The 144,179-nt window shown below is 40.0% G+C and overlaps 1 protein-coding gene across 1 annotated transcript; it reads right to left on the bottom strand.

The window, feature by feature from the left end:
- Nucleotides 1-11,458: 11,458 nt before the first annotated feature.
- On the bottom strand, nt 11,459-82,458 carry MAP1B (microtubule associated protein 1B). Its single transcript, XM_084505122.1, has 7 exons — nt 82,189-82,458; nt 77,332-77,433; nt 34,646-34,728; nt 30,620-30,760; nt 19,120-25,747; nt 16,821-17,059; nt 11,459-16,114 (listed from the first exon to the last, which is right to left on the bottom strand). Exons 1-7 carry the CDS (start codon nt 82,364-82,366, stop codon nt 15,959-15,961), a joined length of 7,527 nt encoding a protein of 2,508 aa, XP_084361248.1. The 5' UTR covers nt 82,367-82,458; the 3' UTR covers nt 11,459-15,958.
- Between the last annotated feature and the right edge of the window lie 61,721 nt (nt 82,459-144,179).

Raw genomic sequence — 144,179 nt, forward strand, 5'->3', positions numbered from 1 at the left:
CAGGACCTACCTTTCATAAAGCCATGCTGACTGGGCCTGATCGTCTACTTGCCCTGCAAGTGCTGCATGATGACTCTCAAGAGGATCTGCTCCATGAGCTTCCCTGGTACTGAGGTCAAACTGACAGGCCTGTAGCTTCCCGGGTCTGCCCTCCGGCCCTTGTAGATGGGCATCACGTTTGCTACCCGCCAGTCAACTGGGACCTCCCCTGATAGCCAGGACTGCTGATAAATGATGGAAAGCGGTTTAGCCAGCTCCTCTGCCAGTTCTCTCAGTACCCTTGGGTGGATCCCATCCGGCCCCATTTTCCACATTTTCCACTAACCTACCTTTACTGAATTGAATTTGCCTTTTGCCAGTTTTGTCAGCTTTCCCTGCTTCCCTGCTTCCCTTCTGATCTCGCCCGTGATCCTCTGCATGCTCCTCCCATGCATCATCTCTTGTCTGTTTATTCCCCAGCAGACCTCTTGTTGTCTGCCCTGTCTCAGACAGCACTGCACCCTGGGCTCTGTAGGCTGCAGCCCAGGACACCCAATTCTCAGGCACATTTTTCAGGCCCCTGCTCACACTCGGGAAGCTGGAAACAAAGATTAGCTGATTCTTGGGAGGGGGAGGAACTCCCAGTTTTCGTGGTCTCTCTTGCCTGGTAACTTTAAGCCAGGTGAATAGTGAAGCAGGCAAATTGTGAGACAAGGGCACTCAGAGACCATTTGGGATGAGTGCTCTGCAGGCACCTGCTCAGCTTCACAAGGGAGATAACACCACAAATGCAACAGCATGAGAAATGAACAGAATAGCAACTGAGCTTGCCTTGCCTACTTTTCTGCTTCCCACTGCAGGAAAAGTAGTATAGAATTGGCTTCCTCCCCCAGCTCCACTTCATAAATCACATTGCACACACACCTGTTTTTCAGCTGCTTCCTAGGGTAAGCTTAACAAGGAGACTGAATAATTCTGTCCAGTTCTGTCAGAAAAGTGACTCAGGACATTCTGCAATCTCAGATCTCAGTCCGTCTCAGCTCACCCCAAACTGGAAAGTTGCTTTTGTTTTTGTCTGTTTTCATAAACCAGTAGCATTCATCTTTCCTTTTGCCTTTATTCTCAACAACGATTAAGAATTAACAATAGCACTGCTAACAGTAAATGCAGTCTTAACAATATTATGATTAATGTCAAGTCTATTTTATTTATCTTGAACCATCTTTTTTTTTTTTTTTTTTTTTTTTTTTTTTTTAGTCTAATTTTTAACAGATTCTTGATTTCTTCTGTTCTGGCAAGTTTCACATGAGAATGATATATCTAAGTGTTTTGCCCTATTACAAATACTGCAGAAAAGAAAGTTAACAACACCAAAAAGAGCCTTTCCCACCTTGGGCTTAACTGGCTTTTCCTTTCATGTGCTTTCACCTGCATGTAATCTGCTGGTTCACAGAGGTGCATTTTCCCTCCTGACAGTACTGGTTGCTGTAGCTGAGCTTGGTGTTGGGAGGGTTTTATCTTCTTCTGGAGCTCCACCGCACTGAGCTAACCTTTCATCCCCATCCAACAAGCTGGTCTTTGTGGCAGTGTAAGCATTCAGAACCTGCAGATTTCTCCCAAATGATACCTCAGCTGGTGTTAACACTCTCTGGTTTGGCCTCTGTCTTCTGTGCATTGAAGTGACTGGTGAGGCATCTGGCCATATCAGACTGGGTTCTGCACAAATTTTAGACACGGAACGGTTCAGACCCTGTTTCATTCTTTCAGTTTTTCCTAACAATTACGTGTGGTAGGGTTATGCAGTTGTTGGGTGATAGCTGATGTTTCGTGTAAGCTTTTTGAAACCTGGGCTGTGAAATGGCTGCCCTGCTCGGAGTCGATGTTGTCTGGAGCTCCAGACCCGGTCACCACATCTTTTAATGGGAGCTTGACTGCCTGCCATCTGCACTGCCAGCTGGAAGAGTCTGCTCTTCACTGTGCGCTGCTCGATGCATCACGCTTTTTTGGGAGGTCTTTTCTGGGAGGCTGATAGCTTCTAACAAATCCTTGATCTGCTCAGCATTTGCTCTCCAGCCACTGCTGGAGCTCTGGAGGTCACAGACTGCCCTTGTTTCCACAACTGTCCTGTCCTGTAGCGTGGCGGATGGGTACAAGAGCATACTTCAGGTCCCTGTAGCTATTCACTTTGTTCCCTTGTGCTTCCCTGCAGGCTTCTGCCAGGGCTACCAACTCGGCTGCTGGAGCATCGTGTCTGGGAGAAACAGGCTCTGCCATTAATAAGCACCTTGTGCTGAGTCAGGAGGGCGGCATACCCTGTTACTTCTGATCCCAAGGTGATCGGCCTACAAAAGCCTGGAGTTGGCAGGGCATGTCTGTAAGGTCTGCTCTTACCTCTTCTCAATTTTGGGTGACCTCTGTGCAGTCACAATGTGGTTCCCCATCACCCAGGTTCAAGGTGTTGCTTCTCTGCTGTCAGCATGTCGTGGTTTAACCCGGTTAAAAGACTTTTGCTCTGTCCATATGGGACTATTGAAAGGTGAATGAGTCTTGCTGATCACTCCTTGGCTCTCCAATTGACGAATTAGCTTATGGATGGGAATCAGGGAGTCCCGGTTAGTGCGATATTGCCGCCGGTGCACAGTTGTGGTAGCGATTGGCACTTGCTGTTCTTCGACCCTCAGCAACCCCACAACGGAGGGGTCCTCTGAGAGACCAGGCAAGGTAGATAATTGTTTAATGCCCTCTGTCTCTAAGGCAGCTATACCAAAAGCCCACCGGAACCCTTTTGGGTCCTTGCAATATCCTCTTCTGAGATAGTCTATGCCAAGGATACATGGAGCATCCGGGCCAGTCACAATACGGTGCTTTTCCCATTCATTCCCAGTCAGACTCACTTCAGCCTCCAATACAGTCAACTGCTGAGATCCCCCTGTCACTGCACAAATATAGATGGGCTCTGGTCCTTTATAGCTCGATGGCATTATAGTGCATTGTGCACCGGTGTCTACTAAAGCCTTATACTTCTGTGCGTCTGATGTGCCAGGCCATCGAATCCACACAGTCCAATAAACTCGATTATCCCTTTCCTCCCCCTGGCTGGAGGCAGGGCCTCCCTAATCCTGGTCAGAATCTTCTTCATTTCTGTGTTTGAAGGATTGTCTGCTGGAAGTTGGAGCAGCAAACTTTTCAGAGAATCCCTTCTTCCTGATTGTTTTCTTTTGCAACTCACGTACCCGTGCCTCTAGGGTCGCGGTAGATTTTCCATCCCATTTTCTCATGTCCTCTCCATGGTCTCGTAAGTAAAACCACAGGGTGGCACGGGGTGAGTACCCACCATATCGTCTTCCTTGTGTGGATGAACGACTACCCCTGATAGCTGAGACACTGCTCTGTACAGGTACGGAGGAGAATAATCTCTCTTCAAGTTGGTGAACCTTTTCAGAAAGTTTCTCCACAGTGTTCTCTTTTGGTCGGTGGACACTGGTTGGTTCAGGTGGGGATGAAGACAGATTCTCTTTAAGTTGGTGGAACTCTTCAGAAAGTTTCTCCACAGCTGAGACGCAGGCCTGTAAGGAAGAGGAGAGACTTTCTTCGTACTGCCGGAGTTGTTTAGCCACTTCATCCACTGTGGGTTCCTCATCCTCTTTCCAGGCCATTATTGCCAATGAGCTGGCATATGATGATGGTGCACTCCGTACAAACTTCCGCCACATGGGTCGCGTACACCTGACTTCATCTGGATCTTTGGATGTTTGTCTGAGGTCTGGATCCTCATAAATCACTTCCCGTACGGCTAATTCCCTCAGATACTGGATTCCCTTCTCCATAGTGGTCCACTTGCCTGGTAGACATAAAAGTTCTTCCTTGAAGGGATACCTTTCCCTCACAGCTGAGAGGAGACGCCTCCAGAGGCTGTGAGATTGTGCTCCATCTGCAATTGCTTTGTCAATGCCTGCATCTCTAGCAAGGGATCCCAGTCGCTTGGCTTCCCTGCCATCTAATTCCACACAATTGGCTCCAGTGTCCCAGCATCGGAGCAGCCAGGTGACAAGCTGCTCACCTATACAGCGACCAAAATCTTTTCGCACATCTTGTAACTCACGCTCGTTTAGGCTTCGGGTAGTTACTGTTGATTTTTCGGCATCCTCATCTTCCTCCTCCTGAACCCTTGATGGCCCAGCGTCGTCGTCGTCTCCGTCGTCTCTATACCTAGATTTGGCAGAAGATTCTCTGCGTTCTAAACGACCTGAATCTCTATACCATTTTTTCACCTTCTCTACAGGGGCAGCTTGCACTGCTACAGCTCGTTTCTCTGACCTTGTTATAGGGTCTGCCACAGAGGTTGGAATACCCTTTGCAGGGTCAACTTGCACTGCTACAGCTCGTTTCTCTGACCCAGCTACAGGAGCTGGAGCGGCTGCAGGAGCTGAAGCAGCTGCAGGAACCGGAGCTGGAGCGGCTGCAGGAGCTGGAACTGGTGCGGCTGCAGGAGTTTGAACTGGAGCAGCTGCAGGAACTGGAGCTGGAGCGGCTGCAGGAACTGGAGCTGGAGCGGCTGCAGGAGCTGGAACTGGAGCGGCTGCAGGAGCAGGGACTGGAGCGGCTGCAGGAACCGGAGCTGGAGCGGCTGCAGGAGCTGGAACTGGAGCGGCTGCAGGAGCTGGGACTGGGGCGGCTTCAGGAGCTGGGACTGGAGCGGCTGCAGGAGCTGGGACTGGAGCGGCTGCAGGAGCTGGGACTGGAGCGGCTGCAGGAGCTGGGACTGGAGCGGCTGCAGGAGCTGGGACTGGAGCAGCTTCAGGAGTTGGGACTGGAGTGGCTGCAGGAGCTGGGACTGGAGCAGCTGCAGGAGCTGGGACTGGAGCGGCTGCAGAGTCCACCGTAGGGGTCACAGTGGCCGTTGGATCTGTCACGGGACTTGGAGTGGCCGCAGGGTCTGTCACTAAGTTGATAGCAGTATCCATGGCAGCTCGATAGGCATGAGCCAGGCCCCAGCATGTTACAATGATTTGTGTTACTTTGGAACTTCCCGAATCGCGACACCTTTTATTCAAGCATTCTGCCAGTTTTTGAGGATTTTGCACTTGTTCAGGGGTGAATTTCCAAAACACTGGGGGTGCCAACTGCTCTAGATGCCTGTCCATATCCTCCCATACTCCCTGCCACCCACAACTATACTGCCTCCGGGCAGATCTCCGGATGAGCTTCCTAAGTAGTTGTTTAACTTTAAGCAGAACCTGAAGTGCATTCAGGAGGCAGAACAACAGGACTATGCTGGTCTGAGTATCCCAAGGATATTCAATATCTTGGAGAGCTATTGTAATAAACTCGGAGGATAAGAGGGTGGTGAAGGAGGAAGGGAGAGTGATCAAGGAGGGTACAGGGGTGGTGAAGGAGAAAGGGAGAGTGATCAAGTAAGAAAAATTATCTTCCCCTTTCCCCTCCACAGATTGACTCCCTAATGAAAAAAGGCAACAGATACAATTGCTAATAGTTTCCAAAATACAGTTTCCAAAGTATAGAATCGAAAATGTTACTGAGTACAAATACCAGGTTAGAGTCATGGCCAGATATTTCATCATCTCATAAGCCACTGATACAACACACAGTACCATAATGGTCTGAAACCAGGGCCCGGAGAGGATAAACAACATGACAGAGAGCACATACGGAAAATAACATGCTATAATACTCAATTTGGAAAACAGGCGCAGCACAGTTGAGATTAAAGCAATCAGCATTATGACAAGTGACTATTAAGCAGGTCTAATACTTATACCAATTTTAGTTTAACACACTCTGGTCAGATCTGCCGTTATCTCAACCTTTCGAGCCCCACGTTGGGCGCCAAAAAGACTGTCGTGGTTTAACCCGGCTGGCAGCTAAACACCACGCAGCCGTTCGCTCACCCTTCCCCCTCCCTCTCTGGGACGGGGGAGAGAAATGGAAAGTGAAGCCCGTGAGTTGAGATAAAGACAGTTTAATAAGACAGGAAAATAATAATAATAATAATAATAATACAATGATGATAATAGTACTACTAATAATAATATGTACAAACAAGTGATGCACAATGCAATTGCTCACCACCCGCTGACCGATGCCCAGCTTAACCCCGAGTAGTCCGGCCCCCTCCCCCCAGCTAGCCACCCCTATATATTGTTTAGCATGACGTCAGATGGTATGGAATACCCCTTTGGCTAGTTCGGGTCACCTGTCCTGGGTCTGTCCCCTCCCAGCTCTTACTGCACCCCCAGCCTGCCTGTTGGCAGGACAGAGCAAAAGTCTGAGGTGTCCTTGGCTTGGTATAAGCACTGCTCTGCAACAATTAAAACATCGGGGTGTTATCAGCACTCTTCTCATCCTAAGCCAAAACACAGCATTCCACCAGCTACTAGGAAGAAAATTAATTCTGTTCTAACTGAAACCAGGACACAGCAACAGCAATTCGTACTGCGGGAGTCTCTGAAAACTCAACATGTGACGATTTAGTGATCCTCAGTTTGACATCATGTGGGGTGTTTACAGTCAGTGGGTGTGCTAACACAATCTTCCCCTATTTTTCTGCCATCAGTCTTCTGAGGCTATTGTTTATATGTTTATGGAATCAGACAAAAACAAAAGCAACTCTCCAGTTTGGTATTAGCAGAGATGGACTGTAAGAACAAATACAGAATAATGATTGGGTTAGGCAAAAAAAAAATTTAAAAAATAAAAAAAAATCCCATCCTATTATTCTGCAATCAAGAGATTAAAAAACACTGTGTAAAAAACTGTTTGAAAAACAAGGAAATAAAGTTTGAAACTGTTCATTAATCAAGCCATTTTTACAAAGCACTACTATAATATCTTTAAGAAATATTCACCCAAAGCCATTGTGATGTTACATTTATCAACACATCCTGTTGTAACTCTGTTAATTTTGTTGAATTTAATGACCCTGCTGTTTCTGTGTGCTGCTTGTTCACACGTGAAAATGCAGCACCCCTTTTCAAAGAAGTGCTCATGCATCAGTATTGAAGAAGATACAGGCCTGGAGCTTCCCCCACAAGAGAAGTGGGGACTGCAGGGAGGAGGCGAACCGCTCTGCTCTGCCCTGCTCTGTGTGAATTACTCTGCAGGGAAGAGCGGCCTGTTTCACCTGGAGTTTGGCACCGCTTTCTTTGTCTCTGCCAGTGCCACAAATGGAGGTGAGCTGTGGGGCTGGGGCAGTGGTGCGATTGCATGGGCTGTGGGGCGTCAGGATAGGGATCAGACGTAAGGCACCGCAAGTTTTAACTGGGCTGAGGGGGCTCTCCCTCCCGTCTCCCCAATGGAGGAGGGGTGCCATGATCATGGCTAAACCTATTTTTGTGTTCTCTACAAATGCAAAAGCTTCTGAGTTCTTCCAGTCTCTCACCCTGGTACTCATTAGATGCGAGCTTACAAACCAATTAGCACTTCTGCACTGGGAGACATTTTTTTTGAAATGTTGCTGCTCCTTGCTGCAGCACTTCAGGCAGCTGCCTAGACATTTCATGTCTAGACACACATGGATGGGACTGTCAAAATATTCCCTGGAGGAGAGAGACCACAATCTTTCTTGGTAGTAACACTATGTCCTTTGTATCAATCTCCTCTTCTGGAAATGTTCCTTCACATCCTGTTTTCTTTTGTAATTACAGATGTGATTTGAATTAAAGCTATTGAAGTTGCTCCCTTGTAAGTATATTTTAAAATCATTGGAGTACATCTTCCTTTATAAAAGTTTTTGAATAATTTCCCTGCTCATTATCCTGTTTCTTTTTATATAACTGAAGGCACAGGAAAAGTTCTCAGTACTGAAAGTAATGCATTTACATGCACAATCACAAAGTTGTGCATGCAAACGTGGTGACTACCAGCCTAAATAACACCTGCCAGCACTGTCACCCATGGTACAGCACTGTCAGGATTGCACATGCTAGGCAGTGCTAACAGCTCCCCCTGCTTCCCCAGGTGTGGGAGAGAGCCTTCTCTCCACAGCAGTAGTCAGAAGAAACAAAACAGTGCAAAAGCAAAGCCTGTTTGATGCGTTGGCATGAATGTATTTGCTATTGGGAGAAACACTAGCACTTTAAAGGTTAAATCTCTCCCTTAGAATCCAAAAAACAGCTTCCCAATTCAAATCCATGGCAGACAGCAAATACGCTGCTGATTAGGTAAGCAAATATGTAACTCTTCCTCCCACAAGTGTCACTGGCAGAGCACTTCCAGCAAAGCACTGAAGGTCATTATGCATTATTCACAAGAGGAAAATTACCTATTTATTCCCTTGCAGCTCAAATAAATGTTGCCTGAAGCCTTACACAGATGAGCTCTATTTACAGTAACACCCTATCATGTCAAAATAAGGTTACTAGATGCATGTGGGGCTGGCCACACGCTGCTCTGTGCACAGTGCTGGTACTGACCCCCTCCCTAAAGTTGTGGACCTACTCCCAGCTGCAGAGGAGGGCTGGCTGGTACGAGGCTGGTTTCTGACCCCATCTGTTCATCGCTGTGCCACCGACACAGGCAGAAGACATCCTGAGGCACAGGTTAGCAAATGTCCTGCTTTCCCCCACCTCCTCAGAAAGCTGGAGTCATATTTACAAAAAGAAGTTGCACTGTTGACTTCGGGTGATGCAAGTTCTGGTTTGCAGAATGCCATCTGATCCTGCAAGTGCTGCTGCTGTTTTTTTGCTGGAGGTATTTATGCAGAAACTACAATTTAACTTCACAAAAGGGTCTAGCAAGTGCTTGAGGACATTTGTGGAAAGTAAAGTTAAATTTAACTTCCTAGAAATGTAATCGTAGGAAATGTTAATATCAGGACATGTCTGATGGAGATAATCTACTGCTGCAGAAGTGACAAATGACTTTAAGTTGGGACAGTGATTCCTTCAGAACAAAACTTTTGAGAATGAATCGTAGGCCAAGAATTAGTCACAAAACGTCAGTTCAAGAGAACAGGTAGTAAATGTGTTGCTATCTACTCTGGGTCAGTCTCCTTATGGAAATACAGCTTTCAGTAGTTACAAAGCTTGGCTCAGTCAGCAACCACCATAGTACTGACTCTGTTATTGCTCCTAAACTTTTCTGATACATCAAGACCAACTCAATGTAAATTGCAGATATCCCAGGCACAGAAATAGCACTGCAGCCCCATTACACTTTAGATTAGCAGGATAAAATTCAGCTTCCAAAATACCTTGTTTATTGCAAATCCTGACAATTCTTCCCCTAAACGAACTGGGAGAGAAACTATCAAGTCTATCCCACTCTAACACACAATGTAGCTGCTGCTATAATTATATCTGTGGAAACTGCAAACTCTTTCTGGAAATACTGAGTTGCAGTCCAGGGGGTTCACATTAAGTATTGAAGTGGCTCAGTGGTTTAGCTTACCGTAAGCTGTTCAAGCTCAGTAATGTGGCTGGGCTGGGATAATGTGAGGTTCACTCAGCAGGGCTTTCTGCACCTTCACAGGTACACAGGATGTAACCACAGTTTATATAGAAACTGCTAGCTTTGCTTATGTCAGGATATACGTTCCACCTACTTTGTTTGTCTTCTCTGTGTAATTCACAACCACGGGTGACAGGCAGGGCAGTGGTGCGATGTGTGAATTGTGGTGTATGCAGCTGTTTTGGCAGTGAAGCTGGCAGCAGATGCACAGTCACACTCTGCCTCCTCCTTGCCAGCTGTTCACACTGGGGACAGTACTGCTGGAGTCGCAAGGGGGAGAAGCAGCTACATCAAGTGGTAAGGGTCTGTGAAAAACAGCGCACCAAGCTCAGGCAGCCTGCAGAGCCTGCTGATTTAGCTCTTTAGTTCTCCTCAACATTTAGGGGAATAAAAATACTTTAATTTCTGGTGGGAAAGGTGCTGAGCATGCAGTCAAAAGCCAGTAAATCCCCTGGTAAGTGCTGGGTAGTTTGGCTTTGCTCTGCCTCTACAGGGTTGGGGCTGAATATGAGGAAAACACACACAGCAGAACAGAGGACAATGCTCTGTGGGAGCATTCATGCTAGCCTGGACTAGTCGTATCTGTTGGAGGTGGAGGTAAGGAGCTCAGCAGCAGTCAGCAGTGGAAGACTCTTTGCTGGGTGAAGGCCATGTGCAATGCTCATGTAGCAGAATCACCGTGAGACCAGAGACACCCCCTAGGAAGTCAAAGAGCTTCACTGTAACCCTGGGAATGAGCTGGATGTGCCACCATGGATATTACTCAAGGGACCCTTACACACCCTTTTTCATCCCATTCTAGGAACCAGGAATAGCTACAATTTCCTCCCAACCGTAAAGAACTAAAAATTAATATTAAACAGCCTACAGGTCTGGGGTGCCACCAAGCAGATTCTTCATTTTAGAGAGACCCAAGAGACCCGAGGGAGCATCATTTGCCTGTGTCTTCCATAGTACTTCACAAGCTGACTGAATTTGTTCATTAATAACACTAGTGGAAATAAAAAATCTCCTTGTAATCAAGTGCTTTGAAGATGAGTTTTCATGTGGCCCCTTGAACCAGCAAACCAATGCTAGAGACCAAGCTGGTCTATCCTTTTGACAGGTACTAGGGGTGGTCCCACCAGTGTTAAGCCTTACACTGCAAGTATAGATGAATAATTGGGATTGAAACCTGACCTGGCCTATTCTACATGTTCATTCTAATATATTTTAAGGAACATATATAATATTTAATATATCTTAAGGCATTTTTTGAGCACAGCAGCTCAAAAAAACTTGACATAAACATACTTGAGGTATAAGATTCATAGCATTCGTTCCCCTCATCTGGTCTTCATTTTCCTCTGCTTAGCTGCAGTCAGCCCAATTCAAGCCAAGCACAACATTTTTTATTAATATAATTGGAAGTTATAAATGAAACCGTAGAAGTCAGAGACAGAGAGGGGTGCACAAGCAGGACTGCTGTCTGAGGAGGAAGGAAACCACTCTGTGCCACAGCTTCTCTGGGGAGCCAGCACCCCCTGCTCCCCGCCACCCTAGCCTTGACCTGCTGATGGCTATCACCCACTGGCTCGCTGCTCACCAAGGAGAAAAAACGGGAAGGAGCAATTCAGTCTTGTTAAACTGCAACAACTCTCTGGTTTGGAAAAGATCTCTTTTCAAACCAGGGTGGGCTCAGTTTGATGTAGCTTTATTGGGTATCATCTCTGACACAGCCACTTGAATGTGTACTTACTGAAAATGAGGTGTTTTCTCATGCTGCTGGGGAATACAGAAATGAGAACAAAAAGAAGCCACATCATGGTACATCATGGTAATGTTTTACACCACGAGAGATAAAAGTAATCTTCATTTATTTTCAAATTTCTAAATAGAGATTGGTTCTAATCTAATACTTAAATAATCACTGATATTTTGAGCTAAACCCCATATAATAGGCAACCATGATTGAAGGAAAGAGGAAACTTACAAATACGTACACACACAAAGACAAGAAACATGTCAACACCACTTTACCACTTTTGTATTTTATTGTGGAACTGAGTTTGTTTCCTTTACATCAAATATCCTCAATGGAAGAGGGGATATTGCACACAAATATCATAAAAGCACTACATATTACTTTCACTGGAAACTAATTTTCTACATTAGATATGACTGGATAGAATAGAAGTGATGCAGGATTATAAGACATAATACCATACACAGCTGCAGACTGACACAAACACCATTCAGAACAAGAGAGAGGAGGTGTGTGAGGTGCTTCTCAGCCAGCAACAAGACTGTTTCTTTCCATGGTTTGGAAGATAATGGCTGCATGCAAATGCGTGAAAGCATATTTCAGATTTGCTCTTTTACAATTGTGATTACAGCCCAGTCTTGAAGAGGTAGCTCCTGCCATTTGGAGCTCCTAGCAAGTCTAGTGCAGAGAAGCTTTGTATTATTTTTCTCCCTTTTTCTTTTTCTCTCCTTTCAATATTTTTATGCAATTGTTTTATTTAGTTATTTAATTTTCAGATTTTTTTTTGTAAAGTCACAACAAACAGACTATTTTTTCTTTTTTTTCCTTTTATTTTAAATAGCAAACATTTTTAAACCAGGTGAATAGTATACTTGCATTCTAAGAAATGCTTACCCTTAGTTGGTTTTAGTGTTTTGTTCAATTATTAAGTGAAAAGATGAAAGCTTACAGTTTCTTTCAAGTGTAAGTATTATACTTTTTCCTTTTCTAATAAATCCAGACCAACAAAATTACTATTTCTCTCAAAACATCATTACTGAGCAAGAACCTCTGGCGACAGATGAACAGAGAGAAGCATATGACATAAATGTTCAAAATGCACGGTAAGCGCTCTTTGGAGCTGACTTGCTTGTGGCGGGAGGGATTGAAAATTCAATTAACAAATCAATTAAATCTTACTAAAATGAGTACCGGAACTCTCCTAAATAGTGTAAGCTATTGCAGACAATAAAGAAAAAGAAAAAAAAAAAAAAACATTCATATGTACGGTTAGCTCCATTCACCACAGCATGTAAGGTAATTAAAAAAAATCAAAAGTGAATTTTTGAAAGATGGGGTGAAAAGTAAAGGTCAATGAAGTCAGGCCCACCACAGGACTTTGAAAAGGCATGCAAGAGAGGCCCTGTCTAAGTTCAGGAGTGGGAGGTGATCTCTAAAGTTAATTCTTCATTGAAATTTTATTAAGCAGTATACTTAGTAGCATAAAGATCATGACTGGGATGCTATTATGGATAACACCATCATTTAAATGGAGTGTCCTTTACACTCAGACACTGAATCTTTATAATTAGAGTAATCAATAACAAACCATGCTCCTAGAAATCTATGCCGATCAACAGCACTCATCATTAATGTACATGGTACATTTTGATGACTGTTCTAAGCTAATTGTGTAGTATTATAACTAGCACAGTTAGATTAGTTCCACAGGCAGGAAAGACATTAAGGGCAAGAGGAGCTAATGGAGGAGGGAGTTCATCGCTGTGTTGCACCCAGGGGTGGTTGCCAGTTAAAAGGGAATGGATGGAACAGGCATTACAAAACCTCGGAAGAGCCAGGCTGGGCTTTTAATATTATTGTAGCAGAAAAAAAATAAAAAATAAAATAAAAAGATGCACGTTTTAAGGTCAGCTGTAACTACATTATTATTTTTTTTTTTAAGTAGAACTAATGCTTGAGCCATCACAAACTTGCTTGGGGAGATTTAAGGCTTAATTCTAATTTAATTTACAGTAGGATTGAATGACTGTAACTTCCCTGATTGTAGTGAAATTGATCTTGACTCTCAGTGGTGTGGGATTTATCTCAGGACCACTTCTGTACTTAAAACAGATTTTCTTCCAAAGCAGAGGTACAAACTGTTTCAGATTTTGTCATAAAATCAGAAAATCTGTTAATCTGTTCCCACTCAAAATGTTTGAGATCTTACCTATATAAGAAAGTAGACAAAGCAGAAAGAATTGTAGAAACAATACAACTATTCTGCCAAATATTTTGCCTATAACTTTGAAAACCATGTATTACTAACATAATTTTAAGTAAATGATTATGAGCCCAGCAAACATGCTTGCTTTCACAATACATTTCCACCTGCCTTTTGTGCCATAGTCATTCTGAGTTATTCTTAACAACTTAAAAGGTATAGCAATAAATAAAACAGCATTGCTAGAGATACCTAAAAAAAGAAGACATTAAAAATAAATCAAAAACCCCAACAATTGACAAACAGTAATTCACAGCATTAAATGGGCCTCAGGAGCCCATATTTAAAGGGCCCTAAAGCAGGATTAAAAAAAATCATAAAAATTAGGAGTGCAAACTTATACCTAACAAAAATATCCTAACTATGTAAATTTGAAATAAATTAGAAGTAAAGAAAATAAAATGAGGTCATAGTTCACTACATTGTGAAACTTAATATCAGCCATAACAGTGAATCATACAGACCAGCACATATCTCCATTTCGGAGGCCTTTATACCTTCTTTAAATTCTGATTTGCAAACCTTCTACAAAGTATTTTTTTTTTTTTCATTGGGGTAAAACTTCTGAGACTAAAAAATCCAAACTGTCTTAAATCATGGAACTGTTCTACATGCTGTTCCTCTGCAGGCAGTCTAGAGAAGGAAAGAAAGGGGAAAAGAAGGGAGAAAGGAAAGGAAAGGAAAGGAAAGGAAAGGAAAGGAAAGGAAAGGAAAGGAAAGGAAAGGAAAGGAAAGGAAAGGAAAGGAAAGGAAAGGAAAGGAAAGGAAAGGAAAGGAAAGGAAAGGAAAGGAAAGGAAAGGAAAGGAAAGGAAAGGAAAGGAAAGGAAAGGAAAGGAAAGGAAAGGAAAGGAAAGGAAAGGATTTATTTTAGCTTATTGCTTATTCTATCTTTTCTCAAGATCTTGTGAGGGTTGAGAATGTAGACACTTGTAAATATTAGGCAATCAACATTTCAAATTCCATTTTCTTTCATCATCAATAGATTAATTTTATCATTAGGGTGCCCCCTCTGCACCTATCCCCAAAAAAGGTTTTGGCAGTTGACTATTTTCAATAAATTTTAGTTTAATATCCATTCTCACTAGAACCTTAAACAACATTATTCATTTATCTTACAAAACTACTAAAAAAACTGCCTTCACCTGAAAAATTTTTCTTTGCGTTTTCCTGTAAATGAAAACTTTTGTTAAAAATTCATCTATTAAAAGTTCACACATTGCTAAAAAAAGGTTTCTGTACATTTGTTCCCATATTCACTCTTAAATTAAACAAATAAAATAATGTAAGACAAAGGAAGGTTGAATACTGTACAGACTCGCAGGTAACCTTTTTATCATTCTGAAAATTTCACTAAGTTTTGCAACTCTGATACTGGACACCACTTCAATCCTGCTTCCACAGTACAAAAGAAGCTTTCAAAAGAAATGCTCGTCTTGCCTTCTTCAGCTGTCCAGGTGCACCAATGAAGTGTTCACATGACTAAGATATGTAATTCATAGCACCGAGCCATTTGACCAGTCAGATAGGTTTCTAGTACCACACATGCACACTCACACTTCTTTACTGGTGTAACTATGATCCTACACTGGTGTTTATAAATTTGCTGTCTCAACAGTAAAAAATAAGTGCATCGAGTTTCTTTGTACATTCAAGTCACTTTCTAAGGCAAATTGTCTACTGTATGTACTCCCAACTGCTTTGGTATTTTGCTTCAGTCAATCAACAGTTGACATGGGTGTTTAAGCATGTGGACTGGTCAATTCTGAGTGGAGTAAGTGGACTTTTGCTGGGAGTATGCCTTAGACCAATAATTCTGGATGTTAAAAGGAAGGTTTTAGAGTTCTGGATGGGGTTCAGACAATGTGCATATTTGGCCTATGATTGTTATGGTATGTCAGTATGCAGAGTTCAAATTAAAGTGGAAAACTGCTAATGAGAGTTTTAAGTTTTATGTCCTTTCCTAGCCACGTTCTCTTTCTTTGCATTTTCCAGCTAACTTAACTCTGTAAAGTAAGGACCCCCTTTGTGATAGCTCGGATTGATACAAATTTAAAACTTCCTTTTCATATGAGAGCATAAGCAGACTGCAGTAAGCGATACATCTATTGCCATAAGACTAATGCAGATCTAATTATTTTTTACTTTCTCCTCCTACCCCTCTCTCTCTTTCTCTCTTGTTGTGTTTCTTTAGAGGGCAAATGCCTCTACCTGGCAGAAGTCAGTTATGGTTGCTAGTGCATGGTTTCCAAACGTTCAGCGGAGATGAAACTGGATCTGTATTTTTGCAGTAATTTGAACCCTACTATAGGAATACTGTTACTTCCCTTAGCAATCAGCAAAGACTGAAAAATATTAGTGACTTGCATCACCGTGACACAGTATAGCATTTGGCAGGTATATAGTTCAGCAGTTGAAATAGATGGGTTGAATTTTTAGAAAAGGTGTTTTCAAACTGAAGAATTTCTGGAAACAAAGTTTAACGTTGTGGTGCGTGGTCTTGTTCTTACAGTTCAATCTTGCATGCGGGAAAAGATTCATCTTGCATAACAACCGTGCTGCTGCTTGCCAAAACCATGATGTTGAGGTCCTGCTGTTTCTCATGGGTCTCTTGGTACCATTCTCTCATCACTTCTGAGTCATGTGTTGGGATTAAGGTCACCTGCAACATGAAAAAGTAGAGCTTCTCAGGCATGAGCAACAGAAGAAAATCATAAGAAAAATGGCTTTGTTAAAAGTGCCAACCAACAGCTACATTTCCCTTTTGGAAAGATCAGATCTTTATGCAGTAAATAATAAGATAAATTTATGGATAAAAAGAAATTAAAAAACCTGCTTCTGTAAAGTGCTCAAATACAGCTTTTCAGAGAAGGAGCAAGGTATAGTCTGCACTGATATCCCTTCTGATTATGGCCTATTTATTTATTTACTTATCACATTGGAAAGGCACAAGGAGTTTCCAAGTGTACATGGTTGCTGTACAAACCACAGAATGTTATTTTTTTCTTTCCTACATGCAAACTGAAAGGTTAGCAAAACCAGATCATTTATGGTATAATAATAACATGAAACAGCGAAATGGCCCTGTAAATAATGCATTTCCAACCATTGTATTCTACAGGGTCAGGTCAGAAGAGCGAGGAATGGAGGTGCAGCTGACCACAGCTCCGTACTTCACTCATGTACCACAGCTCCGTACTTCACTCATGTGTCCTCTCACTGGTTTCACCACTGATGAAATGAGGTGCCCTAGCTGGGAACCTCCTGTCCAGAGCAGTGGCTGTCCACTCTACAGGTGTACTGGCTACCCATGGTTGCTTCTCAGAAAAGTTTTAATTTCCAGGCAGAAATACTAGCGAAGAGCCTACCTGCATGTTGCTCTCCCACTGGGCCTTGCCCTCCAGCAGGGAGTCCAGAACAGCCCTGCTTGGCTCCTCGGCTGCAGCATCGTTCCCACTCACCACGTAGTAGGATGACCGCACCCTCTTGAAAAACTCAACGTCAACATTCTTACTGTTGCTGTGGTTGGGAATGTACACCAGATCCAAATACACTGGAGGTCCTGGAGGCACAGCTGTAGATTTTGCTGACTTAGTAGTCCCAGGTCCTTTGGAAATCAAACAACAAAAGAATACATCCCGGGGTGGTTAAAAACATGTATTTATTAGTGACCATTAAAATCATTGAGGTGATACTCCTTAAAATAGCTACTGCTGGTTAAGTGTTACAGTTGTACTTCTGTGTCTTCTGAAACAATTATGGCATTACCCTCCTACACCTAATGACACTTTCCAGCTTTGTCAAATCCAAATACTGATTGTACTAGGAAGAAAAAATCTGAACACATGTAACTAACTATATAATACAATAAAAACTCACTGCCACATAACCAACAATTGACTGAACATTTCCCAGTAATATGCTACTATTATCCAACAATTACTACACAAATCTGTGATTACAGAATTACCATTCAATAAATGGCAGCCTTAATTTCTAAGTTAAAAAGCGCAGCTTTTTGAAAGTCTCAGATCTGCATGATGATGAAACATAGGGTCACACAGGGAGCCATGCAGATTTGAAGCTATCTTTATTTATATACAAAAATTGGCCACATCACAAAAAGCAGGGGGAAGAAACTGCAATGCATAGTGCAGTGGCAAAGAAGAGCTTCATTCGAAAGGAAGTCCAAATTTTAAACACTCACATAGTTACAAAAAATCTGCTTTTGCCATACACTGGATCACAGTGTGAACTGGCAATCAGGGTTCAATCAGTAATCATATTCAGATAATGGCCATTTATTGATTACTAGCCTCCTTGGGATGTTATAGAGGATGAAGTTTGGAAAACTAAATTATCTGAGCAGTATCCTTTATTTAGGGTCACATATTGAAAGGCCAGAAAAGTCCATTAGAATTGTCTAGCTTGATCTGATATTCATCAGAGGACAATATGCCAAACAAGCATCATAATATGAAAATATTTCCAGAATTAGAGCATTTTTAACTATTGGGTATATTACAAAATCTTTTACTATCTTTTATCACAAAAATAAAAATAATAATAATAATAAAAATATATCAATAATACATCTTCTGGAATTTTGGACACTAACTTTGCGTACAATATTGGGCATTTTATTTTAAACCTAAATGTCAATATCAAATAAGAGTCTTGTCTTAAGCTCTAGCATAGGCCTGGGAGATATGTTTCAAGGAAAAATAATCTAATATAGAGCTAAAGTTCTAGAGAAATGTACAGCATGAGGAACTAAACTGCTGTTTTGAAAGGCATCTACTAACAGAGACATGCAAACTATGGTTTAAGAAATGAACAGTGGACTACTTCAAATGGGAGAGCTATGGACATGAATGTTGGTTTGCTTGTACTGAATCACAGACCTGCTGGGAGTAAAAAAGCTTTCAAGAAATTTCAGTCCTGTTGATAACAGTAAAATCAGAGTATCCTCAAAACTCTGTAATAAGATCTGCTGGAAACAACCTATTAGCACAATGCCTTCTTCAGTAATTTAATTTGTATTTTATTACTACTTAGAAGGCACAACAGTCATTCAAAATGACATTAACTTTCCACATGTTGAGTCATCATTGATGGCATAAGACTTTAACCGGATTATGTGATATACATGCTTAGCTTACTGAAAGTGCTCTCACTACTGTTATAATTTTTTAAAATACACTTTTTAAAAATAATCCAGCAAAGTAATAAAAGCATCCAATGTCCTACAGCACCTCGCCTCTTACAACATTAAACTGTGTTAGTTTATGTTAAGAGCATTGTGCCTACATAATTCTGGAAATTAATAAAGTGGACCACTTCACTGCTAATTTCACTTAACCTACAAGAGCAGTACTTTTAATTCTATTAGTCAGTTAACAATTTAGACAGCTGGTACTAAGCTTTTTTATACTTGAGGTACTTGAACTAATTCTTTACATCTCTGCAAACTGACACATCAAGTTTCTCAGATTAAAAGAATTAAGTCAGAGAATTTCATTCATTTAAATGTGTCATTTACATCCTGTGTTTGTATCTAAAACATGGACTTTCTTTGGGGGTTTGCTGAAAACCACATTCTCAACTGATATAAAGGCAATCTAACTTCACTATCTTAACAACTAGAGAGCTCTTATGTGCTTTTACCTGTGGTTGCGGTCTTTGCTGACTTGGATGCTGTTGTATTTGCTGCATTCTTGGTGTCCTTATCTTTCTCTTCCACTCGGGACTTTACTTCTGGATTAGAGATATTTTTGGTTGCCTTCTCCACAGACTCCTTCTTTTTTGGAGAAGCTGTTTTGGAAGTTTTTTCCAAAGATTCTTTCACAGCTGGCTTTGGTGAAGCCACTTGTTTTGATTTACCATCACTTTTTTTAACAGGAGAAGATGACTTGGTCTTAGTACCTTGTTTTTTTGTTTTCGTCTTTTCCTTGAGGTCCTTCTTTAAAGGTTTACCCAGATTCTGGTCAACAGGCAAAGCCTCTGGATCAACCATGGAGACATCAGGGTGCCTAGGGGAAGGGCTGCGATCCTGCATCGGGACCGGCGGTGGGTCAATGTGTTTGTATGTAATTGTCTTGTCTGTTGGAATGGTTTCCGACTCATCTTCTGAGTCAATGTTAGCATCTGCAGTGATGGAAGGGCATTCCTCAGTCTCAGGGGGAACATCTGAATCCGTCTGAGATGGGGCAGACTCGCTCACCGAAGTGGGAGGTGTTTCATCACACTGCCGTCCCTGCTGCTTTCCCCCGGAGGGTGGCTGGGCTCCCCCAGACTGAGTTAATGGCTTTTCTTGATCTTGAGACTGCTCTTCACTTGCAAACCACTCAAGGGGATTAGGGTTGATAAATGAAGGTGAAAGTTCAGTTTTAGGATGCTTATATTCGCAGGAGGACACAAGGCATAAATCAACATCTTGACGAGATTCTGCTAATGATTTTCCTGGAGTAAAATGTGCACTTGCTTCATAGGAATAGCTGGTAGGTTCAGGTGACCTGGTGGCTTGCTCAGTTGAATCAAATGAATAATCTGTGGCTTCAGGTGAGCTGGTGGATTTTCCAGTTGTCTCGTAGGAGTAAGCTGTAGCCTCTGGTGACCTGGTGGTTCTCCCAGTTGTCTCATAGCAGTAGCCCATGGCTTCTGGTGACTTAGTGGTTTTCCCTGTTGCCTCAAATGAATAATCCATAGCATCAAGTGATTTGGTAGCTTTCCCAATTCTCTCATAGGAATAATCTGTGACATCAAGTGATTTGGTGGTTTTCCCAATTATCTCATAGGAATAATCTGTGGCCTCAGGTGATCTGGTGGTTTTGCCTGTTGTCTCATAGGAATAATCTGTGTCCCCAGGTGACCTGGTGGTTTTTCCTGTCATATCATAGGAATAATCTGTTTCACCAGGTGACCTGGTGGCTTTCCCTGTCATCTCATAGGAGTAATCTGTGGCCCCTGGTGACCTAGTGGTTTTCCCTGTCATCTCATAGGAGTAATCTGTGGCTTCAGGTGACCTAGAAGTTTTCCCTGTTGTCTCATAGGAATAATCTGTGGCTTCAGGTGATTTAGTAGATTTTCCAACTGCCTCATAGGAGTAGCTAATATCTTCTGGTGATTTAGCAGATTTTTCTGTGGCCTCATAAGAATAACTAAGTTCCTCTGGTGACCTGCTGCTTTTCTCTGAATCTTCTTTTTCTGGGCTGAATAAAGGTTCTGGGCTGTGCTTTTCTAGGGGTTCCTGTAATGTCACAGCCTGGTAACCAAAGGCTTTGTCAGAGGACACTTGCAATGACAATGAAGATGCATGACTAGCTGACACCGCTTCTGTGACTGCAGGAGGTGAATCTGGAAAACTAGGAGAGTATAGAGGAGAAGATTCCCTTGGACTTAATGGAGATAGATCAGACTTTGGTGACAGCTTTTCTCCTAGGCTCTGCACCTTTTCTGAGGTAAGAGAAGAATGAAGTGACATATCTCTGGGTGGAACAGCACCTGCAAATGTTTCCTCTGGCAGTGGAGAAGTTACCTGGGAAGGAGTATGAGCTGATGAACTTGAAGATGAAGCTTCAATTTGAGAAACTGAAATAATTTCTGAAATATCCTTCTCTTGAGAGTAAGATGTCTGCTCCACAGGCGAAATCTTCCGTGCAAAAGTAGGCTCCTGTATATCTGAAGGGCTATAATCTACTTCTGTTGGTCCATTTTCAGATATATGGTGTATACTAGCGCCTACAGGAGGATATTCAGGAGATTGCCTGCTGAAATCCATTGCTAAAGACTGCTCAGGGGATTCCTGACCAAATTCTACTGACATAGTTGACTGTTCAGGAGATCTGTGATCATGCACTGGGGTTCTTGATTTTGCAGTTTTAGGTGAGAAATCTGGTGGAGAAATTGACATAGGCCTTGGGCACTCCTCCTTAGATGGAGACATTTCTGTTTCCTGAAATGTTGTTGGTGTTTGTACAACTGACACTGAAAGGGAATCGTCAACTTCTGTTGAGTGGGGAGATCCAACCTCAGCATGCAAAGAGGGGGATACATCATCAGTAGTTGGTTCTGGAAATGAACTAGTAGCAACAGATGCTGTGGAGACAGAAGCTACTCCTTCAATATGGGAATACGTGTCTTCTGCTACGACCTCATCAACAGGAGTTGCAGACTTATCAGAAACAGTGCCTTCAGAAATTGACATTTTTGTGTCCTCTTTTAAGGAACCAAACTGACTGATATCTATTTGAGTAGGTGAGAGATCACCTGTCAACTTCCGCTCATCCAAGACCAGTGAAGACTGGGAGCTGCTGGGTTCTGTATCCTCCATTCTTCTCTCTAGACTGAAGCCTTCCTTAATTACCATAAACTCCATGCTTTTTTCATCTTGTTTTTCTTGGAAAAGCCCCACTGAGCTGGCTTCAGAAGCTGGGCTCATTTGAACTGGTGATTTTTCTTTTTCAGGTTTCCCCTCAGAAGGACTTCCATAATCTCTGGTGGGAGACTTTATATCAGCACTCAAAAATGTATCATAAGTGGTCTCTGAACCTATCAGTGGTGGACTCCGCAGAGGTGAGAGAACCTTTTCAATAGGAGATTCTGAATCTGGCACAGGCTCATCCATTGGGCTTATTCTGGGTTTTGCAGACTCATCTTTGACTTCACTGAATTCAAAGCTAACTGGAGCTTCTGTTGACTTTTCACTTGTTTCAGAGGGAAGCTGACTGGATTTTTCATCAGTGGGAGACTGATAATAAGGTGTGTGGCCAGCACTACCAGCAGCAGACTGTGAGGGAGATGCTACTTCTAATGTTTTATCTTCAGGGCTTGCACAGTGCTCTTCAGCAACTTCTTGACGTACACTGGGCAATGCAGCAATGGGGGCAGGCTCAGCCAAGACCTTGATCTCATTAGGAATGAGTGAAAAGTTGACACTGCGTTCACCCAGTGGTGTTTTGGCAACTGGTGATGGAGGGGACAAACTATCAGCTGGACTCTTGGCTGGACTAAGTTTTCCAGAAACATCTTCTGGACAGGTTTCTTTGATTTCTAATTTGGCAGTGCCTTGGATTTCACTTTCTTTTTGCCGGTACACATCCTGGAACACGGATTTGCAGAATTTGTCTTCCTCTAATGAAGAAGGTGGTGAGATGGTAGAAGCAGAGGCATTATAGTCTTTACCTTCTGTGGCCTCTGTTTTGGATCCTTCTGATAATCCATTAAGAGCATCTGGAAGTGGAGAAAGTTTAGGCCTTCCAAACTCTTGAGAGTATAGTGATGTCTCATACTTGGTAATATTCACATACTCCTGAGATGGTGACTCACTTTCCTCATTGTTAGTTTCATCACTCATAACATCCCGGGGTGTAGACATTTCATCCATTGGAGTCGGTTCACTAGATATTTCAATGGTAGACTGTGTATAACCCGAAGTAGCAGTGAATTCCTCAGGTTGATCTTCTCTATTTTCTTCATCAGAAACAGTGGCTTCACTTTCTGAACCACCAGGTAATGTCTCATCATGGATTGAAGAGGCTGGTTCAACTGCTGGAGACTGAGGCTCAGAGCGTTTTGTTGGTGTAATAATGAGTAGGCCATATTTATCTTCAACTTCACCAGCTTCTGCAGCTTTGTCTACCACAGCCATCACATAATCTTCTTCAGCTTCTATTTTTTCAGTCTCCTCTTCATCTCTGATGTCTTCTGCTTTGTCTTCTTCTTCTTCTTCAGTCTCTTCAGTTTCTGCCTTTTCTACTGCTTCTTCCCTGTCCTCCTCAGCCCGTTCATCTGATGCCTCATAATCTGCCTTTTCGATATATTTTTCATCTTTGATATTAGCATCTGTTTCGGCCATTATATCTTCTGCACTCTTACCCACTTTTCTTGCTTCTTCTATGTATGGTTTTGTGGTGTCAAGTGGTGTCTTTTCTTCCTCATCTTCACCTCGTTCTTCAGCTTCTTCTGTCTCTGCCTTCTCCTCATAATCTCCTGCTTCAGATGATTCTTCCAGGCCAGTTCCCTCATCTTCAAACTTTTCATTGTCATCAACCCTGTGCTTTTCCACAGGTTCCAGTTCTTCAGGTGTCTGTCCACACTCACCCTCAGCCTCTGTGGTAGTTATGCCTTCATCAGAGGACTCAGCAGGTCCTTCATTGTCTAATTTTTCCTTTTGGATATCAAAGGCCTCTTTTTGTTCTTTGCCGGAGAGCTTCAATTCATCCTCAATGAGTGCAACCTGAGGTTTTGTTGTTTTTATTGTTTCCACTTCTTCAGCTTTTAATTCTTCAAAATCCTTTGTTAAATCTTCTGGTGAAGACATAAGGGACCTCTCTGCCTCAAGTTCTTTTCCACTAGCTGTAATTTCTGCAGCTGCTACAGCAGCTACTGTTGTAGCAGCAGCTCCAACGGCTGCAAGGGCAGCTTGTGCTCCACTGACTTTGATCTCCTTCTTCACAGTCTTAATTTTTCCCTTTTCCTTTGGTTTTCCAGCAGGTACTGCTTCTTTTTTAGCAGGTTCCTCCTTCTTTTGTGGTTTAGGTTTTGCTGCTGGCTTTTTGGTTTCAGCTGAAGGAGTAGGTGTCTTCTTTGTTTCTTTAGGAACCTTTTTGATGTCCTTTTTGGTTTCTTTTTCTTCCTTCTTAACTTCTTTTTTCTCTTCTTTTTTAGCTTCTTTCTTCACTTCCTTTGGTGGAGCTTCTTTCTTCACTTCCTTCTTAATTTCCTTCTTCTCCTCCTTTTTCACCTCCTTTTTAACTTCTTTCTTGATCTCTTCCTTTTTGGGTTTTTCCTCTTTTTTGATGGGAGTTTTCTCCTCCTTTTTAGCAACCTCTTTCTTTGTTTTTTCTTTTTCCTCTTTCTTTTCTTCAGCTTTTGCTTTGACTTCCTTTTTCACTGGCTTCTCCTTTGTCACTTTTGGTTTTACATCTGTAGCTTGTTTTTCAGGAGTTTCAGATTTTAGTAATTGTTCTTCCTTACTTGTTATATCTTTTTCTGCCACTATAGGTTTGGCTTCTGGTTTTGCTGGTTTCTCTTTTTTAACTGGAACTTTTTCTTTGCTTTCTAATTTCTGAGTCTTTTCTGGTGCTGGACTAGGCTTTGCAGGCTCTGGAGTTTCTTCTTTAGATTCTTTTCTGGCAGTCTTGCTTGGTGGTGTCTTTGCAGCAGGCTTGAGACTCTCCTTGCTGTCAGTTCGCTGTTTCAACTTTGCTTGTTTCACAGCTGGACTAGCAATGTTTCCAGTTAGGTCTTTTTGTGTAACCATTGGTTGTTTAAGGAAGTCCAAGTGTTTGAGCTTTTCTAGTCCTTCTAGAATATTATATTGGGTGCTGTTTCCAGGAAACAGAACTCGAATTATTTTTTCTGCAGGATTAGCTGGATGCCACACAATCAGGGATGAAACAGAAGTGAAATAGGATAATGGAATGTCTAGTTCTTGACCATTTGGTAGCAGAAATTCAGCTTTATCTCTGTTAGTACCACTCCACTGTTGCATAAAATATTGCATCTCTTTGCTACTTTTGACAGGATTAAGCACATACATCTCAAGTTTGCCAACTCCCATTTTCTGAAATAAAATAATGGGGTCAATGGTATTTCCCACATTTCTGTAAAGAGGTTCTGGTTTCATAGACAATTTATTTAAATACTGGAGTGTAAAGCAAGCTTCTTCGACACTTCTTTTAACTCTAATGTTAGGATCCAGATTCTTCAGGTTCTCAGGTACATTAAGGAATACAACTCCTAAATCAGGTGAGATCAGATTTTTCATCCAGTCACTGTTGGTAGTAGACCCTTGAGACTGCTCCTCTTCTAATTCAGCTATTTTTCTCTGAAGCATGCTATTGATTCCTGGCAGGTTATCATCTCCGATGTGAGTGAGTAGAATAGAATCTACCCTGTCCAAATGCCGGATAAGCTTCCAAAAGCAAGATTTTCTTTCAGATCCTCCATTGATAAGCATGTTGAATCCATTCACTGCAAACAATGCAGAGTCTCCTCTTCCACCCGGGAAAATATAACAGCAGGGTTTGGAGAGTTTCAAGAAGCCTCCTGAGGTTGGAGGTTCCAAAATGTCAAAGGGTGATGGCACTTCTACTGATTCTGACAGATACTCTGTAAATTCAGAAAGTCCTTCCATTTCAGGCAATATGGAAGATGAGTTGAGTTTAATGTTAATGAAGTCTTGAAGGTTGTGTCGGTCAAGATTAGAATTTTTCCAGTCCCCTTCCTCAGGGCAGAAAAGAGTTAAGCTGGCTTTGTTGGCAGGGTGTGTGGTGCTCAATAATTCACCAATCTAGGGTTGTGAAACAAAAAGACAAGAAGATAAACATAAATTATTTTTTAATGATAATTAATGACAGAACATGATATTATCTAATCAGATAAGACTTTTGTGAGACCTTCTTCACTGGTGAGTACCCATCCTGGAAGCCAAAGGAACTTATATACACTATTAGTTTACTGCTGTATTATTATTATTACTTTTAAATACAAAGGAACTGCTTACTCCTGATCCCTTCCTCTCTGCCCAAAGGAGGAAATTACCCCAAGGTTCTCTCTTCCTTCCTTCACCCTTTACAGGAGGACGGTAGAAGCTTTTATATTTAGAGGGAATGAGAGCTATGAGTTTAAAACTGTAAGCGCTGCCACTATCTCTGCCACTGGATCATGAGCCTCTGTGCTGCTCCAATCAATCTGAAAGAGCCACGCAAATACCTATGGGAAACGGCACATCCTCTGAACAGGCTGTACTGGGCTCATTTAGCAAGGTTTTGGTAGCAGGGTGCTGCAGGGGTGACCTCCGTAAGCAGAACCCAGCAGCTTCTCCCACGTCAGATCAGAGCCAGCTCGATCTGGTTCCAAGAAGGACCCACCACTGGCCAGAGCTAACACAATGAGTGACGCTGGTTGGGCCTCTGGGAAAGCAGATTGAAGAAAGGGAATAATGGTGTGCTACAGCAGCTGGGAAAGAAAGGAGTGAGACGCAGCCCTGCAGCCCCCAGGTGAATGCAGCAGGAGGGCAGGAGGTGCTGCAGGCAGGCAGCAGCAGTTCCCCTGCAGGCTGTGCAGGGAGAGGCCCCTGGTGGAGCAGGCTGTCCCCCTGCAGCCCATGGGTCCCACATGGAGCAGATCTCCATGCTGCAGCCCCCCCATGGGTGGAGGAGCCCCCGGTGGAGCAGGTGGATGTGGCCTGGAGGAGGCTGCGGCCCATGGAGAGCCCCCACAGGAGCAGGCCCCGGGCCGGAGCTGCAGCCTGTGGAGAGGAGCCCACGCAGGAGCAAGGGGTCTGGGGGGAGCTGCCGCCCACCCGTGGGGGACCTGTGCTGGAGCAGTTTGCTCCTGGGGGATGGATGGACCCTGTGGTTCAGAGCCGTGTGGCAGCAGTGCTTGGAGAGCTGCTGCCTGTGGGCAGCCCTCACAGGCTCAGCTTGTGAAGGACGGCGTCCCGTGGGAGGGACCCCACGCTGAAATTGGGGAAGAGAGTGACCATGAAGGAACAGCAAAGATGAAGAATTATTGTAAACCCATTTAGCTATGCTGCTCAGGGGTAGGAGGTAGAAGAGATGGACGGGGCGAAGGTGTTCTTGGTTTGCTTTTAGTTCTCACTGTGCTAATCTGTTAGCAGTAGGCAATAATATTAATCTCCTTTATGCTGAGTCTGTTTTGCCCTTGACACTAATTGGTGATTGATCTCCCTGTCCTTATCTCAACCCATGAGCGTTTTTCATCATATTTTCTCCACCTGTTCTGTTGAGGAGGGGTAGTGAGAGAGCAGTGCTGAACTACCTATTGGTATTAAACCACCACATGCCATAGTATGAAAGGCTATTTTTCTGTTCCAGTCTGGTCTAAAAAACAACATTTAATTGTTCCAGACCAGTACACAAACAAACATGTAACACATTTTAAAGTATAAATGTATAACATATTTTAAACCTTCTGCCAGTTAGAAAAACACAGCCCATCTCTATCCTATATGCTCTTAACAAAGAAAACACAAAATTATGTAAAACTCTTCTTTAAAGAAGTATTTCAGATATAAAACATCAGTGTAAAATATGCCCACACAGTATCATGGAAAATACCATCATCTTCTTTACAGAGACTCAACTGTCATTTAAGCTATAAGAACAGTTCCTATTATACTACAGCTGAACAATTTGAAAGTTTTGGACCACAAACTCAATCAGCAGAAGAAACAAATATATATAAATTAAAATGATGTTTGATTGCAGTGATCCCTGTGGGTCTCTGTGTGCTTATGTCTAACTTCCTTTCTTTGTGTTACATTATTTATTTTCAGCATTTACCAAAAATAAAACTCATCAAAGATGCAGTAGCTGTTATCCAAACAAAAATAATTCAATCAGTACCTAAATAAAGCAGAAAATAAATATTTTCTATCTTTTTTTCTATCTTTTTTTTGTCAGCCTTACATAGTACCAGAACCATTTGATAGGAGTCTAAAGAAATTTCATTTGTATGTCAGACATGGTTTTGTCTGAAAAAGAACAAAGAAAAAGGCAAAATAAAAGGTGTTAAGGTGGAAGAGGATAAGTGACAAGGAAAATAGGAGATCTATTCCTGCTGTTTAGCACAGAAATAAGAGTGGCAGCAAAGACCACAACTCTGAAATGGATTTAGGATCTTCAGTATAGTCCTTATGCTGTCGCTCTACTCAGGGTTGAAAACAGATTATTAGGGAGAATTAGAAGTAGTAAAAGATCACTTCCTTTGGGCGAATAAATCAAAGCCCATGCACACAAGGTGGTAACTTGTGTACAGACTGTTTCTCATGGAGGGCCAACTTTCTGGATAGACAGAAGATCATGTAGTAAGACAGTGAGCTAATGAATATACTGTCCCAAGGTTTGCAGTTAGTCCTGTCTAGTTTATATAATACCATATTTGGATTTCTGCTTCATACCACTAAATTCAATCTCTGTTTCCTCTTAAAAGCTGGCACACATAATGCACATACTGTTAAGCTATTGGTAGCACAGGCCAATGAAGAGTTGGAAAAAAAAATTCCAGACATAGATCATATCTGTTAGGAACAGCAAGCTCAGGAATGCCCCAGTAAAAGCTTTAATGGATTTATATTTCTAACGATGACACAAAGGGCATTGACATCTTCACTGCTTACATGATTTGATAACACAAAAATGTAAATGCTTTTTCTTTCCTCTGGATTGAAGGTCAGTCTGCAAGCAAAGAAACCTATTTATGAACCTGGCCATCTTTAAAGCACTGGGATACCACTTTTGAAGAATCCTCAAGTTTTAAAGGTGTTGTAGCCATAGAAGGCAGACAGCAAGGTGGCTGCTCAGAGAGCATACAACATTGCTTAATACCCTGGACCACAAAGGCAATAACAAAATGTTTTTCCTCTGATAGCTGTTGTTGCAGAGGTGGTGCAATAGGACATCTTCAATGCTCTGGCACAGGAGAAATTGAAAACAATGCTTTTAGGCATCGCCTGCAGAGAGGTCTTCAAGCTAGACATGGATTACTGAACTGGACTTCAAAAGAGTATCACCCTGGTGAAGGGAAATACATCTTTATGTATTTGTAGGCACATACCATCACCATAGTTCAGGTTTGGTCCAGTGAAACAAAAGGGATGGAAACCAGAAACATGAACTTCGCATAATATTCATCAAACCTTATATGCTTATGGGTCAGGACAGCATAGAAATTCTTTCATTTAATCACTATTTGAAAAACCACTGCCCACTTTTTTATAGCTTTTCTTTCTAACCTTGTTTCCAATTTGTAGACTCTCTGAAAATTTCCCATTGATGGCAGCATTGAAAAAATGTCACATTTGCAGGCTTCTGTATGGGAATCAGGTTCTTTCTTTGGGTTTCTGAAACGTGTAGAAGCAGTGAGAACCCAAGGCTCAGGGACAACAAGCCGGGTGCTAATGCTTTAAAAGAGTCGTGCTGGCTGATGAGCATGCTGCCACTAGCAGAGATGAGCCATGGGAACCTTCTTGGGGCCAAAGGAATATATCCCACATGCCCCACAGCAATCCCACACTGGCTCTAGTGTTTTGCCAGACATCACCACTCAGCTTTCCAGCCAACTGTTGTTGGCTTATTAACTGTAACAGTAGGATTTGCCACTGGTTTTGCATGTAGTTCATGCGTTCCTACTTAGCCAGAAGCACATGGAGCTCAGTCTCACAATTCCACAGAAAAGTAACTCTGCAAACTGACTTTTAGGTGCCAGATGCACTTCAGAGAGCAGGAATCCAGTTCTGGAATTCCAGCAGGAATCCTTAACCCTACAGCCACATGCAGAACAAAGAGGCTTTGAGAACATGATCAAATAGATACAGTAAGGTCATACCAGAGTTAAGGCAAACTCTACTTTTTCAGCACTGAACTTTCAAATATCACTCCACTGAAATTCTCCTAATTACTTTTGGAAACTAAAATCCTATGGACATAGCCATATATTTTATCTAAATATATGATTTACACAGCAGCCAAATTAAGTGTGACAGCTTGTTTACTATGGGCTCCTGCCCTATGGGAGCTTTCAGACACAGCACATTAAGCAGGACAGCAAAATAACAAGCCATGAAACAAACAGCATTAAATACTGGTATGTCGTATACTTGTGTTTTTGGTGTATAAAGATCACAAAATTTACAGATTTCTCTGGCTGGATTTTAAACACTACGGTAAAGAAGCCAAGCGGGTAGGTGGTGCAAAATTCTCCAGCTGTTCCAACAGACAGTCTCTATCTTATTTAATGTCACCTACTGCTCAGCTGCCAACAGGGAAGAACCTTTGTCAAATTTGCCTGCTTTGTATGTGCACCTTAGATAAACAACCTGTACACTTCAGAAGCAACACTATCTCCTTCCATTGTTAAAAAGTTCACTGTTTTCCTGTTTCTCAAAGTTAAAACTTAATTCCCCAAATTAAAATGCAATTCTTTAGATAAGCAACTCACGTTAAAAAAAAAAAAAAAAAAAAAGTAAATTAAATAGATGTTTTTAAAGAAAGCATATGTTTTTAAAGAAAGAAGAGTAAAGAGCATCAGCATCAAGCTGCCAACTCTAAATTCAACCTAACACAGAAGGCTATTTTTGGTCTTCTAGAAACCTGTGCCATCACATGACAATAAATGGAAGTTACTTTTATGAACACACCTCTTGATCTGTGAAGATCTCAATGAAGTTCTGGAAGGAGAAGGACCCTGACTGAAGAATGAGTTCTCCTGTGTTTTCAAAGCACTGTCCAGTTAGTACAAGGAGCTTGTGTCTTGCAGCATCTGTGATCATTAAACGCACCTAGAATGACAGAGAGAAACAGCAATAATGGGAGTTACCATGTGTTTCTACATTCCTATGAGAATGAGCAGTTTACCTTGCTTAATTTAAAACATATTTTGCAGCAGAGTCTCACAGTACTGGTGAAAAATCATCAAGTTATAATTCTGCTAACAAAAAGAAACAAACTAACAAAAAGAAATTCTGTAGCAAAAAGAAACAAAGGAGGCACAAGAACTGATTAGGGAGAAGGCCTGATAAATAAGTCAAAGTAAAGACATGGAAAAAAAAATCAAGGAGCAGAAGAGAATAAAATTAGAATGACAAGAAATATTTTCAATGAACAAATATATTCCTTGTATAGCTCTTGGCAAGTTTTAATAGCAGTATATCAGGACAAATTTGGTCAACTGTGCCTCGTTTTCTAATAAGGGACAACTACACGTATCAGACTCAGTTTTTGGAAGGCCATCCTATTTATTTATTTATTTATTTATTTCCCCTGTATACAACATAACTTGCCATTCAGTTGAAAAAATATCACTGAAAAGTAACAGTCACAAATCACAATCCTGCTTCACCAAAATCATAAACTTCACCATCAGGCACTCAGATACAGTCATATGCACCATTTACTCCTCATGATGTCACTAACTATGGGCTTTTTATAGTGTGCCTGTGAAAGATCTTATTTCGTATACATTAGTAAATTATGTAGATGCCTGATGGCTTAAAGGAGCTTGCTATTCCGAAATAACTTTCTTCTGCATTTTGAAATAACTACTTTGAAGTAGATTCTCATTACTTTGCTTGACCCTCACAACAGCTACTAATAATTCCCGTTTCTACCTCAGGGAGAGATTTAATTGTATCCTAAGAAATATTCATACGTTCACTATCATTCTGTTGGCTGATAACTTAAATTGAAGAATAAGTGTAAATAAAACCTTCATAAAATTCTGTGCTGTTGAGTAAACCTTTTGCTAATATTTCAAAAAAAGTTTTGTTTTGTTTTGTTTTGTTTTGTTTTGTTTTGTTTTGTTTTGTTTTTCCCAGAACCAGTAAATCAACTCAGATTAAGGTAAGGCTTGCATTTCAAGTGTGGTAATTCCTCTGTTCAAGAAGAATTACGTTAAAACAGAGTAGTGATTCCAGAACAGTGCTATCCAAACTAAACTAAATGAGAAGAGTCCGTCTGGAACAACTCCACATGTAGATATTGCATCCAAACACTATCTCCATGGAGATGACATAATCACCTCAGCACTCCTAGCAAGCCATTCTTTCAAATTTATATATTGATCGTTAAGCAATCAATTGTTCTAAATAATTCCCTCTCACGCCAGGGAAGCTGAGCCAGAAAGGCTTGACCTAAATCTCTGCTGAGCTCATGTTTTCAGTACAATTAGAAAAGAGTCAGTGAAGAGCTTGTAGCTGCAAGAAGATGCCAACTCTATGACATCTTCATTGTTATTTTATTAAATAAGTGCCCTTGACTTTAAACAGCAGTAAGGTCCTTTAATTAAGCACAAAAGTAATGCTGGCTTGTCACTAATTGCACTTAGGTGATTATAAATTCAACAATATCCTTGATGGTTAGAGTCTATCTATTTCAGATAAGAATAGAGATAAATGCAGTGGTCTGTCTGATGTGTGTCTTGAAACCCCATCTGTTCCAGTGGCATTAAAACCATAAAAAAAGATGGTTTCCTCTGCTGTCTTTTCTCTCATTGCTGGCAGCAGCTCTGGGCAGTCTGCCAACTTATGTATAAACTTACTAGGTTTTCCAACAGCAAAATTATTTCCTGATTTATGAATCACTGATATGCAACTGTCACATAATTCCCCTTTAACTTATTTTATTAATCTATGGTTCTGCAGAATAAATAGATTCTGCAGAGCTAGAAAACTATGGCAGGGGAAAAAAAAGGTAAATATATGGTTGCAGATTGTAGAGGGTAACATATTATACACATGAAAGAACTTCCAGAGACACATAAATTCTGTGTCTGGCTATAATCAAAGCATTCTGAGGGACTATCAGAATTTTGTCTTCTGATTTCAAGACCACTACATCTAAGAAGAAACATTGCAAGGCGATAAATTCTGTTCAACTTTACCCTTGGTTGAAGTCCCAAATTGTTTGAAGATAGCAAACAGCAAGACTCAGCCAAAACTTGGTAACTTATTACATACACAATTGGAAGAGTATTATGGCAATGGAGTGGAGTCTTCTTAAAAACTAAGTAACTGTTAATAAGGTTTTCAGAAATTTGTTTTCTTAGGGGATGTGTGGTCTGTCTCCTTTTGGACTTCTCTCTTTTGGGAAGGATTTGGCAGCTGACAGAACATGATAGGAGCTTTGGGCAGAACCATGTGCAAACTACCACAAATATGGCTGTTACCAGCCAGTTAAAAATTAATAATAATAATAATTGTTCTAACAAGTTTTGCCTTTGTTTTTCCTGAACTGATAGACTCAATTTCATCTTCTAATGAAGTCAAAGCTCCATGGTATATCACTGTCTCCTCAATGGCAACATGGGAAACTACTGATACTTGAAGCTAAGTTTTCTACTTGCCATACAAGCCACATCTCATCTAACCTCCAATTTAATTCTCCTAGTTCTTTCTTATCGTTTTTCTGGCTTTTGTCCAGTGAGGATCTTGCTTAGTCAGCCAAGGTAAAGATTAACTTCTAACTTCTGGCTGTGACCAGTTTGGCAAGATGAAAGCAAAGTAAAGATTGCCTCCCACAGCCTAGTGAAAGGAAGTTGGCAGTAACCTAGACAAACATCTTCCAGAGCCAAAGGAGTAAAGCCAGAGTTCAGAAGTCATTAATTGGCCTCAGACAATGTTCTTCCTTGTGGTCATCCATCAAAGGAAGACAAGAAACAGCAATAGAAACAGCATTTCCTTGCTTTTGGCAGTTTCTTCTGCTCTCCAGCCCCCTCACACACACTTTAAAGGTTTTGTATTTTTACTCTGAAAGCCTGAATGTATTAAAGACAACCTTAAGAGCTGCTGCCCTGCTGCCCTCCTTGTTTCTTTCCAGTCATCTCTAATGAATGCAAGAGATTTTCACAAATAGTTTTTCAGTCAATGAGCTGCTGTTAACTAAGGTGGATTAGTTATTCAAAATAAAATAAAATGAAACTTTACAAGTTTCATTTGCTTCAGTGTGTTTCTTCCTGTTGGTGTTTAATATCCTTTTGTGTTGGTAAAAATTAGATTTTTCAAATAAAGTATTGCAAGTAAAACCACTTCATTTCCCCACAGAAATTGTACCATGTCAGTGCTCCCCAGCACCAGCTAGCAATGCAATTATCCCTATTTTTTAAACCTTCAGTCTCAGTATCTAAATTTCTCAATTTTCTCTTTGAACTATGTGCTCAGTTCTTCAACTCTACTGATTTCATGAGGAACTGGTGCTTTCCAGAGTCCAGTGATTATGTTACATGTTTTTTTCGAGGACAAATCACATAGATCAAACTAGAGTCACCATCACACAGCAGTTTTCCTCAAAGACCTGAATTTTTTTTTTTATCAGGGTACCAGTTGCTCTTCAGGCACTTTTTCATGTGTAAAATAGACATCTAGGGGTACCAACAATGGAAGAGTCAAAGAAAAGCAGATGGATGCGGTTCTATCACTGCCTCCATTTCATCAAGAAGGGAAATTGTGAATTATGAGGAAAGGATTGCTACATTCAGAGATCTGCTTCTGTTTACACTTTTGGCAGTTTACCAGGAGTCTGAGAAACTAGTAAGAAAATCAATGGATGGTTGATAATGTTGATATTTACTACTAACATATGCTTTCAGGCACAATCAGGACCTTCTCTCATTCTGTCCACTTAATGGAGCTTTAGTAATACATCCAGTGAAATATTTCTGTGTGACTTACCTCGGTGCTGACTGCTTCATCCGAGGGATTGATCAGGACTACAGTTTCTAAGATGTCACTTCTGTGGTGAAGAATTTTCTGACCTGAAACACAGAGAGGGAAAAAAAAAAAAAAAAAAAAATTAAATCAAACCAGTTGTGCAACATGGTTTAAACCAATGCTTTCCATGAGCTAGCTATGTGTCCCACTGTGCAGCAGCTCCCTGGTTCACCACAGCTGCACACAATGGCCACAGCAGCCAATGCATTGGCTCATGTTTTCAGAAACATCAAATGCCATGAGGGTCTGTATGCCAAAAACGGGAGAAATTCAAGGTAATGGAAATAAACTGCCAATAGCTGCAAGTTCTGTGCCTTCCCTTCCTGTTACTCATATTGGTCTCACTGAGCTGGTGTGATCACGGACCAGGGTAACTGCTACCAGCTGAGCACCTGGCCCTGTATTTCTGTGGACATATCTACACCATGGATAGAGCAGAGACTACACAGTTCTCTAGTATGACCAGGTGATTTTAAATGAGCTTTCTCATATCAGCAGCTTAGCTGCAGCAGTAGGGAAGTCAGCAAGGGCTACAAACTTCCCCTGTATAAGAAGCAAAGTGAATACTTTTGCTATACATCGGTACTGCCTGTCAAGCACGGTTTGTGAGATGGGCAGAGGAGCCCAGGGGTTGTCCCCACTCCACACCACTAGAAGCACACTCACTGTGGCAGTGTTCTAGAGCCAGGCAGCATCCCACATAGATCCCAGGTCCCCAGCCACACCAAAACAACCAGGTTAATTAAAGCTAGGACAGAAGTCCTCTTCCAGCCTTCCCCTAATATCGACTAATACCAGGACACTGTGAAAAATTCCCTTTCAGGACAGTCTGACACTTGCCCTGCTGCCCTGCCATACTGCTTCACCTCCCTCCCATTTGCAAAAACTGTAACAAGCAATGTTAGGCAACAAGAGTGAACAGACGTGCAAAATACAGCTAGCTCCTGAATGAGTAATGTCTGGGCAGTTTTGGTGCAGCCTCACAGCCTGCTGGCTTTCATACTCAGTAGTTAGTCTGTCTGTGTATTTAATAGTGATATTCATCTGACTGAGAGTGGATGCCAGAAAAACACAACAGGACTCTTGACATTTTTTTTTTCTTATGGTAATTGGCAAATGCTTATCAGCATCTCTTTCTGTGAGAACTGCAGAGAGATTAATTAGCAGCTGTATTGTCATTCAGAAATGTGGACTGGTAATTAGACCAAAACCAGAATAGCTTTCCTTTCCAAGAAAACTGCTTGGTATAATATTAATTAATTAAAATAATTAATTGTACTCAGAAGGATGTAGGGGGGAAACAAAATAAGTCACCTATTTGCCAACTTAGAAAAACTCCCCTGTAAAGAGACTTAAAATAACAAGGCCCAGAACCGTGATTGTGAAAAGAGCTCTGCATTCCTGAAAATACAAGAGCACCATCAAGGCAGTCTGAGAGGGTGGGTTGCCAGCCTTTCCCACACAGCCCCTGGCCCTGCCTTCACCCATCCTGCACGCGCCTCCTCCTCACCTCTCAATTTGATGCATCTTCTGCTGTTGCTCTGGGGAAGCTCTGCATTCATAAATGTAAGAGCTTGTAATCAAAAGATAGAAAATAAAGGAGAAGGAGAAAAACAAACTAAAAAACCTCAAGAATGCTCTCAGTTAAAATGTGAGATGAGGTTGTTGTTTGTTGTTTTGTGTGTGACAATACCTGGAGACTTGTGGATAATAATCAAATCAAGTTAAAGTTGTTTTCATAACACCTATTCTTGGTGCACTAATTTGCAAGAAGGAGAGACTGCATATGACAAAAATGGAGGACGGCAAGTCTCCCTCTGCAGCATCCAGTTCTGGCATTAGCCTCTGTAATTCAGTTTATTTTAATAGCTCTACTTCCTTGCCTAATAAGAATGCATACATGAGGTTGCATTCAGTAAAGCATCCAGATGGCTCTGTTACCACAGACTCCTTCAGAAGATGCCCTATGATCAGATATTTTAGTTATTCTGCAGGCTTCCATCAAATGAAGAGATTAAGCAGCGTATTGAATCTAGTTTTTAGTGCTGGGAAGGAAATGAAAGAAACTGTCACCCTTGAGTTGCCACGGAAATTTCTCATGTAATAGTGGGTGACACAGAACACACACTTTGCTTCAGGCCAAACTAAGCCTCATCTGTGATTAGATGTTAACACATTAAACGTAGCCATGAAGGAAATGCATTCAGCCACATGCGAAGTTAGACAAAGATGCATGGTGTCCACCCGACTCAAAGCACCAACTTTGGACCTCACTGATGCTACTTCAAGTCATCTCTGTAGCTGAGATGGATTTGACCAGATTGAGCCCCAACTCTCCCTGAGTGGCACTGATGGAGGTAATGTACAACCTACACCCCCATCGTGCAGACGTCCAGCTCCAGTGGCTGCATGGTTCCACACAACTTGAGATTGATTTCCAGAGGCAAGTGTGGTGGTCTGCACCATATACACATGCCCATTTGGAGCTGCAACTGGAGCTGTGACTGCCCTCTCTTTAGATCCTCCATGTGTATGTGTGTTACTGCTGACCACACAGGCTGGGGACCAAGCACTGGCAGGGTGCAAGACACTACAGGGGCTTCCCTCATATAAAATTCTAGAGTGGGCTCTATTGTTATTAACCATAAAATGATCCTATGCCATTGCTTGAATAATAAAAAGTACATCCTTTATGGATGTGACAATTTTGTAAGAGTAACACAGGATTGCTGCTGTGGTTGCTACTTAGAGATGCTTGGCTGTGATGAAGGAAAGTCTCCCAGGGAGACAGTTTTACCAAAGAGAAATTAAATGTCGCAGAGCAGGAGAAGAAAGTAGCATGACCATTTCACAGGCTGGCTAGAAACTGTGACTTCTTAGAACTATAGATGGAGTAGGAGCATTGGCGATGTGTGTAGAAGACCCGAAGTATCTCTAAATTAACTCTACTGGATTTTTACAGCCTATCTCTACACATTTAATGGAATGTTTTTATGATGCGACAGAGGAAGAAAGGAAGAAATTTCTAGGATGCACAGCAGCAATTGGGTGGCTATATTTTACCCAAATTTAGTTTCAGAAAGGCAAGTCAAAGTCTTATCTAACAACTTCAGGAAATAAATATTAAATATTAATTCTGTTTGGAAGAAATCTAAGTATTTTTTCATTCCCAATTTTATGAAGTAAAGCTTCAAATTTAAACCAGTTATGAATAGTCATGGCAGTTGTCTGATCCAGAATCAGTCCAACAGAGAGAAGTAGACTGCATGTGATAGTTGTTTAAAGGGTGATTTCCACCATCATTCCAGTTCCTACGGCCATAGGATCCCATTGACCAAACGTTGATGACAGATATCCTAGGATTATTGAGACTGGTATTGCCAGTAACATTGAAAAGTGACTGAAGATGTTTCTAACTTATGCAGTTGGTCTTTTCAGGCCAACCAAGCACCATGATCATGGGACACACTTCTAATGGTAACTATACTGCAGTTAATTTTGTGCAAGCACAAAATGTAAGTGAATGGCAAGGGAAGGCAAGCAAGCCCTGTTTTAATTTTTTTTAACCAAGAACCACTACACACTCTTTACTCTGCCTGTGCAACACCAGCCCATGGGGATGCATGCTATAGGCAACAAGATGTTCAACAGAAGAGTTTCCAGCAGCCCTTCCCTCTACCTAGTCTGAAAAACAGCACTCCCTCACTCCCCATCAATGCCATTTCCACACAAATTACATTCAGAACAGCCCATCCATAGAGGAAGCAGGAAAATATTTTCTGTCATGTTTCTGGCAGGGAGGGTGATGGGAGAGCACCTTTTCTCTGAAGATGATGACTGTTTGGCAGCTGAGCTGACATTCAAACACAACCCTTTATTAAAGTTTAACATTTTTTAACATTTTTTTTTCTATGTCACTGTATAACAAACAAACAAAAAAACAAAAACATACACACACACAAACACTAAAGTATTGTCTCTCTATCAAAAGACATTACCACCATGTTCTGCCAGTCACCATGCTGGGTGACATTAGCAGTTTGTGGGTATTACAGATGTAGTCTCCCCTTAAAAACTTTAGTGGCTTTATGCCTATGAAAAGCGAGAGCTGGACGACTGAAAAATATTACCAGCTATGGATTTCATACATGTGAGTGCACAGGGCTTGGCGGCAGTGGGATGGTCTGAACCACTGAAGGTCAAGGCACGGGCAAGACAGACACTGTTTTGTATTTAATTATTTTGATAAAACAAAATACACCTTTAGCAGAAAAAGAAGTAATAGTCTGAGGCATACAAGATGTCAGATAGAGCACAGTATGTGAGTTGCTAGGACTCCAGAAAAGTACTGGGGTACATCAGCCACTATGCTAGAAAGCAATAAGTGATGTTTAAGAATCATCACATTGGTTTCAGCTTTACCATGCCTGATGAAATTTATTGGAAAGTTATCATATCCTTTGCATGTAATCAATTTAAAATAATAAATTCCTTTTGGGCTTCTTCCCTAGCAAACAATAGTGCAATAGCCCTTACCTTTTAGATAACTTCAAACTGCTACCTGTTTCACCTTATTTTTTCAGTAGGGATTTCAAAAAGATCATGGTAACCTTGTGGTCAGCATGGTTGCTTTGTGCTACCAATAGGGTATTCTGAGTTCTGGATGACTGCTCAGCTATTTTTTAAACTAACAGAATAAATCTATTCTTTTTCTCTTTTTCTTATTTTCAACACAAAGATCATCAGTCATAAATCATCAAATAACACCATAATTGTGATCAGCCCCTAAACTTCCCCACTGTCAGTCTGGAGGCACTACATTGCAACAATTCCAGACCAAGGAGGAAGGATCAAGGTCCTCCTTTACAGCAGATTATCTGTTATCTAAAGATATCTTCATATATGACATGCAGAATTCCATCCCCTTTACCTTCTCCAATGAAATGGGGTCACCAGAGGCTTTAACTTTTTCTGGCCTGAACTGCAAACTAAATAAATAGGTAAATTTACAGCATTAAGTCAAGTAGAGGGTTTTACAGAGCTGCCAAAACAAATTCTGATGATTTAAAAATTTAGAGTTCCTTATCTACAACTGAGATTTGCAGACTTGTTAAAGAAATGGCCACATAATGTTAAGTCACTAGACAGTGGGAGAAGAACTTCAGAAAGCCCCTTCAAAACATGCTCTGAGATACCTGCAGGTGATGCAGGGTGTTGCAGAGACTGAAGAGTCAGTCTTACAACTAGCTGACATGATGGGGTGTACATTTACACCTAACTGCATAACTGCATTTACATCAGAGAAGATAGATTCACTACCTCCAGGGCTCATTGTGACCCAATGACTTCTTACATTTTAGCTGGGTGCAAGGAAGGAATAATATCTTAAATATATATATATATATATATTATTTTATTTTTTCCCAGCAAGAACTCTTATAGATATATAGGAACATCACAATACTTTACACATTTCTGAGTGAAAATAAAATGCATAGTGGCTAGGATGCTGAGTCGGCGTGACAGCTGTGAACTAAAAGTCAGCTCTACTAACATTGCTGAACCCTCTGACAGTGACAAAGATTTGGAAGAGTGACACTGACTAAAGTGTTCCTCTTTTCCTTGTAATTGCTTAAACCTGTTTGCCCTGAACATAATGGTTAGTTCAGATTCAAATCAAACACAACATACTTTCTAATAGAGAATTATGCATCATCTCTGCAGAGTTAGATTATCTCTTGCATCTGATCTGCTGGACTATAAACTCTGCTGTGCCTTGTGAGAAGTGTAAATCCCTGCTTTACCTTCTGCTTCTGAATACAAATGGAATTCATATTCAAGTTTCATATGGTTCAGCTGCAGCCTGGTGATAGTTTAAGGTCTTTCCTACTCACACTTGCCTTGCAACTACAAGTCCTGAGAGGTGATGTCCTACAGCATATTGTATTTTAAGATATTTAAACTCATTTTTATTTAATGAAATAAGACAAGTTGGATATAATTGCATGTTAGTTCTTGGATAACTCCTTATTTATCAGGTTTAATATGAGTTTATACTTCGAGATAGTAACAGATCCCTGAAAATATATGGCTAGACAGAAGATGATGATGCAGCCTGAAAAGAAACTGCATAATTCAGCCCCCAATTACTCTACACAAAGCCAGTCCATTATTCTTGCTCAGTACTCTTGAGCAGCAGTCAGGGAAAGCAAGCCAACCCCTTTACATGATTATTCATATCTGGGTTCATATCTTCTACCTCTAATGCTTGCAGACTTGAGCTGAGCTGTACTAGGAGATGCTATAAGTGCTGCCCCCCTATCAAGCAACACAGGGGGCTCCACAGTTCACATTGAAATCTGAAGTGAATTCAATGCATTAAATCACATTTTCACATACCCTGTTATCAACAGACTAATTGTATCAACTTTACACAATAAATATCAATTTCTTGCACCCTTTGCCAACTTCATGTGACATCCAATTTGCTGTCAAACTACAGCCATTCATCAAGCAGAAGCAAATTGCTGGTCTTTCTCTTCCATCTGGTACTCTCAGGAGCAAATTATTACCCTCAGCTATCATCACTCACCGTCAGAAACAGCAATTTTCACATAATTCTTCATGTTTTACAATTTCAGGGCACTAAGGATGACTGCTAAAGTGCTAAAAATTTCTTTTGAATAAAGATATATTACAAAAAGTACTCTGAAAAAACTTGAAGCAAACCAGTCTAAAGTACAACAAATAAAAGTTTATGTATTACATTTTAAATGCCTACAAACCTGGTGTTTTGTTTTTTTTTCTTTTGTTTTGGTTTGTTTTTTGTTTTGTTTTGTTTTGTTTTGACAAAAAAAGAGATATACCTTAGAAACCAAACCAAGTCACCTAGAGTTTTCATTATTGATTTCACTGAGGCAATGGACAGGAGTGAAACTTAAGCATGGCTGAAGACCTCAATAAAATCACTGCCAAAGAGAATGAAAATACACTTCCTGTTTATATAATGCACTTGCAATTGTAATGGATTCCAATGATCCAGATAAATGGGTTCACACTTGACTTTGCTAAAGGAAAAATATAACCAGTAGTCAGTCAGTGGCACCAATCCATTCAATGAATTCACCTGCAAGTTACTGTTGTCATCATTAAAATTTGCTACCAACAGGCAAAAATACAAGCCTCTTCTTGAAGAAAGCAGCATTTCCTTGCCAATTTTAATCAACAGCTAAAGAACACCAAACTATTCTGAGAAGCAATTGAAGAAAAAGGTGTTCTGTGGGTGCGTATTGCATAAACAATTTCCAAGGTCATATAGAAACAGAAACCTGAATCTTTAGAAGTCAGGCAGAGTGCCTTAGCTACACAATCCTTTTGGTTCTGCTGGGTAGATCAGTATGTTGTGCATTATAAAATAATGAATACTTAAAAAGCTATGCATAATGGATTACTTTTTAGAAGATCTCCTTAAGTCACTGTTAACTACTGTCCATGGATGAAATTCTTCCATAAACCCTTTGCCAGGCTATTAAGATATTTAACAAATAAGACCTTCAGCACTCCAGACACTGAAACTCTAGCTACAAATGGCAACAGAAAACTGAAACCAGCACCCACTGAAGTTAGGGAGAGATTTGGCCAGGCCTATAAAGCAAATGAATTTAATCTTCTCCTCTCCTAGAATTTGTACCTCATAAACTTGATACAGGTAGGCAAATGTGAGATTCTCTGTAAGCAGTGGTCTTAAGTTACACATTTCCATTACAAGTAATAATCTTAAAATGCTGTTAACAGCTAGTGAGGAAGTTGATGGCATCCATGCTGTGGTCAGCCCTGTATAATAACATAGACTGTAATCCTTTCATTGCTTCATACTAATCTCTCTCCTTCTTTTAAATCCCAAATACATAGAAAATGGCAAAGGCAGCTCTAAAATATGCTGCAAAATTGATCCATGGATCTGGAGTTTTAGTTGTCAGCTGCACAGTGCATTACCCTGGTACTGCATAGAAATTGGCAGCCAACACACAACGCGATGGGAGACTGCAGTGATGCAGAGCTGACTCATCAGTCCTGAAGGTCACCGAAAGTCCTCATCTGAGCCTGCATTTGGAAGCATTACTAATCAGGGAAAAGAAAAGAGAACTGTACAAAATCAGGCCTCTTCTGGAAATGATCTCTTCTGTCTACAAGGAAATTTCTTCTTCTAAAACCAGAAAATATCTTGGACCCAGAAACCAAAATAATCACAAGCAGAACAGTCCATTCCCCAGTAGAATTGCTTCTGCAATAGTCACAACAATGTGATTTTTGACTTTGCTGACTTATTCAGAAAAATAAACTCTCTTCCACATCCCAGCTTGGAGTAACTGTCAAATAAACAAACAAAATCTTGTTTGGAAGATTCTCCCCCAATATCTCTGTGTCTCATTATCTCACACTCCAGAGTTTCTCAAGCAACACCCTATATCATTATATGGGATGGTTAGAAGCATGTGTGTTCTTTTGTTATAATGAGTGCCCAGTACGCTCATAGCATTACAAGCAAAACCATTTACTGGGCTGTTAAAGACGTTAAGCAAATTCATGTGTCAAAGGGAGAATGCTTGGGACTATTTCCAAGGGCTGTTTTTTATGGAAAAGAAACATCAGATTAATTTTAACAACTTCTTCCAATAAAGAATGATTATGCCAATTTGCATTAAACAACATGGTGTCTAACACAAATACAAATGAACAAGGAAAATTGCCACTGAGCTCAATGATGACTGGAAGAGTTTCTCTAATTATAACTGTCTACTGCTAAAAATAAGACAGAAAACATCAGCATTATGTTTCACCTTAATAGAACTTAAGCAACTAGACAAGATTCTCCTATATTGAAAAAACAAAAGAAAACAAAAATTGTTACATGTATTTTACTTCCCTTCCAATGCAGCTATTGCTAAAGCCTTCTAACATCCTTTCAGTTTTACCTCCCTGTGCTGCAGTGCCTGTCTGAGTCATTCTGCCTTTACCTTTCTGACTACTGGGGAAGTTTCCCAAGAGTTTTCCTTTCCCCTGCAGCACTTTGTGCTGATGCATGCTTGCACTTCACAGCAAATTCCAGCTTTGTGTGGAAGACAGCACAGTAAACATCAGGGAAAAGCACGTAATGCAAAATGTGCAGCAAAGGGTTGAATACCGAAATGAGCATTTCAGAAAAAAAAATAATTTCAGAAATCTGCCATTTCCCTTCCCAGCCATCTCTACCCGAATGCATTTTTAGTCTCCTTTCCTTCAGTGAGAAGCCTCTGGATTTTGATAATTTCAGAAGGTCTCTGTTAATGTTACCAAATTGCTTTAGCTTACTTACTAATGGGCTTTCATCACTGTGGCAGCTGAAGCCAAACCCAAAGCTCCAATTAAAACCCTCTGGGGGATATTTCTGGTCTTAGGGTCATTACTGCAAATGCAACTTATTTTTAAGTTCATCTGCCATCTCTGAAAATCAGAAAAGTCTTAATACAACCAGTAGGGGTTTCACACATGGGGAATCCATTATCTCCCTCAAGCAGATTTTCTTTGACATATATTTATTTAAAACAAAAACAAAAACAAAACAAAAAAAAAAAAACACAAAAAAAAAACCAAAAAAACCACAAAGTTTCTCAGTTCATATATAATTTCTATCCTTCCTCCACTTCAGTTCAGAGAATAATTTCATTGGTTTGGCAGTCCATGTATAATGAATGACAGATCTGTTCACAGGCACTAAGGGCTGTTGAAGCAAGCCTTGCACTCAAGATCAGACACTTAAATTTCAGCATAAAAAATTATTTATGGTTGAATCTTCCTTTAGCCTGAAAATCAATAAGTTTTCTTGGGTAACAACCAGACAAACAAACAAAAAACAATGGTTTGCAACGTACCCTTGATACTTGTAATGTAGCATTTATTACATAAATTAAAGATCCCAGGCTGTTAACCAAAATACCTCCTTAAACATGATTAACCTAATGATGCACTTTGAAAGAATTTATGTTTTGGTGAAGTTGTTTCACAAGTAGCATCACAGCTTTTTTGCTGTTTCCTAAACAATTCATACAATCATAATATCTATGTTAAGCAAAAATTTGTATTTTTTAAAAACTTGCTTTTACTTTTATAACCATTAGAAACTTCTAATTTTTTCAAACATATATTGTTACTATCAACTAAATTACCAGCTGTGGAATATCTCTGAGCCTCTGCAACCACAGTAAAACCTAACAAGATACATTGTTTCTAAGCCTTTAATAAGAATTTGGTTTAGTCTTTTCCCCCAGCAACCATCCACGGGACATCTTGCCCAAAGCTATTATTTTGCTTTATATAGCAAGGAAAGAAAATCAATCGATCAATTAAACAACATCAAAACAACAAAAACGCCATGAAGATTAACAGTGCTATTAGTGTTATTAATCAGTTTCTGAACTTCAATTCACTGTCACATTTTAGCAACACAAGCTTTCCGGGTCTGAAAGCAGAGATCAACTGCTCTACACAAAGGCAGAGATCTTCCTCTTCCAGACAAGAAACTTGCTTGAAAGCCTCAAAACTCTTTCATCTGCTGTCTCTTGATTGGATGTGTGCAATTTTCTTTGGTTTTATACAAGCTGCAAATGTAATATGAAATAAAGTTCCTCCAAGTACAATACAGGCAAGTGCTATTAATTAATCCCAAGATTTCATATAAAAGTAAATGAGAAAGCATATCTACCAGCAACACGTTTCAGCACAAAGTGGACCTTCTTTTTGCTTTAATTTCTGGAAACAATGCTTAAAGTAGTCTTTGTCCTTAAGTTTTCCTATGATATGTTTAAGTACAACCAATAGATTACAACATTAATCAACAGTAGTATAAAACTGAGAAAATCAAAATTCAATCCTGTAATTAGAACGTCATAAACAAGGATGGAAGGGGAAAAAAGGCAATATATTCAATAAATACAAAACCATATCCAAATATTATCATATCCAAATAAAAGTCAGTGTCTTTTAGTACCTAAAATCTAAATTTTCACAAAGCAATTACACTAATCACTTGTGGAAACTGCGATATCAAAAGCAATATATAAACAATGATGGTAGCTCATATCCACTGATACAGTAAAAGAAAAAGATATCCATTATCAGAAGTCTAAGGGTTCAGAAATTAGAAATAAATGAACCAGCAACTGTGACAGCAAAAGCTGGCCATCTATATGACAAAAGTGGGCAGACTCCAAAGGCTAGTCAAGAGACCAACTTGGATTGTTTTTTTCCGTTCTGTCCCTGCACCTATGTAAATATGGACAAATAAAAAAAGAGAGGAAGAAAGGAAGAAGAAAGAAAGAGAGGAAGAGATCTCTTTCTGAAAACACCTACTTTAATCTTCAAGAAAGCAAGGAGCTCACCCTATCAAGAAATGAAAAAATAATTAAATATGAGCTCTACCTTAGGTTCAGTGTTTTGCAGCTAGGTCTTCCTGCCTTTTCCTAAATCTTCTTTGTTATTTAGGAACCTCTAATCACCTTTTATGCCTCAAAAACACAAACCTCTGAAAATACTTAATAATTTCACCCAGTGGGAATAGCCATCCAATTTTGGTCTGGTTCTTTGTGAAAGTGTTAGAAACCTTTAGCATACCATGATTGCTTAAACTTTAAGGTCTATTCTTCCTTTTATGTGCATGTTTAACACCTATTAATGCCAATGAGAGTTATGTGCATACAGCAATGAAAGATTAAACTCTTCATTGTTTAAGATGTAGTGATCAGCCATGTGCTGCTTTATGAAAAACCTCAAGGATATTGCAAGTACTATGGGGAGTTAATCTCATTACACACTACTAATAGCATTTGTGGCAGTGTTTGCTTCTTAAATCAACCATAGGTGACCACCTGGTGCCCTGCAACTGGAAGACTGGTCCCTCAACACATGGACAGACCAGTCTCTGCAGAGGAGATTAATCTGTAAACTGCTACAATTCTATTCTCCTGACACTTTCTCCCCCACTGAGAACAACATGTGTTTTATTTTCAGTTTGAATATTTGTATCTAAACTACAGAGCATTGTAAATTATTTTTAACTGCAGATAATTAAAACATAAGTGTTTGTTTGTTTGTTTGTTTTGAGGTTGGTGGAGAATCATGTATTCAAATATAAAGATGTTTATTTAGGAATGAACACATTGTGATGTTTTTCAGTGCAATCTTCACACAGACTGGTCTTCCTGAGTTACCATAAGACCAGCTTCACCTAGTGCTTTCCAAAAGTAAAATCGTAAAAACAGCTGTAAAAGCAAAATGAGTACACTGAAAATCATACAAGATATCTCTTTCATTGGTCTTCACTGCCTTATGTATAGAGGCTATGTCATATTATTTTTAAGCATGTATGGAGACATTTTTAACTAGGTCAACTTTTTAACTTTTTGATTGGTGTGTATGAATTAAATCAGCAGAGTCATGCTGATTTACACCAGCTAGTGTCCTAATCCACAAATCAGTTTTCCCACAGATTTGAAAAGGAAGCCCACTAATCATTAAGTGACAATTTGCAGGCACTGACTGAGTAATTCAAGGAGGTTTCATCACACAAATTTCACCATGCTGTGAAAAATAAATAAATAAATAAAATAAAAAATATTGGTACCCTCTGTTTTTGTATCAAAAATTTTAGAAAATTCAAACTTTAGTAAGAGACATTTCCACTAGGCTCAGGATTAGAATTAATCTCTCTGTCTTGCATCCAGTTGTGATGCTTTAGGGTACAAGCAGGATGAACAGTGATCACCAACTTTTTAAACAAACTCCATCTTTCTAATTACTTTTGGCAATTAACACCAGCTAGCCTCCAGCAATGAATTTCCAAGAAGAGACATTAAATATAGTTAGAGAAAAATATGCACTTACAAATGTGTCAAAAATGAAATCTGGAGATGTATTGGCAGAACATTATTAAATTATCTCCAGCTAACATGGTAACACTGAAGAAATAAATGTACAGTATTTTTATTTTGTATGTTTTAAATTATGTTTTGTATACGTATTCCATCCGGAGATTTCATGATTCACACAGATAATTTATCTAAAGTGGTAAACTCTTAAACAGTCCCTGAGAGATCTAGAGATGTAAACGTTTTGTTGAAAAAAATGTATTTAGAAAAGTATAGATTTTTAAAGAGATCCAGCTCACTTTCTCATTATAAAGATAGTCCTTCCACTTGTCTGGTTCCTCTACTCAGCAGGCTCCAGACGTTGCCATCATCTTGCACTGATTGCCCCTGGAAACAAGCTCCATCAGTCCTCCCCTCTGGAGGCTCTAAGCAGTAGCCACAGGGGTCTTACTGTTGAATTATCTTCATGCAAAGCTTCCCCAGATAAAACAATCAGTGAATATGAGAGACAGAAAACAAACAAATAAACAAACAAACAGCACTTCAGAGTTTGGTGACAGATGGTGATATGCACACAATATAGAAAACATGAAAAAAACCTCAGCTCTCATATGGGTGAGAAGAAAGGAGAGTGGTAAATTCGGCAGACTAAGGACAGTTTTATTGACATTTTGTATATATAAATCATTTATCAATAATCAACACCTTTATTTTGATATAGCTTGTCTCAAAAATTCCTGCAGTCATCCCTTCTCTTCCTCTCCCCCCAAAACAAACAAACAAACAAACAAAAAACAGACAAATGAACAAACAAAATGCAGAATCTAGAGCTGCAAAAATGGGAATTTTGTTACATTTGGTAAGACTCCATGAGAATATTCATAAGTTTTAACAGTGTGCCCTTGACAGGCACAAACAAAAGGAGGTCTATTTCAGGATCCCTTGAAGAAAACCACTGGAAAAATCACAAGACAAACATTTTCCTTATTCAGTTACAGTCGTGTAATGCTGTGTGTTGTCTAAGAATCGATAGCTACACATTAAATGAAGAAAGTGAAATTCAAACTGAATGTAGGTCTTATGCCACATCTGCCTTAGGGCCAATAGTATGCATTAGGTCTGCACACGTGGCATGAAGCAAGGCAGCATCACCTTTGCACAGTGAGGTTTCACCTTGTTCTCTTAAGAAAGAGGATTCTATACTACCTGAATTTCTGAACCTAAAGGTTCTATATTACCTGAATTTCTGAACTTCTGGAGGGCGCATCTTCAAAGAAGAGCTAGTTTGCAGGATTATTTTTTTTTCACCTGATACATAAAATGAGTCTCTTATGCAACTTGCATCCCACACAATGACGCAGGATGTGCTCCGTGTCCCACACCCTCATTACCACACAGTCCAACCTTGACTGAAGAAAACCTCTCACTCAATCCTGTTAGATGTCTACCTTTCTCATCTGAACTGTCACGGCTCAGTGCTGAAATAGCCCTTGAGACTGTTTTATAAGCACCTGGAAAAAATAAATACCCGGTGATTATGAAATGAGCTGTTGGTTACAGTGGCTTTCTCCACACAAGCCAAGTAGTGTGGGCCAAATCCTGTAGGCTGTTACCCAACTTTAATAGGTCATTGCCTGGGCAAAACTTTATTCATTATGCCAGCCTGTATATGACTGCTGGTAAGCATGGGGTAAATAACTGTATATTTACATACGGAGACTATTTATTTTCTTCACATAGCTAAGAAAGAGAAAAAGAAAAGTATATGTGTGTAACTATCTCCACACAGGGACTCTGCTGCTGGGAACACTCAACACTTACCCTGAGGCTGCTCCTACATATCCAGTTACAGGAGAGAAAGAGAAGAAGACCTGTGTACTGATCTGCCAGGCTTGGATGCTTTAGAAGCAAACAAAGGCCACCCTAGAGAAGAGCAGATTTCACCTGGACATGAGACCTCTCACAACCTCCCTTGTCATGATCCTAGTTTTAGGACCCATCCCTTCAGGGCTGCAGTGATGGGTACAGAGCTCATCAATCACAGAGATTTGCTGAGGTGGGTAAATCTGTACCCACATCACCTCCAGGAAAATACTTGTGGGTCAAAGCCATGCTTTCCAGTGCTTTAAGTAATGGCCAACAGTGTAGGAATAAATCAGATTTAGATTTCAAAATAATGTCTCTGGCACTCTCTCTAGTATCCCTTATTTCCCAATTTGAAGTCCTCAGAAAGAGGTTCTCAAATATTTTTCCCTTGCTCCGTTTTCCGCAAATACTGTGAGACGTTGCTCACATTGCATACCCATGCTTTCATCCTTAATTTAAAAGACAACAAAACACAGGCTACTATCCAATCAACTTTTAATCACAGATATGGTCTGGTATGAATATTAGACTGTGACAATAATGTTTCATATGTTCAACAGCAAAACCCCTGTAATTACAGTTACAACTAGCAAAATATTTTCTTTTTCATACGCCAAACAACAAAAAATAAAATCAAAGAATCCCATGAAAATTGGCACATTTATTTACAAACTGTCCTTGGCTTGGTTGCTATAAAATGAAAACACAAGTTCTTTGGCACAGCTTACATAGTATACAGATTAAATCTATTTGTTGTTAGTGAATATTAAATCTTGATATGCAACTGTAAACACATCTCTGCTGTTCCCTCAGGTCAAAGCATGTGGACTTACACTTTATAGATGTACTACCAAGCCACAGCATGTTTACTGTTATTTTAATATATTTATAAAATGTCCCCTGCTGCTCTCGTCAGAATGCTATAAATTGTTTTCATGATCTGATTAGAGATATGAAAATTCAATTGACATAGTAATATTTCATTTATGCATGAAACTCTCAGAAACACTTCATAACATTCAACAAATTCAGACCATACAATCCTTAAAAATATTAAAGGCTCATTTGTATCATCAGAGGATGGGTTGTGCTGAGTGTTGGCCTCTTCTTGCAGGTAACTAGTGGTAGAACTAGAGGGAAAGGCCTCAAGTTGTGCCAGGAGAGGTTCAGGTTGGAAATTAGCAGACATTTATTCTCAGAAAGAGCAGTCAGCCATTGGAACGGGTTGCCCAGGGAGGTGATGGAGTCACCATCCCTGGGGGTGTTCATGGAAAGGTTGGATATGGTGCTTAGGGACATGGTTTAGTGGGTGACATTGGTAGTACTGTGATAGTTGGACCAGGTGATCTTGAAGGTCTTTTCCAACCTTCAGGATTCTATGATTGTAGATTCTATGATTTTTCAAGCCTCATGAGTTGTCTACACAAACTATGTGTGGGGGAAGAATATATATTCACAGGTTTAAAATCAATAGGTCTGTATTAAAGTTTTAATTGTACTGAAACTGTTCTGAGCACCCTACATCAGAGCTTCTTTTTCCCCACTTGGCATCTCCTGTATATTAACGTATCTATGAGGTGGTATTTCATTTGCATTTATTTGAAATATGAGTTATGCCCACATTTTCCCTATTCACTGCACACTTTTAATATCCAAGGAAAACATTCATTGCCCATCTTAGCATCAGGTAATATATTAAACAATATGTTCATTTCAGCGACTTAACCCTAACAGACTACAGTACATTTTCAGTTTTCATAGCCAGTAAATTCCAGATTTTCTGAATCACAGGAGATATTAATACTGGTTCTAAACAACGTACTCCAGTGCTCTGTTCTTCCCTGTTTGTAAAACCATCCCTAAGGTCCGAGGTCTAACCATCCCTAAGGTCCGAGGTCTAAGGTCTAAATCCATCCCCACCATCAGAGGAACCAGAATCATTCATGCTTTCTGGTGGTTTACAACCTGTCTTCCTTGGCCAGACCTTTTCTCCTCTTGTTCCTTGTCTCCCCTCTTCCTGAATTGTAATTTTCAGAGCAAAAGCTTTCCTGAGAAGTAGGTGAACCAACACAAACGTGCAATAAAAACATGAAATGCATGAGCAGCATGAACCCAGCATGCACCAACTGAGTCAAAGTGATTTCTTAGTGCACCCAGGACACCCTCTGGTTGTAGCACCCTGGCAAGTGAAAATGGGCAGAATCAATAGCACATCAGACCACAGCGCCCCTGCCTTGGCTATGCAGACCTTCCTCTCTCACTCCTCTTCCTGAATAAACAGAGGAAAAAGAAGACATTGTATGAATATCTTCAATAATGCTAGTTGTGCAATGCTTTTTAAATGAACTGAAATTTTACACCATGTTCAACTTGGAAATTGTGGGGGCAGTGAAAGGAAGACAAGATAGGACACATTCAGCTTGTATCTCAAAAAGTCCTCATTTAAAAAAAAAAAAAAAAAGTCACTTTAACAGAATATAAATTTTGTTTAAAGGGAATTTTCAATTAAAATATGCTTAGCTTAAATCTTTGGCAAGCTCCACTATCTTTATTTTTAGTGATCAAATTTGAAATTCTCCTTTTGGTTTCCTTTCAGCACTCCTTCCAGTTCACTTCCCTAGCTCTTGGGAGCACTTGCTTGCTTTATTCCAGACACACACCCCCAGGCCCCAGGGCTGGTGGGTTTCTCTCTGTGTGCTGCATTTACATTTGGCATGAGTGCCATGTTTCACAGCAGCAGCTGTTGGCCTACCCCTTTTTTTATGGCCATTATTTGCATTTCAAATAGAATCAATGGGAGCAATGAACTAAAAACTAAATTGAAGTTCTTCATAGAAGTTCTTTTATTAATATGACTCAGCTGCTGAAGTCCTGAAACAAGAAACACTTAGTAAGATTACACAGTCCCTAATTCCAAGTACCTTGTCAGGTGAGATCAAGAGTAACTACATGTCAAAAACTTTAAGTTAAAATGGAAAGCTTTTCTACAGCTGATAGTAACCTAGTTTCAATAAGTAATCACTTCTGTTGCCCGGTTTAAACACATTGCAATACGATTCCGAAAGTAGTGTAATAGAAAATAAATCGATGTTTTCTAATCCTTCCTCTTTTCTTCTCCTGAGTACCTTCACTGTAAAAGTTTGTATTTCCTATCTCGAATTTGCAATTCATAGAATCACAGAATATCCACATTGGAAGGGACCCACAAGGACCATCAAGTCCAGATCCTTGGTTCCCAAAGGACTACCCAGAAAGTTAGACCATGTGTCTGAGAGGGTTGTTCAAATGTTTCTTTAACTCCGGCAGGCTCAGTGCCATGACAACTTCCCTAAGGAGCTTGTCTCAGTGCTATTCAGAAATCATTACCTATCTTGGCCCTATTCTCATATCTTTTAGGTAGTTTCTCACTTGCACTTGTGAGAAAAATCTCAAATAATTTTCTTCAGACAGGATCTTCGGTGAAGCTATTTTATTTTCGATTACAATGGCAGGCGACCTGCCAATTAGGAGCATATTTTAGTAAACAAATCATAACGTTTTATTCCCTGTTACCCAACACCTGATCACCTCCCCTGTTTCCTCATTGCCTGAGTACTGCAGGTTCACAAGCTACTTGACACTCTTCTATACCATATACGTATGATTTTTTCTTTTCTTTCAACCCTTTTATTTCTCTTTTTTTTTTTTTCCCCCTTTCTTGTTTTTTTTTGTGATCCTGTGATCTTTTACTATTCCCACACTGCTCATCCTGCTTTTTAGATAACTGCCCGCTTATCTACTTAGCATTTCTCATTATTATGACTACCCAACTACCTTGGAATACAGAAAAGTAGTTCTCTACTACAAAAACACAACTTAGTTTCTCACACACTGATCCAGCATTTGGAGATGTATTTGGAGGATAGTGCCAGATATAATTGAGTAAGTGAAGACAGTGTAATAAATTGAGAATTTAAAAGAAAATAAGGGAGAAAAGCCAGAGAGGAACTCCAGCATTCCCATATAAACTCCAGTCAAGTTTTCTACAACAATGGTTGAACACAGCCCCAGTTTATACATTTCTCTGAGACACAGCAGCATGTCTTCAAGGTGTTCCTGCTGTGCTAGCATGACTGCAAGTGGGCAGATCTTTTGCAGGGAGCTGAATGGGGGCATATTCTCCCATCCTTACAGACACTAAGTGCGCCTGCCACTCCTGCTGTAAAGACAGCTTTCAGTCAAGCTTCTAATAAAAGCCATGAGTGTAATTTAATCCCATTTGTTTCCCTCTGCTTCCAAACAGCACTGTCATCCATGCCCTGCTGTACCTCCAAAGGATATACATCATTGCCTCCAAATACCAAAGAACATTACTGGCAAAAAACAGCATATACCCTGGGGGAAAGGGCAGGAGGGGAGCACTGGGATTAGAAATGGCCATACTGAGCCCCTGGCTATGACATCAGACCTCTTAAACTGATGGCTGGGACACTAATAACAAGAGTACTTTGTTTCTTAATGGACCTCTGGGATCCCCAGTGTACCTTCAGTGTGAATAATTAGGCATTAGTCCTCCCCCAGCTCATTTCCCTTTTTATTTTCCCCTCTTCAGAGTTGAGATATGCCTAGACAAACCATCTCTGAAAAGCAGTGGCAGAATCAGGGTCACTATTCTGCATTCTGAACTTCTTTCAGTTCAAGACAGGAAAAGGTCAAAGGGTGGCTAGATCCTGCAGGGATTCATCTCGTCCCATCTGAATATCAAGACACACTTGCAGCTGCGGTGGCTTAAATACACACAAAACCAAGGTCCTGTCCACAAAGCATCTCCTGGCACCTTGCAGAATAGTTTGTGTCTCACAACCCAATACCCACCTAGAGGTAGTTTGTATTCTACCTACTAGTATCTCCCTGGCTAATACACTTACCAGTTTTTGTGATAATTTTTTGTGTGCTTGCTCCACCACTGCACTTCAGATAAATCTGTTTACTGTGTGTATTTCTGTTTATAAGATTGTTTAATGAACATTTTGGAAATACTTGGATTTTATAAATTGCTGTGCATGAGATCTACATTCTGGTTATGGCTACTGTACATTTGTAGTAACAGAAATCCTAGGAAGTATAAGTTATTTCTCATGCAACATCTATCATAAATGCTGGAAACAAATAAACAAAAAATCCTAATTTACACAGGACTGATCCAACTGGTATTCAGACAGCAGAACTTTTTCCACTGACTTCAGTAGGGGTTGGATAAAACCACTGGAGACAGATTCATTGAAAATAACTGTCTAGAAAATATGATTTACAAGATAAAAAGTACAGGATTTCACACTGCCAAAAATATTTTAACTTGCTAATTAGCAATCCCCAAGAACATTGATGGTGACAGATTTTCAACGAATTAATACATTCACCATGCACCACAACCTGAATTTTCCCATGGCTTCAAGAATAAGCTAATTGTGGATTTATTCTATAATATTGTGAACTCAGTCATAAATTATTCATCATCTCTCATATAGCTCTATATCCAATCTGCAAGTTAGATGGAAATTACCCCCTGGCTCAGATTCCAACTAATGTAAATTGGCATAGCAACAGTGAATTCACAGTTATTCTGTCTTGAGCAAGCACTTAGCAATAAGCTGAAGAAATTCTACTTGATAGTATCTTTAAGAACTGAGCAGACTGTGTGGATGGCAATTTGAGATATGTGGGTGCAGCAGCAATACTGGAATAAACTCTAATCTATCAGAAGACTAACAGCTGCTCCAAATTTTATGAAGAAAAGACAGTATTTCAGTATAATGCTTAGTTGCTTAGTCCTTTATTATTATTACTATTTTTATTATTATTATTAATTAATTAAAGGATGGATTTTGTTTTAGCAATGTAGGTCTAACCATCTGCATTTTATCATCCCATTCAAGCTTTTTGTATTGATATCAGACAAAAGAGACATAACAGAAGACAAAGGGAAAGTTAAAAACAAACAAACAAAAAACAACACAACACAATTCAAAGTGCTGTTTGTTTGTTTAATCTAAATCATTATACTAAAACATAAATAAGTGCTTAAATCTTTAAAGGATAGGATCCAGCCAAATCCAAAAGTCTGCTGAATGAGTAACCTAAGTTCAGAAGTATGCCCAACCAAGCAGTATAGCTATTGCAATACGAAGGCTGTTCTAAACGTTGCAGAAGACAGTCTCTTGCTTTCTTACTTATTCATCCTACATATTAGCTTTTTATTGTGTCTTACTATGTTTAAAATATATTTTTAAGAAACATATTTGTGAATCATCCATTTTAAATCATTATCTTTTAACATTCATAGGTACTTATCTCTTCACGTATCCATGGAAGTCACCACCCAAATTGCCACCCTCTGTTGGTCCACAAAGAACCAGAACCTTCTAGTTGCTGTTGAAGACAAGTCCTATCATATTAGATAGGACAACGACAACTTAAGGACAAGTGAAAGATAAAAAAGGTTTCGCTTCTCTCTCTTATCCGCTAGCATGTCTGATTTTATTCTGCCTGTCTTTTGTGGTCTCCTCTTGTACAGCACACAGCTTATCAACTGACACAAAAATGAATGCATAATAAATATTCTACAACAGCAGGAAGAGATGTGCTAAATATAAACTGCCTGGTCAGACTTCTACCCTCGTCCCTAAGGGTAGGTACAGTTGTCTTCTGACATCCTTCAACTTCTTGCAGTGCTATCTCAAATGCTACTAGCAACTAGTAATTAGTTTGTTTCTCAGGTGCCTTGAGTAACTGGGTGATTCCTCCAGTTTCAACAGGAAAAAAAAAAAAAAAAAAAGCAACATTTTCTACACAGAGTTATTTTAAAATCAACAACTTCAGCTATTGCATTTAATAAATTATTTATAATGTTCTAATATACTTAACATGTTTATAACATTTTAATAAGCAATTGCTCCAGGCATGGCAGAAAGTTGGCCAGGCAAAAGCCTCAAGGTTCTCATATGCAGTATCAGTTCAAGTTGGAGGCATGAGGATCAAAAAATGTCTGTGAACGAAGGAGATGTCCAACTCCAGTGGAAAAAAAAAAAAAAAAAAAACAACTGTAAATGGGTATTAGCATTCTTTTCATCCCATTAAAACACTCCATGAATACTGACTAGTTAAAAAGTCCCCAGTTTCAACTCTTAAGTGTTTTTTTCTTACCCTAATAATGATCAAAGGGCACCTGTCTTTGCCCTAGGGCATGGGAGAAACACTAGAAGGAAAAAAGTTGAGGTGAAGAATTCAAGACATTTTGTCATATCAGCTTTTTGTGTGTTTTCCTATTTCTTGCTTTCTTTTTCCATCTGGCCTTAACAAATATGAAAAGAAGAGGTTCTCTTCTGTCTGGCTGTTAGTAAGAGGTGAAATCTGATTTACAAAGAGGCAAATTCAGCATATTTTGCAAACGGTTGACATAACAAAAATACATCCAATATCCTTCTGAAGGCTTTCCTTTCAGTTTATGTATTTGCACCTTGTAATAAAGCACACAGTGATTCAAGTCCTTGGATGGTGATGTTAGCTATATTACTGGAATGGAAACAGTTTAAAGGTATCATTTTCCAAATAACTGTTTGAAATTGTAACACCAATTTTTGCCCATTAGCATATAGTTAGCTTATATTACATTGAAACAAACTTCATTTTTCTAAAGTTAAACAAGAGACATTTAGATTTCTTACAGAAATCATATGCTGGATTAGGAATTTACTCATATGCATTATTCTAAGTGGGATGAAATCACTGGGAATGTTACTTTTTTTTTTTTTTTTTTTTTTTTTAAGAAAACATAACCTCAGTTTTTATTCTGTGATTTTCCTATTTTATCTATCTTTTTTAATCATTATGAAAATGTTATCTGCACTGCTGATTCTGCACTGCTGATTAATCTTATTTAAAAATAAATAAATAAAATAAAATAAAATAAAATAAAATAAAATAAAATAAAATAAAATAAAATAAAATAAAATAAAATAAAATAAAAAAAACCACACACTTTAGAAAACACCTTGTAAGACTGCTTTAGGAAAATGCAGTCTAGGGACTTGGTGTAGGCAAACAGCTCTTCTCATATACCATTGTATTTTGAACATTATGACTTAAGGCCTAAAACGAAGTCAGCACTTTTCTAGTCTAGGATGGATTTAAGAATTCTTTTAGTGTTCCCTTGATAAAAGGCTTGAGTTTCTCATGTTTTTTTTCTTATGTTCACTGTGCATTTTACTATTGCATGATTAGTCTAAAAAATCCTGGCAACCTTTTATAATAATACATTGAATACTAGGACCAACAGATAGACCTTTCATCAGCTGCCCTCTCTACTCTCTGTGTGGAGTAGAGAATAAGTGTATGATGATGTCTGGATCCATGAAAATCTCTGTGAAGTCATCCAATCTGGCAAAGGAATTTCACAGAACCAGATACAACCATAATGTAATTTCCTGACAAAAACTTGTTTATTGCATTTCCTCCAGGGATATAGGTATATTTCTATTAAGAAGAAATCTGACAGTGTAAGATCCTTTGTAGTATATCTGTCAAGGCTAGATTGTAACCTCATAACAGGAATGGCCCAGCAGTGTAGCTACAAATAAGACATTGTCAGCACTTTTTTCACAAACTGCTTGTAGTGAATGGTTATAACTTGACTATTGTAAATTGCTTCCCTTCAAAAAACACATGGGAAGAAATAGGTCGATTGTACTGTTTTTAAACAAGTAATGAAAGTTCACAAAAACATTGGGATTTCATTACATTTCCAGTACTGAAGCTGTTTTTATTTCTTTTATAAACAAAGACAAAAATAAACTCTCTTTTAAAATGATCTCCCTCAGCTTAAATTTTCTCTGTGAATCATCCAGTTTCAGCTTTTATAATAATTTGGTGGTCTTCTCTTTTATGAAAATATTAGGGTTTCCTATGCTGACAACCTTAGAGTCTAAATAGATGAGAAACCCACAAAGGAAGTGGAGTAGGATAAGAAACATATGAGTCCAAAGAAGCATTTAAAAATGGTATTGCAGAGAGTATCCCTCTGCACTGAAGGAGAGGATGATGAGGATCTCTCTCCACTGAAGAGAAACTGAGCTGGCAGCCACATGGAGAAGGACTTAGCAGGCCTTGGAGTATCAAGGGTTTCTGATAGGACAAGCATACACCATGGGCACCTGGGGTCCTAGGATCATGCATCCAGAACAAGGGCACACTTGGATTCTCAGTGCAGGAATAACTCTCCCATACGCTTTCATTTCTGTTAGCTTGCACCATGCTGTTTTCCACGTAGGTATGTGGTCCATAAGACCCATGTAACATCTGCATAGCAGAGCTTCTGTAGTTATAATGGCTTTTTATAGCACTAACTTGTCATGCATAATAGTACAAGGACCAGACTGAGTCCTTCTGATATTAATGACAATTTTTCTCAGCCTTCATCTTTGTCCAGAATGGAAATCTGTTTAAACACGGCACAAACGGAAGGCTTGGCTTCCCATCTCTTGTTTCATTAAAGCAGAAGGGAAAGCAAAATTAACACTAAAACCATTTCTCAAAATGTCTTGTGTCAGCTTTGGTTTATGCAAATTATACATACACATATAAACAGCTAACAGTTTATGCAGAGTAAGCATTTCTTTGCAAGATCAGTAGCAGCATGCATGGTTTCCCAGTTGGGGACTTATTCCCTGTTTCTGCATTTTATTACTTTGTTAACAAATGCAGATTTCTTTGTAATTAAACCAACCATTTAAAGTTCTGAAGTATGTGACCACGTCAAGATTTGCTGCAATTTCTTGCTAATTATCACATTAGTAGAGTGGAAGGGGTCTATTAGCAAAGGAATGGGATGATAACAATAATAAAAAAAAGACACCACACCACCACCAACACAATACTGAACTATCTTTTCACTTGAATGTTACTACACTGAGAAGTGCTCTGAACAGCTTGTCTGGCTATTGAAAAGCCACTCACCTAGTAATATTTTGAAAGGCCTAAGTTTAGTTAGAATTCTCCTTTAGTACTGATTAATCTGAAAATAGTGTTTGAATGGCAACATAAAACATGGAGTATGTACCTCACTGATTTTTTTTTTTTTTTCTTCTTAAGAACACAAAAGCAATTTCCAGGTATGAATGTCACTGTAGGACATTCAGGAAAGAGAAGAGGGAAGAACTATATTGCTTTGAAAATATCAAGATTTCCCTTGGACTACTATATGAAAAATAACAGACTCTTTTTAAGGTCTATATTCAACAGATTTTCTTTATGGTTTTCTATAGTTTTCAACAATAAATTGAAGACCATACTAGTTACATTGCAGTTTGATGTAACCAACAAACATTTCTCCTGGAAAGAAACAAATCCCACTCAGTGTGTCTCCTAGTAATACCCAGAAAGAGAAAGTTACCTCTAGTCTTTCCCATCACCACCTTCTCCTATTCTTCTCAGCACTAGCCTAATTTTCTTCTAGGTTTGGTACAGGATGGAGAACATGACAAGCCCAGTGTTCTGGTGACCTTGTTTGAAAAACTCTCAGAACAAAGTTGGCACAAGAAACAAACCCAGCTCTTCCCTAAAAAATCCAGACTGATTCTGGGGCTCTTTTCTCTCAGCTTTGCCCGGACCTTGCTCAATCATATATGCAGTAGACAAACTTGGCTGATCTACTCATCATCTGGCAGAGAACACTCTCACAGACAATTCTATCACCAATATCCATTTCAAAGATGAAGTACATCTTTTACATGACTGGTTTCCAACCACAGGAAAGTAAAATGTTGCACTGGACACCTCTTTTTTGACAGTGGAAAACCTTGACCCAGTGCAAATTGTGTTTCTCACCCATTTTCTTTCAGTCAGTTGGGTTGTCAGAGATTTTGCCTAAAGAATATCTCATAGTCTTTGGCCATAAGTACTGTCCTTTGATTGAACTAGGAGAACTAGTAGCAAATATCCAGCTTCCCAGATATGGAAACAAACAAACAAACAAACAACAACAACAACAAAAACACAACACACCTTACAATAAAAACACACAGGTGTTTAACTATCTATCTAAAATATTGATCTGGCTTTGAAATCTGAAGCTGCATATTAGGAGATGAATCTTTCAGAATTAGGTAGAGAATATCCTGGAAGGACCCTTGCAAGTTATTGGAGCTCTGTGATTAACTTTACATTACTACTGTTGTTTAAACAAGAAAAGTAATGCAGTGAAAATTAAGTGAACAAATTTAATGTGGATGCCTCTGGGCATTATTAAGATTTGTAGTGCTAAGTGTCATGCTGCTTCATAAGAAATTGATCTGAACAAGGTAGTAAATGCCTACTCCTTTTAAAATGGAGAAATATTTTTCATTACCAGTGTTTCTGAAACAGAATGGCTGAACTGATTTTTCCATAAATACAAAGCCATAGGTTAAATACTTCAGCATTTTCCAGTGGCATCACCCATCCTCCTACACTTCAGCAGTAAGCAAAATAACCCTGATTAAACTGATCAGTGTCTTCAGCTACTGTGTGTGCTCATTATCTACCCTCTAACAGTGTATGTTCTGAAGATTTCTTTAAGTGCAGTAATTGTAGGCATTGGCTCATTAGCAAGTATGATCAACATGGATTATCAAAAATATTTTTTTTTCATGCATAACAAATACAGCAAGTTACTAAAACAATAAAAGAAGTATCTATGATCTACAGTAGTTTGATCTACATGATGCAATACTTTATCAACATAATTAGAAGCAAATTTTAAAATCTTAATTTTCCACCTTCTTTTGTCTAAAGGAGACCAGAGATACTTTGTTGTTTCCTGTAGAAAACTTGTGCTCTGGCTGGCAAAATGTCAGGTGAAATTGGACTGTGTAATGCAGAAAATGTTATTTTAGATATGATACACCCCTTTTAAAAATCTTGCTGATTACATGCAAGCTGTGAAATTACAGACATTCATAAATTATACTCCATTAGAACATGACAAAGTGTCAGCACTGGTGAGACATTTAACACACCTAATATTAAATGACTATAACTCAGATATACTTCAGGATAATGATCAGTTGAAAAATCAGTGCAGGAGTACATGATATCACTTTGTACTATCACAGGTACTTTAAGGTACATGGTATCACTGTGGTTCATTTAGTATCCCAGAAATTAAATAATTCAGTATTGTATTTTCTCATCTTTAATGTGTTCACTCACCCTGTGAATTTTAAAATTTTATCTTGAGAAAGAAATCTAAAGGTTGACATTAGATTTCCAATGGAAGCTTTCACTGCATTGTATTATAGGCTTTATTTTATTTTATTTTATTTTATTTTATTTTATTTTATTTTATTTTATTTTATTTTATTTTATTTTATTTTATTTTACTTTCATATGAAGCACAATTCATGCTGTCTGACACACTTCATTTTCTAAGGAGAACTCTTCTTAGATGTTAACCAACTCACCCACACCTGGTGATAACTTGAAATAGTATAAATGCACAAGAATATTCTTAATTTGAGAGAAAAAAAAAATTACTTGCCCTTGGAGAACAGGAATAATAAACAATGTTGGGATAGATCCTGCATGTATTGGAATTAGTAGGAAAAATCTGACTGATTTCCAATAGAAAAAATTTCAGGTACAAGATTTTTCTTGCTAAAAAGGCTTCCTAAACTACAAATTCAATTTATATGTGAAGATTTCAGCAAAGTTAAGGTCCTTTATGCTGCACTTGTCAAATTAGCCATATTTGCCAGTTTAGGCATACATTTAAACTTGGTGATTATGGTCCTTACTGCGTATTTTATAGACTGATACATTTCTACATAGTTATGTTACTGAGTAGTTCATAATATCACAGAATCACAGAATCACAGAATTTTCTAGGTTGGAAGAGACCTCAAGGTCATCGAGTCCAACCTCCAACCTAACGCTAACAGCCCTCCACTAAACCATATCCCTAAGCTCTACATCTAAGCGTCTTTTGAAGACTTCCAGGGATGGTGACTCCACCACTTCCCTGGGCAGCCTGTTCCAATGCCTCACAACCCTTTCTGTAAAGAAGTTCTTCCTAACATCTAACCTAAAACTCCCCTGGCTCAACTTAAGCCCATTCCCCCTCGTCCTGTCACCAGGCACGTGGGAGAACAGGCCAACCCCCACCTCGCTACAGCCTCCTTTAAGGTATCTGTAAAGAGCAATAAGGTCGCCCCTGAGCCTCCTCTTCTCCAGGCTGAACAAGCCCAGCTCCCTCAGCCGCTCCTCGTAGGACTTGTTCTCCAGGCCCCTCACCAGCTTCGTCGCCCTTCTCTGCACCCGCTCAAGCACCTCGATGTCCTTCTTGTAGCGAGGGGCCCAAAACTGAACACAGTACTCGAGGTGCGGCCTCACCAGAGCTGAGTACAGGGGGACGATCACCTCCCTAGCCCTGCTGGTCACGCTGTTCCTAATACAAGCCAGCATATGTTAACATGAAAAGTGCAATTTATAATAAGAATAATAAGAATATATATAACATACTTTTTTATAAATACGAACAAAATAAATGACCTGAACATGTAGTCTCTCCTCATGTAACGTCTACTAGATGGCACCATAATGATGGCTGTTCATGTGAATATTTAGAAGACTGGACCACTTACACCTGCCTTGCACTTCCAATTTGGATAACCATGACAAGTGCATGGAATTGAGCTATCCAACATTCTTCTCGGCTTACTGGTTGTATATTCCTCTACAGCTCTGTGTTTCTGTTTGGGATTGATCATTTTTAGCCAACATCCCATTTTTTCTGGGATGGCCCATTTTTCTTCCCCCATTACACTTATGCTGCTGCAGGGAGTGGGAAGCTGTTGCTGAACACAACCTCTTCTATCAAGCCTAAATATCAGATTAGAAGAGCAAGAAATGGGAACGTAGTTTAAACTAGCAAGAAGCCTTGCCCTGTCGGTGTTAATCCTTTTTAATACTCCACTTCACACCAGAGAGGATTTAGTTGTTTCTCAAATGTCTCTAGGGCCCTTGAATGAGCAAACCTGTCTTAAGAGAACAGACATTTATTTGAAAGAATCTTTGTAATAAATATTGATCTATTGTATCAGTAGATCATTCTGGAAATGCAGCAATCTCTCCTTGCCTAATTAAACTGTACTAATACAAAAATGTGGGCCAAGCCCATAAGGCACAACAGATCTGCAGGAGTGTGAAAATGCCTGGAAGTCATGGGCCTCTTGGAAGATATGTGCTCAAGCTCTGTCTGCATGCTAATGAACTTCACCAGATAGAAATCCACACAGATGGAATTCAAATTATCTTCCACAACTCCAGCCTCAAAGTCTTCTCATTAACCCTCTGCCATGAGATAAGCAGCTGTGTGGAGGTGGGGATGGTTTCGCAGAGGTTACAAAAGGCATGGATCCCTCCTTGCCACTTCTCTTCCCCCAGGATTTGAAGGTTGTGTCAGTCACTAAGCTAGGCTCAGAGGGGTAATCAAAATGTCATTTATTTCATCCTCCCATGACATTTTTACTTTACCTGGATTTAGGACTGGTAAGAACATCTCAGTAACCACAGAGCACATATTTCCATGGACACATGGCACTGCTTAAAAGCATTTCACTTCCACTTCACATAAGCTTTGTTAGAGATGGCAGACTACTTCACCAGCTTGGATTATGCTTCACACAAGCATTCAGCTTCCTGCAGCAGTTTAAGTCTAATGGAAGTTAGCTGATTTATAGCCAGCCCCAGCAGTGCCCGAACTAGCAAGGATTTTAAGTTGCTGTGCTGTCACAGCAACTCAGTGGTGCTGCCTTTCATTTTATGTGCACCCCTGTTACAAACTCAAAGTAAGTTCTTCACTACCAATTCCCTCAAACCATCTATAGATAGGCTCTACAAATATCAACTCTTCAAAAACACTCCAATGTTGTCCTAATAAATGGCTTGATTAATCTAGAGGGACCCTTCTGCTGTCAGTAAAATTACTCAGAATTTACACTTCTTAAAAGAAGAATTTGTCAAAATGATATAGTTATCACAATTTAAGATAAACATCTGGCTGTGTTTGTTTATTATTATTATTATTAGTAGTAGTAGTAATAGTAGTAGTAAATGATGACACCTGCTCCCTTTAAGAGTCCAGAACCCTGGTACATTGTCTGCAGATAAATCAGCTAAATGGACAAGTATATGAATGTCAATTTACTAGTATTTTCCTAAGTTGAAAGGTTTTGCTGATGCAGATGTATGCAGGTGTTCAGTCTCATAAAATGTCCTTCACTTTTTTTTTTTCTTTCTTTCTCTTTATTATTTTATTTTTTTTTAATACAATGAAGAAATCTGAAAGAGTTAAATTGGTGAATGGCTAATCTCAGCTTTTCATCTTTTGCGTTATTCTCAAGCCAAGTTGAGTGATTGCTGGAGTGATTATTTTCAAACATCTGTCTGGTAGCTTATTTGAAGAGAGATGGTGGCCTCATTTTGAATTCTAATGAAGACCACACTGCATAAATCACTGACATTAGATTCCCTACTGGCACAGTTGGCAGAGCAGTCCTTGGTAGAAAACTGAAGCAAGACAAAAAGAATTGTTATTAAATCCCTGAAACTGAAAAAAACAGATCAAGGTTTGTCCACAGCATCTGAGTGACAGTCTCAGACAGTCTTTATACAGTACAAAGTTAAGAACTAAGTTCCATATCTCTTAATTTGGGATATATCATGTTCTACAGTCACTTAGAAGGACGTGTTTTGTTTTGTTATGTTTTGTTTTTCTTCCATCCTTAAGGAAGTCAAAAGGCTACACAGGGATTTAACTTGTATGAACAAGTATTTTTAGATAGACAATACTGAAATGCTTTGTCTAAGTACATGCTGCTGTGGTGCTCTACTCCTAACAGACAGTCATACCACAGACTGAGACAGCGGAAAAAAAAAAAAGAGATGTACTAAACTTGACAAGTGAGTCAGAGTCTACTTGCTTAGGTCTTAGGTCTTCTATTTCATGCCATGCTCTGAATTCAGCACCAGAGAGGAAGCACTACTTCATGTCTTGGTGTAGTTATATGCCAGCTTCAAAACAGGAAGAAGCTCAGGTCTGTTAGAGGCAACTTAACAATACACAGAATACATCATCTGTAAGGCTAACGTAACAAAAATTTCCTCAGATACACATACAGCAATCACTAATTTATGCACAAATACAACCATTTGTATGACGGTCTTTCTTTTTTCCTTATTGGCTCTGCAGAGTTCATTTAATATTAAGCATTTTTGTCATGATCACTACCTGTGGTTTTCAAGCTGTAACAGCTATTGCCCTGTATAAGCAGTACTCTCCTTCTAAATCTAAAGTTTGCTGAGCTTTTTTCACATTGAGGAATTTGTCCTTCACAGTCAACAGATCTCAATTGTGTGAAATCTGAACTCCAAGCAAGATCTCAGAGCAAAGTAGAAACATATGTATCATACTAAGTACTATGACCTAAAAGCTGTAGAGAAGTATTCATACTGGGCTTGGTACATGCCAGTTTGCTGCATTGCAAGAAGTATGGGCATTGAGAATGCCATCTACTGGCAAAAAAAGCATGAGTGAGCATTAATTTCACAGCAGCTATTTCCAAAAAAGGGAAAGGGTAAGAAAACCTGATGTTTTCTTACCTATATATTTTTTTTAATTGCTCTTGTCAAGTCTTAAAATTTATAGTTTTGACTATGTGATATGATGCTGAATTTTATGTACAAAATTTGGTTGGAAAGAGTTTTGCATCTGAGGGTTATTATTATAAATTAATTATGTACCAGAAAAAGGTAATGTTTGAAAATAGTAACAATTTAAACGATATGAGAGATAATCATAAAATATGAATAGAACTGAAAGATTGAGATTTCTTTTACTTTTCTACCATTCTTCTTATTTCACAGGCTTTCAAAAAACAAGTCTTGAAAGTCCTTAAAATATTTGGTGAGAATATTCAGAGTCTAAGCCTTTGACACTAAAATCTGTAACAGTGTCAAACTCAGCAGTGAAATTGTTATTACACTCTCAGCTACATCAACCCCAATTTCAAACTTTACACAGCCAGTTTGTGGTTTGATCACAAACAATCATCTTGGTGGAGAATATCTGACCTATTAATTACACTCACAAAGCAATAATTATTGTTCTAGTACTACATCAAGGCAGATCCACTTAAGCTTCACCTCTGCTGCTCTGCTTTTTTTTTTTTTTTTTTGGTTACTGATGGGTTCTTCATTGTGTCCAGTCCACACCTAGTCAATGACCTAGAACAGCTAATGAAAAACAGACAGTCTAATATTGAGCCATTTCTGTCAGAGTTTCCTACCTTTGCAAGTAAGTAACAGGTATGGAATAGTATTTGCTGAGGTTGAGAAAGGACTTTGGTCTAAATCTGATCTGATCACTGTCCAGACTAAGATAACAATCACTGACAGACATAGCAATCTCCTCAAAAGGAACATCAAAAAAAGAAGTTGGAAGTGCTTGAAGAAGCCTCTAGCATATTTAGTAGCAGAGGAAAGGTAGACGTAGAAAGAGGAAGAATTACAAAATATTATTTGTGATCTGAGACAGTCCTGACCACAGCTTTTAAAACTCATATCTTTAAAAATTAAAAAGTTAATTTGTTGTTAGCTGTGGTGTGGCTCCAAGAGAGGGAGCAAGCCTGGAAGTCCCAGTACTAGCAATGTGCCATTTTCATTTTACCACCATATCACCTTGATGTACTGTGACATATAGGAAGATTTGAAGAGGAACGGCAGCAGGGAAAGGAAAAATAGTAAGTGTGATCCACATTAGCTCCTCTGTCACCTTGAAAACATCTGCTAACATCCAAACTCAACATTTCACACATTTTAGGAAAGCAGAAGAGAACAGGATATAATTTTTAAAATAACATGATGAAATAACAAAGCAAAACAGAAAAATGGGGAAAAAAATTTAGATGTGAATGTCATCAAAGAAAGTCTGTCATCTATAGTTAGTCCAAGCAAAAGCTGCCTTTGCAGAGACACCTGGTCTCTGAAACATGGTAGTAGAGCTGTGCCAAAACAGTGTTGTAGCAATGCTAAATGCTTATGTTATGAGCAGGATGAAGGTCCTCTGAAGGTCTTCTGAGAGGTCCCATCTGTAAATGATGGGATAATTCTGCTCCGCAGGATGAAGACTGAGGCTGCACCTCCATGGAGCTGCAGTGTCCTGGGCTGAAGTAACAGCTCATTAGAACTTGGTAGGGTAACTTCATGTACGGCTGTCTGCATCACTGCTCTTTTACTTCTGACAGTGAAAGAAAGGTATTGGAATGGGCCCTCCTTCTGAATTCAGCTCTGCTTATTTCGTGACCACAAGGCAAGACAGCAAGGGAGAAAGTGTTACTGTGCCTGACTGAACATTGCCCTGGGTTGAATACAGCACCGCCCTTGAAAGCAGAAGGCACTATGTTAAAAACTTGACTCTCAGAGTATTCAGGAAGGCCTGACAGCATTGCAGGAGGCAGGTAAATTCATAGATGCCCAGCTGTCTCCAACACCAGCAAGAAAAAAGAGTCAAGTTAGAAATGGACTGAAAGTTAAAAAAATAAAAATAAAAATAAAAAAAAGCATCAGTTCTACAAATCTATAACATGTAAGAAATGCATTCCTTGACTTGGAATCTGTTTTCAGTTTAAACCAATTTAATTGCAAAGGGAGCACACAGGCCAATAAACAATCTAAAGGATGAAACTATATCTTTTTTCGTAAGTACAGCTATAATGTGTGATTGTATTACAGTGTTCAATGGAATGAAGAGTAAGCCTATACTGTTCAAGGAAATGGGAATGTTTTGTGTCTCCTCTTTCCTGTGGTTATTGTCAATAAATGGTTGCAGAGGACCCACACCCAATAGTATATCCCAGTAAATGGGTTTCTTCTCCACTGTAGAAAGGCAATGGCTCCTACCAACAAATTAATACAATCAGATCTTCCTGTTTAACATGAAATATGAATGTCGCAAAGTTCTCCCTCCTTCCACATGGTAATCCCCTACTTGACATGAAATGAAGTTATCCCACCAAAGCTGGAGACAAATTACAATTCTTGTAATTACAGGCTTTAGTTGGTACATAAGGTTGTTTGTTGCAGTGCAACTATTCCCACCAGGGACTCTCCAGGAATACAATTGGTACAGCCAAACTATTTATGCAGCTGAGACAGTGCTGCAATCAAATGGTCCCATCCTTATTTCTAAGGAGTCACCTAAACAATACACCATTTCCATTTGGATTTCTTTTTGGTGACTTCCATGTGTTCAGTTGAACAGTGGTTTGTTTTTCATTTGACCCAGCAACTCACATTGAAGGACACAATTAAATATATATATATATATATAGCAAATATAATATATATTTATATATTATATTTATAATTTATAATATTATATATATTATATATAATTTATAATATTATATATATTATATATAATATATTTATATAACAATATAAATATATATATATAGCATATATATATATATGTATATATATATTATTTCAAGCTTTTGCATGGATACTGGATTGAAGTGTAAGAAGAGTGGTTTTCTGTAATACAATTACTGAAAAAGTAGACAGAAAGATTAAAACTTACTAATTTGTCAGGAAATGTTAAATGTACAAAATCCTAATTAGCATTGAAAAATATTTAAATCTTCCAAGCTTAATGAACTTTCAGAATCTAAGCTTTGCAGCTAGAAATGATAAGTTTAAAAAAAAAAATCAATAGCATGAGACAAATAATTATGACTAATGCCATTAAATTAGTAACTTGCTACAGGCATTAAATCCTACTGGAGATATTCTTAGAGGCATTGCCTTCTATATCTAAAGTCCTGTTCGTATAGAAAATAATTTTCCATTCACTTTTTCAGTTTGTCTAAGCTCCATGCAGGTCTTAGAAGGCTGAAAACTTCTAGACAGAGCCTGAGGCTATGAAAGCATGCTGGATTGCTAAAACACCCATGTCAGGAGGTGTCCTGGTAAGAACTCTTTAGCTGGACTCTTTTTTTAAGGGACCATCAGATGGCATCATGTATTTGTATCCCAGAAGTCCAACAATGGTGCCAACAAAAGCATGACTCAAACTCAAAACAGATAAAAGTATTGTTTGCCCTTTCCCTATTTTAATACTTTTCTCATCTGTCATGTCTGTCCAGTGCTGTCAGGACAGATTTCATGATGCTGATTTCCTCACACTAAAAGTGATCCAGGAAGCACCGGTCCTTTTCTGACAGTCTTTTGAAAGGACTCATACACAACTGAATATCAGGAGGTAACCCACCTTAGGAGAGTGTACAGGCTGTGGCTGGGATGGACTTAACTTTCTTCACAGCAACTTGTATGGTTTTTGTTTTGGATTTGTGCCTGAAACAGTGTTGATAGCACACCAATGTTCCAGCTGAACAGCATATGCACAGTGTCAAGACTTTCTGTTTCCCAGTCTGCCCCCAGAAGGCAGGGGGTTGCCAAGAACTTTGGAGGAGAGAGAAACACCACATAACTCATGCTCTGCAATAAAAGATAGGGTCAAGGAAAAAGAAGGGGAGTTGTTTTGTTGTTGTTGTTGTTTCCAAAGTGGCCATTCTTTAGAGACCAGATGGCAATTGGCTTGCCTATGTGAGATGGTGATTTCCTTTGCTTTGATTTTTTTTTCCCCTCCTCCTCTCTCCTTGACCTATCTAACTGTCCTAATTTTGACCCATGAATTTTCTTGCTTTTCCTCTTTCCAATCTCCCCTGGGATGTGGGAAAGTAAGCGCACATCTGTGTGGGTGCTTAGCTGCTGGCCGGGCTCAACCCACCACAAAGAGCTTTAAAGAGCTAGTAGAGCCTATTTGTGTCTTGAGACTGGAGAGCTGGAGCTGAAGCCTTTTTTTCAGAGGAGTTACAGAGTTGCCATTACACTGGAACAGCTTCCTAAATCTACCTAGCTTGGCATGGGGGAGTTGACTTCCAGCTGATGGTCTCTGTAGCACATTAGAGTCACTCAGACATTATACAGCCTGAGATTATACCACAAGGACATAGTCTGCCTCCTTGGATGGATTTCTGTTTTGTTTGCTGTTGTTTTGTTTTGTTTTTAAATAACACCCTAAGCTTCTCACATACAGTTATACAGAAGACAGACACATGTCGATGACTCATCTCACCATTACAGAGAAGCCCTCAACTTCAACTCAATCACAAATATACTGAAATTCACACAAATTCATTTCTGAATGCACTGCTTGATTTATTATTATTATTATTATTATTATTATTATTATTATTTATTTATTTATTTAGTTATTTATTTTTTAACTTAATTTTGCCTTGTATCGGCAACTAGGTTTGAGCCACAAACAGCCTAATTCCAACCAGTAGGAAAGCCAGGAACCAGAAGAGTCATGTCCTTAACGCTTATGGGTCTATGTTGCACATAACCCCCACACACAGACAGCATACAATCCCAGGTCATCAGGAATAGAGACTTTTCTGCTTGACTCTAGGAATAGTTTGCAACCAGTAAATATAAGCCAAATGAACCCATCATGTCTTTTTGAAGGAACCATCAGGAAGTTTGATGTAAATACATGGGTGTCTGCTACAAAAATACCCACCTTCCTATTTGTGACTAACATCAACTAAAGCATGTAGTTTCTCTACTTACATGCCTGGTGAGGTACTAAGGGGTACTCCCAGCAGACTACAGACAGGAGCACCTGGATCTGTGGCCAGCACTAACACATCTCTTGCTATGCTTTCTGCATTTGTCTCTACAAGGTACACCAGGGCTGGGTCTCTCCGTGCTGTTGTGAGGTTGATGGAAGCAGTCATAGTGGCATTTCTCATGCAACACTGTGAAAGAGGGAATAACATGCTCCTCATTCCACTCAGTCTACAAACAAGTAGAGTCTAAACTATTCTTCCCAGTGCAGGCTGGGTTTGGTCCTACTGAAGAACACAACAGTAGGCAATTCACTGCAAATAAAGCACTGTTTTGGATCAGACAAGAAGTGGAAGTTTAAATTTGCCTTTTCTATGTTTTTACAACATACAATTTTGTCCTTATTTAACCTTAAAAATACTAAGATCAATTATTTTTTCTCTCCATGATAAAGTCCAATTACAAATATTTAATATTTCTCTCTAGTGATTGATAAACAGAAATAAACAGAAAATTCAGGCAATTAAACAAAGATAAATCTTAACAAAATCAAGAAAAATGGAGATCTAAGAAAAAAGTTACCCATTACAAACAAACAAACAAACAAAAAATAAGTGATGCTGTGGTTACAGATTTATTTTGAATCCATGATGGAGAAGATGAGAGGCAGTTCATCTATAAATGATACTAAGCAAGGGCCAAAAAAAAACCCAACAGTTGAAGTCTTCAGTTTCAGACATCCTAAATAGAAAAAACTCTAGCTAAGAGAGATTGAGGGGTCTTGTAAAGGATGAATTAAGTATAATTCTGTAAACATTTGTAAAATAACCCATGACAAAATAACCCTTGTGAATATACTATTAGGTATGCTTAATTATCCAAATAATAAAGAGGAATGGGGATAAAAATTTCATAATGGTGTTAAAATTCTATCATTATTCATAATTAACTTAATCCCATGCCTCTGTTAGCCATCTCACATAGGTCAAAAAACTGTTCCTGTAAAACATGGTTGAGTCTAACACAACTGAACTCATTGTATGTACTTGTGATGCAAGGCATTTAAAAATAAACTCCTAGCTGTTTTGCTGATTCATGTTAGCAGCTTAGCATCAGCAGGTACTGGAGTTGTGGCAGTAATGTAAATTCATGCTAATTTTCTATGAGATCATTCCTAAAAAAGCAGGAGTGGAAGTCAGTGCCAAAATGATTGTCACATAAGTTCAAGAATTAATTCACTGAAAAAAAAAAAAAATAGCTTATTAGCCCATCTCTGGTGTTTTGATTAGTACTAAAATAGGAAGGCTATGTCAGTTCATGTACCCAGGCGTGTAGGCAGTTACACTGTAATCCTCTCCCAAGCCACCAAAACCCTAGCAGTGCACACAAAAAGAGCTCATGAGCAGACAAGGGCACTGTGTGTGCTGCCCCTTCTGGTTGCCCCTGTGCTCCCAGTGCTGCCAGTAGCATCACTGCTGCACCTTTGCACCATGGACAGCATCATCCTGCGGGGACACTAGCCACTGCCGCAGCAGCGTGAGTCAGCTCAATTCCCTATTCAAGTCCCATTCCACCTCCATTTTCTTTCTTCCAAGACACAAATACTCTAAAACACAAGACAAGTTTAGTAGCCAGCTAAAATTAACCTCTCCAAACATATAATGAGCTAAAATGACTCTACTCGATAGCTATTCCAGCTATCACAGCCTATAATAGCTGTAGAATCATATTTATAGATTGTCCCTAAATGTGCATACCAAACTACTTGACTTTTTAGTCTGAATTAATTCCTGGGCACTTGGTGACAGTGCTGAGATACCATCTGAGTCCACCCCTTTCTCTTACCCACACAAGACTACATCATCTTCTAGACAGACCTCGCAGCAGAAGTGGGCAAAGAGCCAGGCTGGTGACTGCTGTCCCTCAGTGATTTAGGTAGGAGTAAGCAAAACAGAAATTTGAATTCTTAGCTTTAAAAAAAAAAAAAAAGTAAGACAGCACAAAATTCTTGCACTTTTGGATTTCATCAGCAACTCCACAAGCTCATATTACAAGCTATTAGGTGTGATATTAACTGGATGCAGATCTGCTTTGACAACGGTAATGAGAAACTCCATGCTACAAGTGTTGAAAACCAAAGCCCCTCCCAACCCAGTATCTCTCCAAAGAACTCTAATAATCCTTAATTGTAACTTATGAAATGGTACTGTTCAGATTTAAGGGTGTTAGGCTTTTGGGGGGCAATGGCAATCAGAGAACAAGAGCCTTCCCTAGGAAACCTGAAGAAGGCAAATCCATAAACCCCTTGCATTTTGACAAGTTTCTCCTAGCCACAGGCAGGCTGGTGAAAATAGTCTTGTGCAGAAAGGACTCACTTAAGCCAGTGCAATCACCAGCTGCTGACTGGTGGGCAACAAGAGACCTTCTGGTTCTGCTTAGGCAGGAAATGCATTTTCCACAGATGCACGCTCTTCATGAAATGTGGTTGAAGGATAAAGTAGCCACTGAACAATGTTTGAGCAGCTGTTCTTCACAGAGACCAAGAAGGTTAGAGGTGACTATGTACTGATCTGCTATCTAAATAAAATTGATTTTATCTAGACAAGGGCTTGAATAGACACCAATACAACATTTAAGTGTCCACAGGTGGAAGCAGAAGGACAAAATGGCAGGTGTGGAAGTCTTGCAGGGAATGACGCTCAGCTGTTCCACCTCCATGCAAAATCCACTTACTTGGCCTTTTGTGAAGCAGGATACTCAGCTTTATGCAGTTGAAACATATATACATATACATATACATATACATATACATATACATATACATATACATATACATATATATATTTATTTATTTTAATTGAGAAAAGATTGCTAGCTACAGCTGCAATTTCAACCACCTCCATTTGCTTTGCCTCACTACCAGACACACAGTTCCTTTTCCAGTATATACATTATAACTCACTGTTTGAATTTTTTGTCCTTGTGAAGCTAACCATAAGATGGAAGTCATCATCAGTAGGTGACAGAGAAAACAGAAGCAAACACCCATTTTAAGTCATGTTGCCTGTTGTCTTGGCAACCATTTAATAAGCTCTGTTACTCATTTTTCACCAGCACCTGATAACAACATTCCTGCAAGATTTGATATTATTAAGGAGTCTGCTAACTCAGCTGCTTTACAAGGTATCAGAAAAGATCTGCTACCATTTCCATTCAGAATCCTATTTTTCAGGGAATCATAAATCATCCACAAATTGTCATGCAATTGAGTATAGGATGTGCAAATACCATTGTGGCAAACCTTTCCCTTGGTAAGAGCATAAAAAGAGTGTTGGGACCCGGTCATGCTCCCTTCAAATTCAATATGTACATGGCTATTCACTACAAACAGAAGGATTACACCTCAAATTCCTCAAGTGAAAACATATGAATGCTCTGACAGACATCTTCTCTCACATGTCTGTCCTTCAACACTGCAGGCATACGGCATGGGGACAGGGTTGGCCCAATTTCCTGCAAGCTTCCTCCTGGAGAACTAGTCATACCATTCGCATTACTGCTGTGTGTATCCTCGAGCTGCTTTGAGAAGCATACAAGCATGTACTGAGCCAGCACAGCAATTATCATAATTAAACATGATAATCAAACAGGCTTCAGTCAGTATTCAGACCTCACTGTACCAAGGGCTGTGCAGACTCGCTAAGAGTCTATCCTTCCTCAAGAGTAAACTGTCCCTGTGTTTGAGTTGCACAAAGAGTTCAGAGTCTCAAAAAAGACTGAAAAAAAGGCTGTTTAATTACACCCTATCTGACATGCCACACACTATCCCATCACCTTGGATGAGTACTTTCCTTGGACAACAGGTCACCTAGTTACACAAATTCCACAGAGTTTGAGTCCATAAAGGAGTATGTCCTTACAATCTCTTCAGTATGTTTAGTACGAGCTGCCAGTTTCACATTCACTGAAATTCAACATTTGTCCATTGTAACAGAAAACAAATATTCTGTAACTTCATGGCCACAGAGCAAAACAAAAACAAAAAACCACCACCCTTCCTTGTTCTCAAATAGTTGAGAAGACAAAGGAGCCTGAGGCAGATTCAGCATCAAAGAACCACAGAGACTCAAATCTTGTCTTTTGATATGTGCTATGGGACTGAAAAGGAGCCAATGGGTTTCCACACAAAATCTGAGAGAAGAGAAAATGGTCAAAAGGGCTAGTTTTATTCCTGGGTGTTCATTTTTTTTTCTAGGTTTTAGTCTCTTTCAACATGGATTTTGGCAGCTTATTGTACAAAGATTGAGCAGTGCTGAAAAACACATTCATTACTGCTTGTCATAGAGATGTTGATGAATTCCAGTCACATGCAATTAAGCTGTAATTCAACACAATGACAGACTAAATAGGCAAGTCTAGTCAAATAAATAAATAAATAAATAAATAAATAATACACAATTTCTAGAGAAGGGTTCCTAGAGAATTCTATAATCGTTGTTGAAATTGAATCAAAATTTGAATTTTTAAAAAAGAGGTGCATAATCTTCCTTCATTTATCATATGAAACCAGAGTATTTGCTTTATTTTAAGTCATGCAATGCTATCAAGAGCAATGCTATCAAATGCTCATCTTAATGAGATAACAAACATATTAAACTGACTGGAACATTTGTGCTGAAGGAGAAGCACAGGTTTCTTTTTTTTTTTTTTTTTTTTTTTTTCTCTGTGTTTCTAAACTAAAGACACATATGTTAAAGATATATTCTACTTTACAGTACACTTCTTGAAAATATGTTATGCTAATTTCATTTATTAGAATAACTTCTCTGTAAAATGAAGTGATTGGTGTCACTGAGATAAATTTCCTTCTGGACATTTAAAATGAAGATTTGTATTCTAGCCATGAGTTTAATCCCATGTAATTCAGCCCCAAGTATTCCTGTACCAGTTCTGTTGTTTTTTAAATCAGGTGAAAAATCATAAAGGTACATCTTTTTCTTAAATCCAGTGAAATCTCTATAGATATGGGAACACGATAGCAATACCTGCTATAACCAATCCTGGAATTAGTTACACAAGATCTTTTAGTGCATTCTTCAAGACCAGCAGGTCAGTGCTATCATGCTAGCAAGATATCAGGATCTCTTTGTCAACAGCATGTAACAACTGACCCTTAGGAATGTGATGGTATGATGTATTTCATATGCTTTTTCACCATGTTTAAGAGATGTCCCTGAAACCAGAATTTATAGTATTTGTCAATTCTTGGTTGTACTAGTCAATATGTACACTGCCACAATATGTTCACCCACCATGGAAAGCAAGCTATACTGCTGTGCAAAGGTTATATATTTTTACATGAAAGCCAAAATTAACCTCATACATGCTTACTCAGTGTTTGCATTAAAAAAAAAAAAAAAAAAAAAAAAAAAAAAAGACCAAATATTTTGATTCCCATGCAACCAGAAAAAAAATCAAATTTTATACTTAAAAACTTTTTTTTTTCTTTTTTAAATTGTATGAATCTTCTAAAGGAAGGAAGGACAAGCTTGAAAAGGCAGCAGAAGAAATGATTGAGTCTCATAAGTCCTCTAAAGCACTAATTTCTTCATAAAAGCCAATGAAAGTTCCTGTGAGTCAAGACAGACCCTCCACCTCTCTGCTTTTTATACCGAGAAAAAGTACCAAGCTCTCTGGGGAGAAACACAAAGCTTGAGCCACACTTGCACAACAGCCATGACACCATTTCTGGCTCTATTGAACTGTGGAGCTAACCTTCAGGTTATTTTTTGTATGTGTTTTGCCTACCACAGTAAGGAGTAGCTTTGGTCTCTCGAATCACCAGATTGTGCTACAAATTGTCCAGTCAAAAGGTAAGCTTCACTTAACTTTAATGGGGACCCAACATTAATATCTATTACCAAAGTAATCACGGTGATATACATCAAACTAACCTAAACATCTGATTAGTTTAACATTTCAGGCATTTTGTTTTGTCAGAAGGCTAAAAATAGATATATAATTTTCAAGGTATGTATTAAAAATACAGAAAAAAAGTATTCGTTGTGAAGAACAACCAATGAAAATGGGCCATGTAATACCCAAGTGTATTTATGAATTCTGTTCTTAAAAACAAGCAAAACAAAGCTTTCTCTAACATGTCCAAAAGCTCACCTCGAACATCAGGAGAGAATCGAGCTGAATGGCGAGATACAAAAAGTTTCAGTTCTTGATCCAAGTTGCATTCAATCAAGTTTGTGTCCCATGATCGGATTCCTAAAATTCAAAACACAAAAAGACATTTAGCTAGATGTATCAGCATATATATACTGTTCCTCAGTTTACACTCACGTTATTTGCATATTTATAAATTCCAAAACCAGCCTCTCTTCTTGGCAGCCATCTTTTGCAAAGTGTGGAGTGCTCAGAAGAAGCACTCTGGACAGGGATCAGCCAGAAGAAAGAGGAAATCTGGCTTTCCAAATGGTGGCAATCCTTAAAGCCCCTGCTTTGTGACTGCTGGTCCTACAACCTAGCAGCTACATTGTGAGAAGCCATCCATGTCCCTGCACCGACTTTAAAATAGCAGTACACTTATTTACAAAACTGAAAGAGAAGGACAATGTTACCTCACATGTTGCAAATTAATATTTAAACAAATATTTATTAAATAAATATTTAAATATTATATTGCTGACTTCTTCATTCTAAAGCTTTGAAGTGTCCCACATTTTAAATTAAAATTTAAGTGATCTTTTATTTATAAAGTATCAAAATTCTACTTTTGAGATTTAGAAATGCTACACTTGATCTTTTTTTATTTTAATAAACATCACATCTCTATTTCCTCCTCAGCTACTAAGGAAATGATACAGTTGACACATATGACCATAAAAATATATTTCGGAATCAAATATTTTAAGGTCTGACATTTGACCAGGGAAAAACAAGATCCCTGTAGCTAAAACACAAGTTTAGTTTCCTACCATGATGTTTTGATGACAACATCAAAAAAAAAAATAATCCTATTAACAGGATAATATGTTTTAGTATTTTTCTGGTTTTGTTGTTAAGTTTTCAAAAACAATGAGTGGGCTGCTGTAGTACAGGTAAGTCTAGACACTGCTGTGATTTTAAGCACCAACATCATAGTGATGGATTGATTGATTGATTGATTGATTTTTCTTAAGGGAATGTCACTAGACTTATACAAATTAGCTGGCAAATGCAGAAGAGACTGCACCTAAGAAAGTGCCTGTTGTCCCCTTCCCACAAACTCGGCCATGTCTTTGCATGAAGTTGTTGAGTTAAATCCCTTTGGGGTTTGCTACCTTTGGGTTGGAGGAGAACCCTGAAGAGATGTGTGGCCAACCTCTCTTACTGTGCAACCAATGGTGGCACTTCTTGTAACTGTCAGGATTTCAGACTGCTAGCTTTCCTGTCAATGCTGACTCCTATGCTTTCTCAGAAACATCAAGCCTCCCTCTGGCAGAGGCCATGTTGTAGGGCTGAAGGATGAGGGGGAGAAAGAGCAGAGAAACCAGATCTGCACTGCTGGTCTCCCATTGCAGCTCTGAGGAGGTTCTCCATGCAAATATGGGTATCTGCATTTCAGGAGCCTGAAGCCTCTGCAGAGATAATTCATCAAGTGCTTTTTCTTTGTCAGCAGTCCAGTCAAAGTATGAGCACACTTCTTACTGGGATATGCTACCAGTTATTAAGTTGTTGCAATATTAAACTCTAGAGAGATTTGAAAATACAGTATCATCTGTATGTTTCATAACCACTCCAGAGAAAAATAACTGAACTATAATCAACCACCTCCACTTCCTGACTTATGCATCATTGTTCAGAGGCATAGGCAGTGACTGTCTTCTGCAAGTCTCTTTATTTTCATTTCTCAAAAATCTCTTGGCCATATGGTACATTTTTGGGGCGTAGTTTTGGCAGGCAACCACAGCTCAGCAAGCTTTAATATTTTCCAGGTGTTGGAATATTTGAGATCAAGAAAGTAAATATGATAAAATACCACGCATGTACTGTGCATATGAAAAGTATATGAGAAGTAATGTGATGCTGATCATGAAGCTGAAGTGTGTCGAATAAGTGAGTGCTGGACCTGAAGAAGAGACAAGATAACAGCTTGGTGGCCTCTGACAGCAAGCTTGTGTGGGAAGACTGCGAAGCTTTCTGGAGGTCAGTTAAGCAATAAGGACTATGATTCAGCAATGCTGCTAATGACAGAGCCTGTCCACCATCCCTAACCACTTTTGTTGTGGATGCAGATTTGTGGTAAGGGGAAGATCCTGGTTAGGCATAGTCAGACCACTGAGCCAGTCAGTGTCCAAAATATAGTACTCAATGAAAAATAAATAACTGAAAACAAACAAAAAACAGCTTAGACATACTATGCACACAGAAGGTGAAGTTTGGATTCAGCTAGAATATACCAGATTTGCAGCTGCATGATTCAGCACTCTGGATGAAAGAAAAAAAATAAAATTATACATGCACATTATAACAGAGTATGATGTATTATGTACATTATAAAATCAAATTAGGTTTGAATACAATGGAAGTAAATCTAGAACTAAAATCCAAGGTCAATCCAATGATGTATATCATTAACAGTATGGAAGTAATGACTGGGAGGATGACTGAGCTGGGGTTCTCTCTTTCTTTCTGCAGTCTTGGGAGAGCAATGCCACTAGACACAGGGATGATCAGACAGCAGACAGGGCACACCCAGTAGCATCTGCCAAATCAGTGGAAAGATCTTGAAGCTTTCTCCTCACTCCCCTCTTCTTCTTTGTTGGACGGTGGGTTGGAGGATTGCCCCCTCAGCAAAATAACATCCCAAATGTAATTACTGAAAATGCAGGTTGCCAAGCCATTCCCACTTCATGATATATTAAGAAATGACTCGGCATTCCACTGGGTTGCGTAGCATCACGCCACTGATGTCTTATCAGCAGATGTTTTCTTTGACACGTTGCTCTGCAGTTCAGTGCATGAATCCACACTTTTCTGTGGTGGTACTTTGGAGACGTACCAGAGAAGACATTGAGGCAGAATGATCAAGAACCCTACATGCATTTAAGGTTCTGGTGAGCACAAAGGATGAAAGAAGACAGTTTGTCCAGACTACAGTGTACTTTCCAAAGAGAAAGATTAGTGAAGCCCATATTTGCCTCACTCAGAGAGGGCTTCAAACTCACAGTGTGCTCATCCAGAACAATGCACCTCAAATTTTCATCAAGCTTTTCTTTTTTTTCCTAGCAGGCAAAATCCCAGTCAGATAGCCTGACACCAGTAGCAGTGAGGTGACTTCTAATCCAAAATGATGAATAAAAAGGCCAAAGCATTTCCTCTGAACATCTAAAACTGCAAGTGGGTGTTATGCTTACTGGCAAGAGGTAGCAGCAACAGAGCTATGCAGCAGCAACTGTACAATAGAAGCTTCAAGAAGAGGCTGAAGAGCTTTTCTTCAGAGGAAGGATGACATCAGATGTCTTGAGGGGAGAAGTTTTATCCTTTTGCTCAATAAATAGTATTAATTTAAATGAAATGCAGCCAATTCACTTCTGACACAATCAAAAATTAGACAGAATTGGGAAAGTGCAGTGCTGAAGAGGCTCTGAATGACAAAGCATCTGCCTCAGTAGTTCTCCCTAGAAGACAATAGTCGCAAGAAAGATGAACAGGTCACGGTGAAGCTGGTTAGCTGTGATGAGGCAGCCCTTTACCACAAACAGCCATGAAAAAGAATCAAGATAAATCGCCAACTACAGCAACAACGGTTGGGAAAACAACAATAGAGACAAGCGAAGTCCTAGCTGGAGTGCTGAACCACACCTACACGGCAAGGCTGCTACCAAATCCCTCTTTTTCAGGGTCTCTTTCTCCTCTCTAACAAAAGCAGGGTTCTGATATCTCTGCTTTCATCAGCCCAGAACAAGATATAGGTTAAAAAAAACACATATCAGTAGAGTTTAGCGAACTAGAGGGTCCGGCAACAATTTCCTTTGTGCTTCACACCACCGTTACGGCCGCGGGGCTTTCTGCCTCTCCGCGTACACTGCCATCCCTTTGACTGGGAACCGCATCGAGAACTTAACAAAACTCGCTCCTTTCACTTGCGATGCCTTCGTGCATCGCCCTCTTAAGGGAAGGGCAAACAGGCAGCGAGTTGCGGCAGCCCGAGCTGGACAACAGCGATGCTGGCCGCTCGGACACCAGCCCCGCCACCCGCGTCTCGTTTTATTATTCTCGCTACCGTGTCATTAACCACGGGTGCGTGCGTCTGCAGAGCTCGGGCGCCCAAAGTTGGGCACAATGCGCAGAGGAGCCGCATCCCCGCCCCGGGGGAAAACGCCCGCCGAGCGCCGGGGAAGGGGGGCAGCCGCAGGAGCCGCCCCGCAGCCACCCCCCGGTGCCCGGCCCCGGCCCCGGCCCGAGCCCCGGCGGCGGGACGGGCGCCCTTTGTCCGCGGCGGGCAGCCCCGGGGACCGCAGTGCGGAGCGGGCCGCGCCACGCCCACCCCGCGGCGGCTCCGGGACGGCGGCCGGCAGCCGCAGCCCCCACAATAGCGCGGCGGGGGCGGCGGGGGGCGAGGGGCTTTGTGCACGGCGGGAGGGAGGGGCTCGGACCACCACCAGCACCCCATCAGCACCAGCACCCCATCACCACCACCTGCACCCCATCACCACCACCAGCACCACCCCATCATCACCACCAGCACCACCCCATCATCACCACCACCCCATCATCACCATCACGCTATCATCACCATCACCCCATCATCTTCATCACCTCCACCCCATCATCTTCATCACCTCCACCCCACCACCATCACCCCAGCACCATCCTCACCAGCACCATCCTCACTCCCTCCCCACCACCACCCCATCACCACCACCTCTCCTCCATCACCACCGCCCCACCACCACCCCATCACCATCACCACCACCCCACCACCGCCCTATGGCCACCGTTTGAGGGACACTGGACGTCTCGCCCCCCGCACCCCACCTCGCTCGATGTTGGCAATGGCCCGCCGCAGGTGCTCCTCGGTCACCAGCTCGCCGATGACCACCAGCAGGTAAAACTTGCTGTCCAGGAAGCGGTGCGAGAGGCTGGGCGAGGGGGAGGTGGGGTTGGGGATACTGCAGGAGGGCTCCGAGTCCACTTCCACCACCACGGTGGCCATCGCGGTCCCCCACTCCGCCCCGCGGCTCCGGGGCGATGAGGGGAGAAGGGCCGCTCGGCGGCGGCTCCGCAGGCGGCAGGGAGTGAGGGCGGGCGGGGAGGCGGCGGCGCTTTTATACGGAGACGGTGCAGGGCTGGGACCTGGCGACGAGGAGGAGGAGGAGGAGGAGGAGGAGAAGGAGGAGGAAGGGGGGGAGCCGGCGCATCCCCGCCGCCGCTTTTCCAGCTTCCACGGCTGATGTCATCTGCAGCAAATCCTCCCCGCGGCGGCCCCCGGAAGCAGGAAGGACGCGGGGTGCGAACAACGCCCCGGGGGCACGGGGCCGAGCCCCCCCAGCGCCACCGGGCAGCCCGGGAGCCCCGCGCCCCCCGCCCCCCGCAGCCCCGGGGGCGGAGGGCAGCGGCAGCCCCGCCGCTCGGGGACGGCAGCCCGCGCCTCGCCGAAGCACTGCAGCAAAATCTGAGCCGTCCTTTGCATTTTTTCTCCTTATTTTTTTTTTTCTTTTTCCCACCTTGCGTTTGTCAGTCTAAATATTTTTCTCACCTCAAGTTGTTTTTTGTTTTTTTTTTTTTTTTTTTTTTTCTTTTGTTTGGCTTTGTTGTTGTTTGTTTGTTTGAAAGCAGTTTGCTTCATGAGATGCTTCAGACCCAGGCTTTCTGCCTGTATTCAAGGCCCGTGGTTGTATGACTCACCCCAGAGCTTTTGCACAAGCTGTTTCTGGATAAGCTTCTAAAACCCCATAGTCTTAAGGCTCCAGAATTTCAAAGGGTTTCAGGTAACTGGTTCGGACCATGCTCGAGCAACTCTAGGGAGCAGTGGCATCAGAAAACATCTTCAATTACAAATGCAAAGGATGGGCTCCTCTGGATTTCTATATAAACTTAGACAGCTGCTCTGGATACTGACAAAGAGAGATAAATCCAATTACCTCCTAAAAGTGTTTTATCCTCCCCTAAAATGAGATGAGATAAATCAGCCTCCCTGGGATGTTCCTCTCACTTTACTGACAGAAGCCAGGCACTGGTTTACACTAAGCATCTCCTTTATGTGGCTGAAGTGATGCGGGAGATATCTCACCATGACCCAGGAAAGGATATAAACTTTTATAGCCTGGTTTATAAGGTAACCTCTGGTCCCTCACAAAGGAGACATTCTTCCCTTGGTGTGCAGTTCTTTCCAGTACTGACTGCTCACATTCTCTGCCTGCTCCTCAGTAACACGGAGTGCTTGCCTGGGTGAACGTGTACCTCAGGTCTGCTTTCCTAGAATATGTACTTTGCTTTGAGTGCAACACACTCATTCTAATTAATGTGCATTTCAGATGGTATTTGCATGCAGTCACCCACAAGGACTGAAATCCCATTGTTCTCGGTGCTGGTCCATAGCATTATCTCTGCTTACAGCACCTAGGGTTTTTAATATGAATAGCTCTTCTACATAAATTCAGCACTGAAATCCTTGGCTAACACAGTGTGTTGTGCTGGGATGTTGCATCTAAAGCAGACTGTTTTTCTGGTCTGCTGCTACATGGAAGGTTGTAGACTGCGGGCAAGCCTTTTTACAGCCTTCGTCAGGTGGCTGAGATGTCTCGGTGATAAAGAGCAACAGCCCTCTTTCTAAGCCAGAGCTGACGCTGCCGATGGAACAAATGCAATCACATAGATGCTGAGGAAGTAGTAACAGCTCGTCTGAGCCCAGCTATGACTTTGGTGTTTCCTTGCTGAGCCTGGCAATTTCCATGAGACAAAGGACACAGGCCCATATTAATATAGGTTCAGATATCTACCTAGCAATAATGCCCACTTCCCTGGGCCGTGTCCTGTGTGACACCCACCTTCATAGTCTATATTCTAATTATAGATGTCCTCAACACTTGCCTCATGATGCCTGTTGGAGGAAGCCAGCTTCTGGCTTCTCCCACTGCAATGTGTAGCTTTGAGGTATGTCTTCATTTCAATCACCAGCAAGAGCATCTGGTCTCTGGAGTGTGGAAGGGACTTTTTAAGGGGTCTTGCTCACTGGTTGCAAAACAGAGTGATAATGGTTCCCAGACATAAAGGTAAAATGATGTTTCACAAGCTTCACAAGCACAGCAGGTTAAAAGCATTGCCCTGAGAAATGCATGCCAGTATACAAAAGGCATTATACCTGCTTTTTATTTCTTCTTTATTTTAAGAAAAAAAAAAGAAAAAAAAAGAAAAAAAAAAAAAGATATATCTAGAAAAATGCTTGTGTATTTGAAGAGTAAAAGGCAAAATGAATATACTGCATCAATGAAGAAAATGCTTACATGCAAGTAGGTAATACAGCTATGCTTGAAATAGCCTGCTGAGACAGTCCTCTATTTTATACTGTGCTGTAAAAGAATGTGCAACTAGAACATCATGTGGGAACAGGTGAACAGTTACAGCCAAAATCTGTGGTGATGGGAGATGTAAAACCCTAAGGACCAGGGGCTGCCTTTGGAAGAAAATGGTTTTGTGCCTCTTCAAGGGACACAGACTTCTGCCCTCATATATTCACAAGATTATGCCACTCCATCTGATATGAAAGTCAGACAACAGATGATGCTTTAACCTCATAGATGTGTCTCCAAGAAAGCTGCAGGTTCCCAGCTCTGTGCTCAGGCTGTATCTGGCCATGCTGGAACCCCACTCCAGTAGCTCTGTTGTTGTCTTTATGCTTGTGGAAACACACTGGCAGGCTGCAGGACAGAGCATATCAACAGATCCACTGCTGGGTGAAATGTGGAGAAGTGCTGTATAAAGCTGACTCAGTGTCATGTGACCCTCAGTGTTTGGAAGGGATACCAATTTTCTAGCTGCAGCAAAATTACATAGATGGGCCTCTCCAGTGGAAGAAACAGCAAAATCCATGTGGACTATGGAATATGTCTTGCTCTGTTATAGAGATGATGACTGATATCCAGTGCTCCATCTTTCTGTTTGCTTTGTTTTGTTTTGTTTTGGTTTCTTTAGTGCATTTAATACCAAATTGGTATCCCACAATTGAATATAGTCAAACATTGCACATAAAGCTGTATTTTTCTTGTGGATATGGTGTTTTTTAAAGTAAACAGTCAGTTTTAAATAAAGCACTTGGAGTCTAAAACTAGAACATACTTTTTGGTGGTGCATGCCATTTGTTACCCACTAATATCCAGGTTTTGTTCAAGTCCTGTCTTCAAGTTTTAAATGAGGTTTCAGTGATGCACAAACCCTTAGGCTGGCCCTTTGTCCGAGGTCAGATGTCGACACTAGCATAAGAGAAATACTTATCCATGCACACTACTTCAGACCAATTTAAGCTCTTAATGAAAGTAAAGTGGTTCAGAAGGCTCTTACATAGTCTCTCTTCACTGAGAAATGTCAATCTGAAGACTGAAGATGTCGTGGAGTGGGTTCACGAAGAGTGTGCCTGTGTCCACACAGTGAAAAAGGGTTCCCCATTGCATGATGAAGTCAAGCATATTCCACCAACATTATAGCAAATAATAGCCATCATATCTCATACCTCATCTGATGCCTTCCCAGTGTTACCCACTGTTACTCCCAATGTGCACACTCCCAGATATGAGACCCTACACTCCTCATTTCCTAAAAGCAGCAATGCCCACATGGTCCATCATGCCCACACGGTCCAGCTTTCACCCCCCAGGCTCTCTTTTGTGTGCTGCTCCTTCACAGTAGCTCAGCAGAGCACAGGCACAGAGGGACACTACAAGTCATGGTGACCCCAGTAGAGCAGATGTGTCATTCTGCGGCCACTGAGATTAGTGGCACAACAAGATTAGTCATGGGGCCTGCATGTCTCTGCAAGAACCAGGCTGTGTGGTTCATAAAAACAGCTCCTGTTGTCTTCCCCCTTTTTGTTGGGCAGGGAGGCATCCCTAACAAACATCCTCAGACTGGCAGGGCTGAAGGAGCTGCTGCAGCAGCAGGCTGGCGGCACCACGAGAGCTGTGCCTGGGACAGCAGCAAAGGGCTTGGACTCAGGGAAAGATATTCTGAGAGGGGAAGTACTTAATTTGATGCTGAAATTTATGTTTAATTACATAGTAAATAAAAATTACTTGGCTGCCATACATTTCAAGTGTTTTAAATTATATTACTTCAGTTTTAATTACTATTCTCTAAACACCAAATGCAAGAGAGTTTTTGTTTTCTTCTGGTGGTTTTCCTGCTGTTTCCCTCTCCTCCCGCTTTCCCTGTGGAAAAGTGGGAGTTAAATATTATAAAAAAAAAAAAAAAAGTGAGGAAAAGCAACACTATTGCTTTTAAAAATAACATTTTCTCTCACTTTCAACTTTGTCAAAGTGAGAGAAAAATAACACCAAGCAACATTCTGCTTTAGTTTCCAATGGCATATATATATATATATATATATATATATTGCCAATTCCCCCTCCCCCTTTTTTTTTCAGTGGAGAAAGGCGAAGTTAGAACTCAAAAAGGATGGAAATGAAGATATACTTTATTTCACTAGTGAGAATGAAATGAAAAAAATGAATTTCCTCTTGACTATTAAAAAAGGACAAACAAGAAATCATTTATTTTGAATAAAATTATCCTCAATTTTTGAATGAAAAACACATAGCTTTGCATGAAAAACAATGATTTCTTCTCTACAGTCAGAGAGAAAATAAAGCAGGTTTAAGCAATTGGACCCTGAAATAATTAGGATGATGCTTAAAATTCAGTGATAGATGATAATAGGGACATCCATTGTACCACAAAGCTGGAATTATAATTAAAACATAGTCAACAAAACTAATGGTGAGAGAATGTAAATCAGCATGACAGAGTAGATTTTTAGTTTCATTTAAGCAGTTCTGATCCCTCCTGAACAAGGGAGGGATCTGTTTGTATGGGGCATAGCTTGGATTTAAGGGAGTGAGTTCTATTGTTTTTTAAATTCCTGTCAAAGGAATTCAAATTACAGAATTGTATCTGGCTCCTAAGAGCAAAATATGATTTTTCTCCTATGACACCAACCTGAGGAGTGTTGCAGTCCAGAGACCTAGCATATGCTGCCTTTCAAGTCACTTTTAGAGCCTGTTCTTGACTTAAGAGGGAGGAGAATCAAGCCACGGGTACTGAATGGCGACATTTACACTATCATCTGCTTAATTTGGGGGCTGGCTGGAAGCTGAGAACTCCTGCAAGGTGATGTTGGCCACCACACGGCCTACATTCAGCCTGGGTATGTGCTCGTAACCCATCTGCCCCCACAGCACATCCTACCAGCGGCATGCTGGGGGGCCCTCAGCAGTCTTCTGTGTCAGACATTAGTCATGTTAGTCACTGCAAGCACAGGGGGAAAAATGCCAGTGGGCTGTCAGTCCCAGCTACACAGATGACAAAAGCATGTGGAGGTGCTGTAGAGCACAGGACTTTTTTTGGTTTTCCTTCCAGTTAGAATCATCTAAAACTCTCTCTGGGGACCCAAGAGCAAGCAGATATTTTACACGATATTCTCATCTAGCCTCAAGTCCTGCTTTAAAATACTTTTCAGAGGTAGGCTAGCTCTACTAGTTCTGCAATATTTAAAATGAATATTACTCTTTTACAAGTATCTATTCCCATATTCTCTCGAGCATGCTACAATAGAAATGCCATATTGCTCCTGTACAGAGAGGAATAGATGGCAAGAAATCCATGTAAGCATTTCTTCATGCAGTGCACTGTCATGTTTGTAAACACGGAAACTGGGGAACTGCTGGATCTGCATGCTGCACCAGTCCAGCAGATCATGGTTCTGCACTGGGAACATGCCAGATCTTTAAGGTCTCTGCAGTTTTCATGTAACTCACAGCTGCAGCCAGGGTAGTGCACTGTTCTGAACGCTGGTATACGGTTTATTATGGACACAGACTATGTTCCTACAAGGGTCCCGATGTGGCCTTTCATTCTCATTCTCTTTCAAGGTCTCTGGATTTCACTTAAAGATGTGTAAAGTTGCAATGAAATCTGGTGTATTCCTATCCAAATAATTTGGGATTCTGCCTAAACAGGTTTTAACCTTTTTACTAAACCGCCCTTTAGTCTTTCTACCATAATAATCCAGTCCTTTGACTGTTGCAGTTGCAAGAAAAACTTTTTTTTTTTTTTTTTTTTTTTTTTTCCCAAAGAATTGATACGCTTACTGAAAAAAACAGAAGGAATGGTTAACTTCATTTTACATGTCTCTGGAAACAAAACACCAGAGTTGTTTATTTGGACCACCTACAAGACTAACCATCTGCTTCCTTCCCATCTCCTTGCACTTTCTGTTGTGGCTTAATAACAACATTACTATCAATACATTTTTGCAGCATCATTTTGGCTAGTTTTTGTCTTTTTTATTATTTTTTTTTATTTTCTACTATTTCTTTTCTACTATTTATCTCTCTGTTCCATGTATTCCCAGTGGGCTGATACAAAGTGAAGGTTATGTAAGGATGATTTTCCTCTGATCTTTCCTTTCTTTCTACTTTATCTGCTGTTTAATTTAGTAAGTCATTCCTAGCATTTTGTAGTGGGTTGAGACTTGCTTACTAAGAGTCACACTGCAGAATTCAGTCAATGTCCTGAGAATGCAGAGAGAGCAGCAAGCAGAGCATTTTGCTCAAGGAACCCTAATATGGGAGTAGTTAGAGACCACCACCACCATGTGCTGTGATGTAGAGGGGAGGATCACAGCCACTGTCTGCGTTTGTACCTCTGGGAGTCTCTGCTGGTCCTGGCACTGCTGTGCCCAAACAGCCCTTCTGGAACTGGAACCGTGCATGGGGGAGGACAAAGACTCCCCATGATTTCTCCCTAAGAATTGTCCCATTTTTTTCTGGCACCTGTGTTTGACAAATGTCATATATTAACTTATTTGGGTAGTGCTAGAATGCTGCTGTCATATTGCTGAAATGCCAAAAAAAATTTCTTCATTATTTGCAAATTTAGTATAGTGGCAATGTTAGAGCTGTTGCTGAAACTATGATTTGCAATACATTAATATAGCTTTGCTACCAAGCAAATTTCGTAATGCAGAAAAGGAGTATTAAGGAGTATTATTTTGTTGATGTTTTCCAATTATTTTTTTTCTCTTTCATTTGCTGTTCATGTTTATTCTAACTTAGTTTAATCTTCAAAACTCAAGGAAGGCAAGATTTATATTAGCCGTGTCTGATATATTATACTGCAACCACCCTGCACTATTTTACCATGGCCACTATTATACTGTCATTATGTGGCACAATAGTATATTTTTAAATGCCATCTGTTATATGTAAAGCTTCTTTATCCACCCGTTAGTTCTGCAAATATAAAACTGTACATATAGGAATGATTTTGTCCAGCACTGAAATGCTGCTATTTCTGGGATGAAACACAGCATGCTGCAGTTGCACTCAGTTTTGTGAAGGGATGTGAAAGCGTATATCCCTTCCAAGCAAAGTCACGGAATTACATTGCACAGGCAGAATGTAATCCACATTTCTGGGTAATAGAAAAGCTCTGTATTCTAGCAACAAGTGGTCAGAGCTCTGTTTTCACATTTCACTGAGAAAATCACAGTTTTGCAAACCATAATATGTCAACTCTCTATCAGGATATAGTTTACTAATAAATTAAGAGAATGGGGCTGTTAGTTTGGACATGCGTACCACAAGGACTGCATATTTTCTTTGAGGATTTGCACTAGGTGTGTGTGAAGCTTTTGTCATCATAGAGAAAATGTATCATATGTCCTAGTAGCCATAATCACTGTTATATATATATCCGCATTCACACATTCTATTTTTAACAGCATTAAAATAATTGTAGAAAAATTATTCAATGAAAAGTTTTGTTTGTCTCCAGAAGAGTCTCTGATTTTTTTTTTTTTTATTTTGGAACATCTCAAAGTGCCAAGGACAACTTCCAGTTTGACCACAACATTTTCCTTGGGTTCAATTAGTATCTCAATCTTGTTTGATATTAACAAACTCAGGGGGGAGTATTATGCAGCTGCCCGTGGTCACTGCTATCAAAAACTAAATTAAGACTGTGGTGGAAAGACCAGTAGAACTATATATAGAAGGAAGCTGTTAAAACCAGTTTACAGAGCAAAGTACTGAGAGGTGTCACGAATAGAAAAGGAAAAGACTGGGCCACAAAATACAAAGGAAATTGTGAAATTACTTCAATTGGCGAAATTATAGCAAAACGGCCAAAGAGCTATTTTCTACTTTAGAAATGTTCTCTGAAGTCTGGATTTTTGCTCTCATGTTCCAAGCATGATCAGGGCAGATAAACTTTTCAGAAAGTCGAGTTACTGAGCTAGCATGCTGTTCTGCCCTGAAAGGCATTGCTGATGGCAACACCCATCTTCTGTCAGCACAGAAGCAGGGTAAGCACCAAGGATTGTGAAATATCATTAAAACGAAAAGTTTCTGACTGAGAACAACACTTAATTAAGTCTAGCTTGACTGAGAAAGATGTCCAGACAGTGTTCAACTTTCTGTGATAACAGTGATTAATGCCTGCACGCAGACAGTGGGCTCTGGGGAAAAAGCAAAGGGGGAAGAGGTGAGTAGCAAGAGGGCAGTGGCATTGTCAACTGAATTTGGAAAGTAAACGCATAAGTAAAGGATGAGCAGCTGAAGCATGAAATTTGGACAGACGTTGTAGGAATCCAAACACTGAATCTGATCACTTCTCTTCCCATGCTCTCTCCTCAGGCAAGTCAGTGTCCCAGATGTGGGATAGGAATTCATCATGTGGGGGAAAAAATAGAGGGAGAATGTTGATTCTAGCATGATTCCCTTTCTGCTTCAACACAGCAAAACCCAGGGGACTGCACCAAGGTTAAAACAAGGTGAGCACTGGCCAAAGGAATTGCCTCATCCCCTCGGACTTGCCAAATGACTTCTTGCAGCAGTGGTCGTCTGCCTTCCCCATGGAGAGGAGCACCAGCCACAGGCATCACCTCTGCAACCTCTTGGCTGCCAGGATCCCTGTAACATTTCTCATTTTCTCCTCTGGGGACTTTGAAAAGTGACCGCTACTGATTGCGCTCATTAACTACCTCCAGCATTTTAAGACTGATCAAACAGCTCCCCGTGATTTTAATCCAATTCCAGACTTTATCAGATGTGCAGACTGTCCTGTGGAGGTGCAGATTAACACACAGAATTTAAACTATTGACAACAGACTACATTTTCTGATTTGCTTTGCACAGTCCCTAAGAAGGCTCCTGCAGATTCCAATGGGCCTGCAGACCACAGCAAAAAACCCTGCTGCAATCAACAGGACTGTTTGTCCAAAGCAGGACCACAGCATCACATTGTGGGATTGCTATACAGCATGCTGCTCTTCAGATTCTTTTCAAGCAATGCCAATGTGCTCACGCTCCAAGTCCGAATGCTAATGGAATGCTCTTGTGAGTAAGCATTTTCCAGACTGAACTTATTGTGATATCTCTGAACTCCTCTCCTTTGGGGAGATGGTTCTTAGGGTTGCTTACAGACCCCTGCCTCCCTCTACCTCTTCACCATGCCGCTGATAGCTTGGCCTGTCCACCCACTACTGCACTAAAAATGACTGCACAAGCACTGATCAGATGGATCTCCAGCTTGGCATTGCCTTGCTCTCTGATTAGAAGTAACCACTAAAACTTTCATTTCATGTGAGTTGTTTTCTAGTGGCTTCAAGGGCACATTTTCATTTAAAAGCTTTTTTAGGGGTTGGTTCTCTTTGCATTGTCTTTGTTTTGTTTTGTTTTCCTGAACATGAGGAGAAAAACATACTGGTGAATCTAATAAATACTGAAAGTCAAGCTGGGTTATTTTGGGTTGATGCATCTACAGTGATATTTTGTACAGATAATTTAATTAACATTTCTTTTGATGGTAAATAAACTAGAATAAAATCCTTCTCATCTTCCAAGAGCTGATTTTTTTCTTTACTGCTAATAGCAGTAAAAAATAGTAAAATCTTGTTTTAGTGGGTAAAGTAAGCTTAGGTAATTCTGAAAGAATGAGAGGAGACACTCTGCCAAGGGAAACGATATATTTCATATTTGTCACATAAATGCATTTATGGTAAATCACATCTTTAACCTTCATTAGTCTCCTGTTTTCCCATTTATAAAATGCAGATAGGAACACTTGTTCAGCTTTGGAAAGCTGCTTGAAATATGGGGCAGAAAAGGTAGATATAACAAGGAAAAAAACATTTTTCAAATGTTAGGCCACATTTAGCCATATCCTGCCAGAAGGTACTCAGTTCTTGGAGAACAGCAAAGCCAGAGGTGTGTCTTCTCAGGATATTTCTGTTTACATTTGTTTTCCTCTATTCAGTTTCCTACCTGTATATTTTACTTCTAAGTAATTTTCTCCTAGTGTTACAGAATTGTTTCCTTTACCTTAAGCTTTTACTTTTTGATGTCACTGATATATATATGTATTTTTTTTCCTTTAAAGGAAGATGCTGTCTCTATGCAAATGAGTGAAGTTGAGATTTTGTAGCATGAAAGAATGATCATTCTCCTTTTGCTTTCCTTTTTGCTGTCTCTTAGCCTGAGGGATCTGCTCATATACTCTCCAGAGGCACTTTTAGCTTGCTGTGGTAATATTAACAAATGGAGTTTACCATATCTCAGGGAATTTAAAATCCAGGCACGCTGGAAAAAAAGTCTACTATAAACAGGTTTTATTTCTAGTCAAAATATAAGAGATTTAAAAGTTTACTATGTTGGGGCAATAATATATACAGTACAATACAGTATAGTTCTCTTTGTATTTGGAATACAATGCCTCTGGCTTAGTATAACCTCATTATGCAGTATGTCGAGTTTACTGAAGTTCTGGAGGCTGATAGCAATAATTAAGCAATAAGGCATGACAAGTAGTATTTCATTATGCACTCCCAGAATGCTTAGGTGAATTGTTAGGCACACAGCCAATTGCTTTGAACCACCTGGAAGAATTATTTTTATACATAATGTGGATAGAGATGATCTGATTTGCTTGCAGCTATGCAGTTATCACATCTTAACCACTTCGATAAAAGCTCATCTGCTTAGTAACTAGACTGATATTGACTTTAGTAACAATGACCAGGGGTGAGCATTGCTGCTGGTTTAATGACTGACAGGTATAAACACATGGCCCAAGGCACAGCAATAAGCCATCAGTCCCCAGACGGAGCCCCGAAATGCAGCTGTGGGCATTATTATAAACTGAGACTGATGGCAGGTATTTCAGGTTTGGATGATGGGCCAGAATAAGGCATAAGCAACCTTGGGTATGCCAAGGGAACAAAGTGTGCATGAGCCATATGGTTTAAATGCATGTTCAACATTTCATAGGGGTTCTGAAATGTGGAAGTGGCCCCAGAGAGCTTCAAGTCTTCATTTTGGAAAACTTAATATGCTTGTATTAAATTGGCTTAACCTGTCCTGAAAGGTTACGTGTCCAGAAAAGTGGATATCCTTAACATTTACACTTTGTCCTCTTATGTCCAGTTTATTCAATTATTGTCTGGCTTTTCTAATTTGCTTGTGCATCTCTCCAAGCCTTAGCTCACATTGGGTCTAATCTGTGTCTTAATGAAGCCACTGCAAAAATCTCACTTGTTCAAATGGGAAGAGAATTGAGGTCTGGTGGTTCTGCAGCTTCATCACTTCTCTAGTCTACACCACAATAACTGCATCTCTTGTCTTCATAGCAGCCATAATGATGAAACAGTCTGTCCTTGTGCATTGCTACTTATGCTGCATGTGTGTGCATTAAGGTGATGATTAGTTTTGCATTTCCCAAAAATGACAACTACTAGTTACATTTCAAAAATGTGCTGCGAATATTGGCTACAGCCATTTCCCCTAAGCAAGATGCCAAACTTGAGTGTCCAGGTTGGGAAGGAAGACTGTTCAGCTCCCTGTGTCATCAGGAGAGGATGAGATGGTGCTCAGAGCTGTGACAGCACCCAGGGGCTGCACTCCTTTTCCTCTACTCATTGCCATGGGAAGTGAGGGAGGTGAACCTTTGAATTCATGCCACTAGATTAAATGCCTGAAAAAATAACTGTGGTAACCAGAGCTTATAATGGTAATATTTTATATTGTATATGGAAAGTAACTGAGTAATGTAATTTTGGGTTCTCAGCTGATGGCAAGTCAAAAGGGCATTGGTTATTAGAAGATACTGCATGTCCATTAGTGTTAGCTTGCAAAAGTGGAATGTGAAGTCCTGCAAAAGTAAATGGACACTTTACTGCTAGTTCAGCAGACTCATTGCTGTGTTTCATCTAAACTGTCCAAGTAGAATGGTAGCTAAAGATATAACTGGAGATGAACCTCTTGATTTTACTTCTTGAAATATTCATCGACTTCCAGGATGCCCAGAGGAAACAAAATTGATGTATGCTTTAGATGAAAGAAAGCTCATTTACTTTGCCTCTGCCTCCATGTTATATTGGTAGATGCTGACCTGCAACCTCATCCTACAGTATTGATTTGCATTTGTTCTTGGTGAATATCACCTGGTTCCCTAGCAGCACAGATGTCACAACCATTTTGTAATGCAGATCATTTTACAAAAGGTTTGTTTTCTATCAAATAAAATTCACTGGTATTAAAACTTAAATTTAATGAAATACATGAATGTACCTCAAATGTGCAAACAGTGACTGAAATATTCATTAATGAATAAAGGTCTCTTCAATATAAATTCTTACTGTCAGAAACATCAGCTCTGTAATTTAGTTCTTCCTGTTTTCCAAGTGGGATATGCACCACCACTCTCATTTTCATGGTGCAGAAGACAACTGGAGTAGCAGGAAAGGTTACTTAAATCTTATTTTTAGTTGGGGCAGTCAGAGAAATGAACTGAACTCTGCAAGTGTTCGCCTGCTTTCTGCTGTGTTGACTTTAATGGAAAATGAAAAAGAGAAGCCTTCCAGCTGGGGTCCCTGATATAAATGCCTGCAGTGGGGTACTGTGAACCTGTTCTGAGCAATATACAAATTGCGCTGGACTTCTAAAATGCTTGTCTTCAAGCATAGAAGGCAAAGTCCCAGAAGAGGAGGAGATTGTGCCATGCATTCTTGCTTTCTGAGTGAAAAAAAGCTTGGTGGGACTTTGCTAAGCATTCAGCTCTCTCCAGACATAAACAACAAACCAGTGAGTCACTATACAGAATCATTAATAACTTTCATTATTCAGATGCTTTCAAGTACTTTTGAATAAGGTGTTCTGTTCTTAAACATGTCAAGGGCCTACAAGTAGTTTTGCCCTGTGTTGTCTCTGGAGCATCGTTTCATGCTGCTTTCTCTATGCCTTAGCATGCAAATTGAGCAAATGCATTAACAAAAAATTCTATGGGCCAGTTACAATCAATCAGTTACAATTGAGGTTTATTTTCTTTAAAAATATTTCCAACTAAAATTGACGTGGAGATATTTTGTAAATTAACAGTGTTCATGGAGAGGCAAACAGCTGCAACTCAGCTTCTTCTCCGGTCCACAGTTTTATCCCTTCATGCTGTTTTCCCATTTTTATGCTAAGTGCTAAATGAGAGCACTGATCACCCTTACCCAAGAGGCCTGACTGGGTCCAGTATTGACGTTAGTCCCTTTGTGAGCTTGTGACTGATGGTGAATATGGTAGGTTCTTTAAAACAATGTATTGATCAACTTGATGATAGGAGCAAGGCAGGCTGTAAGAGAAAGGCAAAGCCTCTAGACAAGCTCTCTAATTCCTGAAACAGCATGCAAAAAAAAGAATACTTGCAAATTTGACACTTTTTGCCTAGCAAGGCTTTACCTTGGCCACTTCCTTCTCCTTAACATGTTGCTCACCACCTATTTGCTAAACGTCACAGAAGGTCAGACCAAACCCTTTGGATCAGCTATCCACCAAACTCTAAAGTTCCCAAGAATTTGCAGGAAGGTCTTTTAGTCCCATGGCATCATTTTCCTTCATTCTTTCTTCCCTGAGAGTTCTGCTGGCTTGTGCTAATATAGTTAAATATTCCAAGGTCACAAAATGTTCCAAAGTCACAAAACATTAATTAATTTCAGAATACATGTACCAAGGCTAAACCCTTCCCACTCTCAGGCTAATGGGACTGTAGTCAGGCACAGCCACAAACAACCTATTTCACATGCTCATTATAATGTTTGGGAACCCCAGTGTCAGATGGGGCTGGCCTGGCTGATCTGACTGCCCAAGTGGTTTTACTGCACTCACATCAATATTGGTAAAAAGGACAATGTTTTCTGAAGGTATTGCTATAAACTGATGCAAATTATATGGTCCAGACTCTGGAGGCATGAGAGCAAACATTTTAAAGGGTGAACTCTTAAACTGAGAGACTCTTATCTGTATTTACAGCACAATCTAACTGGAGTTTCATTGCTGGATTTCTATAGGCAAAGAAATCTTATTGTAGACACCTATAAAAGAAAAAAAATATATATATAGTATATCCCAACGCCCACACAGTTGTGTCTTTGCATTATATTCTCCAATCTTTTGTGTCCTTGGAGACTTGTAAGTCTGTTTTTCAGGTTTAAATTAAAACAACAGTAAGTAATTGATCAATTATAGATATGCCATCCACAGAGAAATGTATAGTAAATCAAAGTAATTTTCAAACAAAATGTAGAGAAATATAAATCCAACCTCCAAACATTACATACTACAGTGCAACTGGGATGCAGAACAACTTTTCAACCATTTTAACTCCCAATACTTTCTGGTTTAAATATGCACCAGAGCATATTGTCCTCCATTTGGTGTACACCCTCCCTGATGTTTAACCCATCAAGTAATAACATACCAAAGTAGATAGCTGCTGACTGAAGCCCTTGTTTTCTTACATATTCTCTGTATGGTTAACTTTCTATGTGATCACTGAGGCTCAATTGAAAAACCCTACACGTGGTATGGACACTGGCAAACCTGTGTGGGGCAATGGCCATGAAGGAAGGCTAACAGGAATTACTCAGGCACAGCCACAAACAACCTATTTCACATGCTCAGTGAGCAATGAAGGAACAGGTTTCTGTCAATGGGTTTTATGCACCTGCAGTGTTTTTGGAATCTGACTCAGATGCCTTCAAGATGTTAGTAAAAACTTCACAGCTCAACTGTACTGTCAGCAGAGATAATGAGTAGTATATTTGGTTCTTGCTGGCAGCAATGCTTTTCTTATGATTTTATTGCTTAGTTTGATGTGGTTGTCTAAATTTGAATTGCCTTATAAATTTTCTTCTTCTAGTAAAAAAAAAAAAGTAGCAAAAAACAGAGGAAATACCACTGGAAAAAATATATCTTAAATATGAAAATATAAAAGCTAAAAGGAAAATACTTTTTTTTTTTTTTTTCCCACTGCTTCTAAACACATACAAATATATGTACTTTGTTTTTATCCATGGTGGTTCTCTAGTTCTAAGCTTATATATAAACTATACACAATACATACCCTTTTTGGTGTCTTCAGTCTTGATATAACACACTATGATACCTGGGAAAGCTTTTAAAATTTGTAACTTAAATACAGCCCACGTGTAAGAAAAATATTGATCTCAAACTTGAAGTTAAATGAAGATTAAATACAGTAATTTATTTATTTTTTTTCTAGCTTTAGAGTCTAAATTGTTCTTCTCTTTGCTTATTATTACATCTATACGTACTATTTGGTAACCACAAGCATTATACCAATATTTTGCGTGTAAGGCTATTGACTTGCTTTCCCACCAACTCATTAAACTGATTTTTTCTGGGAGAGAAACACATTGTCTGAAAACCAAGCTCACTTATTGCTTTAAATTTTCTCTTCCATATAATCAGATCCTGGGCTATCAATTATTCTACTTGTAGAGCAGCTCACAGGTTTGCAGAATTCAGCTCATAGAAGTCACTGGGCAAGCAGCTTGATTGCAGATGTATTACCATACTGCAGAACATTTGATAAAGTTCCTTTCTTATGAAGTTAGAGCAAGTGTATTGCATTAAGAATAAATTGTCTTCCTAACCCAGATCATGTTTTTCTTCTTTTTTTTTTATTTTTTTTTTTAATATGAGATTAATATTTTTTTTTAATTATTATTTTCTTTTTGAAACTCATGGGTCTTGCTTCAAAGCTTTAATCAAAAGCCTGCAAGCTAGAAACTGTTGTTTAAAAGCAGTTTGACATTCACAGAATTCCAGGAACAAGCATTTTCTTTTAAAAAATATTAAATATCTAAGAAGGGTGATTTCAGTAACTTTATTAAAGGAATTGCTAAATCTCTTTGTTTAGATTCTGCTGCAGTAAGTCCAGCTTTCCTCCCTATGTTTTCCGTGGTACCACCACATGCATACGCATACTAAATTGGCCAAGCATCACACACAGCTCAACAGGACATGACTGCTGGCTAGCCATGGATTACTGCCAAATCATGTACTAATCACATTATACTGCATTCTCTGAAACAGTGGTGCTAATTTCTCTCCCTTTGCCCTGCCTCTAGTGCTCATAATATATGCAAGAACTTAATTGTATTTGTGACATTGTATGCTTTTTCAGACTTGTTTGAAATCTGTCTACAAATTCAGAAGTCACAGAGGAGAAGGAAGGAAGCTGACAGACAGACAGACAGTGTGATCATGCAAATCCCACACTCTTTGAAACCCAGCTGGAAGCACAGATTGAATTCCACAAGTCTCTGCAATTTAGTGTAAAACAGAAAGTAATTTGTAACATGTGATGGTAATTTTGGTTGCCCAGCTCAGCAGCAGGCCAGTTTAGGTGGCCATCTAATAACAGCTTGTTCTTGCTTTGTTGGAGGGACCAGATGGGGACAGAGAATGACATTTGATTTCTTACCTGTGACCAGTTGTCTGTTAGTTTTCTTGTTATCAATGTAGCATTTAGTAAAATAACTATGTGAGGGAAGCAAAACAAAAACAAAAACAAAACCCACTAACAAATAACAAATCGATATAAGTATGATCAATAATTAGGCTGTAGAAAAACCAGCTAAGTGCTACAGGCAGCGAGTTGTGTGCCCATACATAGGTTGGGGGAGCATAGTGTTAACCTGTCATTTAAATCAATCCTGTGAAGGAAAGAATTCAAGCAGAGTTGACATGCTGTTTTGAGAAACCAGGAACCTGCATGATTTCTACGTAAAGATTAATAAGGAGAGTGTCTGACTGCATATTTGCATGTCATGCAAGACCTCCATCTTGGAGAAAACACTTAACAGAAGTCTTCTGGCAGAGTTTATTCATGCAAGGTGCTGACTGCAGTAAAACGGCAAGTGGCACTGGGCATTGTCTCTATAGTAACACAGTCACCAGAGGCTTCTGCTCTGTGTTTCCAAAAGCTGAGCTACACCAGATAAATGGAGCTATCACTGTGTTCCTCAGCTCTGCACTGAACAGCTACACTGCCTCTTGCTTGCTTCCCTGGCAGCTTAGAAGATACTGGGTCTGTGACTATGCTGCTGCCAGCCCAACACAGCTTCTGCAGCTTGCTATCAAAATGTTCAGTATGCCCTGTGTTGCTGGGAGAGCACAGGCACAGCAAACGTTGCTGTAAGACATAGTCTGCTGCTGCAAGCCCAATGTGAATGCCATCCATGGAGTTTTCCATAAAACATAAACAGAAAAAGGAGTGGAAAAAAAAAAAAAAAAAAAGCCAAGTGAAGATTTTTTTTTTTTTTCACTGCGTTACTCTCCTTGGTGCTCAAAAGCTGGTTTAAAACCTGAGCTCTGCAGGTGGCTGCTAAAGACAAGTGCAAACTGTACCACTAGACTATGAAGAAATTTCCAGTTTGACTGCTCAGAAGCAAGCTACCCTGAAGGGTGCTACACCATCAGCAACTGCTGCCAAGTGTGCTCCTTCTCTGGAAGCTTCAGGCTTTTAGCTCTAGGATCCAGTCCAACTGGAGGCTCAGCAGTGATGATAAAGCAAAGCCTACAATCAGCTGAGCTACACAGAGATTGATCTCTTAAATACAGGCAGGGAAGGTTGCTCCTCTCAAACAATAGCACTTAAGGTTTTCTCTGTTTGTTTGGTTGTTTTTTTTTTGTTTTGTTTTGTTTTGTTTTGTTGTTTTTTCTTTTCTTTTCTCACTTTTTTTTTTTCCAGTAAATGGAAGACCTCAAGGCTTATCACATATATCTTGCTTTGAAAATAGGTTAGCATTTCATCTCAGCATCATCAGTCTCATGCAAAGCAAAGGGTTATGTATTACAGTATTACAGTATATCACCTTCTAAAATACTACAATATTTTCAGCTCTTTCTGCTGCCTTCAGTCCTCATTCTTCATAAGTCCTCACTCCTATCTGAAAGCAATGCTGCAGGATGGCTGAACGCCCTCACAAAGCACAAGGAGTTGTGCCAGAACAGATTGCAAGAGAGTGATGCAGCACAACTCTATTCCGTCTTTCCCTTCTCAAGATAGAAACTGTATTTTGGAAAAAGCAAGCTTCCACACCAGGCATGCTCAGAAGCCACCCACTGTCTACTAATTACTGTCAGCCTCCATTTATGGCCTGAAAGGTGAAAAAGGAAGTCAAGCTTCAGTCTTTCTCTGGGGTACAATAGAGTGAATCACTGTTTTCGTAGTCTTGAAAAATAGAAATAGTTGATAAACTGACGACTACCATTCTCTCCTTGCCCCTTTATCCACACTATATTTATCTTGCAGGAATCAATCTAAAATCCACCTCCATACAAAGATTATTTATCTGCCCCTGTGAAATGAGTTGTTAAAGTAAATGTGTTTGAGTGAAACCGAGGTGATAATTAAATTCCCAATATCCTGTACTTTGAATGAAAAATGCTTTGCTGTGAGTTGTATACTCTCTCCTCCAAGACCCAATTTCAGCAGTCCTTTCTCCTATCTTTTTCAAATGTCATCATTTTAAGTGTTAGTAGTTTAATTCATTGTTGTTAAAAATCTCTGTGAAGTGTTACAACAGTGGTAAATTTTGTCACCTCCACCAAAGTGCTGGAGGATCTGAGGGTGGACAGGTAGCTCCCAGGTTACTCCTGAACACAGCAGAGTGTCAAGCAGAGAAAACAGAGGCAAGGGTAACTGTGAAAACAAGGTCACCAGTGTCCTGCTTTCAGCTGAGATAGAGTTATTTTTCCTCCTGGTAGCTGGTATGGTGTTTTGTTTTGCATTTAGTATATTTTTTTCCTCTTCTGTATTAAACATCTGTGTGATGCTGAGCTGCCTGCTGGATTAAACCACAACAACCAACATATGACAACATTCAGAGCAATGCAGAAATCTTAAGGCAACTAATTAGCTGAAACTTTGAGGATACACTTAAGATTGACATATGTATATATATATATATATTCTATTTTTTTTTTAATTCATTGTAATTGTCCAAAGCAGAATTTGATCAAAGGACATTTATTATAAGGCTTATTCAAGAAGCTTGTAGCTCCCTCGTACTCGCTAACAGACAGGATTTTTTCCATTTATTTCAACACATGAGAGAAATAAAAGCAATCCTGACATCAGGGTCACTGTAAAAAGAGGCTTGTCTGGTCATTCAATCTATGCACTTGCTGACAAAGAGCATTCACAGAGCCTGATAGGAAAGTTTGTTCCTCATTTGCTCTACAGCAAGAACAATTCTCATGGTTTATTGTACTTCTTCACTGAAAACAATTTTTTTTTTCTTCTCTAAATTTCACAAGTCCCTAGTTGCATTAGAAATTCCCATCCAACACTGTTATGTTACTCCATGAAACCCAGTGTTATTGCATCTTCACAGCTCACACATGCCTGTAGCCTGAATGGCTTTGTTTAGATTACTGCAGCTAGCACAGGAAGAAAGGGTCATTATAACATCTCCTTGATGAGGCATACAGCATCTGCAGCTCGCAGTGTAATATCATCTCTCTTGAGCTGTTTTACAATCAATACCTCAAAGATGGTATGTGAACCTCATTTTATACCTATGGAGGCAGTACACTGCTTGGAATTTACATAGCTTCATGTGTTACTAAGCAGCAATATACATTATTCTAGCCAAAGTCATGGATTACCCCAACAGGCTAAACAGTCTCAAATCTATGCACTACAAAAATAAATACATAAATTCCAAATCCCATCACTTAGGAATATCCTAGCTGTTTTGGGACAAATATCTGTTTGTTTGTTTGTTTGTTTGTTTTTTCTTATTATTGGCCCTTTAATTCCCAAGATGGAAGGAATAATACCTTTAACTCTGATCTTTGATTGTTTCAGTAACTGGGTCTTATGTTCTTCTAATCAAAGCACAGCAACCAATTTAATGAGTCAACATTTGGCTAAGAATCAACTTTACTCAAATAATAGCTTTGAGTTTCTGAAACACAGTTCTTGTAGGCTTGGGTAAGTACAAGTACAGATGAGGACCAGGCTTATCCCCAGGTCCATTAGTGAAAACAAGAGCAATGCCATGGCAATCAATGGAATTATTTTGATTCAGATGACAGTGGTTTGGCCAGGGCATTGTAAAGGGACATTAACTTAAATGTTTCATATGGGACAAATGATTAGAATGGTTTCTGTATTTTTTTTTAAATGCATGCTTGTTCACTTCTATTTTCGAGTGTAATACCCAGTAGATATGTCTCTAATTACTTGCCTGAACATAGTTTCTGGTAACCAGAACAAGTTATATCAAAATAAGTGATTCAGTAGTCTGCCTCTCACTGCTGGCACCAGAAACTGGAAAGCACTGTAGTAATATAAATACAGAGGAAATATTCTATTCCTTCTTCTGCCAACACTGCATTTACCAAACAACAGGTACATGCTACTTGTATCATTTTGCCCTCACTTAAGCTTGTCTTATTCATTCTTCTCTTCCTTCCTCTGATAGAAACAAAAAATATTAATGAGATATGCCAGTGACAGCTGAGCTAAGATATAGCTTAAGGTTGTCCGCACCTTTGATAAGTGTGCAAAACAACATTCAACATTTTTTAAAAAACGAAGGTGACATGAAGTTTGCTTTGTGTGAAGATAGGCCTTTAACAAAAACCAGTGGTCTAAGGTTCCATAAGATTTTTCATTTATTTATTTATTTATTTATTTTTGACAATTCCCCTTTAATTTGCAGCCTCAGTGATGCTGGGGTCATTGGATGGATATCATCAATATGACCCTGGAAATGACTATCCAGACCATTTTGATCTTGTCCTCAATCAGTTTAATGATATCCCAGGAGGCTGATGATGGGATTTCTTCTGATTGTGGCACATCACTCCCTGCAATTTTGACTTATATACCCTGCAGTCATAAGCTTATGATCTATGGTCCTGTAAAGGAACTCCTGCTTTTATAGGTCCAGCTTTTTTTCTTTCCTTTTAAGATAGAATCATGGTCTTTCTGTAGTCATTTCACATGCATTTTTTGCATGTTATTTAACAGTTTGTTGCATACATGTGCTGGAAAAAGAAACTACAAAGGCACAGAGCTTTCTTTCAAAGCACAGAAGCATATGCTTTGTATCACAGTAGTGACACAGTGATTCACAGCAGATACAGCTTCTGTGCCGTGCTTCTGGACTAAAGTAATAGAAAATAAATATAGTGATGTGGTTCCAAAATATTGCCCAGATCTTCTATTCATTAATTTTTCTACATAAAAAAAAAAAAAAAAAAAAATGCTTTTCAGTGGATGCTGGAGAAGACTAGTGAGCATTTGCATACACCATAATGAAATACCAGGAGCAGAATTACAGAGCAGCCTTTCTTCTGTCAGAAAAAAAAAAAAAAAAAAATTCCACTGTCTTATTGTCCAGATCCAGTCACATCAGTGTGAGACTGGGCACTGCTTTTAAATGGCATTGCACCAATCTATACTGATTTATTAATTCCATTGCTTGAGCAGGCATTATTTAATTGCACACACAGGCAAAGTTTACTAGCAGTTGGGACAGAATATTCATGGAGGAATCATGATGACTGGATTTGTTCCTAATATTTACATCTCTTGTCAAATTCTTATTCAAGAAATAAGAAACAGCACAGAGTTTCCACTTTGCAATGCTGTTCTGAGACTGTATTGAGCTGGTTCAGCAAGGTTTAGTGTATGAGGCAGAGAAAATCCAGCTGCCAGAATTTTAAAAAAGGGGTCCTGAGGGCTCTGCAGTAACTTAGAAATTTTTGAAGAGATGACTCATCCCTGTTCTTCAGAATGTAAAGGTTTCAGACAAGAAGGTGTGTTTTTTTTCCTTTTTTTTTCTTTTTTCTTTTTTTTTTTTTTTTTCTTCTGAACCATCAGGCAAGATAACATATATATAGCTGTCTGCTGTGTTAAAATCTCTTCTGCTTTGGTAAGAAGCCTTTTCTGCTCAGTGCCTCCCATCAGCCCAGTAGTCTGAAGGCTGCCCTAGAGCTTTTGCTCCGATGATAATTGCCCAGCCCACACTGGGCAGGACTGCTCTGGGCAGTTCAAGAAGCCTCATAGAGGTAGAGCAACTCATTTTGGCATGCCACATGGTGCATGTAAAATAAGAAAATAAACAGGGTGGTAGGGGCATACAACCAACAAGTCATAGGTGGCAGCTGGTGAATGAATGAGAGCGCTGTGCTGTCAGGTTCTTGTTGCCATGCATTGACATCAAAGGCTGTGGAGTTATTCTGGATTCATACCGATAGAAATAAGAACAGCATCCTGCCTGCTGTATAAAAAGCTGCTGCAACTGGAGAATGGGGCGGCATATTAAAGTGAAATATGTGCCAGCCTTTTATATACATCTTGATTTACTTCAAAGCTCTTTCAACAACATATACACCATTTCATTAACAAAAACAACCAACCAACCAACCAAAGAAACAACAGAGAAGTGCACTCACTTTGACTGGATCTTATATGTAGTGTACTAACTTAAAATAGTCACAGTATGGCTCTAAAGATAAGAAAAATGGCATAAGAAGAAATTCCTAACAGTTTTTTTGTTTGTTTGTTTGTTTGTTTGTTTGTTTTCCCAGTGCACACTGATCTTCTGCACTAAACATGTTTTATTCTGCAGCCTTGAAAGTATATCTTATATTCCCCCATCCTTGAAGAAGTTATATGCCTGGAGCCACACATACTTCATTCTACAGCATGAGGAGGAGTGTGTCCTGTGCCACCACCACACAGACGTACACACTGTCTCATATGTGTCCTTGTGTATGTGAGACCCCTGTATCCATGCAGCCCCCTGCCCACTCCCCTGGTATTGATCATGCAATTGCAGCCAGGTTGGATGACAACCTTTCTTCCCCCCCACATCCCTGCTCAAGCTCCATCAGTGAAAGAAATTAGTGTCTGGCAGAGCCTTGGTAGTGCCTTAGTGTATTGCGGGGTCCCTGGATGCATACTGGGGGCACAGAGGAAGTCTGGAAAAACACCTCCTCACTGTGCTTTCCTGGGTTTTGTTTTTGACTAATTGAGGCTGTACCCAGGCCCAGCTCCCAGACTAACATGTGTGGGACATGGGATGGCTCCCCAGCCTTCAAGAAAGTCTGCCAGGATAAAGATGTATATCTCTAATTAAGAAAAAAACACATTGTGCTGTAAAGAGCAAAAAAGACACACTCATACAGAAGCCACAGGCCCTCACTCTGCCTTGCTAGATGTATAAGATTTTTTGTGGATTTTTTTTTTTTTTAATAACGAATTATTTAGTTTTGCTTCACCTACACATGGCAGCACCATATCATTATTAATTTGTATCACATCATCACCCACTAACCCAAATCCAAGGTGAGTAATTTGGTGCTGAGTGCTGCAGATATCTGAAAGAAAATAATAGTAACTGTTCCAGACAAATGAAAACATCCTTCCCTGGCTCTTACTACAAGAGCACTTCACAGTGTTCAAGGACAATATTTTCCCACCAAAACCAGAAATAAACAATTGCCTGAAACAGATGCATGAGAAGGAGGATAAAGCAAGGATAACAAGAGTGTGTGTTTGCATAGATTAGACGTTCACACAGTTTAACCCACCATCTGCCTCCTCACTACCTGCATGTTCAAGATAGCATTGGGTTTCACAAAGGAGCAAGAATTTGCCTGATGCATTTGGCTGAAATTGTTGTTTCCTGCACAATGGTTTGCTAATAGTCCTCCTCCTTCCACCCCATAATGATGGCTGCATTTCAGCCATGCTAAAAATATACAACACATCTCTGCAGTACTGTGGTTCTTTATATACATGTATATATAACGTATACACAATGTAGGGGAATTAATCTGTTTATCCACATGCATGTGCTACCTCTACATTAATACACAAATATACATGCACACACGCATCTCATCCTAAAGAACTCTAAGTTGCACATGCACGTAGAGAACAGTCTTTTGAAGTTACACTAAAAGTGTATACCCAGCCATACTTGACAGAAAGCCAACAGTAGAAATTCAAACTCTGCTTTCAGCACATTAGTTATTTATTACTATAATAAACATCTTGTCTATAGGGAAAATTCTCTTTTTTCAGGATCAGTGGAAAATTAACAAGTCTTGATATATTTCCTGTATGAGTTGCTTATTCAGCTTTGTATGAGAAGGAAACAAACATATTGACCAACCCTTCTTAAAATTACATTTGTAAGTAACCATTTAAAATAAGGCAATGGCTAAAAATATAACCAATGATGTCAGTTTCACTTTTATGGCTGCATCTCCTATTGGCAGTCTTCTGATCTGGACTGATGTATGCTCTCTGGTGGGGATGAGCCTTGTGTTGCTGGGCTGTAGGGAAAGCTGCATTTCCAACCTCAAAGAGCCCCCTCTCCCATCTGCACATCTCCTTTGCTTCCCACTGAGCTGATGTAAAGACTATTTTCTTCCAAGTGTAGCAAAGAGCCTTCACAGTGCTGAAGCAGAATTGAGCAGGAAGGGCCATGGGCACATGAGGGTCTCCCAACCCTGCAAATACCATCATCCCAGATTTGCTTCCAATGGCACAGATTGGCCAGCACTGAAAGCAAACTGACTTCAAGAGCCCATGATATCCCAGATCTCCTCTCTCACTCCAGCAGTTTTATATTTTCTCTAAGTAAACATGATGATCTCCTATCAGTTTTGAAGGCAAAACATAGAGCTGAGTAATTCAGGCCCGAATAGTCAATCATTACCCTTTAGAATCAGTCCCATCTCTAATTTACACTCTGAGGGATGAGGAAAGCATTAACCATTCTGCAGGGGAAGAGCTGGCTGTTTTGCCTGGATTTCAGCAAGGTGATAAACAATACCAAGGTCTGAAAGATTACCTTATCCCCTCAGAGGTCTGTGAGGATTTCAGGCAAGTTGTGGGAGCTGGGCTCCTGCTCATCACTTAACAGCAGGAAGGGAGCAGCGTTCATTGCTTGCATATAGATACACAGACAAACAGGGGAATCTTAAAACTTAAGATGAAGTCCTTCCTCCAGTCTCTCTCACAGAGACCTGAAAAATGATAGCAGTATGGCCTGAACCCCAAAATAACCATTTCTTGATAACAAAATTTTCTGGTTCTCCATTTCTAATATTTTTTTGGGACAGTGCCACCTTCCTCAGCGCCCTTGGCCATTTGCCATCACCCTGAAAGGGGAAATGCCAGAAAAGTAAATGGGAGATTAGCATAACACTCAGTGACAGGTTTGGCATGTTGCATCTCTAATACTGAATTTGCTTCAAGGGTCACAAGATTTAATCACTACTCATATCAGTCCCTTTTGGCCATGTAATAGTATATCTCACAATGGATGAGGCCTTAAGAACTTGAAATTCATTACTCAGTGAACAACCAATAACAATGTTGCTATTGACTACCCTTATGCAAGTCAACTTTGGTACTGTGGACACTGCTTCTTGGCAGCTCTGGTGTTTGTTATAGGCATCATATCGAATTGTCTGCAGCCTCTAGCCATTCTCCTTGTTTTAAAGTTCTATCTTCAGTAACAATTTTTGAACTCCTGCCTCTAAGGCTGTAACTGAAGCTGATGTAAGACATGTCTTTTTGCATGCAAATGGGTGTTCATTCATTCAAATTCATACATTCATTGTTAGATGCTTATTAGTTGGCCTTTGCACACATACACAAATGCTAATTCTGAAAGCAGAAATAAATGAAAGTTCAGCATATGTACATGTGACCTCAAATTGCAGTTTGAATCTCACTGGCATTTTGACCTTTACCACTTACCAGCTAAAATTCAGAGGCAGAAATGTGCAAAAATGAGAAGAGTGGGACGCTCTGAATTGATCCAAACATGAGCAGAAAGTGCTTCTGCTGAAGGTGGGCCATCATTTTAGCACCAGGAGAGACTGCAGACATTTCAGACTTCTTCTGGATGAAAGAACAAAGTGTTATTAATCCCAGCTGAAACACAGCATCATTTGGAGAGAGACAAACGGAAACTCACTAGTATTTTTAAACATACAAAGAACTACCAATAATTCTACACTGAACTTGTAGCTGAGACCAAAGACTCACAAAGTAGTGCTTACTCCTCTACTTTATGCAGTAAATAATCTAGATCAAACTTTATATAAACTCTAAACATGGCAAGTAAGCATCCTCAATGAAAAAAGGGGGGATTTAACCCATGGGAATATACCTCTGCCACAAAGCAGCAACAAATGAAAGCAGGTCTGTTTTTGCATGGCAAGGTCTGCAAACAGGTTTGCAGCTCACGACCTATTATCCCACATAATTTCACTCCTTACTTTCAGAGAAGTCCTTGCTACACCTTTCCTTCTGATTTGCCTCCATTGTTCAAAGTGCCCATAGAAAAACATGCATGTGATGCCTTTCACAGTCCCTGGCAGCATGGAGCTGAAAGACGGCCTTTCTAAGCAAGGACCCCTGCTGCTACAATTTCAAACCATAAGGGCAAAACAGAGGCTGACAGGCTTAAAACTCCCATAGTTTCTGTTCATCTTTCTGAGTTGTGCTAGCTGAAATGATGTTTTTCCAGCTTTGTTGCTGGGCTTGCATCCAATGTTTACATTGCATTACCAATATCTGCTTTATATTGTTTCTGTCAGTGTTTCAGATAGCATACGTTTTCATTTTATAGCTCTCCTGCTTCCCTTTAACTTACGACCTTTATTGAAAATGAATGCATTTGTCTGCAGACTGTCAGGCAAGAGGGCTGAATCACAGGGGCTTTGCAATCCACTGCAGATGTATTCAGAAAGCAGTGATGGAAAACCATAAACTGGCTGAGATTAGAAGTTTATTCTGGAGGACCCTACATTTCCTTTGGAAGGCAAAGCACTTCGCAAACCCTCATCAAAACAGAAACAAAGGCCTGCTGGGAATGGACATTTTGATACTTTCCTAACATGTCTCTTTTCTGACTTTTTATTCTCTTAAAAGCATTTCTCTCTTTTTTGTCATACTGTTACTGTTCATGCAATTCACAGTACTCTTTAACAGATCCTAGGTACTTGCATGAAGCATTTCAGAAGCTGAAGGGGAACTGGGTGAATTCCAGCATTCAGCAGCATTTGGCAGTGGGGACCCGACAGCAGTGCTTGGGCATTGTGTGTTACAAAACAGAGGCAAGAAGCTATTTTGCTTTTATTTCAACAACCCATTCAAACCCAACCACTCAACTGGTTACAACATCAGCATTGTTTCCCAGGAAGCTAAAGGACACTCTCTGTTCAAAAACAAAAACAAAAACAAAAACAAAACAAACAAACAAACAAAAAAACAAACAAACAAACAAAAAACTTTTATTATTATTATTATTATTATTTTTATTATTATTATTATTTTTTATTTTCTGCATTCATCTTATATTCACAAAACTGTTGCTGTGAGATCTGCAACAGTGCACCTGACAAGGAGAAACACTTGCTATAAGGAGGATTGGGTGGGTGTGGGTTCACAGCCAGATGAGTCTGGCTTCACAGCCAGATTTGGAGCTAAGCAAGCTATAACTGAGAGCACCATTTAAGTAATTTATGGAGATCAACAACAGGTAAAGTCAATCTTCTGTCTAATGTCTTCCACTCCCCTAGTAATGTTCTGGAAGTGTGTGTTCACCAGGCCATCTGCAGTTGGTGGCATTATGGCCCACAGCTGGGTATCTTCCATTCTTGACTCTTCAGTCTCTGAGAAGTCTCTCAGAAGAGCAGAAACCCCTTGGTAGCTTCCCCAAATGGGCACATTTCAAGGTGGCAAGGGCTGAAATATGAAAACAGACAACAAGGTCAGTGGAACAGGCCTTCTCTTATTTACTTGGCTACTGAGCTGGTGCTTGTGTTCTGCTGTTAGCTAAATGCCAAGTATTGACAACTCATGCACGTTTTAATGGCTTTGGCACTGGCCAGAAAAAAAACAGAATCTTCACCAAACTGAAGGTTTGGAGTTGAAGGGCTTAGAGATTTTGGGATAGGTATGTCTGGGATATGCTTCTGGAAAAAAAAAATAAAAATAAAAAAAAATAAATCAACAACCAGAGTAAAAAAGTTATCAGGAGCATGTAAGTGTGGTCCATACAAATGAGAGTTAAGGTTACATCTCAGTAAAGCACATAATTCATGCTTGCCAGAGTTTATTAGAGAGTCAGAGGAACACTGTTTCATCAAGGTGAAGCTGGGACAGGGAAAAAAGGAGCAGGGGAGGGGTGTCACTTGATTTGACACCAGGGTAAGAGATGTACAAAACTCAGATGACAATCATCGTAGTCATCACAGGTAGAAGAAAAAAAATATATATATATTTAAAGAGAATCGCTTATCCATTTGTTGGCCACACACCACTACTCAGGCAACTGTATCTGTTATGATATACCATGGAGGGCTACTATTTGTAATCACTGTTCCTATATTTGAGTATTCCCTTATTGTGATATTTTTTTCCTACATCTTCAATATTACCCTTTTTGAAAGAAAATAACTAAAAAATATATGGAGCCCTTAGGAATCTCCTGTCTTTTCATCTGAGTACTCATTTGCCTCAGGAGGTTATCTCAGAAAAAGGCCTAATCTAAAAACAAAAATAAACAAACACTAAAAGAACACTAAACCACTAAAACTCCATAATAAACAATTATAATTAATCTGCCTTACCTATGTTCTTACCTCTGAGATCCTTAGATGCAACCTCGAGGGAGAAGGGCAGCCTAGTAGACACCAAGACAAATCACCCAGCCTGGCCCACTAGCAAAGAAGGACTGACATTGCAGTATTAGACTGGATTTCTGAAATGTGTAAGCTGTACGTTGATGTGGAAAAGTCATCCACAGAACTCAGCTACTCTGTTAGGGGCAGTGACAGTTTTCCATTGGAAAACTGTATTTTATTTTATTTCTTCCTTCTGGCACTGCATGAAAGAGAAGGGATGCTTTCATTCTCTTTGCTTAATTTTATCTTGTTTTTATTAGTGTGCTATTTCTATGGTATCCTTGCTCAAAATTTTTGTTTTCAATTGAACAAGATTACTTGTCAGCTGTGGCATATTTTGTTATCTCTTGTTGGAATTTCAAAGAGCTGGATCACCTTGTAGGGAAATTAACCTGCAAAGTATAATTGTTCCTTGCTATGTAGCTGAAATATCTAACCTTGATCTCTCTCTCCCCCCACTTTTTTTTTTTTTTTTTTTGGTCACTGCATAAACAATGTGCTTCTGGGATGGCTCGTATTGATCTAAAAAGCCACCATAAATTTTCAAGGTTCAGATTCAAGTTGCATTAGCTGGAAAAGGCAGATCACTATAAAATGTAATATTCTCAAGAATCAATAAATCTTCCTTTTGGAACTGGAGAGGGTTTTCACTGCTGCCCTCTCAAGCCCCCCTGCTCAGAGGGAAGCAGGAAATCATGCAGTGCAGGAATGGTCACAAGCCGAGAGATCACAGCTGCATCAGTGTTGCTTCTTCCCACAGCAGCAACATCCACACTCTGGCTCCTAGACCTAGTGTCATTGCAGGAGCAGAATGGCTGGGGCTGGCAAGTTAATTCAAGGAGCACTGACAGAGCATTTCAGGCTTACCGGTCATATCACTACCTTAATAGAATTGAGATGTGCCAGGCCTACATCAATCACTTGTCCAATTTCCTTTAGTATGACCCTTTTTTATTATGGTCAAGTGTTAAAATTTAATGATGCATTTCAGTGTTTTCTAATTACATTTCTACAAAGGATTTTTTTTTTGTCTTCCTTCGGAATATGCTTCAGACACCAAGAATAAGAGTTTTTTGTTTTGTTTTGTTTTTTCATCCTCTTCTTGTATATATTTCATTATAAAATGGTTAACATGGACATCTAGTCACAAAACACTTTGATGTGTTAGACTTGTTGCTGGCTGTTTTGCCAGGGACAGCTTGTCATGGAAGTGTCATATTGTGCAGCATTTATTTGAGGTCATGGAGCTATTCCCAACAAGTGGACATGATGTTCTGCTACAGTTGCTACAGCTACTGCTTTCCTGGTGCTTTTCACCAAGCAGAAGATTCATGTAAAGTCATTCGTCTTGTGGCCACCATAGCCAAAGTGTCCTGGAAAACTGAGACATGATAAAAGAACTGGTGATCATTCAGAGAGATTTGTCAGGATGAATTCAGCAGTACAAGTTCTTGAACTCTACTGTCTTGTTTCTGGGTAGGATTTTAATCAAAACTGTCAAAGCCACTTGACTTTTATTCTTAACACAACAAAATGAGATATCTCATGTTCTACCAGTGCCATCGACAAGAGAAGGCAGTTGTTTACGTCCTGTTCCTTTGGTCCCAGTGAGCTCAGATGTGGCTGTGCGAGCATGTGCCTCTCTAACAATCAAGATAATTGCTTAGAAATCTTACTCCATTAATTTCATTGCAAACCCTATAATCAGCACCTGCCCCTGAAGAATGGTACATATCTGTTGACAACAGAGAGCTCTGAATTAAAAGCAGTGTCTGATATTATTCTCCATTATATATTTTTATATTTTATTATTCATTATTACTAAGACTAAGGTCTGGAAGAGAGGGGTTTCATCAAACACCAAGAGAGCACCAAGTGACAGAGCGAGTGGGCCTCCAGCTGGAAGATGGGCTCAGCCAGCAGCAGTCGTGTCAGGGACCAGTGGCCTCCAGCAGCACCAGCCTCCACTTCTGGCCCTGCTTCTGAGGCATGAATGAAGGCTGCGGGCAGGGAGCTCCATGAGATGTCACTGGTCTAAAGGGGAGCATCGTCTTCTTTTTACTTTCAGCTTCACCAGACTGGTCTGCCTCATTTTCCCTTGACTTTGAATACTCTGACATGTTTCTCAAGGGATAAATAAAATTACTTCATTTTTTGAAGGTTTTACTTTAACCTGCTGTGTTCAGCATTAGTTTTCCAACTAGTTCCTATATATTTTAAGTTTAAAATACTATTTGTCCCTTTTTCAATTGCCTATTTGATTAATAGTTGTTCATTAAAAACAAGTGACAGATTGTCCTATCAAATCTATTTCTGTCAAAAAAAAAAAAAAAAAGATAAGAAAAAACAAACCAACAAACAAACAAACAACAAATAATCAAAGACAATCACAACAGCAGCTTTAGAATTAGGACAAATGACTCAAAAGATCAAGGAGGCTTGCTGGTCTCTACACAGATTATCCAGTCCCACTCCCTGCTCCAGCAGGGTCAGAGACAGCAGGTTGCCTAGGATGGTGTCGATTTGGGTTTTGAATATCTCCAGTGATACAGAATAATACTGTTTCATTACTATGGAATTAAAAGTCTCTACAGAGAGCCAGAGTCAGCTATAAAACTTTGTTGCTAATTCACTGTGTAAAGTAGATTTGGAAGTATGATAGACTGCCCAAATAAGTTCTCATCAACAATTTGAGAATTCCCTCTTTTAATACGAAAGTATTTTCAGGTACTGCATCTTTCTGCCTAATCCAAGAGAAATAGTTCTGCTTTCTGGTTTGGGACAGAACAGTTTTCCAATGCTATACATTCTCTTTCTGTGGACAGAGGATTTTAACAACCTGCATGTTGTACATGCAAGTACCTCAGAGGGCACCAATGTTCACCTGTGGCTCAGGGAAGTGCTCTTTTAGCAAACCTTCCTCCCACCCACCAGACATATATCAGTCAAGGCTGTGCATAAAACATTCACTTGCCCTTGCCTGAAGCAAGCGCTGCCTGTTTTGCATCCCACCTGACCAACCTGTAAGGTCTCTGAAACCTTATTACTGGCATATCTGCACTGGGCAATGTCCAAAGATGCATCTAGTAAGGTGAAAAACTCTTCTTTTTTTTTTTTTTTTTTTCTTCTCAATTGACCTTGTGACTAAGCCTTGTTAGTGGTTCAAACCACAGCTCTGAAGAAGTGTTTTTTGTATTTGCAAAGTAAAGCACACATGTGGAAATGCAATGAGAGAAGCATTATCTCAGGCAGAAAGAAGCAGACTCCAGACCTAGGAAGATGGAAGTGTTTAAATTCACCAGAACTCCTCCCCTATACATTAGAAATGTGTGCATCCATTTGTCATTAGCACTGCCAGGCCCAAATAGCAAGAGGAAAGCCAGCTTAGTCCATTGCTTGCCTGGGCACAGGTGGGTGATAGAGCACCCCTGGGAAACCCAAATCTATACCAGCACGGAAAATACTGAAGCAACAGCTCGATCCCAGGTAGTGTCACAGCAGCAAGGCCTGTCACTGCTCGCCTCCTGCAGAGACCTGACATGCATCAGAAAGGTGATTTCCAACACAACTTTTGTTTCATACAAAAGCCTGTTTGTGCATCCTGTAAAAAAGCAAGGTTTTTCTAAACTCTTCTCCATTCTGCCTCTTAAATTCGCAAATATGCCTGTGTTCAAGTAAAATCAACTGAGGTGAAAAATGTTTTGATAAATCATATGTCTGATTTCTTCTTTAGCATGCCCATTTGCAATTTGTAAACAATCCCTGGCAGGTAGTAAACCAACAAACTTCAGTATGAAATTACTTACATAAATTATCTGAATTACAACGGTGATATAGAAATCATTGAAATGGTGGGGATATTATTTTCTGTTCCCATTGCAACCAGACCAGTTAGTTCTGAAATGACATTGCAGGGCTCGTTTTCCAAAACCATCTTGCACTACCTTGACTCTGATCCCACTGAGCTCACTGAAGAAAACTAGGTCAGTCCTAGGAACTACTGAAAATCCCAGCCATGAATGCTACTGCTCATACCAATAAAGCAGATACCCCTCTAAGGAGGTGATAAACCATTCTAGCATAAAGCACCGTATGCTGGCACAGCTTTGGACCTAGCCCTGTGGGCTGCAGCTCACAGCATGCCCAGACTGCTTCTTGTTGACCAGCTTTCAATGGCTTGTACATGGTCACAGAGGAAGTCTGTGGCAGACTCAGGGATTAAAATCAGCTCTTCTAATTTCTGGAATGTTTCTGCAACCACTATATCAACCAGCCTGTCACCCTTTCTATGGTATTTATGTATGGACACCATATTAATTTATCATGCTTCTTTCTGAAAGTACATCTACAGCAGCTGGACTTATCACAGAGGCTGAAGCAAAACAATACATCAGACTGAAGTGGAGTACCTGAGATCACAATCACATATACAAGTCAGTCTCATCTGGTCGATCTAGAGAAAGTTAAGGTCTACTTTAATAGAATACCTATTTTATTTTATTTTATTTTATTTTATTTTATTTTATTTTATTTTATTTTATTTTATTTTATTTTAATTTTATTTCTATTAAAACATTATCTAAGTGCATTGTATGTTAAGAACAACAACAATTTTGGTAATGTTTCTCTTGCCAAAAACCAACCCTGCCATACTCTTTTGTCTCTGCTGTGTTTTAGAATATTAATAAATCAAAAACATTGAATTGTCCTTCCAAACACAAAATCACAGCATAATTGTACTCTATTTTAACACCATAACATCATTTAGCAGCAGTAAAGCTAATTACCACAAGAACAGTTCATGGTCAATGTACCATCTTGTCTTTTAAATGGCCACTAGTAAAGGTATACACACGTTTTTCAGACTATTCGTTGAAATATAATCTTTCTTTTGAAATAATCATTTCCCATGATTATTGGTGCAAGTTCATTTTATTCCTATGACTTCTGCAGAAGCAAATTTAAAATTCATAGGTTTGATACCCAAAACACTACTCTATGAACAGGAACATCTCCCAGTCTTTTGATCACAAGCTATATCCATCCAGAAAGGGTAAGAAATCTGAAACACAACAAAGCAACTCCACGTGATTGATGCTTCTAGTTAATGTGCCTCCACTCTTAAGCACTGAATTCTCACTGCAGAACATTTTCCTTAAATCCAGAGTTAAGAAAGAAAGAGGAAATTCAACTAAGAAACTCAATAATAGGAAATTAGGATTGGCTCAATACTATTCTGTAAGAGAGCTGAAATGAATCAAGTAAATCATACACTGCTGAATTATTTACTCAGAACTAGCCAGGACATATCTGGAGCAGTATTTCTTTAGAGGTGAGGCTAAACTCAATGTTACTGCAGCTTCCACTGTCAGGTGAGTCATACTTCTACGAACACTGAGCGGTGTTTGTTGTTGTTGCTTTTCTCTTTTTTTCCCCATGACTAAAGTGCTTATATTCCCTTTTGCAATCAGCTGCTGGGGATAGTCTGGCAGCTCCTGAAGCACTGAGTGACAACGTCAAGGGGGAAACTACTAATATAGAAGGAGCAGCTGCAAGGGGAAAAAACAAAACAAAACAAAACAAAACAAAACAAACAAAAAAAAAAAACAACAAAACCAAAACAAAACAAACAAAAAACAAAAAACAAAACAAAATAAAAAACACCCAAAAAAAACACTTATCTGGAGCCTACCTCTTATTCTTCATTCTCTGGGAATTAGTGTTCTACAAGACATTCATAAGAATCAGCTGAAAACTTACAGTAGGAATCAAGCAAGCCATGTGATTTCCCTCAGTGCGCTGCCATAAAGCACACAAGGCAAAAAAGTGTTGCTGTTAACCCCCTATCAAATAAAAGTAGGGCAAAGATGTTGGAGGAGAACAAAAGGCTTCCAGAAATAAAGGCAGCTCTTCTTTTCTTTTTCCTTGAAGTTAACAGCATGTATCTTTCTCCCAAGGTCTGTAACCATGCTCTGCCTGACCCTGCAGCACTGCCCAGAGGTTTTCAGGAGGCTCAAGTACAACAGCCCTCTGCTTCTGGTGATTTTTTTTCTTAGCATTATTCTGCTTCATGATTCACCTTCAAGGACAGAGAGGCTGAGATGGCTGCAATGCCCTGGAAGCACAGAGGAGGTGCCGTGGGGAGCAGTCCCACCGAGGGTCCCGCTGGAGCCAGCCAGGTGCCAGACCACAGCCAGTAGAAAGACGAACAATTTTCTGTTCTCCACGACACTGCTGGGATCTCTCTGGAGCCTCCCCCCTCCTTTCCAGCATGCAACAAAGGCTCTTTCACAGGGAGGGGCATTCCCAATTCACAAGCAGAAAATCTGTGTATTCAGTGTTTGGAGGAGGGGCGAAAAATAATCACACTACACCTCAGCCAGTTGCTCCGGGTTTTGTCTGACTGCTTAGTGAGCTTTCAAATGAAAGCAAGTAGTCACTATAGAAACTGCCACATCATACACTTATTTATGCTGCCTCTGAGATACGGAATATCTTTTTTAATGAGGCATTTGTATTTTCTGCAGCTTTTAGGAAACACTCCACAGTAAGTAGCTGTCATTTTCCGGTTGGTTGGTTGTGTTTGCCTTTTAAAAATTATTATTTATTCGGTATCTTTTTTTTTTTTTCTCCTTCCCACTGAATGGGGGATGATACATAAGCCTTTGTTTGGAAACTCCTTTTCTTTTGTACTGCATCCATTGGTGATAAATAAACAATCATAGCAATAGGAAATCTTTATTTTAATGGCCACAAAAGTTCTTGACAGTTCTTGACAGTCAGAACTCTAATTACAGGATAGGAAACTTAAATCAAAATAAATAAATAAATAAATAAGACAAAAATAAGTGTATTTAAACTGTCAATCCACATCTCATTGAGAAGAAGAGGTGGAAAGGTCAAACACACAAAAATCCAGCAGGTCCAAGTCTGATGGACAGTAATTTTAAGTTAAAAGTCTACAGAGGAAGAAGACCTAACTGTTTGTGTTGACTTTACAGATTATTGAGCTATTATGTAAAAGATAAGACCTCACAAAAAGAACTGATACATGTAAAATGCCTACAGTCAATGAAGCTTTCAATACATAGCAGATGTAGCCTCCCAGTGACCACTCACCTTTAAACTGTTGTCACCTATTGATATTTTACTACCTTCACCACAATAAAGCCGAGAACTTTATATAATTACCTGATGGCACAGGAGCTTACAGGAGTGATGACCACAAATCCTTTGTTCAAAGGCTCACCTCCTAATAACCAGGTCTAGCTTTTCTTTTATTTCCCCATCACTGAAAAGATGGAATATTTATGGCTGAAGCACGTGCTGCCTGGACTTTCTTCTCTCGAGCAGTGAATACCCTTTTTTTGTCAGGTGTTTCCTGGGCCTTATTTGCATGAATAAATGTGTTACATATTCTGAGGTGCAGAAATCATTCATGAAATGCTCTGGATGTTCCCCACTCCTCCAGCACAGCCTCTCACTCCATGCAACCTTTTGCACCAGCCGCTGAGCCTGTTTGGTCAGCCTCATGTCCTCCTGCTCCCCCACACAGCCTCAAGCACCCTTGATGCTGTTCTCCCCCTTCACTACCTGTTCATTTTTCTGTCTCTCCCAACCCTGAAACTCTCCAACATACCATCTGTTCTTGCCTCAAAGCAGGCTTTCACCTGCTTAGCTCTGACAGAGATACTGATCCTTTAATTTCAGCAAAAAAATAAAGGCCTCACACACCCTCTGTGCATGGAGCAGGGAGCAGCAGGCAGAGGCAGAAACACACCTTGGGGCAGGACAAGAGCTTCGTGCCCACATTGTGGGGCTGCGGTATAAAACTAACCCTGGTGACAACAGTCCTGGGAGCTAGACAAGGAGCTCCAAGCAGTAGGTATAAAAAGACAATCACCACAAAACCGGCAACTACTAGCCTAATGAAATATAACCCGATTTGTGTCTCTGGCCTGCACACAGCCTAGCATGGTGGCATTTCTATGTTCAGGGCTATGTAGAGTCTCCACAGTTCTCACTCTGCTGTTGGAAGGACTCCTATGAGACAATGCAGGAGGAGTATTTGTTGTTGTTGTTGTTTGTTTGTTTGTTCTTATATTTTTGCTTTATTTATTTATTTATTTATTTATTTATTTTGGTTTATTTGTTTGCTTGTTTGGCTGGCTGTTTGGTTTCGGTTTTGTTGTCTTCTGTTTATATGTTTGTTTTTTTCTTTTCCTTTTTTAAGCTTTCCTTAACATACAGGACATACTTCTTAGTTTAACTCCTGGAAAATCACTGTTAATCAGCCACAGGAGACTAGCCATAGTCTGAAGACTGGAATGAATTAAGAAGCACAGATCCTGGATCTATACCAAACATTACTTCAGCGGAGTTTTCAGTCCAGTTTTGAGTCAGACAGTGGATAAACTCTACCCACCCAGTATCAAGCTGGCCAGAAGATACCTTCATGCATCAGCTTGGCAGACCCACAGTCATATATCTGCCTGCTGTTGGATCTCAAAGTTACAAAGATAGACAATAAATAGAGGCATTTCTGGTGGGCCAAAGGAGCCAGTTCAAAGTCCAGTGCCATTTGATATGTTTTAAACTAGATACTGACAAACACGTAGCTAGAAAATTTGGAAGCTGAGACAAAATTTTTGGAATGGTATATCACATTGGTAAGACAACTTCTTGTCGACAAGGTGTTGAATTATTCTTCTATTATTATTGCTCTATTCCATTCTCATTATGCCTACAAATATGTACGTAGGAGTGAAAGCTACAGGACAAACAAATGCAGTCGTGCGTTGGAAAGCAAGGATTCAAAAAGATTTGGGGTCAAGCAGATTAACCTGCTGACACTGCCCTGAGAGTGTACCTAACAAAATGTTAATAAATACAGGACTGCTGCTAGAAGAAGTAGAGAGGTGTCGTCTTGCAGCTATATGTGGTATTTATTCAGCCACCATGGAATCCCATGCCTCTGTTTGGAGCCCACGGCATTGAAAAGAGCTCAGAGGAAAACAAGGAGAATGATAGGAGGACCAGGAAAAGCAATTTACCAAAGAAGCACAGTCTAGTCAGTTAGCCAAGGAAAGGTTAAGAGGTGACTTACTCCCTGTCTAGAAGCAGCTGCCTGTGAAGGCTATTACTGCTAGCAGAGAGCCCTTTAGCAGACAGAGACTTAATAAGATCAAATGGATAGAAGCAGAAGACAGATGAATTCACAGTCAAAAAATGGCCATTTGAAAAACAACCACCACCACCACAACAACAAAAAATCAGTAAATATAATTAACCAACAGAGCAGCTTTCTAGGCTAATTCTCTCACCTGAATGTTTTAAATCAACATCCCCTGTTTTTCTCTAAAGATGTGCCTGGAGTTAAGATCTAGAGGTAGGAATAGTTCAGTTAATACCTAGGGCCTAGTTACAAAATGGTAACAGCAGCTGCTCCAGGCATGACTTAGAGGTCCATGTAATCCATCTCTCTCCAAGAGCTAAGAGAGGGGCCAGTTGCAGTGCAGTGCTTTTACAGGACAGGATCCCCGATCCCTGTGGTTTGCAACTCCAGGACCAGCCTGAAGAAAGCTTCACAACCCCTGAGGCATATCATGAGCACTAAAAGAAAAGGTGTGGTGACCAACTTGCTAAAGAGCAGCACAGACCACAAACATTATATGTACCAGGTGGCAAATCAAACCAGCAAGCTTAGGAAAGGCATCCAATGACAGTGAGAAGTCTGGGAACAAGCACCTGCCTGCCTTATTCTGACTCCTTTCTGGGGCCTCAGGCTCCTGCCCAAGGGTGTTGCACAGCTTAGCTGCTTCCCTGTTCCTCTGAAGTCACCTGCACCTCCATGGCCAGCGGCTGCTGTTGTTGTCCTCTGTGTCCTGCTTGTCTACTGGCAGCACACACATCATTTCAATTTTCCAGCTGCTGCAAAGACACTAGGCCACCTTCAGATGCTTCATTCATGCTCTAATGCTACCAGGTGTTACCACCTTCTTCAGGCCTCCACCTGCCTCATGTCACTGTCCTTCATTTTCTTCCCAGTTAGCCTTTCCTTTCCTGAGCTCCTTTTCTTCACATCTCTTAGAGGGATGTAGTGAAATGAAGATTCCAGCATACAAATTCTGAAGCTCAGCTTGTGCATCCTGAGAGGCCCCCAGCAGCAGCATGTGGATGTCAGCTGGACAAAGACATGTTCCTTCAAGGAGCTGGACTGTTTCCCAGGGTAGTGTTCCCAGATAGGACTTCTGGCAAGGTGGGAGCTTCTCAACACCTAATGTAACAAATACAGTGCAAATACATTAAAAAAAAAAAAAATAGGAGAGGAGAGGAGAGGAGAGGAGAGGAGAGGAGAGGAGAGGAGAGGAGAGGAGAGGAGAGGAGAGGAGAGGAGAGGAGAGGAGAGGAGAGGAGAGGAGAGGAGAGGAGAGGAGAGGAGAGGAGAGGAGAGGAGAGGAGAGGAGAGGAGAGGAGAGGAGAGGAGAGGAGAGGAGAGGAGAGGAGAGGAGAGGAGAGGAGAGGAGAGGAGAGGAGAGGAGAGGAGAGGAGAGGAGCCTGAGTTTCCAAGCAAGTACTTATGTGCAGAAAAACAAACAAACAAAAAAAAATAAGCAAGGTTAAATGGACTAAAAAAGAGGGAAACAAAGACTTACAGTGAAAGTGAAAATGGGTGTTGTAGATAACCAGAAGACTGCACCAATACCAGCAGTTACTAAGACTATGAGTAGGAACTAATACCTGGTCTCATAGCATATCCAGGATATGGAACATACATGTCTCTGTGTCCCATTGCAGCAAAGGCAACACATGTAAGCTAAGTGTTAGTGTAAGTGTATGTACTGTCCATATATACACCTATCAGGTCTTCAGGGCAAAGACTACCTGTATGTAAACATGAAACACTTTTGGGACTCAAAAATCAATCAAACAACAAAATGTTCTATGCAGCTCCTGAAACAGCAGATAACTGCATCAGAGAGTTGGCTAGAAAGACCCTGCTCACACATTTTTATTTCATGTGAAATGTTATTAGAAAAAAAAAAATCCACTTCCATTAGAAAGCTGGGCATTTCTCCTTCATTTTGCATTTGGCAGTGTATTGTCCCTTGTTTCAGAAGTGCATTAAAAAGTGCATCTTTTGCATACAAAAGATGATAGGTCTCCGTGACCAGACCACAACCTACTGCTTGTCTGGACTTCTGGCTGGGAGCCTTCTCAGTAGCAATGTATCCTGCCACCCTCCACCAAGATTTTCATCACTGATTCTCACATTGAAGCCCAGGTGCTGTTTGCAGAAGACTCTTCACTGGACAACCTCACTGCAGTAGATCCCATTGGGTTTGTTAGCCATGATTTGTGCCTGATCAAGCGACCCCTGTTACCAGTCATCATGGGACAAATGCCCACCAGAGAAACAACTGGAACTCCACTGTTTGCATCCCTGCAGATCAAAGCCATGCAATATCCCTCAGCAAATAGAAAACTGGTAGCCCCGTCTCATGTAATCTGTGAAAGCAAGATGCTCTCTATAGATGGATGACAGGAGGCAGTTAATAGTGCAATTTCTGTTCCCCTTCACTAGTCACAGAGGCTTTTAATTGCAGGCTGCACTCTGTAGGGATGGGGCCTTGCCCATCCCCTTGGCGGGCAGGTGCTGTTTACATTGCCAGCCTTCCCTTGGGATTTTTCCTAAAACAAAATAGCTCTGTAGCAGCCTCAATTGAATAAATCCAGTAGGAAATACACTGACGAGCATATGAACAGGTGGTCCTGCCTCTGTCTTCTCTTTTATCAGTTTGGAGATGTTTAGCTAAAACTAGTACATTAGAACTACCTCTGACAGGCTTTGCTAAAATTCAGTTCACCTTGACCTTCAGTTCACCATGCGCTCCGCTGCAGATGTAGTCTGACATGGGTTTATAATGCTGAACCCCTGGTAGCTTAATTAATGTTCTTCATAGTAAACTCTCTTCACCCCACTGAAACAGCAATTAGTTTCTTACTTCCTTTGTGCATACTGTATTTTATTTTATTTTATTTTATTTTATTTTATTTTATTTTATTTTATTTTATTTTATTTTATTTTATTTTATTTTATTTTATTTTATTTTATTTTATTTTATTTTCATTCTACAGGGAGAACAGAATTACATGTTTTGTCAGATTAGCATCTTTTCCCTTCTACAGTCACTCAGAAAAAAATCTTGGCTGGGAGTCCCATATGCTCACCCATTCAAGAAGAATATAAACCTTGTATTCTTCTGTTTATTCAAGTTTTGTTTTAATTCTTGGTATTTTTTATATTCATATGTATCAGGAGCAGTTCAGCTAGTGTTAGTTCAATGTAGAAAAGACTATATGAACCATAAAAACAGAGACTTTTAAAAAGATCTCTTTTTCTTTTTACAATTTCCCATTGAAGCAAGTTCTAGTTCTTTGGGAAGAAAGCACTTTTTATTTTATTATTTTTTTTTTTTTTAACGAAAAAAGTGTTCCATTTTAAATAGAATTTCTAAACATTAGTGTTTAGAAACCCCAACATACCTTACTGAGCTGTCACAGTACCTCATACATGTATAGCTCTGCTCAGACAAATTTCAGAGTATCTTCCTGACATTGAGGAAAAATGTGCAGAGAGAAGATTTCCTTCAACACTAATGGTTAGGACTTGCATTTTATCCTGTTCAAAAGCAGCAGATAAGACCAGCTCAGACATTTTCAGAAACTCAAAAGAGTGTGCTCTGGGTCAAGCAAAGATTTTTGCTTTCTTAATTTCAAAAGCTTCATTCAGATACCAGCTATTATTTGAGTTTTGTTTTTGTCCTTTGAGACTGGCTTGCACTTTGAAACAAAAACTTTCTCTCTGAAAACATACACTTTCTGCTGAGGAAGCATCCAGATAAAGCAGGTTAGGCATTTTGAAAAGGTATTGCATAAGCAGTGTTGCACTAGGTCAAACCAAAATTTTATCTCTTTTGTGTCCTACCACTGGCAGCTGTCAACAGCCAATGTGCAGGGAAAGGCAGAGCAAGAATGCAGCGAAGCCGTCCTGAATAGTGCCCCAGCAGCCAGGAGCCCAGGAAGCTGGGTGTGTATTTAGCATCTCCCTGCCTTTTGCTCTGATGTGCCCTTTTTGCTCTGATGTGCCCTTTATTCCACTGAAGATTTTAACCACAAGGAATTCCCTGGCTCTGCCACAGGTCATGCAAAGACCCATGCCCCTGCATCATGGCATGTGGTGGAGAACGCATTGAGCTCTTGTTCCTCTCCCTGTGTGCCCCAGCTTCCAGGGCTCTGCAGGACCCCCTCACCTCCACTGCTTGTCAGCTCTTCTCCAAGGTAATCAAAAAAATATAAAAATTCTCCGGAAGAAGATGTGCTTTATATCTGATCACCTCTGCCCTTTGCTGGGCTTTTCTGACTACTGGTCTATTCTCTCTGAGGTGGAAAAGCAGAGTTGCACAAACCATCCAGCTCCTGTGCACACAAAGGATTTAGCAACATCAGAATTGCGTTTTCTTCTCCCTATCCCTTTTGTGGGCATGGCATTAGTTTCTTTGGTCCATGAATCAAATGAAAATGCCCCCACACGTCATTTCTGTTTGGATAATTCATTAGAAATTCATAAAAATTTGATGTTTTGCTGGAAAATAAATAAATAAATAAATAAATAAATAAATTTCCAGCTAGTTCAGGGAAGGAGTCCCTACCTTTTGCAGGCATCAGGCTAAACTACAAGGCTCACTCTCATCTTTCACAGCACCTAATTCTAACCTGAGTAAAGCTAGGTGAAAAGGTTGTGTTCTTCCAAATACCACTGAGCAAAATTTGTTGCTTCTGCAAGGACACAGGTGCCATCTTTCCCATCATGCCATCACTAGCAGTGTGCTTGTACAACATATATTCATGACACTTACTAGCCCACACCATGATTAACCAGGTCAGACAGATCAGCACATTGTAAAATTGAGCTCTAGAGGCTGATAAACTCTAATATTTGAGTTAGCCTTTAATTAAAATCTTTATAAGCATGGGACATCCTGTCTCCAGAAACTGCACCAGACAAGACACAGAAAACAAATTTCCCTAGTAAAAGCTAAAGATTAAAAGCCATGCTAAACAAAAGCAAGGAAAGCAGGTGTTGTTTTTATGTTAGCCTGCCCTTAGTTTACAGCCAGGAGACATCAAGAGGGATGTTGCAGTGTTGCCAGAAGTCAGTCACTTTTGCTGTAAAAAGTGAAAACAGTAACTACAGTTCAGCCAGTAGGCCAAGAGAAAACAAATATGTTTGAATGGGTAAGTGAAAAAAGTAACATGAAGCATTTCTAAAAATACTACCAACATTAATAGAAAGACATGAGCTAGCAGTTTAGCAACATACAGGGGAGTCAGCGGCTCTTCATTTCCAGCCCCAGCATCCTTTGTGGGCTTCACAAACCAAGGTTGGTATTGATCTGAGGCATTTATAAGATTCTGCTACTTTACTGATTTCCACATAAATCAACAAGTATTAACAAAGTCCCTCACTGACTTTTGGGAGCTTCTGGCACATCTTCTTTTCATGTAAAAATAGCATACTTCTTCAAAGAGCATTTGTGTGTGTGTGTGTGTGTTTTTTTTTTTTTTTTTTGGTTTGTTTTTGGTTTTGTTTTTTTTTTTTTCCTTTCAGTTTTTATAATGAGCAACTTTGTTATTTCCTTGTGTGTTTTTGTTGTTGTTGTTGTTGTTTTGTTTTGTTTTGTTTTTTAATATTAAAGAAACAAAAAGGAAATGAACAGAGCTGTCATTCTAGGAGACTCTATCATACTCACGAGATAATACTACTCACTACTTTGCCAAACAAATGCTTATGAAAACTCTGCATCTTTCTATTTATCTTTCTAAACTAGAAAGAATAGAATAGAATAGAATAGAATAGAATAGAATAGAATAGAATAGAATAGAATAGAATAGAATAGAACAGAACAGAACAGAACAGAACAGAACAGAACAGAACAGAACAGAACAGTTTAATTTGGAAGGGCCTTAAGATCATCGTATCCAACTATAAAAATGACAAATAAGTTCAAATCCTTTTGTTTGACCTTTGTTGTAATGGAGATGTCATAGGATGAGAGACAAGTGCTGCTCTTGTGCACCCCTTATGCTTTCCAATAGTTTGTGCAGGGCCAGGCTGACAAGGGTGGGCTGAGCATTCTTGTTCTGTTGGAGCTCACCAGCTGGGCTGTCATGACAGATCTCTTTGCCCTCACCTTCATGCTACCTTTGGCTGGAAGCTGGTAGCTGTACTTTTTTCAAAAGACTCAGGCCAGCTACTCAGACAATTTGGAGCAAAGAGCATGTGGCTCATCAGTGGCTATCTATCACCCAGCTGCACATTCTTACCTCTTGCTGTAAGTGCAAGGTGGCTTATATCTACCACAGGGCAAGCCATTACATGTATCTGCAACCACTAAAATCTCTCTGAGACTGTATTCATTTCTCCAGGCATCTATTTATAGCTGAAAAATAATCTCCATATTTTTAGAGATGCATTTGGTTGGCCCTTTTAGTGACAGCAGTCAGAGCTAAAATAGCCATCCACTTAAAAAGACAGGGAGGTTTTTCCATACCCTTCAACAGAGGCAGTATGCTCTGCACATATTGAAATTCCATCTCAAGAGTACAGGCTATGCAGGAGCTGCAGGTGGCTCATTTCAATCACATCCCTGTGAAAAGAGTGTGCCAACTCCTGCTCTGAGGTAGCCGTGGACAAGAAGTGTAATCAAAGGCTGGAGAGGAAAATATCTGATAAGTAAGGAGTGACTTAAGGTAAAAACAAGGTTAAACATGAGGTGTCTTCACAGTCACTTTTGTATTACTTCTTATTTTGTAATGTGATGCTGCAGTAAACTTTATAGGAAAAGCCTGGTTCTGTGAATTCACATATGTTAGCTCACAAAAGATGGTGGGACAATTTTTTGGAGAAAGGTGTAAGTTCTAAGCAGAAGTCTAAAATTTTCTAACACGTCATGTCAGAGCTGGTTAGAAGGATCAAAAATGAAAAAGAAATATCTGATTATATCAGTAGAGATCTAGCATGGGAAAAAATATTTTTTTTCCTTCTGTAGTTTCCTGTAGAATTGGCTAAAATTTACAATGGTAGGTGCTTAAATGCAGATTGAGTTACAAAAGTTCATATGCTTTATAGATAGAAAAAAATCTTTGCAAGATTTTAATCATGGTGGGGTACTGTTGCCTTCCGTTGTGAGACACTGTGGATTTTACGGTTAAATCCTAGAAAAAGGTTACTGGATTTGAATGTGCTTCTCCTGGAAAGGATGGAAGTCAACAGGATTACTTTGATTAATTTATGTTTATTAACAAATATGAAGAAAAAAATACAATAAGGAGGAGATAGACTGGAAACACTGGCAAACAACAATGGCAGCAATCAACCACATCAGTTTAGAAGGTAACTGAAAAGCAGCACCAAAAATAGAAAACAAGATGGGACATTCTTAAGTGGTTATGAAGCCTTAGAAGGCTACACTGTGACAGTCTTAAAGGTAAGGCAGCCTCAAATACTAGTTTGAAGTGATATTTTTCACCTCCAGTGTTTTTTTTTTTTGTTTGTTTGTTTTTGTTTTTGTTTTTTAATCTCTTCTTCTCTCTCACCAGTGCTGTGCTAATAAGAGATTATCTCCATCACTTAGTTCCTGTCACCGACACTGACCCCTATTCTTGCATGCCATATATTTAATGTAATTGAATTAATCCCTTTTTACACCAGGAGCTGAAATATTGCCCATTGGGGATTACTTTCACTTTTCCTCTCTGGTTGTAAGCCTAGCTAACATGCCTTCACAGAGGACTTTCTCATGACAAAAGAGCCATAAAAATTATGAAAGCAAATGAACAAACGCCTGGGTGGAGGGGCTCACATGCAGATCACTGCCACTTCATTAAGAGCTTCATGTCAGTCTCAGCTGCAAAAGCTGGTTGGCTGAAGTGAGAGTGATTGTAGCAGCCAATGTGCGGCTATTAGGTGGGCTGATTTCAGACGTAATTCAAATGTTACTGTGACAGTACTGTTGTTAGATGATTAACAGATAAACAGACAGACACAAAAAAGGCATGCAATATTTTTTCTATGCATACACTTGAGGTATATATCTGTGGGTTGGTGTGATCTTTGTTTATGACTTCCTCTTTACTGGGAAAAACAAGCTTTGGAACAAACAAGTTTTGCAAAGTCAAAGAGAGACAGAAAGTATACTACATTCTTCTCCACCATTTCACAGTATCTTCTTTGCTTTTTCTCTTTGGGAAATCCTCTTCACTAGTGCACATGAAAGATTCATTCCTTTTACAGAAACACTGTCCTGTTGCTCTTGTCCCCCAGCCACATTAACTCTCAGACTGAGATTTGAATTTTGCTGCAGGGACATCCTCTCAAGGCACTGCAGACAAATTACTGCTCTGAAGCAAAAATTGCACCTACTCTGCAACAATGATTTGTTTTCAATATTAAATCTAACTCCACAACAACAACCTGGCAGATCAGAGACAAGGTGATCCTTACACAGCCATCAAGGAAGGAAGCCTCTCCATCAAGGCCATTGATTTGAGCACATCAAGTCCTGGCAAGGGCAGAAGGATCAGTATGTTTACATCCCTGAGGACAGCAAAGCAACAAGAAAATACATGTGAATTTAACTTTTAAGTAAGGAGGGGAGATGTTATGGATTTAAGATCTGAAGCTCAGTGCCATCATGGCTTATGGGACCCCAGGAAGGCTGACCGTAGCTGACCCTACCCTGGGGTGCATCAGGCCCAGCACTGCCAGCTGGTGGGGGAAGGGATTGTCCTGCTCTGCTCTGCACTGGGTGGCCTCACCGCGAGCACTGTGCCCAGTTTGGGGTGCCACAGTATAAGAAGGACATAAAACTATTAGAGAGGGCAACAAAGGTGGTGAAGGGTCTAGAGGGCAAGATGTATGAGGAGCAGCTGAGGCCCCTTGGTTTGCTCAGCCCCGAGCAGAGCAGGCTGAGGGGAGGCCTCATGGCGGCCTGCAGCTCCCTCACGAGGGGAGCGGAGGGGCAGGCGCTGAGCTCTGCTCTCTGGGGACAGCGACAGGACCCGAGGGAACGGCATGGAGCTGGGACAGGGGAGGGTCAGGCTGGGGGTTAGGGAAAGGGTCTGCACCCAGAGGGTGGTTGGGCACTGGGACAGGCTCCCCAGGGCAGTGGTCATGGCACCTAGCCTGTTGGAGTTCAAGAAGTATTTGGACAATGCTCTCAGACACATGGTCTGAGTTTTTGGGTGGTCCTCTGGAGGCCCAGGACTTGGACTCAATGATCTTTCTGGGTTCCTTCCAGCTTGGGATATTCTATGATTCTAAGAGCTGAATTAAAGTACCACATACAACTGTTTTGAAAGATTTTGTATGGAAAAGACATACTTCTCTGGTGAACAACCCCTAACTGGTGAATTACTTCAATCATTTAGGCTAGGGACTTTGATGAAGAACATGGGATGCTTGGAAAGCACTCTTTGAAACACTTGGTGCCAGGGCTGCTGTAAGTGAAGCAGGTTGCTCTACTCAAATGCAGAGCTAGGCTATCTCATTCATACATTGGCACTGGACAGGCTTACAACAACTTTGCAAAATCTCAGCATCTCTCCAAATAATAAAAAAGACCACAATATTTTGTTATCACTAACAAGAGCTTATGAAGCTTTCTATGGTAATTATGTCATTCCAGTGTGTTGCTGATTGATCTTCATAGTCGCCTGATAGGAAACAGAAGCACAGATTGATATACAAATGTTATTCAAATGATATGTAATCACAGTATTGTGTTTCTAAAAGACCTCAGCATGAACAGTAAGTTATAAGAGACTCAGTAGTATTCTTCAGGTGTACACTCATGCTAGGTGTTGTGGATTATGTGTACAATCCCACTGGAAGAAAATCTCATCAAAAATCATTTTATAAAGACAGAAGAAATCACTTCCTTAATTCTTCATTCCAGTAGAATGTGATGTCAACTGTCTGCATCCACGTGTCAAATATAAGCATGTCACAGTTACTCTGTATTGAGTCTGATACTACCAGTCTGAAATGAAAGGCTCATGGGTGATCATTTGAGCAAGTGTGTGTGCATGTATGTACATTTATGAACATGCACTAGATGCAAACACATGTGGAATTTGTCAGTCCACAGAAATGTTTTCAGGGCAGAAATAAAGGTGTTTCCCTTAAAATTGTCAGCTTCAAACATTTGCAAATTTTCTGGATTAAATTTAATATTCAGGATGATTGTTTCACGTTCAGTCTCTTTTTTCCCAGACATGTTAGTAAGATTTCACACAATTCAGAAAATGAGTTTTTCACTATGCGACCAGCTTTTCAGAGGATTTTTTTTTCCTGTTAATTTTGACTAAATTTATGTTGTGACTTCCTTTCTAAAATGCCAATGTACCTTGGCCACTGAAGTTAAGTTAAGGTGTATCAGTGTTTCTACAGGTCAGAACTACAACACCCTTGAGAAACATATTCCTTAAAAACAGTGCTTATTAAAGAAATCCATTTGTTCATAAGAAAAGGACATTGAAAAGCATAAGAAAATGGGGTCACCAATGAGGAAGGGATGCCCACAATTCATGGCCAGTTCTCAGGGGCTTCCACAGTCACCCATGATGGGAATTATTAAAATATCTGACAATACCAAGGGTTTACATTACTAGTGGGCACACCAAGAGCTGCTTGTGAATGAATCGCTTGAATGAAGTACGCATTTACTGAAGAGTAGTATGTCTTGAAGCTCTCAAAAATAGTTTTAGGCTGGTGTTTGTATGACTCAAGGGAAATACAAAAGTGTGTTTCAAATTCTGTTATTCTGTTGTGGTGAAAAAATAAATAAATAAAGTCATGCTACTTTCACTAAAAGAGAGTTTTACATAGGCGTTCAATATCTTTGTAAAACCTTCATCCTTAATTCACAAGATTTTCATGTGAGATGCAATGTGCTAATGCAAAGGAAGTTGTTACTCATTCTGTCATCAGCTTTATTTATGTATCAGACATGGACTCTATACCAAGCTGGTTACCTCTCAGAAATAGTGGTTTTACCAATATATAAGGATAATCATGATCTTTTAACTCCTATGACAGTTATCATGCTGTCAGGCCAGGGAGCAACTTGCTGATGGACTTGTGAAAGATCAATAGTGTATAATGTCTCACACAGCAATAGCAACCAGCCTCCCCTATGCATTGCCAAGCATTAATAGCATTTACAATGTCTTTATCTACTCATGGATGATTAGAAGTGAAACAAAGATGGAAGGAAATCCCTGTTAAACACCCAAGATTTCTATCTCCTAGGTAGGTCAATTAAAGAGTTTTGCAGCCATATCTCAAATGTTTATTCTACAAGCTTGTACAGTTGGTCAGGGGAAGAGTCAAACTGTCCAGAATTGATGGCATCATTCAGAAAGTAAAATGCTGCTGTGTGCTCTGAAGTTGCAATTTAAGCTGATAGAATGTAGACTGGAAACAGTTAAATAGGAGATTTAAATACATATTAGATTTAAGCTACAAATAAGATTTCAGTTTTCTTTTACTAGTACTCTTTTGTTGTAAGACATCTAACTAGAGGCTTGAACCTTTATTTTATCAAAAAAAGAGCACACACTCCCACCTGGGGGTCCTGGAGAAAGGTGTACTAAGGAGGAAGAGGCACATTTAGGGCACACTGCTTCTGTGAGGACAGCAAGCCACATGATCCCTGCAATATTTTTGTGGGTGAAATGTCTGAGAGTGGGAGTGGGAATACCTGCAGATGCTGGTTTTCAGACAGGTTTTCTCCCTGAAAATTTTCCACCGTGCTAGAATAAAATGGCCAAGAGACATGCCATGACACCAGGCAAGAAGTGAAACATCACATCTGGACTCTGTTGTCTCTGTAATGAATAAAATATTCTTCCCGGTCTAGTCTAAACATATGCATAAGTATATCAGTAAAACACATATGATTAAAGTGGGTATAATCTACTTAAGGCAAATTAGATATACCCTTCTCTGGGCAATATCAAACATTGCTGGTATACTGCTGTTGTGTAGGGTGGAGGAGAGAGAGAGAGAGAGAGAAAGCATGTGAGAGCTATCAGTGAAAAAAAAGCAGACATTTTGTCACGGTCCAAGAAACCATAGCACAACTTACTAGAATGAGATATGTTCAAAAAGATATCAGAGTACTTAAAAATAAAACATCAGATAAATAGTACAATGTTTCACATGGACAAAGATTTTATAAACCTTGTTTTCTTTTTATAATAAAGGGTATTTCTGAATAACACCCTCTTAGCTGCGTGCTGTCCCTATGCACACTCAGACGAGTGATCGTGAAGCTATTTTCCCAGCAGGTGACTTTTCAGTGAGTCCTGTCTGTGTGAAATCTCACTTGTAAATGAGGAACTGGATCTATATGACCATAAATTTGATGGGAGACAAATTGCTGGTGGTGTTATTCCAGTGGTTGCTCTCTCCACATGGCCCCAGTATGAGACAAAGCATGACACATTGCTTATAGATTCAGTGCAATAAAGTGTAAATAATTGAAAGCTTTTTGATATTATCCTGTCTTCTTTTAGCATGTCTTCAATAATTAATTCATTTGTATCTTAAAAGTGTCTTGCTCCATATCTTCAGTCATTTCCACAGTTTTGCTTATTAACCTTCAGAGATCACTATCTGTTTTGTACGTGCTTTTTCCCTATTGTGTTGCTGTGTTTATGCTGTGGGAATTTTCCTCTCTTGTGCTCATCATTTTCCACATCCCATTTGATTCACCAAGTGCACTGCCTCCAATAACTGTAGCTAACAATAACAGCTAACGTGATTATAGCATACTGTATTTTAATTGGGATTAAAATTTAAGACATCCAGATTGCTCTTTCTTCTTCTTAAATGGGCAGCTTGGTTTCCCTGGAGAATTCATGTGTCAGAGTGTCACAGCCCCGATGCCCAGGTGACATCTGACCCAGGTAACATCCTTCACGAGGCCGGACTATCCCCTGATTCATTAACCTCACTTAATATTCTACAGCCTATTAAAAACCTTTTAAAAAGGTTTATTACTCTCCTTACCAAGTGTTTTCACTTTTTTTTTTTTTTTTTTTTTTTTTTTAATAAACATTTTATGGGAAAGCTTTTCCAAGCTTGAATGTTTATTTCTAACCAAAAATTTCCAACCAAAAATTTTTCACCTACAATTTTTTATCTACATATTTTCCTCATTCAGCTATCACAAATTGATTTTCAGGGCCTTCTCCTGTTCCTATTTCTGTCACCAGAACCTGCTGCCTAACTAAAGAAGGATGGACTCTATCCCTGGAAGTTTATTTTAAACCTTTTTCTTTACCAGACTATTTTTGTCAAGTTTTTCACTTGACATTGATTGATTCGGTTGTGTGTTTCTTCAAACAGAAATGTTACACTGTCTTACTATTTAGCAATACCCGTTCTCTGAATGGATGTCTTTTGCTGAAAGTTTCTAGTTCATAAAGACTGTTTCCAAAAAAACATGGAGAAGTAATATTGAAGAGAGTAAATTGTAGAGGTAGAAGACAGGAGAGTTAGACTAAAACTGATTTCAGAATGTCTAGTATTAAGAAAATGATTGTTCATCACACTTTGTAATTAGCCATTTGCTAACCTCTGGGAAAAAACAGACCCAGAGCAAGGGCAGCATTCATCTTCCACAGGCAGAAATAGAAGGCATTAATAATTTTCCTAAAATGTCTCATTTACATTTTTATTTTGTTCCATATTGTGCACTGGACATTTCTCCAAATATCTGCCAGTGTGTTCATTCTAACATATTACACCCTACTACATTGCTATGTGTGTACATGGATGTATATTACTATTACCCCATTTACACAGGTGCTTTAACATGCCTAAACACATGCCTTGAGTATATCATAACAAATACATAATATGTGGTTTGTTAAGCACATATCACATAGACAATATAAAAATTCTGTCTATTCTTATATATCTAGTATTTTTCTAGCACATATTTGTTCTAATTTGACACCTTTTTCCAAGTCAATCTGTGGGAGCAGACAGCAATAACTTTTTTTTTCATGAGCTGTGTGGAGCTGAAAAGATTGATTTTTAATGTTTATTCCATAAATGGTAATGTTTAATATATAATTCACCCATTTTTATCGGTAGAAAAGCAAATCTACTCACCATTACAAAATTTCTCCCAGATTAGTGCCTTATTTAAAAAATCTGGACTGAAATTAAGGATTGCTTTTCAGTGAGATCACCCTGATTATAGATTTTAAGAATTTTTGAAATGCAGACATTTGTAATGCTAGCTGGTTTGCCTGTACTGGTGGGTATTCAGCACGCACAGGTACTTCTACATGGCTGAACGCATTCATGAAACGTACCAGCTCAGACATTAAATATACACTCTGCTAAATGCATGCCTCTCATGCAGACTGTAGGTTCTACCATTTCTCATTAACTGTGTCGTTTCTAATTGAGCCTTAGTCATGGTGCAGCTGGACACCACATGGCACTTTCTCTGTGAATGCACTGAAGGCAGAACAAACAGCCTGTGTAGAGAAACCTTCCTGGCTGGGAGGAGAGCCCATGCTGACGGGACAGCATGGAAAAATGTGGCTGCACCAGAGGCAGCCTTGCTGCTGGCTGTAGAGATTTGCCCAGCTCAGTCTTCTCTGCCAGCACTCCTCTGCTAAGCTTTCAAGTCTCTGCCTACTGCATTTAATTCGTTTTTTCACTTTCACTGTCCTGGCTGTCAGCTTCTTGGTCAATCAGCTGTGTACTTTGTGCCGTAAAAATTCCTCTTATGCAGAAACTCCTTCCCTGGTTGCAGTTGCCTCCCTTGCAGGGGATATCCTCCTGTAATCATACTACTGCCCAATGTCATGGACTTGACTTCTTTTTTCTGGCAGCTTTTCTGTGTCAGAGATGTCTCCTGTTAGATGTCTGGAAACTCCTGCTCTTTCTGGAATACCATAAAGTATATGGCCAATATCACTAACTAAAACACTCCCTGAAGTACATCATTGAAGCAAGCAAGCAAACAAACAAACAAAACAAAAAAAAAAAAAACAAACAAAAACAGTATGTTGAAGCAGCAATAGCGAACCTATAAGGGTGAAGAAAATCAATGCATGTCAACACTGAAGCAGGGCCTGAGACACGGACACTTTTGTAAAATGTAGCTTCATCTTGGACCCAGAAGATATTGCTCACACATCATATAATCCTCTACAGAGTCAAGATGAACTGCAATAAAGGCTTTGAAGTGGTACATTTTTTAACACATCACCTGAAATATTTGTATTGGTCACACAGCCACCATGATCCTGTCTTAAAAGAGGGAAGCAATGTTCACATCCGATGAAGTCAGGTAATTCATCCCCTTTGTCTCAGCATCACATGGGGGAGGGAAGAAAAGTTATTGATTTTGTTGCTTTTGTAGACAATTACATTGACTGGTAGCATAACATGAGCAAGAAAGATTGCTATCAGCCTCACCTATTGAACACCCAGAATAAAGCAGTTAATTTTGAAGAGAAGTCATCAAAAGGAGAAAAGAGAAAGCTATTGTGATAGCAACACAATACACTCCCCAGAATATTAAGGTCATTACAGCCTACATCATAGTGTTGATTTTGAGTTTATACCATTTTGGTTAAGGTTACTAAAGTGTGCCATCACTGGTCCAAGCTTTGCAGTAGTGCTGCTACACAGATTTGTTTGTGGCAGAAGATCTGCAGGCTTGGTGGTTGGGGGAGAGATTTTTGCCTCACAGGTGGTAAAGCTTGCAGTCAAGGTGCTTTTGAGATGCTCCAGGAATGGTTTTCCACATTGGAGAAAAGTGTTTCAACAAAAAGTTTGTTACTATGTATATCCAATGTGCTGTGACAGGGTCCCAGAAGCCCGCCAAAAGGTGAGCACCATGCATGCAGTAGCAACCCAAACCCACCCTCAATTACTTCATGTTAAATCTTTGTGTGAAGCTTGTGTCAGTATGAATCCTATGGAGTTCATAAAAGAAAAAAATAAATTTACAGATCTGTCACCAGATGAAGGTGAAAGGAGAAGACAAGGAGTAATAAGAGACAAAAGAAAAGCAACAGATGGGGTAAGTAAGCCAAAAGACATGAAGCAGAAATGATGCAGTCTTCTGTCCCAGCACAACCATTTCCTCCCTGGGAAGGAAAATGGGAATGAGAAATACCATCATGAGAAAAGGCGGATGGTTTGAAGAGATGTTGTGCTACCCCAGGCTATGCCAGCCCCCCAGATCTCCTTGGGCAGGGAGCCTTAGTGGCCAGCCATCTGTAGGTGAGGCAGTGGGAAAAACCCTTCTTGGTATACACAGTCCTGAAGAAGCACCCAGCTTTCATACCTGTTTCTGTTTTATGACGTATGCCAGCATACATTTTGATGCTTCTTGATAGAAAGCAACAAGCTCAGTTATTTCTTTCCCTTTTTTTTTTTTTTTTTCCTCTGACTCCCTTTCATTCCCAAGTCACCAAACACCAACCTGCTAGGCCATGGCTGTAGGATGATGGATGGCAGCAAACTCCAGAAACATAGGGAGACCTGCTTTACATTGCTAATAGTCTCCGGGACTTAAAAGCAAAATCAAGAGACACACATGACAGAATGCAATTGTTAAAAAGCCCACAGCCCTGTACTACACACAGGACATCTAAAATACAGTGTGTGACAGGCAATTTCCATGCATACAGGGTGCAGGAGGGACTGTGGGTGTGTAAAGCAGGCTCACTGCCCTCCTGGGCACTCTCCACAGGGCTGCAGCTCTGTGCTGGGGTGTGCACCTTCCAGACAGTTTCTGATGTGACCTCGAGCAATTAACTTAATTCCTCGGTGCCTCAGGTCCCCAGCTCCAAATTTAAACTCTCCTAAGTCCTTTGCTGGCCTTGTTCACCTACACTGTAAATGTATCAGAACACACACTATTATGGCTATATGTTTGTGCAGCAGGTAGCAGAGAGCCTGACTTTGGCTAGAGATCACAGGTGAGCCACCGTGCTGCGTGCAACAAGGAGCTGCAGAGTGTATCTCATGAAGATGAATATATATATATATACATATATATACACCATCTCTCTCTCTGCTGTCTCATAGACACACTTCTACATGCATGTATTCAAAGCAGTGAATTCAAAACAGCATGTCAGATATGCATGGACAGCATATGTCTGTGAAATTCTGCATTTACCTCTAAGATGAAGAATGGAAGACTGGCTTTGACTTCTCCAGCACATGGAGATATTTATTACAATGAATTCAGTCTCAACAGCAGCTTTGATTTGGCATGAATCCTCTATTGCATGACTTGCCTCAGTTCAAAGATCTGTAAAGCACTTGTACTCCAGGTCCTTGTACTAAATTTAGAGGGGATATTCAGCATTGTAGTGTTGTTATCTTGTCAGAGACAGCAAAACAAGATCCCCATATAAAGCAAAATATTACCACACCTGTGTCTGTTAGCCCAAGGCAGGCTGAAGGCAAACTTCTGGCAGAAGATATGAGTGGGTCAGCTCCAGAAAAGCAAGCCACAGCCTGTGCAGACACATGCAGACAGCATAGTTCGTGTATTTCCCGCCAAGAGGTCACAGCACTGAAATCCTCAGTGCTGGCAGGAAACCCTTTCTGTACTGCAGAGCAAAGGGTCATTCAGGCAGCATGTCCTGAGCTAGGTCCTGCTCCTCCTTGCTCTTATAGATACCCAACTTCATTGGGCCAGAGAGAGCTCTGCTCCCCATAACTGTGTTGCTCACATCTCTGATAACACTATGCATAAACCTAGAATTACACCGTCTCTCATTTCTTATAGAATTTTAGCAATTATTTTCTCTAAAGACATTTGTAATTACTTGTAAATGCCACACAAATTCTGTCTTCAAAGCAGCCTAGGTAGGTCTCAAACTTGGAGCAGCCAGTGTTAGACTCTACAGGGAGGCCAAAGCCCTCAACTTTCTTCTACAGCAAGTAACATCACCCTGCTGAGACCCAGGACTGTATAGCAGAAGCAGGGCCTGGTACAGAGATGCTCAGGAAACAGCTTTGTATCAGGTGCAATAAAGATTAATTCAGCCCTGATACTATAGAAGTGGCAGGGAAATGCTGTAGAGGCTAGATGGCAAAGAATAAATAGAGCTCTGCAGAATAAAAAGTAACTCTGAAAAAACTTCAGCAGCAGTGTATCTGAGTTCACTGGGGGCAGCTATTGAAATTTCCATGCCTTAGGTTTTGGGGCATGTAACCTGAGACATGCAAAGCAACACTGTTGGAGATGCTGAGCATTTTCAATGCACTTAGTGACTGCCAGCAGCGTTTACCATCCGCTTCCCACAGTAACAGCTGATCCTTCTTTCTCCCTTCATCAGCAGAGAGCTGAGCTTTGCAGTCACAATGATAATTCCTCTCCTTTCTGGAACAGTGAATGAGAAAAAAAAAAAAAAAAAAAAAAAAAAAAAAAAAGCACACACACCCTTCCTAAGTAGTCCAGTCCTGCAGAAAAGACGTGCTTGCTGTAAGCAGCCATCTCAGCATCCTCTCCAGTGAGGGGGCCCTGCACTTGACTGGGTACCACAAGGTGAGCCTCATGCCACAGGACAACCCAAGGCCCATGGTCCATGCTGGCAGAGGCCTTCTTCACTGCCACTGACTGGAAATACAGCAAAACACAGCCAGGGCAGCAATGGGAGGTTGCATTCCCATGCCAGCAGATGTGCAACACCACCATGCACTGCATGGTTCTGAAGCCCTTCCTCTCCTCTCTCACAGTGCCTCAGTCACCTGCTGTCCCTGCAGGTGGGAGTAGATGGTGTGTGCAAGCAAATCATGGGGCTGAAGGGCAAGTGTGCTGCTGGGCTGAGCTTTGATCACCACAGGGAAGGCAGCCACCTACAAATCAGGGACTGCTGTAACGTGTTGGCAGCGTTTCTCACAGATGACCTCAGCATTTCCTCAGTCTGACATCACTGTCAGGAGCAATGTAAATCAGGCGGGTGTCCTGTGAAATGCTCCCTGGGCAAATTTACAAGAGAAATAAAGGCATGTGCCCTACTGGACAAGAAGCCACAATGTACGTATCTTTTCAAGCTGTCTCTGAATATTGAGGAGGGTTTGAAATGCTTCCTTCTGGTAGTCAAAAGATTCACTGGTGATCATTTCCAATGCATTAAAAAATGAGGGACCACACCCAGAGGCCTTCATGTAGGTTTTTTTTGTTTGTTTGTTTGTTTTGGTTTGGTTTTTGTTTTTTGTTTTGTTTTGTTTTGAGCAAATTCTGAAGCAGAGCTCTTCAAGTAGACTCAGATCAGCTTCCATCTTGTGCAGAATTACAAGTTGCTTCTTCAACACTTGCTACACTAAACAAATGTTGGTTGAAAAAAAAAGATAGAAATGGCTTCAGAAAAGTCAACACCTGCTCCCTCTGAAATGAAAGGGAGTGACCTGATCTCCACATCTCTCTTTAAGTCCCAATAGTAGCCCAAGTAGCCTTGCCCCTTTTGGAGAAAGGCCGTCTCCTTAGAAAAATGTCCAGCTTTGTCCAAGCAAATGTTATATCATTAAAAAATAAAATGAAAAATACTTCAGAAGCTGCACCGAACTAATTCTTACTGTTTGGCAAACATATTGTGTGAACATGTGCTAGTTAGTAGAAGATTTACATCTATGCTATTAATAGGAACTGTCAGGCAGATTTTGATATCAAGTATGGCACTGTACCTGTGTTTCAGACAATGTGGGATCTTTTTCAAAGGTTGCAGTTCAATCTCATTCAGTTTGGTCCCAAGGACTGCATCCTCACTGTACCTCTGTGAGAGTCAAGGGAGCTGTGCCAATTTGTGCCAGTGGCAGACTGCAGTCACATTTGCTTCATAGCGAGCAGAACGCTACATGCATAGCTACTTGCAGAAGTGAATGGGGAAAGGAGTTTAAGGTATGTTAGAACACCTCTGCTACTACTATTTTATGTCCAGCTGTAACAAGAAAATGCTAATAATTGAGACAAAGATCTCTCCAGCCACCACCTTTTGTGCTACATGCCATGGTACAACTTGCTCAGGAGAAGTCTCAGTTCCTGTTATGGGAAGAGTCTCCTCCTGTTTATTGATCCAACTTCAAGATGTGTTTTCTCCACAGTTGGCTCTAAATTCCAATAAAAATGTACAGTCAACTAAAGCACAGCATGTGAGAAAAATCTCAAATAATTTTCTTCAGACAGGATCTTCTGTAAAGCTATTTTATTCGTAATTGCAATGGTGGGCATCCTGACAATTAGGAGTGCATTATAGTAAACAAATCATAACCTTTTATTCCCTAATACCCAACACTTGATCACCTCTCCGGCTGAGTACAACATTGGCTGAGTACTACAGGTTCACAAGCTACTTGACACTCCTTTATACCATATATGTACATTTTCCCTTTTTCCTTTCAACCCTTTAATTTCTCCCTTCTACTGTCCACATATCTACTTAGCATTTCTCCTTATTATGACTACACAACTACCTTGGAATACAGAAAAGTAATTCTCTACTGCAAAAATACAACTTTTAAGTTCTCACATAGCAGAAAATGTCTTTGGTCAAAGACATTCTCAATGTCTTTGATTCTCATTTTGGTCAAAATTCTCATTTTGGTCAAAGACCCTTCTCAAAGGTGCAGAAAACACAGGACCACCATTAAATTAGATGACTGAATGTGACACTAGGGGTAGGAAATGCACAGAGATCTAAAACCTCAGTAGTCTTTCAGGCTTTTTTGCAGGCTTACAAAGATTTGCAATGCTACCCAAAGTTACTTACAACACTACTCTAATTTTCAGTCTTTATACACTTAAGCAAAGTATACTACAGAGGCCTACAATGTGATTTCTTTAATCTTGCTTTTATATATTGACTATCCTATAGTGCTACAGTTACTGCAAGGCGGAAAAAAAAAATCCATTCAGATTATACTGGCTGCAAAACTGTACAATTGTCATCATTTCCATAGTGCAATGGGGCAATTTTCTTAATAGGGGACCTCAGTCCACATGTGTACTCTGCTTAGATGTCTGTGATCCAAAAGGAAAACGCTTCTACTCCTCTACACCACACACTCTAAACCTATTTGCTATTCAGTATAATGGACAAAAAATAAAAATAAATAAAAATTCAAAGATGAGACTTTCTGAAAATGATCAGCTGAAGCAGCCTATGCATTTTGCTGATGCCTCATTATTGCTATGAGTAGAATGATTGTGCAGTGCTACACTGCTGTTAAAAAATGAGAGCTAGAGACTCCCTATATTTGTTTTTGGCTGAAGTCAGTGTAAGAGAAGTTTGAAATGAAGTGGGTACTTGGACAAATAATACTATTCCACCAGGGGGTCTGGGGAAGTGTGACATGATTCTTGCTTTGCACAGACCACAAGGAGCCTAGTATGACCCTAGGGGATAAATGCAAAGCTCTTGCCTACCTTTCACCTGCTTGTTCACACCACAGTGGAGCACAGATCTGAGATTGACCCCAGTGACAAAATAAGTTGTGAGAGAGGTTTTAGGGTAGGGAAAAGCACAGATAGATTTGTTTAACAGCCACTTGTTTTGCTAGTGTCAGATAAAGTGCAGTCAAAATCCACTTCCAACACTTCTGCCAAGCATGGGAACAGCTTGGTTTTGTATTGTTTTCATGTAACACAAATCTTGCCACCCATGGTAACCCAGAAATAAAAAAGGCAGAATCATAATCAGTTTCTCCTGCCTCCTGTAAAAGGTAGCCATGGGGGTACCTCCTATCAAATGTGGCTTTAGATGTATCAAAATGCAAGGAGATTTGGACCCTGCTCTGAGGTGCAGTGGAAGCAAGAAAGCACAACATAGCACCTGTTCCCTGGCTGCAAGCTTGCATTGGTGCTGAACAGCACATAGCAGAAAGCAAGGGCATGCTTGCAGGGCACTCTGCACTGCTTCTCCATCCTATTTGCTGGAGTATGAGGTACTAGACATGGTACACCATGTGATTTTGGCACCATCTCTGCTCCTAGGTGGATGGAGTTTTCAGCACCCTTTGAGGTGCTGAAGAGTTTTCCAAGACAAAAATTAAAATTTCACATTTCTACAAACTGGAACTCCAGAATTAATCCAGGTAAACTGAAACATTTTCAGTTTCAATCTCTGAACATATTTTCCATATATTTTTCAGATATTCTGTATGTTTCACTTCCTTTACCTCAATTAGTGTTGCTGTTCAAATGAGAAGACATTTCAAAACAAGAAGAGCACGTAATCATTTTCACTTGAAGATGCCAAAGCAAAGTACGGGGTGAAAATATTATGAGAGCCAGCATTCTTCTACCAGAAAAATAAATAAATAAAATAAAATAAAATACAGTTTTAATGAAAAGTATTTAATTCATAATTTCCAGAACAGCTTTAAGTGCTGGCACAGGAAATGTCATTATATGAGTGCTAGAAGTGAGAAGGTTTAAGATACTGTTTCTAAAGGAGACAGCAGCCTGGAGGTCTCTCTCTTGCTTCTAACACAGCAGCAGTGACCACCAAGAATAACTGCTGCTAGAGCAAAGAGAGCTATGGTATTCACACAGTTTTTGCATCTCTTCCAGGAAGTAAATCCTGAGGTCCTACAGTGTCCCCCTGCTTGTGGTACAAACTGTTCCTTCAGTGGTGAGCCCAAAGGTGAGATAACTGTGCAGAGCATGCAGAGATTAGGCCCATTCCCACACCTACATTCATGCTGCCTGCTCCTTTTTAACCACACTCCCGGCACTGTTGATTTGAATGGTTCATACCCCTGTGGCAGCTCTGGCACTGCAGACAAGAAGAAAAAGAAAGCTCCTTTCTTCTTCCCCTCTCTGTTTAAAGGATGGGCCAGATCTGCGAGAAATTACATATTACATGTTTTATTTATGTACAAGCATATATACAAATTCATGTCAAAGCAGATGCATGCTCTGATAATACTGACAAACTTGCACCTGCAAATCTCCTCAATAAAGGCAGGGCAGTGCTTTCCTTTTGAGATCTGTTTCTTCACTGCAAGCCATACTGCAAACCTTCTGCTGTCTGAGACTTTCCCGGGGAGTTGTAAGTTGAACCTCCAGCAGCTCAGGATGTGTTTTGCTTCAGCAGGGTCATTAGTTGGGAAGCATAGCATGTGCCCATCTCTCATTTAACAGTAGTTGTGCATCATCCATTTCCCTGCGTGGTGTTGGTGTTTGGGGGAGGGGGACTATCATGCTCCTTATCTCAGACTCAGGGCATCAGGGCTCTAGGGAGACTCGGCTCCACGCTGGCGTTGCAAGATCTGTCTTTGTCAAGCCATTCGTTTCCCAGGTTGTGATTGATTACTGTAGTCACAGGATCTGGCTTCATTCCCCTGCCTGAACAGCAGACTTTAGAACAGGTTATTAACTAATCATGAGCCTGGAACTGGAAGCAGGGAACATTTGGGTATGAATTTTCAAGTGGCTGTTGCTTGTGCTTGGCCTTGCAAAACTTCTCAATTCTGCAGACATGCTCATGAATACAGCATCACACAGGACTGTGCTTATTGTAACTGTACAAGTAACATCTGAGACAAATTGTCATTCTTATCTGCCAAAAGACTTTGGGGACATCTTTTCCCATTATTTGAATATTTTTAGT

The sequence above is a fragment of the Aythya ferina genome (genome assembly GCF_964211825.1).
Source record: "Aythya ferina genome assembly, chromosome: Z".
Taxonomy (NCBI): domain Eukaryota; kingdom Metazoa; phylum Chordata; class Aves; order Anseriformes; family Anatidae; genus Aythya; species Aythya ferina.

Excerpts from the sequence above, each read along its gene's own strand:
- MAP1B (XM_084505122.1), bottom strand. The coding sequence starts at position 82,366 with ATGGCCACCGTGGTGGTGGAAGTGGACTCGGAGCCCTCCTGCAGTATC. Across the intron at positions 34,729-77,331 it reads ATTCTCTCCTGATGTTCGAG|GTCAGAAAATTCTTCACCAC; the intron begins GTGAGCTTTTGG and ends TCTGTGTTTCAG. Across the intron at positions 25,748-30,619 it reads AGATCTTCACAGATCAAGAG|ATTGGTGAATTATTGAGCAC; the intron begins GTGTGTTCATAA and ends TCACAACCCTAG.